Below are 144,179 nucleotides of genomic sequence, written 5' to 3' on the forward strand. Positions count from 1 at the left end.
GCAGCGATACCAAATATGTGTAGATTTGATTTTTTTTTTTTATTATTTATTTTGATTGGGGCGAAAGGGGGGTGATTTAAACTTTTATATTTTTTTTATTTTTTTCACATTTTTTTTAACTTTTTTTTTTTACTTTTGCCATGCTTCAATAGCCTCCATGGGAGGCTAGAAGCAGGCACAGCAAGATCGCCTCTGCTACATAGCAGCGATCTGATGTTCGCTGCTATGTAGCAGAAATGGAGGTGTGCTGTGAGCGCCGACCACAGAGTGGCGCTCACAGCCACCAGCGATCAGTAACCATAGAGGTTTCAAGGACCTCTATGGTTACAATTCTGAAGCATCGCCGACCCCCGATCATGTGACGGGGGTCGGCGATGACGTCATTTCCGGCCGCCCGGCCGGATGCAGTAGTTAAATGCCGCTGTCTGCGTTTGACAGCGGCATTTAACTAGTTAATAGGTGCGGGCAGATCGCGATTCTGCTCGCACCTATTACGGGCACATGTCAGCTGTTCAAAATAGCTGACATGTCCCGGCTTGGATGCGGGCTCACCGCCGGAGCCCGCATCAAAGAGGGGCTTCTGACCTCGGACGTACTATCCCGTCCGAGGTCAGAAAGGGGTTAACCTGTTAAATGCTGATGTCAATCTGTGACAGCGTCATTTAAATTGATCGCACCAGAAGCGTGACACTAATCCCGCCCATTGGCATCCATGTCACATGACTTCGGGCCGCCGACGGGTTGGCATGACAACCCATGGTCTGTAACAGAACCCCTGTGGTTGCCATTGCCAGATTGCTATGAGCGCCACCCAGTGGTTGGCGTTCATAGCAAGTGAGCATTTCTGCTACATAGAGAAGGGCTGTTGTATCTACACCAAAATAGTATCAATAAAAACATCAGCTCGGCACACAAAAATAAACCCTCACCCAGCCCCTGATACCCAAAAATGGACAGGCTATGGGTCTCGCAAAATTAGGCACATTTTTTTTTTTTTTTTTTTTTTTTTTAAACTTTGGATTTTTTTTCATCACTTAAATAGAACAGAACTCAGACATTTTGGAATCTACAAACTCGTAATGACCTGGAGAATCACAAAAAACAAGCCCTCACATGGCCATATTGATGGAAAAATAAAAAAGTTATGGCTCTGGGAAGAAGGGGAGCTGAAACAGAAACTCAAAATCGGAAGAACCCAAGGTCGCGAAGGGGTTACATAAACTAGTGAACAGCCTCCACGTTTATGTTACGGTCGGGTCACTTTCTTCAACCACTTCACATCTTTGGAAACCGGAAGAGGTTACAAGAAGCTCAAAAGACTGAACATTTGATCTGCAAGTAATTCTTACACTGCAGTGCATATATTCAGTCTTTTTAGAGTTTATTTAGAGCTTTTTCAGGTGGGTAACAGAGTGGAACCACCTGAAAAAGATGTCGAGTGCACATACCCTTAGTCTGACTTACCAGTAAGGGGTGTGAAAAATTAAAGTGCCTAGGGCAAGATGAACACCAAATACGGCCCTGATCACGAGATGGAGAAAATGGTGGATGTCCTCTATACTCCAGTCTGAGGAATTGAGCTTTTTTTGCAACAATACACCACTACAGGGAGAGAGAATGGTGGCAAGAGATGGCCAAAAATCTAGTGCCAAAAGGCGAATTCAGCCACAAGATGGAGCCTGTGTACTGTAAACAAAAACTCAGTGATGAAACTCAATGCTGAAAGCATGACTTACATTACTGGAAGCGTTTGGAGTCCACTTTTCTAAAAGTGGAAAACCCACTTAAACCAGACCCCGTCTCTGTTTCTGCATCAGTCATCTTTATATACAAAAACCGTCCAACAGAGCGCTATGCAATGAATGAATATATAAAGTCTAAAGGCAACAAACATAATAAAAACACACCACGAAGTATGTAGTGTACAGTTTTGATCAAATTAACGTAAGCACACTTAACAATGACAAGTCAACCGCCTTTCATTGAGATCATGATTTTACCTCCTCGTCTCTCCATGTCCATAGGCATCAAATGTTCTACAGAAGATCAGGATCCAGTTACACTTTACTCAACATCTGCCATCCCAGGAGAGAGTTTCGGATGAGACAGAATGGGTGCTGGTGGAAGACGGAAGTGCTCGGTTGGGAAGGTGAATAACATGGCTCCATCATTCGTATACCGGGTTCTGCATATCTGTTCCTTATTCAAATCAATAGGAGGCGTATATGCGGTCGCTATACAGTCGATGAAGGTGTGCTGTGAAGTTCAACAACTGAGGATTTCCAGCTGGCACCGGAATCAGCTGATTTGCGGGAGTGTCGGGTTTCGATCAGGTATTGGTGACTTATTCAAAGGAAAGGTCAACAGTGTAAATGTCCTGGACAACTTCTTTAACTAACTTTAAATGTATGGGGTTTGGAGTGCTGTATCAGATAAATAGGATACCCACCACAATATTGGGTGGACATCCACTTTACAGCTATGTGCACACGTTGCGGATTGTATGTGTTTTTGCTGCGTTTTTCTGCCGCGAAAACGCATACACAACACAACCCATTGAATTCAATGGGATTCCACAATGCTGTGCTAATGCAGCGTATTTTTCCGCGGTGGAATCGGTGGAAAAAAAATGCAGCATGCTCATTCTTTGTGCAGAATCGCGGTGATTCCGCACATAGGAATGCATTGATCTGCTTACTTCCCGAATGGGGCTATGCCCACCATGCGGGAAGTAAGTGGACCATGTGTAGATGGTACCCGGGTGTGGAGGAGAGGAGACTCTCCTCCAGGCCCTGGGAATAAAAAATAGTTATATACTCACCTTCTGGCAGCCCCCGGATCCAGCCCAGGCCTTAGTGATGCTCCCGGCAGCTCCCATTCCCAGTGATGCCTTGCCACAATGACCTGTGATGACATAGTGGTCTCGCGTGATGCTATGTCACCTGGGGTTATTATAAACATGAGGATGAATGACCTTGGGGAGATCAAAACTTCAAACACCGCGGAGATACCATCACGTGTTTCTCAACGCAGTGATCCAGAACACTGCCCCCATCCCTTATGGGAAATATGTCTGTCTGTGGATGGATACCATGTTTTGGCATAGGTGGTTTTCCTTTTGGATGCTGCCCTTCCCCTGGTTGTTCCTTCCCGGTGAAAGACCTGGCTATTTATTGCTTGCATTGAGAAACACGTGATGGTGTCTCCGCGGCTTTTCTACATGCATTTGCATATTTCCCATAAGGGATGGGGCAGTGTTCTGGATCACTGCGTTGAGAAACACGTGATGGTGTCTCCGCGGTGTTGGATGTTTTGATCTCCCTGAGGTCATTCATCCTTATGTTTATAGTCTTTTTACTAGGCACTTCTCCTAATAGCCAGTTTCCTACTCCACACTTATGAGGGGCAAATACCCCGAAACAGCTGTCTGTGGATGGATACCATGTTTTGGCATAGGTGGTTTTCCTTTTGGATGCTGCCCTTCCCGTGGTTGTTCCTTCCCGGTGAAAGACCTGGCTATTTATTGCTTGCGTTGAGAAACACGTGATGGTGTCTCCGCGGCTTTCTACATGCACCTGGGGTTATTGTCACAGGTCATCGCTGGGAACGGGAGTTGCCGGGAGCATCGCGAGTATCGGGAAGGCTGCGGGGGCTGCAGGAAGGTGAGAATATCACGATTTTTAATTTTTTAGAATTATTTTTAACATTCTATTTTTTATTCTATGTTTGACAAGTGTGACCAACCTGTCAATCAGTTTTCCAAGCGATGCTGCAGATCGCTTGGAAAACGCTAGCATTCTGCAATCTAATTACGCTTGCAAAACACTAGTGTTAAGCGGGAATACGCATGCCAATTCTGCATGCGTATTTCCCGCGGCAGGCAGTTGCGGAAATTTCTGCAGCAATTCCAAACGTGTGCACATAGCCAAAGACAACAAGGTGGCCCGCCTCAGCCTCCTGAACATTGGTAGGCACTAGTGTTGAGCGAGTATACTCATTGCTTGGGTTTTCCTGAGCACGCTCGGGTGATCTCCGAGTATTTGTTAGTGCTTGGAGATTTTGTTTTTGTCACCTCAGCTGCATGATTTACAGCTGCTGGAAAGCCTGAACACATGTGGGAATTCCCTAACAAATATTCCTCACATGTATTCAGGCTGCCTAGCAGTCGTAAATCATGCAGCTGTGGCAATGAAAACTAAATCTTCGAGCACTAACAAATACTCGGAGATCACCAGAGCGTGCTCAAGAAACCCGAGCAACGAGTATACTCGCTCATCACTAGTAGACACACTACGTTAGTGTTTGTAGTTGCTATGGTATGTAATTATACCTGTATTGTGTACTCTGGACTTTGAATAGAGAACACTATTACATGTATTTTATATCCACTTGTAAACAAACACTGCTTGGATGGCTAGCACTATTGTGCTCACATAAGGAAGTTGACTAGAATTTGGCGTTACAGACCCTGCACACCATCATTACCTACAACAAACATGATTGATGGCAAAAGCAACAATGGCCCTTGGCACCTGCGCTAAACATTGGTTGTAAGTACTGATGGGTGAACCCCTGGCCGTTCGGGTTCGGAGGGTTCCGCTGGACACTTTAAAAAGTTTGGGCCGGGTACCAGAACATTGCCAGAACCTGAAGCCGGACCCATAGAGGTGGATGGGGGGCCCAAAATCCGTTGTTTGCTACGCTGTCATCTGCAAACACTGCCTCTGATCGGCTGTAAGATTATTACCACCGGTCAGAGAGCTGTAGTTGTCAGATGACAGCATGAGCAAGCAGCCCAAAATTTTTTTACTGCCAGCCACAGAGGCGTCAGCTGATGTGAGTACAACTACCATCAGCCTATGCATGCTGTCGCTCATAACAACGAGAGCAGGCACTGCTGATGGGAGTATTCATCAGCCGGCGCCTGTGCTATAAATAAACTAAAAAAATGACTTTGGGTTTGTTCTATTTTTTATAACCAGCATGGCAAAACTGAAAGCTGCGGGTTGCAACCTGAGCCCACCATTCTTGGTATCCCCTTCAGCCTGAGCTCCAGCAGCTTCCAATGTCAAAGAGAAGTGTTCAACTCTGGACACAGTTCACTCTTAACAGGCTGCAATTTCCACATGGTTCTCTGCAGCTCCAACACAAAGACTGCTGCTCAGCTTTCCTAGCTGACCCATGGAGTTTCCATTCAAACAGACACCCTGGCATGCCTCTCTCCCAGATACAGCTCATATTTTGGCTGGTCACTCACCAGTAGCACACTGGACTCTGATTCATTCAGTGGACTCACACGCCCAATAATCACAGTCCCTGGTTTCCTTCTTTGTCAAGGCAAGTCAGGTGCATGTAATCAAGACCTGCAGTGCTAGGATTTAACCCATTTCTACCAGGTTTTGCTACAATATATTCAGTAAATATAAAATTCAGATTTTTTAAATCTAATAAAATAGTTTTAAAAAAAATTACATGTTTGGTATCGCCGTATTCGCACTGATAGAATAATTTTTCCAGATCATTTTTACTGTAATATGCCGTAAAAATAAAACCCAAAAAACAATTGTGGAATTGTGGGGTTTTTTTCTCCATACTTTCATTACTTTTTCATTTTCCTTTACTTTATATGGTAACATGAATGGAATCATTAAAAACTACGTTGTGCCCTACAAAAAACCCTCATATGTCCATGTCAGTGCAAAAAAAGAGATTATGGCTATTAAAAAATAGAGAAGAAAAAATGAAAATGCATCAATGAAAATTAGCTGCGGATGGAAAGGAGTAAAGTTGGAATTGTTTTGGTTAAAGGGAACCTGTCACCTGAATTTGGCGGGACCAGTTTTGGGTCATATGGGCGGAGTATTCAGGTGTTTGATTCACCCTTTCCTTACCCGCCGGCTGCATGCTGGCCGAAATATTGGATTGAAGTTTATTCTCTGTCCTCCGTAGTACACGCCTGTACTAGTAATCTTGCTTTGCGCAGGCGTGTACTACGGAGGACAGAGAATGAACTTCAATCCAATATTTCGGCCAGCATGCAGCCGGCGGGTAAGGAAAGGGTGAATCAAACACCTGAAAACTCCGTCCATATGACCCAAAACTGGTCCCGCCAAATTCAGGTGACAGGTTCCCTTTAATGTATTGCCTGAACTGTATGACGACTGACGAGCAAATGACCACTGAGCATTTTTATCCCCTTACTCATTGTTTTCTGAGCTCTGCAACCAATGAACTCTTTCTTTTATTCCTTCATTCATACGTGAATAAATATTACCATTCACGGTAACACCCAAAAATTTAACATGGAACGGGTCCAGAGTTCAGGAGATTGTGACCTCACTCAATACCTTCTCATGTTTCAGGCTGGTTGGATGTGCAAACAAAAGTGATGAAAGTAATACAATTGTTGCATTGCTTACGTGGCTTATATTACCACATTATTCAGCAAGTTATGTATAAAGCCATGCTACACCTGTTATTATTAGAGATGGGCTCCAGAGAGGACAAGAAAAATCAAAGATAAGGAGGATTTCTGGATAATCTGCGCTGCTGGTATCCCATGTAATAAATCCAAATCCAGACAGAAAGTACATGCATTTTTTCTTAATTTAGTCAATTTGTTTCGAAATATTTCAGTCTGCTTCATCAGGATAATAATAATAATAATAATCTTTATATAGCGCTAACATATTCCGCAGCGCTTTACAGTTTGCACACGTTGTCATCACTGTCCCCGATTGGGCTCACAATCTAGAATTCCTATCAGTATGTCTTTGGAATGTGGGAGGAAACCGGAGTGCCCAGAGGAAACCCACGCAAACACGGAGAGAACATACAAACTCTTTGCAGATGTTGTCCTGGGTGGGATTAGAACCCAGGACCCCAGCGCTGCAAGGCTGCAGTGCTAACCACTGCGCCACCGTGCTGCCCTATCAGGATGAGAAAAACAGCCCCTGGGCTTGATGTCACCTGACAATACAATTTTTTCTGGGGTTGCCTGTAAATTCACCAGTAAAGACTAAGCAAACAGCTATTAACTGTTTTAATAGTCTGGGAACCTTTTGGGATATTGGCCCCTTCCCAGATTATATACTGTACATCAGCCCCCAGCTGTGGGCTTTCCCTCTGGTTATGAAAATAGCGAGGGAGCCCATGCCACTTTTTTTATTTAATTCTTTATTTTACACAGGAGGGACACAGCTGCTGTTCTCCGCGACACCAAACGACAATGATGAGAGCTGCCATCAGCAGCCGGCGCGTGGGAGCAGCACGAACTGTATTTCTTTTTCCAGACGTCGGTACATATCACATGTACACGCGAACTGCACTTGGATGCCACATGGACACAATGACAGCAAACAGACATATGTACATATGGATGGCACATGGACACAATGACAGCAAACAGACATATGTACATATGGATGGCACATGGACACAATGACAGCAAACAGACATATGTACATATGGATGGCACATGGACACAATGACAGCAAACAGACATATGTACATATGGATGGCACATGGACACAATGACAGCAAACAGACATATGTACATATGGATGGCACATGGACACTGACCACGGATCTCACCAGGACTGCTTTTTTTCTCTACAGGAATCACCATGACGTGTGAAGGAGGCCTAAAATGAAATCACTCACTGAAATATAGTTTGACCATTATGTCTTCTGAGTAAAAGTGAAAGGGGTCATCCTGGACTCATTTTTTTTTTATTATGGGCCTATGTGTCTTGTGTGCCCAGCACTGATCTGAGCTGGTGATTCATGGCTTCTGCTGATGTAACATTGACAGATCAGCAACTTCTCTTCCACTCTGCTCTGTTGACAGGGAGTGACTGCCGATGTTTTGCTTATTGGCAGTCAGCTCCCTGCTGCTTAACTGCGGGGAGCCAACTGTCAATCAGCTTGGTGCCAAAAACACATCTCATCAATAGAGTAGACATGGAGAAGCTAAATTATTGGCAGGAGAGGTCAATGACTGCACTGTGCTGGCACTGGGTAGGACAGGCAGATAGTCAGGAAATAACTGCCTTATTTTTTAGGCCTATAGTGAAAAAACAGTCCTGGATAATCCTCTTAAGCCACTGTGCCCATTGGAATAAAAATAAGACCATTTAACTTCCATCCAACACTCTGGCACGGTGCCATCTTCTGAATGACCCTGGCAGCATGGGTGGACATACCGCTGGTTCAACCGGTGTGGCTGCACCGGGGCCCAGATGCTCCAGGGGGCCCCTGCAGGGCAGCTAATAATGAGGGCAATCTGGCCAGTTTATCCGGCCCCGAGGGGCCCCTGGCCAGATTGCTCTCATGTGCGGCGGCTAGGGAGCAATCCCTGCACTCCACTGCCTGCAACAGAAAATGGGAGCAGAGCTGCAGGGAATTGATCCATTTCACTCTCACTTCCTGCCTTTCTTGCTGCAGTGCGAGTGCTGACTGAACGATCCTCCCACAATCCTCTGCACATTGTGGGGGGCGGGGCCACAAGATCCCAAGAAATTCAGAGGCCCGTTTGCGTGGCTGCTCCCGACACCATGGCAACCACAAGCACAACTGGGGCCCCCAGGGGCCTGCCGCGCAGTCTGGTGCAGGTGAGGATCGGCATCCATCCCCGAGGAGGGGGGTGTACGGATAGGAAGCAAGGAGGATGAGACGTCTGCTGTATTACTGGGGGACAGAGCACAAGCTGGTGACATATACCCAAATGAGCAGAAGCCAAAGCATGCCCTCCAGGTTGGATCTGGAGCTGTTATGACTCGCACAGCAGCGGCTGAATGACATCATCATTCAGTACCGTGGCTGTGCGAGACAGGAAGCTGCCGGCGATGGTGCGATCATTTGGGATACCATGTGGTGAGGTGTGTGTATGCAGAGAGGTGACTGGTGGTGTGTGTGTGCTGAGAGGTGAATGGTGGTGTGTGTGCAGAGAGGTGACTGGTGCTGTGTGTGTGTGTGTTGTGTGTATGTATGCAGAGAGGTGACTGGTGCTGTGTGTGTGTGTGTGTGTGTATGCAGAGAGGTGAATGGTGCTGTGTGTGTCTGTGTGTAGGCGGAGGAGAGGGCAATGATGGGGGTGATGGGGCAGAAGGCAGTGATTGGGTTGAGGGCAATGATGGGGCAGAAAGCAATGATTGGGTTGACAGAGAGGGCAATGGTAGGATTGGTGAGGGAAGAGGAAATAATGGAGGTTGTGAATGGGCAATAATGGGGGTGGTGGGGGAGGAGGAAATGATGGGGGTTGTGAATGGGCAATAATGGGGTGGTGGGGGAGGAGGAAATGATGGAGGTTGTGAATGGGCAATAATGGGGTGGTGGGGGAGGAGGAAATGATGGAGGTGGTGGAATGGGTAATGATGGCGTGGTGGGGGAGAAGGCAATGATGGTGGCAGTGGAAATGACAATGATGGGGAGGAGGCAATGATGGAGGTGGTGGAATGGGCAATAATGGGGTGGTGAGGAGAAAGCAATAAAGGGGTGGGGGAGAGGGTAATAATGGTATGCGAGGGGGAGGAGGACAATGAGAGGTGTGGGGGATTGGCATGAGAGGAAGGGGGATTTATAATGGATTTAGGAACAGGGGAAGGTGGAGGAAGACATTATTGTCGATTATTATGCCTAACCCAGTCCCTTAGTATAAAGTGTACTCACTTATGTATAGCACAGTCCCTTAGTGTGTGTGTGTTTGTATATATATATCTATATATATAATTGTCTAAGGGTTTTTCCGTCTGTCTGTCTTTCTGTCTGTCTTTCTGTCTGTCTGTCCTGGAAATCCCGCGTCTCTGATTGGTCGAGGCCTGGCAGCCTCGACCAATCAGCAATGGGCACAGTGACGATGATGTCATAAAGGACGTAGACATCTCACGTTTCTGATTCAGCGACGGGCACAGTATCGACGTAGATGTCATAATGGTTGCCATGGCGACGATGATGTCATAAAGGTTGCCTCGACCAATCAGCGACGGGCACAGTCTGCCGCGAATTCTGGAATCATCATTGTCCATATACTACGGGGACATGCATATTCTAGAATACCCGATGCATTAGAATCGGGCCACAATCTAGTATATATATATATATATATATATATATATATATATATATATATACTCGTATATATCTTTGTCACCTTAAAAAGAGGGGGGCCCAGACACATTTTCTGCACAGGGGCCCCAAGCTGTCTGTGTCCGCCCCTGCCTGGCAGCACTGATGGAGTCAAGGTTGAGAAGGAACCAGAAGTGTTGTGATAGAGATGAAATGAGTGGTAAGGCAAGGAGCCGACTATAGTTTCTTGCAGCAACGTTGCTATATACAATTTTACCCACATGTTAAAGACCAGGATAAGATAAAAAATGTAATATATCATGTAAGGGTTGTTCCAGTTTAATCAAACATCAAACACAATCCATAATCAAAATAAATGTTTTATTGAGATAAAGAACAATACAATAAAAATAGAACTGAAAAGTTAATGGTAAAAACAAGGAACAATGAAAACAAGAGGAGGACGATGAACAACACAAAATAATGAATATAAGATTACAATTCCCAGGGTAGCCACCAGATCGACGAATATTACTAAGGAGTAAGGCTGGTTTCACATTTGCGTTTAAAAACGCAGCATTTTAAACGCAAACGCATTTGGTGAAAAAACGCGTTTAAACGTGTTTAAACGCTGCGTTTTTTAGACGCATGCGTTTTTGCATGTTTTAATACAAACGCGGCGTTTTGACGTGTTTACATGCGTTTTTTCCTGCGTTTACGTTTTTGAAACGCATGATGAGAAGTGTGTGACAGCTGCCAATCATCAAAATCAACAAGAAAACCCACTATAAACAGAAATAGCTAGGGTTAGGGTTAGGGTTAGGATCCCTAGTAACCCTAGGGATCCTAACCCTAACCCAAACCCTAACCCTAAGGCAGGGCTCCCCAACCTGTAGCTCGGGAGCCACATGTGGCTCGCGGTCCCATGAATTGTGGCTCTCGACTGTCTGCCAACTTGTTGCATTAGGTCCAGATCTAGGAAACAGGAATGAAGAGTACATCTCAAAATGGTGAATTTTTTGAGTAGCCCTGCACAGAAGTGCAGATCTGGATACACATTTATTGGTCTTTGGGGTTTAGAGATGTTTAGGTATGGTACGCTGGAGGATGGTACTACATATTAGAGGAGGTGCTCAAAGCTGGATGTGACAGTGTGTTGGGAGTCCTTGCTGGGAGAATACTGAATGGGGGTATTGTGGGAACCCCTAGATCTCAGCCTACTGCTTGGAGTGATTTCTGTGGAAAAGCTTCGGTTATCATTATACCCGTAATGGGGGCTTTGGTTAACTCCACTTTGAAGGGGGTGGGAGCTGGATGTGGCTCACGACCCTCTCTCAGTGCTGAATGTGGCTTGTGACCCTCTCTCTTAGCTGAATGTGGCTCTCAAGGTCAGAAAGGTTGGGACCACTGCCCTAAGGGATCCTAACCCTAACCAAAACCCTAAGGGATCCTAACCCTAACCCTAAGGGATCCTAACCCTAACCCTAAGGGATCCTAACCCTAACCCTAAGGGATCCTAACCCTAACCCAAAAACTAACCCAAACCCTAGGGATCCTAACCCTAACCCTAAGGGATCCTAACCCTAACCCTAAGGGATCCTAACCCTAACCCAAACCCTAACCCAGACCCTAGGGATCCTAACCCTAACCCAAACCCTAACCCAAACCCTAGGGATCCTAAATTAGAAATTACTACATGTTGCATTTCTGCAACCAAACGCATGCATAGAAACGAGGCATGCATTGTCAAAACGCGGCAATACGCATGCAAAAAAACGCATGCGTTTTTAATGTTAAGTGTAGGAAAAAAACGCATGCGTTTTTGCGCAAAAACGCAGCGGCAAAAAACGCAAATGTGAAACCAGCCTAATGGTAACAGGTATGTATAGGTACATATATATTTCCACAAAGTTAATTACAATGTAAGTTGTATATGCAGAGATTTGCTGCAATGTAATGCACAAAAAAATAAAGTAAATAGTGAAAACATAGACATACAGTTGTGCTCAAAAGTTTTCATACCCTGGCCGAATTTTTGCTTTCTTGTGCAGATACGTTCTTTTGATCGCCCGTTATTGCATTTTAATGCAATGTCGCGGCGACCAAAAAACCGTAATTCTGGTGTTTCAATTTTTTTCTCACTACGCCGTTTAGCAATCAGGTTAATGCTTTTTAAATTGATAGATCGGCCAATTTTGAACGCGGCGATACCAAATATGTGTAGGTTTGATTTTTTTTTTTAGGATGGGGCGAAAGGGGGAAGATTTAAACTTTTATATATTTTCTATTTTTTTCATATTTTTAAAAACATTTTTTTTACCTGTGCCATGCTTTAATAGCCTCCATGGGAGGCTAGAAGCTGGCATAGCCTGATCGGATCGGCTCAGCTACATAGCAGCAATCATTAGATCGCTGCTATGTAGCTGAATTGCAGGCTTGCTATGAGCGCCGACCAGAGGGGGTCGTTCACAGCAGGCCGGCATCAATAACCATAGAGGTCTCAAGGACCTCTATGGTTACCATCCTGACGTATCGCCGACCCCCGATCAAGTGACGGAGGTCGGCGATGCACTCATTTCCGGCCGTGCAGCCGGAAGCGCCGGCTAAATGCTGCTGTCAGCGTTTGACAGCGGCATTTAACAGGTTAATAGCGGCGGGTGAATCGCGGTTTCACCTGCCGCTATTACGCGCACATGCCAGTTGTACAAAACAGCTGACATGTCGCGACTTTAATGTGGGCTCACCACCGGAGCCCACATCAAAGGGGGAGACACGACATGCGCCGTACTAGTACGGGGCATGTCAGGAAGGGGTTAAATCATGACAACCCAAAACATCCAAATAAACCTGATCAAAAGTTCACATGCCCCATTTCTTAATACCGTGTATTGCCCTCTCTAACATCAATGACAGCGTGAAGTCTTTTGTGGTAGTTGTGGATGAGGTTCTTTATTTTCTCAGATGGTAAAGCTGCCCACTCTTCTTCGCAAAAACTGTACATTATAATAAAATATAACCAAAAGAATAATAAGAAACCTCAGACCCCGACGCTGGTTTAAACCCTACTTCATCTGGGGGGGTCTAAAATACTATCGGTAGCGATGAAAGTAGCCTCAATCATCTCCTTGCTTCATTTCCTGCCTTTAAATAATATTCAAAGATGTCTCACCATAGGTTACAGTTGCCATTGTGATAGGATCATTTCTCATAATTGCTTCTATCAAGGGTTTTTCTGTTTTAGACAGCCCCATTTCAAATGTTCAAAACTCCATCAAAGTTGAAGACTGCTATAGAGTGTAACCTTGCCTTTGGAGGACCACTGAATCTGAGGACTGCTGATCATCTGGACCCACCACTATCAACATTTTGTTGGTAGACCTCGCTATCGAAACTATCCAGCTGGCCAACCATCCAGTCAACCAACTGATTACCTGGTTTAACAGGGGTCATAAGTGTTGGCCAATTGTGATGTAGTGTACTGGTATATCTTCATACTCTTTAGTGGGCTATTGAAACAATCTCCTGACCTTTACAAGGCCATCATTATCCGTTTCTATTTCCTTGTTGAGGTGCATTGGCAAAACTCTAAACCCTGGTGATATTTGCATATTGTGCTTTGGCAGCTGAACAAGCTACTTAATAAGTATAATAAAGACTATTTATATTGGATGAAGGCCATCAAGAAGACTCACTATAAAACCTTCTGGATACCAGGGAACCATCTCATACCCCAGAGCAGAGCAGGCACCATGGGGTGTAGAATCCTTTGTCTGATCCTGCTTTGTTTTCTGCAGGAGTCATATGGTCAACCACGGTGAGTATCGTGAATTTACCTTTACTTTCTAAACTCATAAATATGAAGGTACACTCAACATTTTTTTTGTTGAGTTTTATAATCACTTTGGATAAGATGTATAAGATTATATTATTTTTTATATATATTCACTGCATATATCCAGAATTGTTCTTGTAGGACTAGGTGTAGAACTAGGTCATGAAGACATGCACCCTATGATAGAAATCTCAGGATGAACATCCGGTATTAGGATATAGCGTAAGTCCTTCTTCGACACTGTTTTGAAAAAAAGAAGCCATGTTTTTCTAACCTTGAACATGGCCTTTAAATTATATATCATACATGGATAACAATTAGTAAATTTTGAATTTGCTTCCTAAATTTACATTTACATATTCTTTCAGTGGATGAAAAATAAAATTCCACGCAGATTTCATATGAGGGGACATCCACTTTGTTTTCAGATTTCATAGGGAAAGAAAGAAAAACAACCCATTGTAGAAACTTCTGAGAAATATAGAGGGGCGGTCCTCTCCTTGATCTCCTCATCTCATGTAGAGTAGGTACAAAGATCCTCTATCGACTTAGTGGACTGTACAAGTCTTCAATCTGGAGGACCTCATCTATCGACTTTGTGGACTGTATTAGTCTTCAATCTGGAGGACCTCATCTATCGACTTGGTGGACTGTATTAGTCTTCATTATCGAGGACCTGTCCTGTTCTGACTCGAATGGACACTATCTAAATCTTAGTTTCCCAAGGGGCCAAGGTAGATCACAAATTTCATGTTAGCAGTGGTGGTCCCAGCATCAAAGTGCTTATCATCAATAGAGTCTTTCATTAATTCAGGTTTGTCCAAAGTGGACAACCTATCTAACAGTGCTTCTATACATATTTGTGAAAATGATCTATGTATATATGGTCTCCTCTCTACTGAGAGTCAAGAACAGGACTTTCTTCCTCTTGGGATTACCAAATATGTCTTTTGGATGATCCTCAACTGCTCCATACAGAGAAGTATTGCTTACCAGGTTATAACAGTTTAAAGGGACTCTGTCACCTGAATTTGGCGGGACTGGTTTTGGGTCATATGGGCGGAGTTTTTGGGTGTTTGATTCACCCTTTCCTTACCCGCTGGCTGCATGCTGGCTGCAATATTGGATTGAAGTTCATTCTCTGTCCTCCATAGTACACGCCTGCGCAAAGCAATCTTGCCTTGTACAGGCGTGTACTATGGAGGACAGAGAATGAACTTCAATCCAATATTGCAGCCAGCATGCAGCCAGAGGGTAAGGAAAGGGTGAATCAAACACCCGAAAACTCCGCCCATATGACCCAAAACCAGTCCCGCCAAATTCAGGTGACAGGTTCCCTTTAATTTAAAAAAAAAACTTTTATGAAGGGCCTTTCCTGAATTAAAAAAGCAGGGCTATTTTCTCACAATAACAGTGCCACACCTGTCTTCAGGTTGAGTGTGGGATTGCAAATATAGACCTAAAGGGAATGGTAGCATAATGAGATAATTCTCCGTAGATGCATCCTGATCACACCCAGTGTGCTCCACATGGATACTGAGGAAACCATCATGGTCTCCATAGAAGGACGACCGGTCTCATCTATTGACATCACTGTCCAGGATTTCCCAGAGAAGAAATTCTTGTTGGCTAACAGCGTGATCTCTGGAAATAAAGACAATTACTTTCTAGGAAAAGCTGTAATAAAGGTAAATTAGCCCAAAAATGTGCCCAATAATTAATGCATTCCTGATTCTTCTTTTTCTTTTTTTAATTCTTTTTTTCCTTTTCACCACACTACCTCTTTTAAATTTACATCTTCTTTATTTCCTTCCTTCCTTCTGTCACTGGGATACTGCGACAGAGAGGGGCCAGACGATCACAGCCTCTTGGTTTCATGAACTCTTGCACTGATTAGAAGCACTTCACCATCTTATTAAACAGTGAAGTTATTTTCTTTGCTAGCAGTGCGAGGGTTAATCTGTTCAGTTGAAGCTCCTGGAGCTTTCCTAACTGGATTGTCTCAGCTGTTCAGTGTTGGCCTCTCCCCTTGGCTAAAGATGCTGGCCTCTGGCTCTTATGAGTTGCCGGTGGCAGTTCCTACAGCCTGGGTTGTGTTGGAGGTGTTGTCTGTGGTTGGAGTTGGACTCTGGAGATTTGTTCAGGTGATTGTCGTTTGGAGTTTTGTTTGTGTGCACATCCTCATCCTCTCCTATTTGGTTTCTCCTTCCTTTAACCCCCTGTGTTCCACTATTTTTTCTGATTTCTATTTTGATTTATCCATATCTGTCTTCCGCTTGTTTGACTGGTTACTGTATTCCTATACACTTCAGCTTCCACCTTCCCTGTTGGTGGGGGAGGGGGACAGATAAGGGTTATATTAGGAGCTTAGCAAGACACGTGAATCCATCGTCTCCACCTTCAGGAGTAATCCGGGTGACAGGGATAGACCAGGACGCCCCTAGCTATAGGGATCTGGTTAGCACCCAAAATCATTAGAAATTATGTGACTCCTTCCTTCCATCTATTTCTTTTACTGGCCTATCTAGCTGCATATTTTCCTTCCCCCTTTCTGATTAACTTTCTTCCTTTTGACAATTCTTTCTTCCTTACCACTTATTCCATATATATTTCTTCCTTCATTATTTATGTAATTTTTTGCCTTTTTTTTAACCAATACTATTTACGAATCTAACTTCCTTCCTTATTATTTTTGCCATCAACTGAATTTACCCCTCCCCATTCTATTTACCTACATACAGTTAGGGCCAGAAATATTTGGACAGTGACACAATTTTCGCGAGTTGGGCTCTGCATGCCACCACATTGGATTTGAAATGAAACCTCTACAACAGAATTCAAGTGCAGATTGTAACGTTTAATTTGAAGGGTTGACCAAAAATATCTGATAGAAATTGTAGGAATTGTACACATTTCTTTACAAACACTCCACATTTTAGGAGGTCAAAAGTAATTGGACAAATAAACATAACCCAAACAAAATATTTTTATTTTCAATATTTTGTTGCAAATCCTTTGGAGGCAATCACTGCCTTAAGTCTGGAACCCATGGACATCACCAAACGCTGGGTTTCCTCCTTCTTAATGCTTTGCCAGGCCTTTACAGCCGCAGCCTTCAGGTCTTGCTTGTTTGTGGGTCTTTCCGTCTTAAGTCTGGATTTCAGCAAGTGAAATGCATGCTCAATTGGGTTTAGATCTGGAGATTGACTTGGCCATTGCAGAATGTTCCACTTTTTGGCACTCATGAACTCCTGGGTAGCTTTGGCTGTATGCTTGGGGTCATTGTCCATCTGTACTATGAAGCACCGTCCAATCAACTTTGCAGCATTTGGCTGAATCTGGGCTGAAAGTATATCCCGGTACACTTCAGAATTCATCCGGCTACTCTTGTCTGCTCTTATGTCATCAATAAACACAAGTGACCCAGTGCCATTGAAAGCCATGCATGCCCATGCCATCACGTTGCCTCCACCATGTTTTACAGAGGATGTGGTGTGCCTTGGATCATGTGCCGTTCCCTTTCTTCTCCAAACTTTTTTCTTCCCATCATTCTGGTACAGGTTGATCTTTGTCTCATCTGTCCATAGAATACTTTTCCAGAACTGAGCTGGCTTCTTGAGGTGTTTTTCTGCAAATTTAACTCTGGCCTGTCTATTTTTGGTATTGATGAATGGTTTGCATCTAGATGTGAACCCTTTGTATTTACTGTCATGGAGTCTTCTCTTTACTGTTGACTTAGAGACAGATACACCTACTTCACTGAGAGTGTTCTGGACTTCAGTTGATGTTGTGAACGGGTTCTTCTTCACCAAATTAAGTATGCGGCGATGATCCACCACTGTTGTCATCCGTGGATGCCCAGGTCTTTTTGAGTTCCCAAGCTCACCAGTCAATTCCTTTTTTCTCAGAATGTACCCAACTGTTGATTTTGCTACTCCAAGCATGTCTGCTATCTCTCTGATGGATTTTTTCTTTTTTTTCAGCCTCAGGATGTTCTGCTTCACCTCAATTGAGAGTTCCTTTGACCGCATGTTGTCTGCTCACAGCAACAGCTTCCAAATGCAAAACCACACACCTGGAATCCACCCCTGACCTTTTAACTACTTCATTGATTACAGGTTAACGAGGGAGACGCCTTCAGAGTTAATTGCAGCCCTTAGAGTCCATTGTCCAATTACTTTTGGTCCCTTGAAAAAGAGGACGCTATGCATTACAGAGCTATGATTCCTAAACCCTTTCTCCGATTTGGATGTGGAAACTATCATATTGCAGCTGGGAGTGTGCACTTTCAGCCCATATTATATATATAATTGTATTTCTGAACATGTTTTTGTAAACAGCTAAAATAACAAAACTTGTGTCACTGTCCAAATTTTTCTGGCCCTAACTGTACCTTCTTTTCATTACAGCTTCCTTCCTTCTTTCCTCTTATTATTATTTCCATCCTACTTTCCTTCTTTCTTATCTTTCTTTCCTGCATAAATTCCTTTCTCCATCATTACTTTCCAGTCATTATAGTTTACATCACCCCTTTCTGTTTCATCCATCCTTCTTTTCAGTCCTTCTTTTGGTGTTTTCTTCTTTTCCACTCACTTAATTGACCTTTCATTTGTCTTCTTTCCTCCCTGCTCATCTCCTTCATTCTAATTTCTCTTTCTTTCTTTCTTTCTTTCTTTCTTTCTTTCTTTCTTTCTTTCTTTCTTTCTTTTTCTTTCTTTCTTTCCTTTTCCATAGATTTCCTTCTTTCTTACTTCCTTACTCATATTGTTTATTAACCTACCTTACTTTTTTCCTTTCTTCATTCTTTTATTTTCATTTCTTTCTTTCTTTCTCTCTTTCTTTCTTTCTTTCTTTCTTTCTTTCTTTCTTTCTTTCTTTCTTTCTCTTTCTTTCTTTCTTTCTTTCCTTTTCCATAAAATTCCTTCTTTCTTACTTCCTTACTCAAATTGTTTATTAACTACCTTACTTTTTTCCTTTCTTCATTCTCTTATTTTCCTTTCTTTCTTTCTTTCTTTCTTTCTTTCTTTCTTTCTTTCTTTCTTTCTTTCTTTCTTTCTTTCTTTCTTTCTTTCTTTCTCTTTCTTTCTTTCTTTCTTTCTTTCTTTCTTTCTTTCTTTCTTTCTTTCCTTCCTTCTTTCTTTCTTTCTTTCCTCCCATTCCCTTCCATCCTTTCCTTTACTCTTCTCTCTTACAACCACCCACCACTCATTTCTTCTTCTTCCTACATTTCAGCTGCCCTCTTTCTCTTCCCTTTTTATACCCTTTCCTTCTCGTTTCCGTCCCTCCTTTTATCATTGATTTTTATTCCCTTTTTATGTGTACTTTATGTGCACTATGATAAATATTCTATTATTTTAGATTTCATCTCGGTATTTTACAAAAACCACAATGAAGAAGCAATTTGTTACTATCCAGGCCAGAACGTCGGAGTGTTCATTGGAGAAACACGTCCTTCTGTCCTTCCACAGTGGCTACATCTTCATCCAGACTGACAAACCCATCTATACCCCAGGATCTAAACGTAATATCTGCACTGAAATATTCAAAGAACATGCATCTTACACTAAATTTAATTGAATTATGCTTTATATGATCCTTTTTGGTATAGTGTAGCGCCACCTTTACTCATAGGCAGTGTCTGATATTGCAGCTTAGCCTCATTCACCTTAATGGACATTAGTGATACTATTAATTGGAAACTAATAGCATCTTCCCCCTATTATCATGCAACCCCCTTAAGTAAAAGTTGAATAATAGTTAAATATCGCTCTTTTTCCGCACTAAAATGTTGACAGGTTGATGATATTTAGACAAAGACTGTTGACTTCACCATAACATTTCACGCCTTCCAGTTCTATATAGGATTTTACCAGTGAATTACAAGCTACAGCCAAAACAAACTTCTGTGGTAGTGGAATTCCAGGTAAGACTTATGACTTAAGCGGGGGTGGGACAATAAGTAGGCAGGAGAGGAGGAGTCGAGTCTGTTACATAGGAAACCAGGAAGGATCGCAATCATCCCTAACATTATCGGCACTGCGGTCAATCGTGCAGAGATAAAGCTGTCGGAATAATGGCCGCATCCTTCAAATGAAAAAGATATGAAGAAATGAAAAAGATATGAGGTCAACTTTGTCACATAAAAATAAAGATTATTATTTCTTCAAGATCACGATCACACTTTCAGTATTTGATCAGTATTTTACATCAGTATTCAAAAGCCAGAATCAGGAGAGGAACAATCAGAGAAAAAATATAATGGAAACACGTGCACCAGTTACCTGGTTTTGGCCTACAAATACCGATGTAAAATACTGACCAAAAACTCAACGTGTGTGGCCTAAGTGTGACTTAATAGAGGGTGACTCAGGAGCAGGGATGCTTTCGATTGCATGCCTTTAATTGAGACATTTTTGGGATGTCACTGTTAGGGGGCACTATGAATGACACTGTTATTGGGGCACTCTAGATTTCGCCATTATGAGGGTACTATGGATATCACTCGTAGAGTATGGGGGCACTGTAGATATTGCTGTTAAGAGGGTGTTGTAGATGTCACTGTTAATGGGGTACTGTGGCCTTCACCATTTTGGGGTTACTATGGATGATGCTCTTACTATGGAAGTCACTGTTATGTGAGCTCTGTGGAATTTACTCTTAGGCTAGGGTCACACTTGCGAGTGCAATGCAAGAAACTCGCGCATCAATACCCAACGTTGCCGCCGGCATTCGGCACCGGAGCGTTCAGCTGCATAGAAATACATGTATCCGCACACTCCAGTCCCGAGTGCCGGCGGCAGTTTCGGGAATTGATGCGAGAGACTCATGCGAGTTTCTCGCATTGCACTCTCAAGTGTGACCCCGGCCTTATACAAAGAGTTGTGGATGTCACTTATTTAGACAACCTAAAGTTTACCTTTCTCATGTTTTGTTCTAGAATCCAGAGGGTATTATTGTGAAAAGAGATGTATTTCAACCTGATCCATTTGGGTTTATCTCAAAAAGTAACGATTTGTCAGAGCTGGCCAGGTGAGAATGACATATAGAAAGGTCCAGCTTACCGCACAAGAACAATCTAATAAGATCCCTTCCTTTGGATATGTTCTACTCATGCACAGGCTTCTTGTTTATTATTACTCACTGATTTCTCACCAAAGACCCAGATACTTGGCCCTGTCAACCGTTCTGTGAAATGACCCAACACGCCAGTCCTTGACAAGAACTATTTGAGCTGAGCTTGGGAAACTCAAAGTCTCCTTTGCCATGTAAAAAAAGCATTCTAAGCTGCATGTGGTACGTGGTCGGACAGCTACAAACCAGCTTCCATGAGATTCAGGTCATGTCACCAAGACCCACATTTTAGCGGCTCAGCGGTGAAAAACCCTGACTCCTATTACAACACCTTTCTCAAACTACTACACTACAGACTGCAGCATCTCTATTAATGTCTCATCCCTAAAGTCCAACTATCTTTCATCATAGCCTGTTTCAGAGATCTAGGTATCAAAACCTTGGCCTTTACCCATTAACCGAAGTAGTATCTGCAGGTGGAGTCTGTCCTTAGTCTAGGGTAAGATTGGAAATGTTCTTCGCATATTTAGTGTACTAACAATTTTGCAATTTTGCCCTCAGTCTTGGCACTTGGACCCTCTTCACAAGGTATGATGACTCAGTTGAGAACTTCACCACCAAATTTGAGGTGAAAGAATACGGTAAGAGAATTATCAGGAGGCTATCAGATTCTTGGACTTGCCAAATGACACCATTCATTCACAGTGGCTTCTCTTTTTCATCGTGACATCAGTGCTGCCAAGCTTTGAAGTTACCATCAAGACGGAGAAAAATTTCATGTATCTAGACGATAATACATTTACGGTGACTGTTAATGCGCAGTGAGTATCTACAGCTGAGGTTTTTCAAAATCTGTTTTCCGAAAAGTTGGAGAAGGTCATCAATGGAACTTCTCATCATCACTTACCACCTATAAACATAGACTGCCTCTCCGGCAAACAAAATATAGGAACACCATTGATCTGTCACAGTGTTTACTGACTTTTGCCAGTTACAGCAGATCAGCACCTACTATTCAAACAGGAGCTGATCGGCAGTAACTGGTGGTGGCCACTTAGCTTTAAGGGATCATTGGTGTTCCTCTCTGTACATTCACGCATGAATATCAGCAAAGTTGATTACAATGCAATTCTGAAAGTAAGATCTATAGAAATTGTGTGCTATGTAATGCATACAAATAGTGTAATGTAATACACAAAAATAAATCAGTGGTAAAGCAATAACGATGCATTATTGTAAAACATCTAGAAGAATAAAATTAGAAGGTGTCACCACATCAGCCTCCATCTCAGATCCTGGCATGTATTTCATTCCAAAAGAAAAAGTAAAGAATTAACTTCAGCATTCTTAGATGGTCGAAGATAGTGCGGAGGGTAATTCGTAAGCTTTAGCCAGAGATTTACTAACCTTCCTTAAAGGGGTTTTCCATTTTACCAAAAGTGACCTCCAATGCTTTTTCACATGTAAAATAACAAACACAGATACTCGCCCTCCTCGGGTCTAACTTCATCTCTTCTCCAGTCTCTGTGTATTGGCTGCACCCAGTAACAGAGACTAAAGCGGCAGTGTAGACATGGCGTCATTTGTTATCTTAGGTGTATAGAAGCATTTGGGGACCACTTACATTTCTTAAAGTTGAAAACTAGGGTTGAGCGAAAAGGGTCGGCCAGATTCAGAAGTCGCTGACTTTTGGCAAAGTCGGGTTTCATGAAACCCGACCCGACCCCTGTTTGGGGTCGGCCATGAGGTCGTCGATCTTCTGAACTGGGATCGGAATTCTGATACCGATTCCCGATATGTTTAAGATATCGGGAATCGGTATCGGAATTCATATTTAAGTGTAAAATAAAGAATAAAAAAAAAAAAATATTGATATACTCACCCTCGGACGCGCCCTGGTTCTCACCGGCAGCCTTCCTTCCTAAGAATCAGCGCCTGAAGGGCCTTCCATGACGTCGCGGCTTGTGATTGGTCGCGTGAGCGGTCACATGGGCGTCACGCGACCAATCACAAGCCACAACGTCATCTAAGGTCCTTCACGCGCTAATTCTTAGGAAGGAAGCGTCCGAGGGCGCGTCCGAGGGTGAGTATATTCCTAATAGGTATATACTCACCCTCGGACGCTCCCTGGTTCTAACCCGCAGCCTTCCTTCCTAAGAATCAGCGCTTGAAGGACCTTAGATGACGTCGTGGCTTGTGATTGGTTGCGTGATGCCCATGTGACCGCTCACGCGACCAATCACAAGCCGCGACGTCATCGAAGGTCCTTCAGGCGCTCATTCTTAGGAAGGAAGGCTGCCGGTGAGAACCAGGGCGCGTCCGAGGGTGAGTATAGCAATATTTTTTATTTTGATTCTTTATTTTACACATAAATATGGATCCCAGGGCCTGAAGGAGAGTTTCCTCTCCTTCAGACCCTGGGAACCATTAGAAACCCAATGCACTGTATTGGGTTTCGAGTTTCGGCCGACCCCGACCCCGACTTTTCTATAGGATCGGCCGATTTCACTAGACCCGACTTTTGAAAAAGTCGAGTTTCGTGAAACTCGACCCGATCCTATAAAAAGAAAAGTTGCTCAACCCTATTGAAAACCCTTAGAATATTGAATATGGCTGGTGGTAAGACGTGGTTTAGGGTTTAATGATGATATGTATTTTGAGGCCTAGGATGTATTAGTTGTGACCTTTTTGTGAAGGAGTTAATGGCACTATACTTATGGTAACGAACAAAGTTGGGCATACCTGGAAATCTAAAGTAATGAAGGAATTAGTTGTCAACAATTAGGTGGAAAAGGCTATTGACGTGGGTAACATAAACATTTTAGGTGGTGTAAGGTAGTAGAAGGGTAAATGCCCGCATGTAATCCTGGTGTGATCTAGGGGACTGAAGGAGTCAATGGCAGCATCCTTGGCAGTCAAGAGCATTAAGCGGTTTTGTTTCAGTATACATAGTGATCAGGAGTGATGAAGGGGTGAATTTCAGTACCCCTGTTGGTGTAGGGCAATGAATGAGTCATGGACAAATGTTAGTGTCGAGCAGTCTTCCCCAACTCAAGAGCCCCCAACAGGTCATGTTTTCAGGATTTACTTACTACGGCCCAGGTGATAATTCCATCAACTGGATAAGCAAGAATTCCATCACCTGTGCAATACTAAGGAAATCCTGAAACATTGACCTGTTGGTGGCACTTGAGGACTGGAGTTGGAGAACATTGGTCTAGATCTAGAGTATTAAAAGTGTACGATTCAGAATCCCTCGTAATCAGGGGTAGCGAAGGGGTGAATTTCAAGACCTCTGGTGTTTAAAAACCATGGATTTGAATGAGAACAATGAAACAATCTGCAGTATCTGGGTCACCCTGATTTATCTCCAACATGGGTCTTATCGGTTGGGTTAAGTGGGATATCATTAGTTACATCTGAACAGAAGGTCTACAAATTATAGCACATGAGCATAGAAGGAGTAAAGGAAATATTGTGATCACATGCTGCTTCCATGCCCTCTAGATACATCTATGGGAAGCCCGTTTCTGGTAAAGCCTTTGTACTGTTCAAACTGAAGAGAGGAAATGAAGAAAAAAGTCTCACAGAGTCGCTAAGGAGGATTCAGGTAATGTGATATATGTCATATATCCGATATTACACATAGAGGAATGTAACTTGGGTTACAAGAACAAAACTACTTTCAAACTGTACAACTACAATTCCAACAAAGTTGGAACATTGCGTAAAATGTATAAAAGGTAAAGAAAACAAGAATTCAATGATCTGGAAATCTCTTACAACCATATTGTACTTACTGTAGACCACATAACGTGAGACGCGTTTCTATTTCATTAGTAAAAATTAACTGATTTAGAAACTGGTGTCAAAGACACATCTCAAAAACGTGTTGGACAACGTTAGCAAAAGTCTGGAAAAGTAAATGGTACTAATGAGAAACAGCTGATAGGTCATTTTTCATCAAATATGACTGTGTATAAATAGAGCTTGTGAGAGAGGCAGAGTCTCTCAGTAGCAAAGATGGTCAGAGGTCACCAATCTATGAAAAACGTCATAGAAAATTATGAAACAATATTAGAAAAATGTTCTTCAATGTAAAATTGTCAATAATTTGAATATCCCGCTATCTAAAGTTCATAATATCATCAATATATTTAACGATTCTGGAAAAATCAATGTGCACAAGGGTCAAGGTTGTCAGTCATTTTGGATGCTTGTGATCCATGGGCCCTGGAATAGAAAGAGAAATGATATTGTCATGCAAATCTCTACACTACGCTTCCTGCATCTCTGATGGTATGGAGTGGGTAGCTAAAACAATGAGAAAGAAACTATCAATTCAGAGCAAAACCAGTACATGTCACGCAAAGTGATAATAAAAGGACAAGAGATAAAGTTAAATTTCAGGAAACCATATAATGGGCATAGTAGTATGGCGCTACAGATGAAAAGAAGGACTCGTATTCACTTAATAGAGTGAACCTGCAATACTAGGTATTGCCTGTAGGCAGGAGTGGCGCTGTTTCCAGTAGAGACTAAAAGTAATACTAATAATATTCTGGAAGACTGGCAATGGAAACTCTTGTTCACTGGAGATTATTGAGAACCATTGTCTATGGGACGTGATTAGTTTTTCTTTTATGTTTACATAGATTTCAGATGGGATTGGCCACGTCGACTTGTTGAGAGAAGATCTGATAAAAGGCGTCAATCATCCTGACGAGTTGCTGCAGCACAGATTGCATGTTTCTGTGACCGTCATAACTGACTCAGGTAAGAGGCGCATGGTGATCGTGGTATTAGGCAGGTCAGCAAGATCTCCGAGCTCGGGCTAAGGGGAAACGGAAGGGGACAAGTATTAGAGAGGAGGAAAGGGGCACAGAAGAGGGGAACAGGTGAGAAGAGAGGAGGAAAGGGACACAGAAGAGGGGAACAGGTGAGAACAGAGTAGGTATCAATAATGAAGATGGGAGAAGATTCAGAAAACGGAAATAAATGTAAAACGGGAGCTGATATAAAAGAGAAGAGCAGATGTAAAGGAGAGAGGAGCAAACGGACAAGTCCTACATACACAGGAGGAGACAACGGATATAGAAGAGGGCAGCGGATACAAGTGGTAAGCAGATGTGCCAGAGGGGACTCAGGTGAAGAAGATGGGACACATGTGAAGAGGGGACACATGTGAAGAGGGGGCACATGGGAAGATGGGACACATGTGAAGAGGGGGCACATGGGAAGATGGGACACATGGGAAGAGGGGACACATGGAAAGAGGGGCCACTTGTGAAGAGGGGCCACTTGTGAAGAGGGGACACACACGAAGATGGGACACACGTGAAGAGGGGACACATGTGAAGAGGGGGCACATGAGAAGATGGGACACATGTAAAGATGGTACACACGTGAAGGGGGGACACATGTGAAGAGGGGACACATGTGAGGAGGGGACACATGTGAAGAGGGGACACATGTGAAGAGGGGGCACATGTGAAGAGGGGACACACACAAAGATGGGACACATGTGAAGATGGGACACATGTGAAGAGGGGGCACATGAGAAGATGGGACACATGTGAAGATGGGACACATGTGAAGAGGGGGCACATGGGAAGATGGGACACATGTGAAGATGGGACACATGTGAAGAGGGGACACACGTGAAGAGGGGACACACTTGAAGAGGGGACACATGGGAAGATGGGACACATGTGAAGAGGGGGCACATGGGAAGATGGGACACATGTAAAGAGGGGGCACATGGGAAGATGGGACACATGGAAAGAGGCGCCACTTGTGAAGAGGGGCCACTTGTGAAGAGGGGACACACATGAAGATGGGACACTTGTGAAGAGGGGGCACATGAGAAGATGGGACACATGTAAAGATGGGACACACGTGAAGGGGGGACACACGTGAAGAGGGGACACATGTGAAGAGGGGACACATGTGAGGAGGGGACACATGTGAAGAGGGGACACATGAGAAGATGGGACACATGTAAAGATGGGACACACGTGAAGGGGGGACACACGTGAAGAGGGGACACATGTGAAGAGGGGACACATGTGAGGAGGGGACACATGTGAAGAGGGGACACATGTGAAGAGGAGGCACATGTGAATAGGGGACACACACAAAGATAGGACACATGTGAAGATGGGACACAAGTGAAGAGGGGGCACATGAGAAGATGGGACACATGTGAAGATGGGACACATGTGAAGAGGGGGCACATGGGAAGATGGGACACATGTGAAGATGGGACACATGTGAGGAGGGGACACATGTGAAGAGGGGACACATGTGAAGAGGAGGCACATGTGAATAGGGGACACACACAAAGATAGGACACATGTGAAGATGGGACACAAGTGAAGAGGGGGCACATGAGAAGATGGGACACATGTGAAGATGGGACACATGTGAAGAGGGGGCACATGGGAAGATGGGACACATGTGAAGATGGGACACATGTGAAGAGGGGACACACGTGAAGAGGGGACACACTTGAAGAGGGGACACATGGGAAGATGGGACACATGGGAAGAGGGGACACATGGAAAGAGGGGCCACTTGTGAAGAGGGACCACTTGTGAAGAGGGGACACACACGAAGATGGGACACACGTGAAGAGGGGACACATGTGAAGAGGGGGCACATGGGAAGATGGGACACATGTGAAGATGGGACACATGTGAAGAGGGGGCACATGGGAAGATGGGACACATGTGAAGAGGGGGCACATGGGAAGATGGGACACATGGGAAGAGGGGACACATGGAAAGAGGGGCCACTTGTGAAGAGGGGACACACACGAAGATGGGACACACGTGAAGAGGGGACACATGTGAAGAGGGGGCACATGAGAAGATGGGACACATGTGAAGAGGGGACACACGTGAAGAGGGGACACACTTGAAGAGGGGACACATGTAAAGAGGAGACACATGTGAAGAGGGGACACGTGAAGAGGGGAGCAGATGATGAAGAGGAGGGCAGGTATAGAAAGGATCAGATACAGATGAAAGGATCACAAATACCATAGAAGAAAGGAGCAGATATAAAAGAAAAGATACACGAGAAAGGATAGATACGAAAGTAGGGTATAGATAAGGAAGAGGGAGCAGATTCCAATAAGGGCAAAATGTATGGAAGAGAAAAGTTTATATGGAAGAAAAGAGCATATCTCAAAAAGTGGAGCAGATACAGAAAATGGGAGCAGATATGAAAAAGAAATACACCTACAGAAGAGGGGAGCAGATATAAGAGAAGAGATGAGGGAAGCAGATACAGAAGAGCAGATAGCGAAGAGGAGAGGAAACCAAAGAGGGTGACATTTATGGAGGAGGAGAACTGGTATAGAGAAGGGTAGCAGATCTACAAGTCAGGAGCAAATACTGAAGAAGGGAGCAGAAAATGACGAATGGCGCAACAAAAAGGAAAGAAGCAGAAATAAAAGAACCGGAAAAGGAGAAAAGAGGAGATATGAAAGTGTATATATAGGGAGGAATACTACAGTGTACGTAAGGAGGCAGATACAGAAAGAGGAAAGGAAAGATAAAGAACAGAAGAAAGAGGCAGAAACAGAGGAGGGAAAGGGAGTAGCTGTGAGGGAGGGAAGCAGAAGGAGAGGAGCGGCTGCAGGAGGAGACAGCCGGTGTGGGCACTTCCATTCTTCAGCTCTAATCTACATACATCGTGATCGGAACATAAAAGAGAAAAAAAAAGTGTTCATTCAGTCAAAGTGATCAATATGCCCATTTTCCCCATAGAGAAGTTACTTGTTTGGTTTGTGGGACTTGATCTGGAATTTGGGACATGGGGAATAAATATGGAAAGTACAGAGGTTGTAGCCGCTCTGGAGACTTCGAGGGTCCAAAAGATCTCTGTTCACCATGAGTAAGGGAGCTACACAAAATCAGACCCACGTAGGTGCTACTTGCTGATGTTATCGCTATTTTAATGCACTTCAATAAAGTCTGCAATTTTTGACTCCATCTTGAGCTGGATCTCCTCTATATCTGCCCCATAAGGGGACCAATACTATAAATGAAGTGTGATTCTTTGGGAATCAGGATTTCTCTGGGAGCCAAGAAGCTCCTTCCGGTTACATATGAGGAAGGTCACTTTTACAGCTTAGCTGCTTTTGATCGGTTCCTCAGAACTTGCTGGGATTTCTTGCTGTGAGAGAGAACTGCTTCCCTCAGTGGTTGAACGCAGGGAAATTCACTCAAGCCCATTGCCAAGAAGTGACTTTCCCATGTATTTAGAACACACTATATAAAAATATATGTGGAACCTAAAAACAAAGCGCTGTTTCTATTCTTTTGGTGGTCTGATATCTGCTCCTTATGGGGCAACATTTCAAATAAGTGCATATTAAAAATGTTCACTTATACAAAAACGGGAGATCACATCCAATCAGTTTCACACTCTGTATTTTTGAACGAATAGCGGATTGTATTATTGAGACCGACTCTTAATCTTTCCTATCATAGGTGGAGATTTAGTTGAAGCCGAGCTGGGTAACATATTTATAGTAAAATCACCATATAAAATCCTCTTCACCAGGACTCCAAAATATTTCAAACCAGGAATGCCTTTTGACCTCACGGTAAGCATTGTCTTATGATTTAGTAGTTACATTAACCATTATAAAAATAATTAATGGTATAATATGCAGGTAAGGTCATATAAAGGAATAGCGCCACCTAGTGAGTAAACAAGGAATCACACATCCATTTTTAAAGTGCTAGTGCAACAAAAAGAAGTTATAAAATATAAATAACTTTACAGCATTATTCAAATGGTGGTTAACCCTACGTAGGTCGACTTAGAAAAATATTTAGAAATGTATCAAGTGCAGTATATAGTGCTTTATTTTACGGTCCCATATAAGTACAATGGTTTTGTAAGTTGTTCATAGAACCAATTAGTTTTAAACCGGTGTTAGTCTCTGCAAAAAAAAATATCAATATAGCCTTATAATTATTATCATACAGTATATATTCACTCTACGCAGCTAAGCATTAAACCAGTGTTAATCCCTGTCAGGAGGCTATCAATACTTTCAATATAGTCTTTCAATTGTAATCATATATATTTATGCCATAAAATTAAGTATTAAACCAGGGTTAGTCCCTGCAAAGAGGGTATCAATGGTTTAAATGCAGCCCTGAAATTAAAATCATATATATTTTTTCATTAGTAACTAAATATTAAACCAATAGGTTATGCAAGGCCTAGAGAAAACGAATTAAGAATAGGGGGAAAATAAGCAAAAAATGGTAAATAACATATGTAACTGGGAGTAAGTTTATCACTGATCCCTTTAACACACGTTTCACCAGAATGGTTTCTTCAGAAAAGGACACCTTCTTTCTAAATATTTTTCTAAGTCTACCTACACAGGGTTGATGACCATTTGAATAATGCTATAGAGTCATTTATATTTTATAACCTCTTTTGTTGCACTAGCACTTTAAAAATGGATGTATGATTCCTTCTTCACTCACTAGGTGGCGCTATATGCTTTAAATGGATATACGATTCCTTTTTTACCATCTAGATGGCGCTATTGCTTTTTATGACCTTACCTGCATATTATACCATTAATTCTATTTATAATAGTTTGAAACCAATTGATAAGGGACTTTCATACTAATAGTCATGTTTATGTATGATATGAATATTGTCCCTGCCCTATAGTATTGAGTTTCATCATGGAACTTGGGAGTGGAACTATTATAAACATTACATTTTATATGTCATTTTTACCTGTTCTTTATAAATCATCGCTCTAATAAAGATTTACAATTTTTTAAATATTTTTTTTGATGGTTCACTCTTTTTTTGGTTTTCTTGGATATCTGACCTATTGAACTCCCTTGCTGTGTGTTGCCCTTTTGGTTGTGTTATAAATTAGACAGAACAACACGAGGACACAGAATATGTCAATTAAATCTGGGGAATTAGGAGCTTTCTTAGCTTCCCACTTGCTGAGGATTTATTTTTTCCTTCCTTTATGTTGACTATAAATGTTTAAAAATTGACTCCGTCTCCATAAAATGTGTCTATGGTCAAACATTAAATAATAGAAAAGAGGGAGAGGAGGGGGATGCAGCTTCAGCCTCTCACATAATGTTTCTTTGAAATATAGCACACAGTTTTTGAGGGACCTGGTGACTGACGTGCCCAAAAGCCCCTCTACCACATAGGGAGACACCAATGTTATGAATGCCACATGGTAGGTGGGGGAGCCCCGTTACAGCTTTCTTTAATTGAAACCCCCAAAAATTAAAAATCATTTTCTGAGTCGGAAATATAGAAAATCATAGGTGTCAAAAATAGTTAGTTTGGTTACACTGCTTTAGAGGAGCTTTGTGTTATTTCTAAGAGAAAACAACCAAACTCGTCTAGTTCTTCAGTTCGAAAAAAAATTCCTACCGTCAATTTTTTCCTTTTTTTTCTCCTCTCTCGTTTACTGTAGGTTATTGTGACAAATCCAGATGGTTCTCCTGCAAAAAATATCCCACTGGTGGCAGAACCCGGGAAAGTCGGTGCCATGACCCTATCGGATGGAACAGCAAGAATATTTGTGAACATAGGCGCAAATGCCAATATACTGAATATAAATGTGAGTACCATTGGGTTTATGGGACTAGTTCACATGTTGATGGATCTAAGTAGGGATGACATAGCACATGGACAGCCAGTTCAGCTGTATATAGGGCACTGGGCCATGTATATTGTCATTATTTCACTTTGTCCCCATGTAGGTTCTCCTTCTCTAACTCATATTATTTGAGCGCCCCCATCCTGCATCTACCTATGCTTTCATTAATAGTTCTTCTTGTAGAAGCCTCAGACAGGGAACGTGCTGCGCCTGATGTTAAAGGGGCAACAAGGTAGATATTGATTGGGGAGAATATTAGACAGGGAAGTGTTGTGAATTCCGCTCTTGGGCTCCCTCCGGTGGTTGTAAGTAGCATTTTTGTGAGTTCTGCTCTTGGGCTCCCTCCTGTGGTTTTGAGTGGTATGGCTGCTTCTTGGATTTAGCTTCAGCAGCTGTTTTCACTGATCGTCTTTCTGGCTCGGCTATATTAGTCTGGCCTTATCCCTCATTCAATGCCAGTTGTCAATTGTTCTTGCCTGGAGTCATTGCTCTTAGGATTTTCCTGACACTCTGACCAGTTCAGCAAAAGCTAAGTCCTTGCTTGTCCTTTTGCAGTTCACTTGTTGTGGACTTTGTTGTTCAGCACTTTCTATGTTTTGTTCATTTGTCCAGCTTATCAGTATGGATCTATTCAGCTAGGCTGGAAGCTCTGGGCAGCAGAGTTTGCCCTCCACACCTTTAGTCAGGTGTGGAGATTTTTGCATTCCTCTGCGGTGGACTTTTTCTAGTTTTTATTACTGACCACACAGCGTTCTGTCCTGTACTATTTCTATCTAGCTAGAAGTGGCCTCCTGTGCTTAATCTTGTTTCATACTACGTATGTCATTTCCTTCTCCTCTCACAGTCATTACTTGTGGGGGGCTAATCTATCCTTTGGGGATTTTCTCTGAGGCAAGATAGTTTTCCTGCTTCTATCTTTAGGGGTAGTTAGCTCTCAGGCTGTGACGAGATGCCTAGGGAGAGTTAGGAGCATTCCACGGCTACTTCTAGTGTTGTGTCGAGCTTAGGGACTGCGGTCAGTATAGTTACCACCTGCTCAGAGCTAGTCGCATGTCGCTCCTTAATCACCAGACCATAACAGGGAAGATGAGCAAAGAGGCATGGCTCAGCTGGAGCTGACAGAGAGGCTCAGTAGACATCCCCATGGCCTGCAGGACTCCTGCCGTCAGCCAAGAATCAGAAGTCATGAAATAAAGCAGATAAGTATAATTGGGAGATCTGCTGTGTCATTGATGTTAGTAGAGAGAGTGTTCAGTGCATTTCATTGTATAAGTGACATATGTGCTTTTGTCTGATCAATGTATCATATGTGTAATGTAATAATGACATCAGTGTGCAGTGTGCGAGAGCTGTGTGCGGTATATGGCCAGTGTGAGAGCTGTGTGAGGTATATGGCCAGTGTGAGAGCTGTGTGAGGTATATGGCCAGTGTGAGTGCTGTGTGCGGTATATGGCCAGTGTGAGTGCTGTGTGTGGTATATGGCCAGTGTGAGTGCTGTGTGTGGTATATGGCCAGTGTGAGTGCTGTGTGTGGTATACGTCCAGTGTGAGTGCTGTGTGCGGTATATGGCCAGTGTGAGTGCTGTGTGTGGTATATGGCCAGTGTGAGTTCTGTGTGTGATATATGGCCAGTGTGAGTTCTGTGTGAGGTATATGGCCAGTGTGAGAGCTGTGTGAGGTATATGGCCAGTGTGAGTGCTGTGTGTGGTATATGGCCAGTGTGAGTTCTGTGTGTGATATATGGCCAGTGTGAGTTCTGTGTGCGGTATATGGCCAGTGTGAGTGCTGTGTGTGGTATATGGCCAGTGTGAGTGCTGTGTGTGGTATACGTCCAGTGTGAGTGCTGTGTGAGGTATATGGCCAGTGTGAGTGCTGTGTGTGTGGTATACGTCCAGTGTGAGTGCTGTGTGCGGTATATGGCCAGTGTGAGTGCTGTGTGTGGTATACGTCCAGTGTGAGTGCTGTGTTTGGTATATGGCCGGTGTGAGTGCTGTGTGTGGTATATGGCCAGTGTGAGTGATGTGTGCGGTATATGGCCAGTGTGAGAGCTGTGTGAGGTATATGGCCAGTGTGAGTGCTGTGTGCAGTATATGGCTAGTGTGAGTGCTGTGTGCGGTATATGGCCAGTAGAAGTGCTGTGTGTGGTATATGGCCAGTGTGAGTGCTGTGTGTAGTATATGGCCAGTGTGAGTGCTGTGTGTGGTATATGGCCAGGGTGAGTGCTGTTTGAGGTATATGGCCAGTGTGAGTGCTGTGTGAGGTATATGGCCAGTGTGAGTGCTGTGTGTGGTATATGGCCAGTGTGAGTGCTGTGTGTGGTATATGGCCAGTGTGAGTGCTGTGTGTGGTATATGGCCAGTGTGAGTGCTGTGTGTGGTATATGGCCAGTGTGAGTGCTGTGTGTGGTATATGGCCAGTGTGAGTTCTGTGTGTGGTATATGGCCAGTGTGAGTGCTGTGTGTGGTATATGGCCAGTGTGAGTGCTGTGTGAGGTATATGGCCAGTGTGAGTGCTGTGTGTGGTATATGGCCAGTGTGAGTGCTGTGTGTGGTATATGGCCAGTGTGAGTGCTGTGTGTGGTATATGGCCAGTGTGAGTGCTGTGTGTGGTATATGGCCAGTGTGAGTGCTGTGTGTGGTATATGGCCAGTGTGAGTTCTGTGTGTGGTATATGGCCAGTGTGAGTGCTGTGTGTGGTATATGGCCAGTGTGAGTGCTGTGTGTGGTATATGGCCAGTGTAAGTGCTGTGTGTGATATATGGCCAGTGTGAGTGCTGTGTGTGGTATATGGCCAGTGTAAGTGCTGTGTGTGGTATATGGCCAGTGTAAGTGCTGTGTGTGGCATATGGCCAGTAGAAGTGATGTGTGTGGTATATGGCCAGTGTGAGTGCTGTGTGTGGTATACGTCCAGTAGAAGTGCTGTGTGTGGTATATGGCCAGTGTGAGTGCTGTGTGCGGTATATGGCCAGTGTGAGTGCTGTGTGTGATATACGTCCAGTAGAAGTGCTGTGCGTGGTATATGGCCAGTGTGAGTGCTGTTTGTGGTATACGTCCAGTGTGAGTGCTGTGTGTGATATGTGGCCAGTGTGAGTGCTGTGTGCGGTATATGGCCAGTGTGAGTGCTGTGTGTGGTATACGTCCAGTAGAAGTGCTGTGCGTGGTATATGGCCAGTGTGAGTGCTGTGTGTGGTATATGGCCAGTGTGAGTGCTGTGTGTGATATATGGCCAGTGTGAGTGCTGTGTGTGGTATATGGCCAGTGTAAGTGCTGTGTGTGGTATATGGCCAGTGTGAGTGCTGTGTGTGGTATACGTCCAATGTGAGTGCTGTGTGAGGTATATGGCCAGTGTGAGTGCTGTGTGTGGTATACGTCCAGTGTGAGGGATGTGTGTGGTATATGGCCAGTGTGAGTGCTGTGTGTGGTATATGGCCAGTGTGAGTGCTGTGTGTGGTATATGGCCAGTGTAAGTGCTGTGTGTGATATATGGCCAGTGTAAGTGCTGTGTGTGGTATATGGCCAGGGTAAGTGCTGTGTGAGGTATATGGCCAGTGTGAGTGCTGTGTGCGGTATATGGCCAGTGTGAGTGCTGTGTGTGGTATATGGCCAGTGTAAGTGCTGTGTGTGGTATATGGCCAGTGTGAGTGCTGTGTGTGGTATATGGCCAGTGTAAGTGCTGTGTGTGGTATATGGCCAGTGTAAGTGCTGTGTGTGGTATATGGCCAGTGTAAGTGCTGTGTGTGGCATATGGCCAGTAGAAGTGATGTGTGTGGTATATGGCCAGTGTGAGTGCTGTGTGTGGTATACGTCCAGTAGAAGTGCTGTGTGTGGTATATGGCCAGTGTGAGTGCTGTGTGCGGTATATGGCCAGTGTGAGTGCTGTGTGTGGTATACGTCCAGTAGAAGTGCTGTGCGTGGTATATGGCCAGTGTGAGTGCTGTGTGTGGTATACGTCCAGTGTGAGTGCTGTGTGTGATATATGGCCAGTGTGAGTGCTGTGTGCGGTATATGGCCAGTGTGAGTGCTGTGTGCGGTATATGGCCAGTGTGAGAGCTGTGTGAGGTATATGGCCAGTGTGAGTGCTGTGTGCAGTATATGGCTAGTGTGAGTGCTGTGTGTGGTATATGGCCAGTGTAAGTGCTGTGTGTGGTATATGGCCAGTGTAAGTGCTGTGTGTGGTATATGGCTAGTGTAAGTGCTGTGTGTGGCATATGGCCAGTAGAAGTGATGTGTGTGGTATATGGCCAGTGTGAGTGCTGTGTGTGGTATACGTCCAGTAGAAGTGCTGTGCGTGGTATATGGCCAGTGTGAGTGCTGTGTGTGGTATACGTCCAGTGTGAGTGCTGTGTGTGATATATGGCCAGTGTGAGTGCTGTGTGCGGTATATGGCCAGTGTGAGTGCTGTGTGTGGTATACGTCCAGTAGAAGTGCTGTGCGTGGTATATGGCCAGTGTGAGTGCTGTGTGTGATATATGGCCAGTGTGAGTGCTGTGTGTGATATATGGCCAGTGTGAGTGCTGTGTGTGGTATATGGCCAGTGTAAGTGCTGTGTGTGGTATATGGCCAGTGTGAGTGCTGTGTGTGGTATACGTTCAATGTGAGTGCTGTGTGAGGTATATGGCCAGTGTGAGTGCTGTGTGTGGTATACGTCCAGTGTGAGGGATGTGTTTGGTATATGGCCAGTGTGAGTGCTGTGTGTGTTATATGGCCAGTGTGAGTGCTGTGTGTGGTATATGGCCAGTGTGAGTGCTGTGTGCGGTATATGGCCAGTGTGAGAGCTGTGTGAGGTATATGGCCAGTGTGAGTGCTGTGTGCAGTATATGGCTAGTGTGAGTGCTGTGTGCGGTATATGGCCAGTAGAAGTGCTGTGTGTGGTATATGGCCAGTGTGAGTGCTGTGTGTGGTATGTGGCCAGTGTGAGTGCTGTGTGTAGTATATGGCCAGTGTTAGTGCTGTGTGTGGTATATGGCCAGGGTGAGTGCTGTTTGAGGTATATGGCCCGTGTGAGTGCTGTGTGCGGTCTATGGCCAGGGTGAGTGCTGTGTGAGGTATATGGCCAGTGTAAGTGCTGTGTGTGGCATATGGCCAGTGTGAGTGCTGTGTGCGGTATATGGCCAGGGTAAGTGCTGTGTGAGGTATATGGCCAGTGTGAGTGCTGTGTGTGGTATATGGCCAGTGTAAGTGCTGTGTGTGGTATATGGCCAGTGTGAGTGCTGTGTGTGGTATATGGCCAGTGTAAGTGCTGTGTGTGGTATATGGCCAGTGTAAGTGCTGTGTGTGGTATATGGCTAGTGTAAGTGCTGTGTGTGGCATATGGCCAGTAGAAGTGATGTGTGTGGTATATGGCCAGTGTAAGTGCTGTGCGTGGTATATGGCCAGTGTGAGTGCTGTGTGTGGTATACGTCCAGTAGAAGTGCTGTGCGTGGTATATGGCCAGTGTGAGTGCTGTGTGTGTTATACGTCCAGTGTGAGTGCTGTGTGTGTTATACGTCCAGTGTGAGTGCTGTGTGCGGTATATGGCCAGTGTGAGTGCTGTGTGTGGTATACTTCCAGTGTGAGTGCTGTGTGTGGTATACATCCAGTGTGAGTGCTGTGTGGGGTATATGGCCAGTGTGAGTGCTGTGTGCGGTATATGGCCAGTGTGAGTGCTGTGTGTGGTATACTTCCAGTAGAAGTGCTGTGTGTGTTATACTTCCAGTGTGAGTGCTGTGTGTGGTATACATCCAGTGTGAGTGCTGTGTGGGGTATATGGCCAGTGTAAGTGCTGTGTGTGGTATATGGCCAGTGTGTGAGGGCTGTGTGTGTGGTATACATCCAGTGTGAGTGCTGTGTGGGGTATATGGCCAGTGTAAGTGCTGTGTGTGGTATATGGCCTGTGTGTGAGGGCTGTGTGTGTGGTATACATCCAGTGTGAGTGCTGTGTGGGGTATATGGCCAGTGTAAGTGCTGTGTGTGGTATATGGCCAGTGTGTGAGGGCTGTGTGTGTGGTATACATCCAGTGTGAGTGCTGTGTGAGGTATATGGCTAGTGTGAGTGCTGTGTTTTGTATACATCCAGTGTGAGTGCTGTGTGCGGTATATGGCCAGTGTGAGTGCTGTGTGTGTGGTATATGTCCACTGTGAGTGCTGTGTGCGATATATGGCTAGTGTGAGTGCTGTGTGTGGTATACGTCCAGCGTGAATGCTGTGTGCATTATATGACCAGTGTGAGTGCTGTGTGCGGTATATGTCCAGACTTCTGTGTGCGGTATATGGACAGTATGTGAGTGCTGGGTGCGAAATATGACCAGTGTCTGAGTGCTGGGTGCAGCATGTGGATAGTATATGAGTGATGTGTACAGTATATGGCCAATGTGTGAGTGGTGTGTGCGGTATACAGCTAGTGTGTATGTTGTGTGCAGTATATAGCCAGTGTGTGAATGCTCTGTCAGGTATATAGCCAGTGTGAGAGCTCTGTGCGGTATAAGGCCAGTGTGTGAGTTCTGTGTGTGATTTACGGCCAGTATGTGGGTGCTGAGTGTGGTATATATTGTATGTCGGCCACTCAGTATATGAAAGCAGGACACAGGAAGATAAATTCTTTGGAATCTTGAAAGGATTTTACTCAGGGCAACCATTAACCAGAATCTTTCATGGTCATGCACGGTAACCGCTTCGAGGCCGAGGTTGATTATAAGGTTTTAATTGAACTTCTTTCCTTCACACAGAATCACTTCTCTTTATACAATGCTCCCAGCAAACATATATAAAAGTATCTTCATAGACAACTTCTCTTTACACACAGTGTCTTTACACAGAGTAGCACTATATCGTCATCATGCAGTAAAGTGGAGGGGGATGAGTCCGGTGTTGGCTCGCTCACACTCCTATCTTGAGGCATCAATGATCTCTCCTTGCTGTCCTGACTGCCTCTATGCTTCCAGCAGTCACTTCCCTGAAAAAACTGGTCTTGAATGAAACTTTCTCTGATACTGCTTCCTCCTTGCAGATCCCTGACAACAACATCTTTCCCAGAATCCCCTATGGCTGTGCTAACCACTTCCTGTCTCCTGCAACCACTTTAACCCCTTTAGTTTTTGGAAGATTTTAAGTCATCAGCGCAGCTTCTACTTGTCACATTTATCAACCAGTATGTGTGCGGTATACGGCCAGTGTGTGAGAGCTGTGTGTGGTGTACGGCGAGTATGTGAGTGCTGTGTGCATTAAACAGCCAGTGTTGTGCCGTATATATGGCGAATATGTGAGTGCTGCGTGTGTGTGATTGTTATGTGCGACATATGGCCAGTGTGTAAGTGCTTTGTGCATTATGTGGCCATTGTGTGAGTGCTGTGTGTGGTATACAGACAGTGTGTGAGTGTTGTGTGCAGTAAACGGCCAATGTATGAGTTCTGTCTGCGGTTTAATGCTAGTGTGTGACTGCTATGTGCACTAAACGACCAGTGAGATCTGTGTGCGGTAACGGCCAGTGTGTGAAAGCTGTGTGTGGTATATAGCCATTGTGTGAGTGCTGTGTGTGGTATATGGACAGTGTGGGAGTGCTGTGTGCGGCGTATGACCAGTGTGTGAGTAAAGTGTGCGGTATATGGCAAGGGTGAGTGCTGTGTGTGGTATATAGCCAGTGTATTAGGGTTGTGTGTGGCATACGGCCAGTGCGTGAGTGATGTGCGAGTTATATGGCTAGTGTGTGAGGGCTGTGTGTGGTATATAGCCAGTGTGTAAGGGCTGTGTGCGGTATACGGCCAGTGTGTGAGTGATGTGTGCAGTATATGGCCAGGGTGTGAGTGATGTGTGTGGTACATAGCCAGTGTATTAGTGTTGTGTGTGACATACGGCCAGTGTGTGAGTAATGTGCGAGTTATATGGCCAGTGTGTGAGGGCTGTGTGTGGTATATAGCCAGTGTGTGAGGGCTGTGTGCAGTATACGGCCAGTGTGTGAGTGATGTGTGCGGTATAATGCCAGTGTGTGAGGGCTGTATGCGGTATATAGCCAGTGTATAAGTGCTGTGTGTGACATATGGACAGTGTGTGAGCGCTGTGTGCGGTGTATGTGCGGTGTCCCAGGGTCCTGGTCATCGCAGTGGTATTGCTTTCCTCTCGGGGAGAGTGATGCTACGTTTGGAGGCAAAGAAGGATAACTGCATCCAGGTACCACAAACATGCAACACAGTTTACACTCCAGGCCACCAGAGGGAGCTTCTACTCCTATTTATTAGGTCACTCCCCATATATATATACTAGCTATTAAACCCGTTCTACGCCCGGGTGGCGAGCATTTATAATGGTATATGGTCTCGATCCTGGTATGTGCTGCTCCATCCTGCGTCCCCATCCTGTCATGTGCTGCACCCATCCTGCGTCCCCATCCTGTCATGTGCTGCACCCATCCTGCGTCCCCATCCTGTCATGTGCTGCACCCATCCTGCGCCCCCATCCTGTCATGTGCTGCACCCATCCTGCGTCCCCATCCTGGTATGTGCTGCACCCATCCTGCGTCCCCATCCTGCGTCCCCATCCTGCGTCCCCATCCTGTCATGTGCTGCACCCATCCTGCGTCCCCATCCTGTCATGTGCTGCACCCATCCTGCGTCCCCATCCTGTCATGTGCTGCTCCCATCCTGCGTCCCCATCCTGTCATGTGCTGCACCCATCCTGCGCCCCCATCCTGTCATGTGCTGCACCCAACCTGCGTCCCCATCCTGTCATGTGCTGCACCCATCCTGAGTCCCCATCCTGTCATGTGCTGCACCCATCCTGCGCCCCCATCCTGTCATGTGCTGCACCCATCCTGCGTCCCCATCCTGGTATGTGCTGCACCCATCCTGCGTCCCCATCCTGCATCCCCATCCTGTCATGTGCTGCACCCATCCTGCGTCCCCATCCTGTCATGTGCTGCACCCATCCTGCATCCCCATCCTGTCATGTGCTGCACCCATCCTGCGCCCCCATCCTGTCATGTGCTGCACTCATCCTGCGTCCCCATCCTGGTATGTGCTGCACCCATCCTGCGTTCCCATCCTGCGTCCCCATCCTGTCATGTGCTGAACCCATCCTGCGCCCCCATCCTGTCATGTGCTGCACCCATCCTGCGTCCCCATCCTGGTATGTGCTGCACCCATCCTGCGTCCCCATCCTGCGTCCCCATCCTGCGTCCCCATCCTGTCATGTGCTGCACCCATCCTGCGTCCCCATCCTGTCATGTGCTGCACCCATCCTGCGTCCCCATCCTGTCATGTGCTGCACCCATCCTGCGTCCCCATCCTGTCATGTGCTGCACCCATCCTGCGCCCCCATCCTGTCATGTGCTGCACCCATCCTGCGTCCCCATCCTGGTATGTGCTGCACCCATCCTGCGTCCCCATCCTGCGTCCCCATCCTGTCATGTGCTGCACCCATCCTGCGTCCCCATCCTGTCATGTGCTGCACCCATCCTGCGTCCCCATCCTGTCATGTGCTGCTCCCATCCTGCGTCCCTATTCTGTCATGTGCTGCACCCGTCCTGCGTCCCCATCCTGGTATGTGCTGCACCCATCCTGCGTCCCCATCCTGTCATGTGCTGCACCCATCCTGCGTCTCCATCCTGGTATGTGCTGCACCCATCCTGCGTCCCCATCCTGTGTCCCCATCCTGTCATGTGCTGCACCCATCCTGCGTCCCCATCCTGTCATGTGCTGCACCCATCCTGCGTCCCCATCCTGTCATGTGCTGCACCCATCCTGCGTCCCCATCCTGTCATGTGCTGCACCCATCCTGCGCCCCCATCCTGTCATGTGCTGCACCCATCCTGCATCCCCATCCTGGTATGTGCTGCACCCATCCTGCGTCCCCATCCTGCATCCCCATCCTGTCATGTGCTGCACCCATCCTGCGTCCCCATCCTGTCATGTGCTGCACCCATCCTGCGTCCCCATCCTGTCATGTGCTGCACCCATCCTGCGCCCCCATCCTGTCATGTGCTGCACCCATCCTGCGTCCCCATCCTGGTATGTGCTGCACCCATCCTGCGTTCCCATCCTGCGTCCCCATCCTGTCATGTGCTGAACCCATCCTGCGCCCCCATCCTGTCATGTGCTGCACCCATCCTGCGTCCCCATCCTGGTATGTGCTGCACCCATCCTGCGTCCCCATCCTGCGTCCCCATCCTGCGTCCCCATCCTGTCATGTGCTGCACCCATCCTGCGTCCCCATCCTGTCATGTGCTGCACCCATCCTGCGTCCCCATCCTGTCATGTGCTGCACCCATCCTGCGTCCCCATCCTGTCATGTGCTGCACCCATCCTGCGCCCCCATCCTGTCATGTGCTGCACCCATCCTGCGTCCCCATCCTGGTATGTGCTGCACCCATCCTGCGTCCCCATCCTGCGTCCCCATCCTGTCATGTGCTGCACCCATCCTGCGTCCCCATCCTGTCATGTGCTGCACCCATCCTGCGTCCCCATCCTGTCATGTGCTGCACCCATCCTGCGTCCCCATCCTGTCATGTGCTGCACCCATCCTGCTTCCCCATCCTGTAATGTGCTGCACCCATCCTGCGTCCCCATCCTGGTATGTGCTGCACCCATCCTGCGTCCCCATCCTGTCATGTGCTGCACCCATCCTGCGTCCCCATCCTGGTATGTGCTGCACCCATCCTGCGTCCCCATCCTGCGTCCCCATCCTGTCATGTGCTGCACCCATCCGGGGGCCTGAGCAGGCGGGGACACCGGCGCGCTGTGGGGGTCAGGTGCCGGTATCGTCGCCAGCTCAGGCCCCCCAGCACTTACTATATTCACCTGTCCTGCGTTCCACCGCTGGGCGCCGCCAGCTTCCCGGTCTCCTGGCTGTGACTGTTCAGCCAGAGGGCGGCGCCGGCGTGCATTAAGCGCGTCATCGCGCCCTCTGAACTGAAGGTCACAGGCCGAAGACCGGGAAGATGGCGGCGCTCAGTGGTGGAACGCAGGACAGGTGAATATAGGCGATACTCACCCTCCTGGCGGTCCCTGCTTCTCTGTTGGAGATCGCGGTGTGCGTTCAGTGTGAACGTATACCGCGATCTCCCGGGAGCGTCACTCTGTGAGGCCCAGACTGCGCCGGCGCTTGCGCCTGCGCAGTCTATAAAGGCTTCGGACAGAGTAACGCTCCCAGCGTTATATAGATAACTGGTAGTCTGTAGGGAGAGTTAGAAAGTTCCAGACCAGAGTCTGAGGAGGATGGAAGGTTAAAGGAGCTGTGCATGCCCTCAGAGCTGCAGCTCCCAGAATGAGACACAGACAGAAGGCAGAACTGTTTTGCAGCGAGCGTGAAGGAAGACAGAGCAAAGGAGAGTGTACCAGAAGGGGACAAGCCCTGCACAGGCTACCTCCTTCTGAGGTGCAGAATCCCGGTAGCCGGAACACCGAGGGAGTAAGGACCTTTATGCTTTACTCCATTGACCGGCAGGACAGCTAATTGCAAGTTAGCTGTCCGCACCTACACCCAGGAGGCACGATGGCACCCCTCAGTGGCCGGGGCATGCAAGAGTCCCAAGCCACCAGTCATATGGGTATTGTCCTATCCAACTACAAGGGACAGAGAGAGAAACACCACATCTGTGAGACCCTTATGTGAAGCTATAGGCAGTAAGGGACTACACCACTACAGCGCAAGGGAAGGCTATTGATTTCCATCTGGACAAGGGGACTCTGGATTTGCCTCCAAACCGGCCGGACTCTGCCTGCCCTGTGATCTGGTGCCCTGGACTGTGGATGCTGAATTCTTCAGTAAAGGTAAAGAGACTGCAACCTTGTGTCCTCGTTCTTCTCTGCGCCTTTCACCATCCACCATCTACACACTGGGAAGCCCTGGGGATATACTTCACCTGTGGGAAGGTATACTATCTAGCTGCCATAACATCACCCCAGCGGACCCCTTATAGCAGCGTCGGTCACCCTGACCGAATACCACAGGTGGCTTCACGAACACAAACTTTCAAAATTTTATCCCTTTAAAGAACTTTCCCTTTTACACGGACGTCCCAGGGCCACGGACCGGGTCAGCCACCGTGACATCCCCCTGTGAACTGCAGGACCAGGTACCGAGTACCCCACGGCCCCATGGGGGCAATCCATATGACCAGTGTGTGTGAGTGAAGTGTGCGGTATATGACCAGGGTGTGAGTGCTGTGTTTGGTATAGAGCCAGTGTAGGAGTGTTGTGTGCGGTATACGGCCAGTGTGTGAGTGATGTGTGAGTTATATGGCCAGTGTGTGAGGGCTGTGTGCTGTATATGGCCAGTGTGTGAGGGCTGTGTGCGGTATATAGCCAGTGTGTGAGGGCTGTGTGCAGTGTATGACCAGTGTGTGAGTGTTGTGTGCGGTATATAGCCAGTGTGTGAGGGCTGTGTGCGGTATATAGCCAGTGTGTGAGGGCTGTGTGCAGTGTATGACCAGTGTGTGAGTGTTGTGTGCGGTATATAGCCAGTGTGTGAGTGTTGTGTGCGGTATATAGCCAGTGTGTGAGGGCTGTGTGCAGTGTATGACCAGTGTGTGAGGGCTGTGTGCTGTATATGGCCAGTGTGTGAGGGCTGTGTGCGGTATATAGCCAGTGTGTGAGGGCTGTGTGCAGTGTATGACCAGTGTGTGAGTGTTGTGTGCGGTATATAGCCAGTGTGTGAGGGCTGTGTGCAGTGTATGACCAGTGTGTGAGTGTTGTGTGCGGTATACGGCCAGTGTGTGAGGGCTGTGTGCGGTATATAGCCAGTGTGTGAGTGTTGTGTGCGGTATATAGCCAGTGTGTGAGGGCTGTGTGCAGTGTATGACCAGTGTGTGAGTGTTGTGTGCGGTATATGGCCACTGTGTGAGGGCTGTGTGCGGTATATAGCCAGTGTGTGAGTGTTGTGTGCGGTATATAGCCAGTGTGTGAGGGCTGTGTGCAGTGTATGACCAGTGTGTGAGTGTTGTGTGCGGTATACGGCCAGTGTGTGAGGGCTGTGTGCGGTATATAGCCAGTGTGTGAGTGTTGTGTGCGGTATATAGCCAGTGTGTGAGGGCTGTGTGCAGTGTATGACCAGTGTGTGAGTGTTGTGTGCGGTATATGGCCACTGTGTGAGGGCTGTGTGCGGTATATAGCCAGTGTGTGAGTGTTGTGTGCGGTATATAGCCAGTGTGTGAGGGCTGTGTGCAGTGTATGACCAGTGTGTGAGTGTTGTGTGCGGTATACGGCCAGTGTGTGAGGGCTGTGTGCGGTATATAGCCAGTGTGTGAGTGTTGTGTGCGGTATATAGCCAGTGTGTGAGGGCTGTGTGCAGTGTATGACCAGTGTGTGAGTGTTGTGTGCGGTATACGGCCAGTGTGTGAGGGCTGTGCGCAGTGTATGACCAGTGTGTGAGTGTTGTGTGCAGTGTATGACCAGTGTGTGAGTGTTGTGTGCGGTATATGGCCAGTGTGTGAGGGCTGTGTGCGGTATATAGCCAGTGTGTGAGGGCTGTGTGCAGTGTATGACCAGTGTGTGAGTGTTGTGTGCGGTATATAGCCAGTGTGTGAGGGCTGTGTGCAGTGTATGACCAGTGTGTAAGGGCTGTGTGCGGTATATGACCACTGTGTGAGGGCTGTGTGCGGTATATAGCCAGTGTGTGAGGGCTGTGTGCGGTATATAGCCAGTGTGTGAGGGCTGTGTGCAGTGTATGACCAGTGTGTGAGTGTTGTGTGCGGTATATGGCCAGTGTGTGAGGGCTGTGTGCGGTATATAGCCAGTGTGTGAGGGCTGTGTGCAGTGTATGACCAGTGTGTGAGTGTTGTGTGCGGTATACGGCCAGTGTGTGAGGGCTGTATGCAGTATATGACCAATGTGTGAGTGCTGTGTGCGGTAAATGGCCAGTGTGTGAGGGCTGTGTGCGGTATATAGCCAGTGTGTGAGTGTTGTGTGCGGTATATAGCCAGTGTGTGAGGGCTGTGTGCAGTGTATGACCAGTGTGTGAGTGTTGTGTGCGGTATATGGCCACTGTGTGAGGGCTGTGTGCGGTATATGGCCAGTGTGTGAGGGCTGTGTGCGGTATATAGCCAGTGTGTGAGGGCTGTGTGCAGTGTATGACCAGTGTGTGAGTGTTGTGTGCGGTATATGGCCAGTGTGTGAGGGCTGTGTGCGGTATATAGCCAGTGTGTGAGGGCTGTGTGCAGTGTATGACCAGTGTGTGAGTGTTGTGTGCGGTATATGGCCAGTGTGTGAGGGCTGTGTGCGGTATATAGCCAGTGTGTGAGGGCTGTGTGCAGTGTATGACCAGTGTGTGAGTGTTGTGTGCGGTATATAGCCAGTGTGTGAGTGTTGTGTGCGGTATATAGCCAGTGTGTGAGGGCTGTGTGCAGTGTATGACCAGTGTGTGAGTGTTGTGTGCGGTATACGGCCAGTGTGTGAGGGCTGTATGCAGTATATGACCAATGTGTGAGTGCTGTGTGCGGTAAATGGCCAGTGTGTGAGGGCTGTGTGCGGTATATAGCCAGTGTGTGAGTGTTGTGTGCGGTATATAGCCAGTGTGTGAGGGCTGTGTGCAGTGTATGACCAGTGTGTGAGTGTTGTGTGCGGTATATGGCCACTGTGTGAGGGCTGTGTGCGGTATATGGCCAGTGTGTGAGGGCTGTGTGCGGTATATAGCCAGTGTGTGAGGGCTGTGTGCAGTGTATGACCAGTGTGTGAGTGTTGTGTGCGGTATATGGCCAGTGTGTGAGGGCTGTGTGCGGTATATAGCCAGTGTGTGAGGGCTGTGTGCAGTGTATGACCAGTGTGTGAGTGTTGTGTGCGGTATATGGCCACTGTGTGAGGGCTGTGTGCGGTATATAGCCAGTGTGTGAGTGTTGTGTGCGGTATATAGCCAGTGTGTGAGGGCTGTGTGCAGTGTATGACCAGTGTGTGAGTGTTGTGTGCAGTATACGGCCAGTGTGTGAGGGCTGTATGCGGTATATGACCAATGTGTGAGTGCTGTGTGCGGTAAATGAGCAGTGTGTGAGTGTTGTGTGCGGTATATAGCCAGTGTGTGAGGGCTGTGTGCTGTATATGGCCAGTGTGTGAGGGCTGTGTGCAGTATACGGCCAGTGTGTGAGGGCTGTGTGCAGTGTATGACCAGTGTGTGAGTGTTGTGTGCGGTATACGGCCAGTGTGTGAGGGCTGTGTGCGGTATATAGCCAGTGTGTGAGGGCTGTGTGCGGTATATAGCCAGTGTGTGAGGGCTGTGTGCAGTGTATGACCAGTGTGTGAGTGTTGTGTGCGGTATACGGCCAGTGTGTGAGGGCTGTGTGCGGTATATGACCACTGTGTGAGGGCTGTGTGCGGTATACGGCCAGTGTGTGAGGGCTGTGTGCGGTATATGACCAGTGTGTGAGGGCTGTGTGCGGTATATAGCCAGTGTGTGAGGGCTGTGTGCAGTGTATGACCAGTGTGTGAGTGTTGTGTGCGGTATACGGCCAGTGTGTGAGGGCTGTGTGCAGTGTATGACCACTGTGTGAGGGCTGTGTGCGGTATATAGCCAGTGTGTGAGGGCTGTGTGCAGTGTATGACCAGTGTGTGAGTGTTGTGTGCGGTATACGGCCAGTGTGTGAGGGCTGTATGCGGTATATGACCAATGTGTGAGGGCTGTGTGCGGTAAATGAGCAGTGTGTGAGTACTATTTTTGCACTGTGGGGTGAGTGGGGAGTGTCTTAGCCCACCCAGCAGTATCATATTTTACCCCACTTAGGTGGAGTACATTACACCAGAAAACTTCACCATCCCCTGGCTATAGTAACATTTCTGGTGGAGCAGTTCAGCAATTTCCAAATGCCCCTTATCACTAAGATGCATACTCTTCTAATTAGAATTGAGAGTCCTCAGTGGTTGATACCTTTTAATGGCTAACTGATCTATCTACTGGCTAACACGGTACCAAGATATATTTCTTTCCTGTACTCTTCTAATGGGATTGTTCCACTACCTTTACTGTTATCAGATCAGTGGGGTCTTGACATCTGGCACCCCACCCAACAGCTGTCCTCAGTGCTGGCGACAGCCGGAGGTTGACAGTTGTGGAGCAGCAGAGGGAGCTCCATCCGCTCAGTAATGACTGCTGCCAGGTACTCCATTTAGAATAAATAGGAGGGAATCTGCATTGCTTTGCCATGGATGGAGCTGTCTGCACTGCTCTGTAACATTGGGACACCACCGACATTGAGAACAGGTGATCAGTGGGGGTGCCAAAGACACACAGGGGTCCTGGGCAAACGAAGTAGAAAAATCAATGGAGTGGGATGCACAAAAGGTAATTTTGCACAGGGTACCGTTTAGCCTAAAACCGGCCCTGGATCCAAGGATCACATGCCATCCACTTGAATTTTGATTAACATAAACAATACATTAATGCGAAAGTGGAAAAACATAACTACATGAAAAACTGACTTATTTGTAATCACCATGCTCTCAAATAATAAATTCCTTGGTTATGGGTAGATCAGAACTGTTTGGTAAGATTGGATCTTCTCTGGTCATCCACGCTCAACTAACAAGGGGTCATAATTTGTCAGTTGAGGATGGATAGTCACTATGGTCAATATTCAATGTTTTGATGTTAAAACCTAGTCCAGCATCCTCCACCACTCAGCCATCACTCCCTGGCCCTTTATGTGGGTGACAAGTGACTTGGGACATTATCGTGCTTCCCAATAACATCCTTCATTCTCCTCCATCATGGTCGTTTCTGTGCCGGTGAATGCCAACCATAGATTAATTGCTCTTCTACCTTCAGGTCGACTCGTGACCAAAATGCCCCAAGATGAATAGAGTGACCATTGGAGGGGATAATGGGTACATTTTTGGTGGTGTGGGTTAATAAGTCAAGAGTTACATCACTAATTGGCTAGAGTAAAAATTTACGTAAAATGTTGGCCATTCGGGACACCGAAGAGGTAATGAACATTAATTTTAGCGTCAGGAAATGGGAGATGAAGGGAACAGTGGTCTAGGGCAGCTCAGTTTACCCTTCACTTCAAGGCAATACAAACCATAGACCACTGGGTGATGGCAGTATCTGAGGTGAACCAGCCATGCTCTTTAATTCTTACGCATCCTCATGAAATATTTTTTTGGGTTTTTTTATGTTTACGTAATTTTGTCTTCTAGGTGAAGACTGCCGTGTCCAGGTTACCATCCGTACGACAAGCATCTGAAAGTCTCTCCGTGGAAGCATATAAGGCGTCCAATGGACAGCAGAATTACCTACACATCAGTATCACTGACAGTCTGCTACAACTTGGAAAACAAGTGTCCGTAAATTTCTTTGTCCTGAATAAAAATGGAGAAATTCAGAAGCAAATTCTACAGTTTACCTACCTGGTACAGAAAATTGTCAATTCTACACATGGCATAAGTCATTTTCATATGCAATACTATTTCCTTCAACAATTAATATTAGCATCATTTTCTGCTGTGCTCAGTACTAAACATGAGCGAATATTACAATATACGGTTCGGATTACGATTGCCGGATTTGCAATATTCGCCGAACGCCATTGGAATCACTGGGAGTAAAGATGAGCAAATATGTTTGAAAATGATCATCAAACATAAATTCGGCATTCAGATCACGCGATCATTTTTCCAAACATATTCCCTCATCTCTATTCAGTACCACTGCCAGTGGGAATGTAGAAAAATAATCAACATTTACTACCAAAACTATACTATTGCACTAAAAGATAAATATAGCACTATATTCCCACTGACTATCCTATTAATGCTGCCCCTTCTGTTAAGAAAATAATCACTATAGTACTGCTCATTATTTCTAAGAATATTACCATTATAACACGTATGTCAATGTACAAGAATATAACTACTATAATACTGCCCCTATGTACAAGAATATAACTGCTATAATACTGCCTCCTATGTGCAAGAATATAACTACTATAATACTGCTCCTATGTACAAGAATATAACTACTATAATACTGCTCCTATGTACAAGAATATAACTACTATAATACTGCTCCTATGTCCAAGAATATAACTACTATAATACTGCTCCTATGTACAAGAATATAGCTACTATAATACTGCTCCTATGTACAAGAATATAACTACTATAATACTGCCTCCTATGTGCAAGAATATAACTACTATAATACTGCTCCTATGTCCAAGAATATAACTACTATAATACTGCCCCTATGTACAAGAATATAACTACTATAATACTGCCTCCTATGTACAAGAATATAACTACTATAATACTGCTCCTATGTCCAAGAATATAACTACTATAATACTGCCCCTATGTACAAGAATATAACTACTATAATACTGCCCCCCATGTACAAGAATATAACTACTATAATACTGCTCCTATGTCCAAGAATATAACTACTATAATACTGCCCCTATGTACAAGACTATAACTACTATAATACTGCCCCTATGTACAAGATTATAACTACTATAATACTGCCCCTATGTACAAGAATATAACTACTATAATACGGCCCCTATGTACAAGAATATAACTACTATAATACTGCCCCTATGTACAAGAATATAACTACTATAATACTGCCCCTATGTACAAGAATATAAATACTATAATACTGCTCCTATGTACAAGAATATAACTACTATAATACTGCTCCTATGTACAAGAATATAAATACTATAATACTGCTCCTATGTACAAGAATATAAATACTATAATACTGCTCCTATGTACAAGAATATAACTACTATAATACTGCTCCTATGTGCAAGAATATAACTACTATAATATTGCCTCCATGTACAAGAATATAACTACTATAATACTGCCCCCAATGTACAAGAATATAACTACTATAATACTGCCCCTATGTACAAGAATATAACTACTATAATACGGCCCCTATGTACAAGAATATAACTACTATAATACTGCCCCTATGTACAACAATATAACTACTATAATACTGCCCCTATGTACAAATAATATATCTACTATAATACTGCCCCTATGTACAAGAATATAACTACTATAAAACTGCCCCTATGAACAAGAATATAAATACTATAATACTGCTCCTATGTACAAGAATATAACTACTATAATACTGCTCCTATGTGCAAGAATATAACTACTATAATATTGCCTCCATGTACAAGAATATAACTACTATAATACTGCTCCTATGTGCAAGAATATAACTACTATAATACTGCCCCCAATGTACAAGAATATAACTACTATAATACTGCCCCTATGTACAAAAATATATAACTACTATAATACTGCCCCTATGTACAAGAATATAACAACTATAATACTGCTCCTATGTGCAAAAATATAGCTACTATAATACTGCCCCTATGTACAAGAATATAACTACTATAATACTGCCTCTATGTACAAAAAAATATAACTACTATAATACTGCCCCTATGTACAAGAATATAGCAACTAAAATACTGCTCCTATGTGCAAGAATATAACTACTATAATACTGCTCCTATGTGCAAGAATATAACTACTATAATACTGCCTCTATGTACAAGAATATAACTACTATAATACTGCCCCATATGTACAAGAATATAACTACTATAATACTGCCCCTATGTACAAGAATATAACTACCATAATACTGCCCCATATGTACAAGAATATAACTACTATAATACTGCCTCTATGTACAAAAAAATATAACTACTATAATACTGCCCCTATGTACAAGAATATAGCAACTAAAATACTGCTCCTATGTGCAAGAATATAACTACTATAATACTGCTCCTATGTGCAAGAATATAACTACTATAATACTGCCCCTATGTACAAGAATATAACTACTATAATACTGCCCCTATGTACAAAAATATAACTACTATAATACTGCCCCTATGTACAAGAATATAACTGCTATAATACTGCCACTAAGTACAAAAAAATATAACTACTATAATACTGCCCCTGTGTACAAGAATATAACAACTATAATACTGCTCCTATGTACAAGAATATAACTACTATAATACTGCCACTATGTACAAAAAAATATAACTATAATACCGCTCCTATGTACAAGAATATAACTACTATAATACTGCTCCTATGGGCAAGAATATAACTGCTATAATACTGCACCAATGTACAAGAATATAACTACTATAATACTGCTCCCTATGTACAAGAATATAACTACTATAATACTGCCTCTATGTGCAAGAATATAACTACTATAATACTGCTCATATGTACAAGAATATAACTGCTATAATACTTCTCCTATGTGCAAGAATATAACTACTATATTACTGCCCCTATGTATAAGATTATAACTACTATAATACTGCCTCTATGTACAAGAATATAACTACTATAATACTGCCCCTATATACAAAAATATAACTACTATAATACTGCCCCTATGTACAAGAATAAAACTACTATAATACTGCCCCTATATACAAAAATATAACTACTATAATACTGCTCCTATGTACAAGAATATAACTACTATAATACTGCCCCTATATACAAAAATATAACTACTATAATACTGCTCCTATGTACAAGAATATACCTACTAAAATACTGCCCCTATGTACAAGAATATAACTACTATAATACTATAATTTTTTTTTCCCTCCTCATTTAAGCATGCCATCATACATCCATTACTTAAAAAACCATCTCTCGATCAAAACTGTGCCGCTAATTATAGACCTGTCTCTAATCTTCCCTTCATCTCTAAACTCCTCGAGCGCCTGGTCCACTCCCGTCTTACCCGCTATCTCTCAGATAACTCTCTTCTCGACCCTCTTCAATCTGGCTTCCGCTCTTTACACTCTACTGAAACTGCCCTCACTAAAGTCTCTAATGACCTATTAACAGCTAAATCTAATGGTCACTACTCCATGCTAATTCTCTTGGATCTCTCTGCAGCATTCAATACTGTGGATCACCAGCTCCTCCTCACTATGCTCCGCTCCATCGGCCTCAAGGACACCGTTCTCTCCTGGTTCTCCTCCTATCTCTCTGACAGTTCCTTCACTGTATGTTTTGCTGGTTCCTCCTCCTCTCACCTTCCCCTTACTGTTGGGGTTCCTCAAGGATCAGTCCTAGGCCCCCTTCTCTTCTCGTTGTATACTGCCCCTATTGGACAAACAATCAGTAGATTTGGGTTCCAGTACCATCTCTATGCTGACGACACCCAACTATACACTTCTTCTCCTGATCTCACGCCTGCCTTATTAGAAAACACCAGTGATTGTCTTACCGCTGTCTCTAACATCATGTCCTCCCTCTATCTGAAACTGAACCTGTCAAAAACTGAACTCCTCGTGTTCTCTCCCTCTACTAACCTACCTTTGCCTGACATTGCCATCTCCGTGTGCGGTTCCACCATTACTCCAAAGCAACATGCCCGCTGCCTTGGGGTCATCCTTGATTCTGACCTTTCATTCACCCCCCACATCCGATCACTGGCTCGCTCTTCTTATCTGCATCTCAAAAACATTTCTAGAATTCGCCCTTTTCTTACTTTCGACTCTGCAAAAACTCTGACTGTTTCACTTATTCATTCTCGTCTGGACTATTGTAACTCTCTACTAATCGGCCTCCCTCTTACCAAACTCTCCCCGCTCCAATCTGTCCTGAATGCTGCAGCCAGGATCATATTCCTCACCAACCGTTACACCGATGCCTCTACCTTGTGCCAGTCATTACACTGGTTACCCATCCACTCCAGAATCCAGTACAAAACTACTACCCTCATCCACAAAGCACTGCATGGCTCAGCACCACCTTACATCTCCTCCCTGGTATCAGTCTACCACCCTACCCGTGCCCTCCGCTCCGCTAATGACCTCAGGTTAGCATCCTCAATAATCAGAACCTCCCACTCCCGTCTCCAAGACTTTACACGTGCTGCGCCGATTCTTTGGAATGCACTACCTAGGTTAATACGATTAATCCCCAATCCCCACAGTTTTAAGCGTACCCTAAAAACTCATTTGTTCAGACTGGCCTACCGCCTCAATGCATTAATGTAAGGATCCCTGTGTGGCCTATTTATAATAAAAAAAAAAAAAAAATGTTCTCATTCACTTTATGCAGTTAATAGCCCTCTGTGTCTGTACTGTTACATACTTAGGCAGTTAACTGGTTCATGCAGCTTTACATGAACACCCGAGCCTTACACTATGGCCGGTCTGAATAACTAAAGCAATTGTTATCATCCACCTCTCGTGTCTCCCCTTTTCCCCATAGTCTGTAAGCTTGCGAGCAGGGCCCTCATTCCTCCTGGTATCTGTTTTGAACTGTATTCCTGTTATGCTGTAATGTCTATTGTCTGTGCAAGTCCCCTCTATAATTTGTAAAGCGCTGTGGAATATGTTGGCGCTATATAAATAAAAATTATTATTATTATTATTATTATTACTGCCCCTATGTACAAGAATATAACTACTATAATACTGCCCCTATATACAAAAATATAACTACTATAGTACTGCTCCTATGTACAAGAATATAACTACTATAATACTGCCCCTATGTACAAGAATATAACTACTATAATACTGCCCCTATGTACAAGAATATAACTACTATGATACTGCCCCTATGTACAAGAATATAACTACTATAATACTGCTCCTATGTGCAAGAATATAACTACTATAATACTGCCTCTATGTACAAGAATATAACTACTATAATACTGCTCCTATGTACAAGAATATAACTACTATAATACTGCCCCTATGTACAAGAATATAACTACTATAATACTGCCCCTATGTACAAGAATATAACTACTATAATACTGCCTCTATGTACAAGAATATAACTGCTATAATACTGCTCCTATGTACAAGAATATAACTACTATAATACTGCTCCTATGTACAAGAATATAACTACTATAATACTGCCCCTATGTACAAGAATATAACTACTATAATACTGCCCCTATGTACAAAAAATATATCTACTATAATACTGCCCCTATGTACAAGAATATAACTACTATAATACTGCTCCTATGTACAAGAATATAACTACTATAATACTGCTCCTATGTGCAAGAATATAACTACTATAATATTGCCTCCATGTACAAGAATATAACTACTATAATACTGCCCCTATGTACAAGAATATAACTACTATAATACTGCCCCCAATGTGCAAGAATATAACTACAATAATACTGCCCGTATGTACAAGAATATAACTACTATAATACTGCCCCTATGTACAAAAATATATAACTACTATAATACTGCCCCTGTGTACAAGAATATAACAACTATAATACTGCTCCTATGTGCAAAAATATAACTACTATAATACTGCCTCTATGTACAAAAAAATATAACTACTATAATACTGCCTCTATGTACAAAAAAATATAACTACTATAATACTGCCCATATGTACAAGAATATAGCAACTATAATACTGCTCCTATGTGCAAGAATATAACTACTATAATACTGCCCCATATGTACAAGAATATAACTACTATAATACTGCCCTATGTACAAGAATATAACTACTATAATACTGCCCCTATGTACAAGAATATAACTACTATAATACTGCCCCTATGTACAAGAATATAACTACTATAATACTGCAACTATGTACAAAAAAACATAACTACTATAATACTGCCCCTGTGTACAAGAATATAACAACTATAATACTGCTCCTATGTACAAGAATATAACTACTATAATACTGCTCCTATGTGCAAGAATATAACTACTATAATACTGCCTCTATGTGCAAGAATATAACTACTATAATACTGTTCATATGTACAAGAATAGAACTACTATAATACTGCCAATATGTACAAAAAAATATAACTACTATAATACTGCCCCTATATACAAAAATATAACTACTATAGTACTGCTCCTATGTACAAGAATATAACTACTATAATACTGCCCCTATATACAAAAATATAACTACTATAATACTGCTCCTATGTACAAGAATATAACTACTATAATACTGCCCCTATATACAAAAATATAACTACTAAAATACTGCCCCTATGTACAAGAATATAACTACTATAATACTGCCCCTATGTACAAGAATATAACTACTATAATACTGCCCCTATATACAAAAATATAACTACTATAGTACTGCTCCTATGTACAAGAATATAACTACTATAATACTGCCCCTATGTACAAGAATATAACTACTATAATAATGCCCCTATGTACAAGAATATAACTACTATAATACTGCCCCTATGTACAAGAATATAACTACTATAATACTGCCCCTATGTACAAGAATATTAACAACTATAATACCGCTCCTATGTACAAGAATATTAACAACTATAATACCGCTCCTATGTACAAGAATATAACTACTATAATACTGCTCCTATGTGCAAGAATGTAACTACTATAATACTGCTCCAATGTACAAGAATATAACTACTATAATACTGCTCCCTATGTACAAGAATATAACTACTATAATACTGCCTCTATGTGCAAGAATATAACTACTATAATACTGCCCCTATATGCAAAAATATAACTACTATAATACTGCTCCTATGTACAAGAATATAACTACTATAATACTGCCCCTATATACAAAAATATAACTACTAAAATACTGCCCCTATGTACAAGAATATAACTACTATAATACTGCCCCTATGTACAAGAATATAACTACTATAATACTGCCTCTATGTACAAGAATATAACTACTATAATACTGCCCCTATGTACAAGAATATAACTACTATAATACTGCTCCTATGTACAAGAATATAACTACTATAATACTGCCCCTATGTACAAGAATATAACTACTATAATAATGCCCCTATGTACAAGAATATAACTACTATAATACTGCCCCTAAGTACAAGAATATAACTACTATAATACTGCCCCTATGTACAAGAATATTAACAACTATAATACCGCTCCTATCTACAAGAACATAACTACTATAATACTGCTCCTATGTGCAAGAATATAACTAGTATAATACTGCTCCAATGTACAAGAATATAACTACTATAATACTGCCTCTATGTGCAAGAATATAACTACTATAATACTGCTCATATGTACAAGAATATAACTGCTATAATACTGCTTCTATGTGCAAGAATATACCTACTATAATACTGCCCCTATGTATAAGATTATAACTACTATAATACTGCCTCTATGTACAAGAATATAACTACTATAATACTGCACCTATATACAAGAATATAACTACTATAATACTGCCCCTATGTACAAGAATATAACTACTATAATACTGCCCCTATATACAAAAATATAACTACTATAATACTGCCCCTATGTACAAGAATATAACTACTATAATACTGCCCCTATGTACAAGAATATAACTACTATAATACTGCTCCTATGTACAAGAATATAACTACTATAATACTGCCCCCTATGTACAAGAATATAACTACTATAATACTGCCCCATATACAAGAATATAACTACTATAATACTGCCCCTATGTACAAGAATATAACTACTATAATACTGCCCCTATGTACAAGAATATAACTACTATAATACTGCCCCTATGTACAAGAATATAACTACTATAATACTGCCCCCTATGTACAAGAATATAACTAATATACTGTGTTACCATCCTCTTTGTGCATCAATATTACTACTAGAGTATTGCCCTCTTCCTTCCACCATCAGTATTAGCTTCAGTCTCGTTAGTTTATTCTTATGTAATGTATTATTGATATATGTTCTGTTTTATTTTTTTATAGTAAAATGTAAATATTTATCTATGAATGTGCATCATTAATAACTGTTTTGCTTTTCTTCTCCCAGATACTCAGCAGGGGAAAGATAGTGAAAGTGGGGACACAGGAACGTCTGTCCGGCCAGTCTATGGTCGCCATGCCTTTGGTCATTACAGAAGACTTATTACCATCTTTCCGCATTGTGGCTTATTACACCATAGGGAATGATATTGTGTCGGACTCTATTTCGTTGGATGTTGTTGATGACTGCATGGGAACGGTAAAGAGGCTTTATTAACGAGAAAACTCATAGTTATTACGTTACAATATAAAAAGAGTGTAGCAAAAAATGTAAGAATTTGAAAGAATAAAGTTCGATTTAGAATTAAAGTTTAGAATCATTTCAATTTCTGAATTTAAATTCTAACATTAATTTAAAAAAATGCAAAAAAAGAGCAAGAATATAATTTGATTAGAACTCAAATATTAATACGAAATTAAATGAAATTAAAATAATAAATGATCAAATACTGTTATGAAATACAAACCATAAAAATAAAATAATAAGACGAATAACAATCATAAGAATAATCACAATTATTATTCTGACTATTAGTTTTATTAAATAAGCAATCATTTATGAATATTATTATTTATTTTTATACTTTTATTTTTATAGTTTAAATTTAATTTACTAACAAAACTGTTAGTACTAACATATTTGTGATTTTTACTATTATTATTTTCATTTCTTATTCATATTTGAGTTCTTATCAAATTATATTCTTACTTTTTGCTTAATTGTTTTAAATAAATATTATAATTTATTATTATTATTATTATTATTAGTACCACCATTATTATTATTATTATTATTATTATTATTATTATTATTATTATTATTATTATTATTATTACCACCATTATTATTATTATTATTATTATTATTATTATTACTATTATTATTATTATTATTATTATAACCATTATTATTATTACCACTATTATTATTATTATTATTATTACCATTATTATTATTATTATTAAATTAGTTTAATTAATCCTTTTAAGTCTTTAACATGATTTTTTGAAATAGGAATGCATTCATGAATTTAATTTTAGTTAAAAGATAAATATTGTAGTTATTTATTTTTTAATATGAAACTTCACTTGTGGCTTTTACCAAAAAGTGACAGGGACACTACGCACAGGGTTTTAAGAGTAGAACCAAACCAAAGATAGATACCTGGTAGCAGAACACATATAATTAAAAGTACGGTAATTTTCCAGTGCTCTAAATAAATAATTAATTATAATGGCCAACCAAGTAAAAAGGACTAAATGAAAGGTGATGGACAGTTGGGAAAATTGCAGAAAACACCAAAGAACCCAAGAAAAGACCAACCAAAAAGTCCACAGTAATAAGGGTTAATTGTTAAGTAATAAAGTTTATTCATAAATCAGGTAACTCATAACAGAAAAAAGACAATGCAAATATTGAAAATAACCATAGCCGAGGGGCACTCAATCCAGGAATATTGACATATCAATTTGTGTACGGTATATAAAAGAATTGACATATTAAAACATTGTAACAATCAATACTGACAGTGAATACCCCTGCATGAGTGAATGATGAAGAAAGTATAATATTAATAAAAAGAGAAATAAATAATGATCACAAATATACACACAATGAAAAATTGAGTAAACAATAAATGAATAAAGTGCTAGTGCTAAAGAAAGCACAAGGAGTCAGTGTGGATATTAATGAGTGAAGGAGACTGAGAAATAACATGTGTTGCAATGTAAATGTAAAAAGTGAAACCCAAGTGGGACAACACTTACAGTGGTAGTGCAGTCTTAGTTTCCTGGATGGCACCCTCCCCTACGCGCGTTTTGGCATGCTGCCTTCGTCAGCGTGTAAGCTCTTATGGTCAGCGGGGTCCTCTCTCTCCTGTAGAGTGTAAGCTCTTATGGTCAGCGGGGTCCTCTCTCTCCTGTAGAGTGTAAGCTCTTATGGTCAGCGGGGTCCTCTCTCTCTCCTGTAGAGTGTAAGCTCTTATGGTCAGTGGGGTCCTCTCTCTCTTCTGTAGAGTGTAAGCTCTTATGGTCAGTGGGGTCCTCTCTCTCTCTCTCCTGTAGAGTGTAAGCTCTTATGGTCAGTGGGGTCCTCTCTCTCCTGTAGAGTGTAAGCTCTTATGGTCAGTGGGGTCCTCTCTCTCCTGTAGAGTGTAAGCTCTTATGGTCAGTGGGGTCCTCTCTCTCTCTCTCCTGTAGAGTGTAAGCTCTTATGGTCAGTGGGGTCCTCTCTCTCCTGTAGAGTGTAAGCTCTTATGGTCAGTGGGGTCCTCTCTCTTCTGTAGAGTGTAAGCTCTTATGGTCAGTGGGGTTCTCTCTCTCCTGTAGAGTATAAGCTCTTATGGTCAGTGGGGTCCTCTCTCTCCTGTAGAGTGTAAGCTCTTATGGTCAGTGGGGTCCTCTCTCTCTCCAGTAGAATGTAAGCTCTTATGGTCAGTGGGGTCCTCTCTCTCTCCTGTAGAGTGTAAGCTCTTATGGTCAGTGGGGTCCTCTCTCTCTCCTGTAGAGTGTAAGCTCTTATGGTCAGTGGGGTCCTCTCCCTCTCTCCTGTAGAGTGTAATCTCTTATGGTCAGTGGGGTCCTCTCTCCTGTAGAGTGTAAGCTCTTATGGTCAGTGGGGTCCTCTCTCTCCTGTAGAGTGTAAGCTCTTATGGTCAGTGGGGTCCTCTCTCTCCTGTAGAGTGTAAGTTCTTATGGTCAGTGGGGTCCTCTCTCTCCTGTAGATTGTAAGCTCTTATGGTCAGTGGGGTCCTCTCTCTCTCTCCTGTAGAGTGTAAGCTCTTATGGTCAGTGGGGTTCTCTCTCTCCTGTAGATTGTAAGCTCTTATGGTCAGTGGGGTCCTCTCTCTCCTGTAGAGTATAAGCTCTTATGGTCAGTGGGGTCCTCTCTCTCTCTCCTGTAGAGTGTAAGCTCTTATGGTCAGTGGGGTCCTCTCTCTCCTGTAGAGTGTAAGCTCTTATGGTCAGTGGGGTCCTCTCTCTCTCCTGTAGAGTGTAAGCTCTTATGGTCATTGGGGTCCTATCTCTCCTGTAGAGTGTAAGCTCTTATGGTCAGTGGGGTCCTCTCTCTCCTGTAGAGTGTAAGCTCTTATGGTCAGTGGGGTCCTCTCCCTCCTGTAGAGTGTAAGCTCTTATGGTCAGTGGTGTCCTCTCTCTCTCCTGTAGAGTGTAAGCTCTTATGGTCAGTGGGGTCCTCTCTCTCCTGTAGAGTGTAAGCTCTTATGGTTAGTGGGGTCCTCTCTCTCCTGTAGAGTGTAAGCTCTTATGGTTAGTGGGGTCCTCTCTCTCCTGTAGAGTGTAAGCTCTTATGGTCAGCGGGGTCCTCTCTCTCTCTCCTGTAGAGTGTAAGCTCTTATGGTCAGTGGGGTCCTCTCCCTCTCTCCTGTAGAGTGTAATCTCTTATGGTCAGTGGGGTCCTCTCTCCTGTAGAGTGTAAGCTCTTATGGTCAGTGGGGTCCTCTCTCTCCTGTAGAGTGTAAGTTCTTATGGTCAGTGGGGTCCTCTCTCTCCTGTAGAGTGTAAGCTCTTATGGTCAGTGGGGTCCTCTCTCTCCTGTAGAGTGTAAGCTCTTATGGTCAGTGGGGTCCTCTCTCTCCTGTAGAGTGTAAGCTCTTATGGTCAGCGGGGTCCTCTCTCTCCTGTAGAGTGTAAGCTCTTATGGTCATTGGGGTCCTCTCTCTTCTGTAGAGTGTAAGCTCTTATGGTCCGCGGGGTCCTCTATCTCCTGTAGAGTGTAAGCTCTTATGGTCAGTGGGGTCCTCTCTCTCCTGTAGAGTGTAAGCTCTTATAGTCAGTGGGGTCCTCTCTCTCTCCTGTAGAGTGTAAGCTCTTATGGTCAGTGGGGTCCTCTCTCTGCTGTAGAGTATAAGCTCTTATGGTCCGCGGGGTCCTCTATCTTCTGTAGAGTGTAAGCTCTTATGGTCAGTGAGGTCCTCTCTCTCCTGTAGAATGTATGCTCTTATGGTCAGCGGGGTCCTCTCTCTCCTGTAGAGTGTAAGCTCTTATGGTCAGTGGGGTCCTCTCTCTCTCCTGTAGAGTGTAAGCTCTTATGGTCAGTGGGGTCCTCTCTCTCCTGTAGAGTGTAAGCTCTTATGGTCAGCGGGGTCCTCTCTCTCCTGTAGAGTGTATGCTCTTATGGTCAGCGGGGTCCTCTCTCTCCTGTAGAGTGTAAGCTCTTATGGTCAGTGGGGTCCTCTCTCTCTCCTGTAGAGTGTAAGCTCTTATGGTCAGTGGGGTCCTCTCTCTCCTGTAGAGTGTAAGCTCTTATGGTCAGCAGGGTCCTCTCTCTCCTGTAGAGTGTAAGCTCTTATGATCAGTGAGGTCCTCTCTCTTCTCCTCTCCACCACGTATATTTTCCGAACACTTACAAGCTTTACAGTTTTGAGATTTGTGCACATTTATTTGCCGCAAATCTAATTTTTTTTTTGGTGGGGGGGATTTGGTTCTGCTCATCTCTACAATAAATATATCATCAAATTCCTTACAGTCTCATTGGGAGTCTAATCGGAGCTGAATAAGGAATTGTGCTGAATTTTTGAACTCTTATATAAAAATATCTAAAACTCACTAACTATGTTACTATGCCTGAGGAGGTGGTGATGGCGAACTCAGTCGAGGGGTTCAAGAGAGGCCTGGATGTCTTCCTGGAGCAGAACAATATTGTATCATACAATTAGGTTCTGTAGAAGGACGTAGATCTGGGGATTTATTATGATGGAATATAGGCTGAACTGGATGGACAAATGTCTTTTTTCGGCCTTACTAACTATGTTACTATGTTACTATGTTACTTGTAATAGAAAAGATCAGGCTGAAACAAAGCAGACTAAAATAAGAATTACATATTTAGAATTAATGAATGTCTGATTAAATGCGTTTTCCTGTATGAACAACGTATGAACATTGTACTATTCTCTGAAATGTGTTTGAATATCTCTACACAGCTGGAGCTAAAAGCAAGCGAAACAAAAGCCAAACCTGGAGAACAAATCAAATTTACACTGAGAGCTAATCATAATTCTAGCGTTGGACTTGTAGCGGTGGATAAAGCTGTCTATGTATTGAGCAACAAATATAAGATGACCCAGAGCAAGGTGAATTATTAATATTATTATCATTAATTATATTATTACTTTATATACCTGATTCCATAGATTTCAGGGTTTTATATGGGTGCTACATAGGAGAAACAGAAATATAGAAATATTTATATACATAACATAATACAATAAACAGGAAGTACTGTACAAAAAAAAACCATAATCTTACTGATTGGCAGACTGGGAGTGAGGAGCCAGCTCCGCCCCTGAGGAAATAAGTCTACAAAGTAAAGAGCCAGTAGGTAATGGTAGAAACTGCTTTTACTGCTGTTTAGTGGTTAGTATATGGTGTCAACATTTTTGGAGAATGGTGGATTTTGAATGTTTGAGGTGGCAAGTTCCAGCGGATTTTGAATGTTTGAGGAGGCAAGTTCCAGAGGAGTTTGAATGTTTGAGGAGGCAAGTTCCAGAGGATTTTGAATGTTTGAGGTGGCAAGTTCCAGCGGATTTTGAATGTTTGAGGAGGCAAGTTCCAGAGGATTTCGAATGTTTGAGGAGGCAAGTTCCAGAGGATTTCGAATGTTTGAGGAGGCAAGTTCCAGAGGATTTTGAATGTTTCAGGAGGCAAGTTCCAGAGGATTTTTAATGTTTGAGGAGGCAAGTTCCAGCGGATTTTGAATGTTTGAGGAGGCAAGTTCCAGAGGATTTTTTATGTTTGAGGAGGCAAGTTCCAGCGGATTTTAAATGTTTGAGGAGGCAAGTTCCAGAAGATTTCGAATGTTTGAGGAGGCAAGTTCCAGAGGATTTCGAATGTTTGAGGAGGCAAATTCCAGAGGATTTTGAATGTTTGAGGAGGCAAGTTTCAGAGGATTTTGAATGTTTGAGGAAGCAAGTTCCATAGGATTTCGAATGTTTGAGGAGGCAAGTTCCAGAGGATTTTGAATGTTTGAGGAGACAAGTTCCAGTGTATTGGAGAATCTCAGGAGAAAACTTGCAGACTATGATGTGCATGGAGTAGAAAAGAAGGTCTAACAAGAAATACAGATTACGTGTGTGGAGATATTGTTAGATTATTATGTAGATGTATGGAAGGACCAAGATGTGAACCAGATATTATATGTAGAATTGAATTGTGTTGACACAGATGGTACATTGTACAGTAAATTACCGGGGGAGGAGTATATATTGGGATATTAGGACAGAGATGTATGGAGGTGGCAGTTTGTAGAGCGAAGATTATATGTCGGAAGGAATCAGGAGCTTGGGACGGAGATGTAAAAGGAGATAGCTCATGACCTGTATGTAACTTGTGGGGATGGACAAAAGGGTTTGTCAGAGATTTACAAGGGGACAAGTTGTGGGCTATAAATGATGTGTGGAAGGTATCGGGGAGTTTGGTAAGAGATGTAAGGAGCAATAAGTTATGGACTGGAGTTTGTGTTGGGAGGCATAGAGAGATATGTTTGAGGGAGACAAGGTCTTGGACTGTAAATTATGTGTGGAAAATGTGACGAAGATTGATGAAATGTACGATTGGTGGATGAAGGTTGAACTTGATGGACCGAGGTATTTTTTCAACCTACTGTATGTAACTGTGTGGCCAAAGATGTATGGACAGGACAGGATATTATTATGGGAAAGCAAGAGGAGTGTCAGTCAGAGATGTATGGATAAAACAGGTTATAGATCGGAAATTCTGTGTGGGTTAGTGGGAGATTAGATCAGAGACATATGGGAGGACACCTTATAGACTGGATATGATGTGTGGTGAGGAGATGTACAGAGGGAAATCACTGGAGATTGTCACAATAATAAGAAAAGGGATAGGATGTAGCCTAGAGATTATATGTGCGATTCGGGGAAGTGTTACAAGATTAGGTCACAGGTGTACGGAGGAGACTGGTTTTGGATTGGAGATTACCTGTTAGGACGTATTGGGAAATTAGGACTGAGATTTTCAGATGACACAGATGTGTGGTGAAGTGTAGTGAGATTTCATAAGAGATGTAAGGAAGAGATAAATTAATGGACTAATAATCTAGGAGACAGGATATGGGCTGGATATTATATTGCATGGAGAATTTTTACGAGATTAGGTCACAGAAGTATGGAGGGGGCTGGTTTTGTATTGGAGATTACATGTGGGAGGTATTGGGAGATTAGGACTGATAAATAAGGAGAGGTAGGTAGTGCACTACCATTTATTTCATTACCAGCATTTTGGAAAAAAGATTGTTGAATGTCTGCGGTCGCCAGACATCTTACAGACATTCCGCAGAGTGACGGCCAGGGCACAGCCACACAGGGGAGAAGTGTCAGTCACTGACATCGCTCATCCCTCTCTCTGCCTGCGCTCTGGCTACTGGTCCTTCGCTGCACTCAATTGTATTCACATCTGTTCAGATGTGATTGTAATTGTTGTGGACATCGCCCAAGACAGGAGCAAAGGAGCTGTAATCTCCCCTACTCTGCGGGCATTTCCAGCAAGATGCAGTGAACTTCCTGCCTGCACCGTGATGGAGAAGAAGCACTCAGGGGCTGTGCAGATGTGGGGGATAAAATGAAGGGAAGGTCTATGCTGATGGTGGAATAAAATGTAGGGCTGTGCAGATGGGGGGAATAAAATGAGAGGCTGTGCAGATGTTAGAGAATAAACTAAGGGGCTGTGAAGATGGGGGGAATAAACCGAGGGGCTGTGCTAATGGGGGGAAATAAACTGATGGCTTTGCAGAGGGGGAAATAAAATGAGAGGCTGTGCAGATGAGGGAAATAAAATGATGGTCTGTGCAGATGGGGGGAATGAAATGAGAGGCTGTGCAGATGGGGGAATAAAATGATGGTCTGTGCAGATGGTAGAGAATAAACTAAGGGTCTGTGTAGATGGGGGAAATGAATTGAATGGATATGAAGAGGGAGGAATAAAATGAGGGGCTGTGCAGAGGGAGGGATAAAATGAGGACTGCACAGATGGGGGGAATAAACTGAGTCTGTGCAGTTGAAAAAGAAGCACAAAATCTAGAGGGTTTTAGCATGGCGGAGGGACAATGTGGAGATATAGAAAGTTTAAAAGAAAATTTCCATAACTGTCCTTGGGTTCTTTATTTAAAATATAGGATGACAGGGATAAATATCACTATTCTTTCCCTGTATTGTGCAAATGGTCAACCATGATTGATTCTGTATAACATACAATGATCCTCCATAGATATAATAATCCCTTCATTCAAAACAACGTATAGAATTAAAAGAGTTCAAGAAGAAGCAGGGGGATCCAAATTCTAAAAGTGGATTAAAGTTTATTACAGACAAATACGTCAATACAACACACGACGGTAAACCTAAACAGGTCACCAGAAATATTATCAAAAACATAAAATGAACAGAAAACAGAAACAAGAAACTTATGTCCCAAAATACATGTTCATCGAGGGACTGGTGCTCAGTGCCATTGTCAGGTTAGCACATGACCCGTCAATCTTTAATATTCCTGTATGAGCCCATCATTTGTATGATACATGACCAGTAGTGTTGAGTAGGGTTGAGCGAAACGGATCGTTCATTTTCAAAAGTTGGCCAATCAGAAGCCGCGACGTCATTCTCATTCACAAAACTGCTAATGCTAGGAATTGAGGACCTGTGAATGACGTCGCGGCCTCTGATTGGTCACGTGCCGGTCACATGGGCGGCACGCGACCAATCAGAAGCCGGGACATCATTCACAGGTCCGAAAGGCGCGCTTTTTAAACAAAGAAGCCTCCCGGTTAGCAGCGTGAAGTCCAGGGGCCGCCGGAGAGGTGAGCATATCAATATTTTTTATTTTAATTCTTTATTTTACACATCCCTATGGTTCCCAGGGTCTGAAGGAGAGTTTCCTCTCCTTCAGACCCTGGGAACCATGAGAATACCTTCCGATACTTGATGTCCCATTGACTTGTATTGGTATCGGATATCGGTATCGGCGATATCCGATATTTTTCGGGTATCGGCCGATACTATCCGATACCGATACTTTCAAGTATCGGACGGTATCGCTCAACACTAATGACCAGCAATGTGTTTAGTGAACTTTGAACATGTATTTTGGGAGACAAGTTTCTTGCTTCTGTTTAATGTTCATTTTATCTTTTTCCTAATATTTGTGGTGACCTATATAGGTTTAACAAGGTATGTTGTATTGACGTATTAATAAACTTTAACACATTTTTAGAATTTTGATCCCCGTTTCTTCTTGTACTCTGTAGGAAAAGTTCTGTATGATGAAGACATTGTATTTTTTGTTAACTCGAGGTAAAAAACATGGCAAAATAAAAACGAGTTTGGAGGCAAGAGGTAGTAAAATAAATGTCACGTAATCTTTAAGGATGTCTTGTGATTGTCACATGTAGGGATAATGCAAATAAAACATGTTCTGTAAAATATATATTACCCCTTTTCAACACCAGTCGGTATAATGAGGCAATAAAGGGATTATATCCAGCAATGGCGCCTAAAAAAAATACTTTGCATCTATTATTTGGCTCTGTTTACTTCTGTACCAATTTCTTTGGATTGAACTTCTCCATCAATCTTGGATTTAATTCCAAAACTCTTCCTTTATGCATGGTACATGGAGCTAAAACGTGAAGTTTTGTGAACTCCAATATAAAAGTCTGTAACAGGTTGATTTGGACAATCTTTTTGGTTTCTTGATCACATGAAGACCTGGAGTTGGCTTTCTCAACATTCAGTCTTAATCTGGGGAGAGGACTAGCTGCAAGTGCTCAGTTTCCATGCAGTGCCTCCACAGGTGAAATGAAGTATCACGTGGTGTCTCGTCAAAGCAGTGGTCTGCCCACGAATTGCAATAAAATGCCAAGTCCTCCAGAATCTCCTGTAAACGGCAGGATAGTAGTTGGTGACATAGACAACTTTTTATGAAGCCCTCCATTCTCAACTACCAGAGAGATTTTCTAAGTTGCAAATAACTCTTATTTGTCTTTCAGGTCTGGAACACTGTTGAGAAGTCTGACATCGGCTGCTCTCCGGGAGGTGGTGCTAACAATATGAAGGTCTTCTATGATGCTGGGCTCGCCGTACAGACTAATTTCAGACTGAGCACTGAGCAGAGAAGAGGTAAGGGATTACCTAAGGGTTTATTCATATCTGTTGTTTTCTCTTATGAGTTTCATCAGTGTTTATGATCAGAATTACGAGTTTAGTTTGAGTTTCATCCATTTTTTGTTTTTTTTCGGATGTGAAAAAAAAAGTTTCTCCAGCTCCCGTATCAAATAGTCAATGAAAAACAGCATTGGAGTGCCACCTAATTTCTTCATGGATCCATAGATTTGCATTGGTTAGTTTGACCTGACACTCAGATCAATGTGGGAATTATCTCTGTGCTTTTGTGCTTATGACTTGGTTCGAGGAAAAATTGGATGACCCCATAGACCAGTGTTCCCCAAGTCCGGTCCTCAAGAGCCACCAACAGGTCGTGTTTTCAGGATTTCCTTAGTGTTTCACAGGTGATGGAATTATTGCCTGTGAAGGTGATGCAATTATCACCTGGGCAATACTAAGGAAATCTTGAAAACATGACCTGTTGGTGGCTCTTGAGGACCAGAGTTGGGAAACACTGCCATAGACTATCATTAATGCCAAGAGAAAATCCAGCACCGGTGGTCATAAAATCTTGTAAGGCTTTTATGAATATCTAAAAACTTACTTAGAACAGAGACAAAAGGTACATCACCTGACATATTAACGCTCGGAAATTATTCTTAGTCATAACAATAAAAAGTCCATCCCGATTTTATGACAAATGGTGGTGGATTATCTCCTTGCATATTGGATCCATTTTCCTGTGGATGGGTGAGTGAGATGGACTCGGTCTTTCCTCCACAGACTATCGAAGAAACGAGTTCTATCTGTGAAAAATGCAGATATGGAAGTTGCACGTGAAAAACTGATGCATGAATGACGTATGAATGAGCCCTTAGAGAGGTGATATATTAACAAACATTTAGGCTTCGAAATCTGTAAAGAGCTCCTGAAAGTGGTTTTGACGATGACTACCACACATCTCATCTATGCATCCACAGTCACCTACTTAGGTCCACTACATGGATTTAATAACATTATGCAATATTACAGTGGCGGTAATTAAGTATCGTGTATGTTACCTATTTTTTTAAAAAAAAGGTGATTTGCTCAAAACATAACACTGATTATGATTTTATAAGATAAAATTATTCCCTGATAAAAAAAAGCATGATACAGAGGCGACTAATGGTGTCCTCTGATATGGGACTGCGGTGCCCCCTCATATGGCCATGGTTTAATAACAGGATCATGCATCCTATTATTCCAGGATTAGGTATGGATCTGCACCATTTTCTTTAGAACTTTTACTCAACAATATACTAACCACCTGGATCTCAGTGCACTAGAGCAATACTTCATACAAACACTGAATCGTCAAAGTTTGAGGTGACGTAGCCTGAGAAACCTTAGTTCCTTCAAAATGATGATGATCCCATCAATTCTGTAATAAAGTCTTTAATACTTGATAGACATCATGAAATATATATATAAAAATGTGTTTTTACCCTTAGATCTATCCTGTGAAGATGGTAAAAAACGAAGACGGAGATCAACTGCAGAACTGAAAGAATTTATGACTATGAAAGGTATGCCCCAAGCAATCGGTCATCTGTGGAACAATGGTTACTCCCAACTCTCATTGGTTTTATCCCATTTTCTATTTGGTAGTTAGAATCTGAGTAATACTCAGTGGTCTGGAAAGTGGGGAGTTGTACCCAAAGGAAATGGAAAAAGAAGTTCAAGTTAGGAAATTAAATGCTTCATCCTTTTGTTCTGAGTGGAAAAAACCTACCACCAAAATAGAAAGCTTATTTAGAACCTAGTGATCAGTTGATAAATTTTTATTTTAGGAATCTCAAATGTTTTCTTATTTCCTCCCAGCCTCCAACTACACAGATCTGGAGAAGCAATGTTGCAATGATGGCATGGTTGACAACCCAATGGGTCAAAGCTGTGAGCGGCGTTCTCGCCTAATTCAAGAAGGAGACAAGTGTGTGAAAGCTTTCGTGGACTGCTGCAGGTCCATCCAGCTGAAGCGGAAGATTGATAAGGAGATGCAAGTTTACAGCTTGGACAAAAGTGAGGACATAAATCGGAAATAGAAACCTACTGACATAGAAAACATGAAATCACTGGTAGCCGATAGTCTGCCGGCTTGTAATCATGCGGTCGAACAGTGTCCAAGGGCTCAGGATCCTGTTGGAAACTCTGATTCTGGGACTCCAAAAAACCAAGCAGCCACTTACTCTTTAGATACTATTCATAACATGGTTTCAAGACTCGATTCATTGGGTTTCCTTCAACCTCTTGCATCGTTTTCCTGAGTATTATTGGTCATGATAATACCGTACATCGTCCCACCCACCACAGAAATGTAAAGTCAAGCAAAACATCTATGTATACCTTAAATGAAAAAAAAGAGGAAATACTAGAATGTACAACATGGATGAAAGACGGTTTTCACCGGCACAGAATGAATGCTGAAAATCCAAAATGTCACCATCCTTTAGTACTTCATATATTTTGTAAGGATGTTATACAATTTTATAAATTTCTTTTTGACAGGCCAAAATGATGATGATTACTTACCGGATTCAGAAATTAATGTCAGGAGTTATTTTCCGGAGAGTTGGCTATGGAATGTAGTCAAAATGAAGGGGGTTCCCGATTCTAATGGGTGAGTACCGCTCTCTGGTCTGTCTAATTTTTAGGCAGAATGTACCATGTACTTTAGATTTGAGACGTAAACTCCAATAAGAATAATGTCTAAACTAGCGATGTAATGTAATAGTGAACTTGGACCATGCCTCTCTTTTTCAGTGTTTCTACAGAGGTCTTGAATAGATATTTGAAAGATTCAATTACAACTTGGGAAGTGTTGGCCATCAGCCTGTCTGAAACTAAAGGTAAAAACGCGAAGATCTGAAGTTCGGCTAAAGTTTTAGACTCATTTGGCAATGACTATTCTTGTACCTAGGAAGAAAATATCTTATGCCATTGTTTTTCATTTATGTAGTATAGTTTTACCATTGAACACACAGTTTTAATTGGCCAATAATGGAAGAAGTACTGAGGGAAGTTATCAAAGTACAGTACAAATGTGTTGTGGATTTTGGCTTAAGGAGCTTGGCTGGAGAGGCATGGTTTCCACCTCAGCCTCACTACAATTAATGCTGGAAAATGGACTACATTTGGTATAAATTTGCTCCAGCCCATAGCTGATGTCGTATTTGGATTCTGACTGCCCGAAAGATGCATCAAACTTATTAAGAAATGTGTTCCTCCTAATGCATATAACTCACCTCATCAGCTAGCTTTACTCCAAGACTGGTATAAGAAATTTGATTCATCTGCCCCAAATAGATTTTGTTTTTTTCATATACATTTAGATTATTTTTCAAAAAGTTATCTAGAAAGAAATTAAAATAAACAAGCAATTCACTCTGCTGTCCTATCTGACAACTCTGGTCATGGTAGCGTGGTTTCTTTGCACCTCTCTAGTACCTAGTGCATGATCATCCTCAACCCCACCATTGCTTCTCCCTCAGTTACAACTTGAAAGGGCAATGTACAAAAAGAAAAAAAAAGATTTAGAACCCATTTTATTTAGGATACATACTCCGCATTTTTTTTAACTCCTATGCACAATGTTAAGCAGGGCCAGTTGGCTATCCCACCACAAATTTGTTGTAGGATCAACTCCCATTCCTCATCTGGCTCCATTCTTAGGTGAATTTTTAAAATCCACAAGTTGATGCCCTTGATGGCTGTCTACTTTCCTTATCCCATGTCCCACCTCTGGCATCTATGCACAGTATAGGCTCATATGATCGAAAACAATACGACAATATACCATAATATTCATGATAATGGGACATAACATTATTTTGAGGATTGACCCAACCGTCTCATTCATGAACCTCAGCAGGGAAAGCGTGAAGGAACATTTTTTTTAACAACCTTCAGCTCGATCTTGTGCATTGGTGACTTCATGGACAAACAATCTGTAGAAAAATTGATCTTGTGCCAGCTTAGATAGGTCCACCAAGTCTTCTTTGCCATTATCATTATAGGATTAAGCTATCAGGTTGATGGTTTTCCTCTTCACCTTGTTGATTTCCAATCATGTAAAGAGAATACTGTTCTTTAGTCACGATATATGGTCTTTGCTGATGTCTTATTCAAAGATGAATGGTTTCTACCATTTTACAGCTGTTTTGCTCATTTTGGTTCAACCATATTTGGAATTGAATGGGCTGAACATACAGTTGTGCTCAAAAGTTTACATACCCCGGCAGAATTTTTGCTTTCTTGGCTTTTTTTCAGAGAATATTAATGATAACACCAAACCCTTTTCTCCACTCATGGTTAGTGGTTGGGTAAAGCCATTTATTGTCAAACTACTGTGTTTTCTATTTTTAAATTATAATGACAACCCAAAACATCCAAATGACCCTGGTGATTTTGGGCTGATAACATGCACAGAAGTTGATAGAAATAAATTTGAATGGCTTCTAAAGGTAACATCCTCACCTGTGACCTGTTTGCTTGTAATCAGTGTGGTGTGCATAAAAGTTGAGTGAGTTTCTGGGATCCAGACAGATTCTTGCATCTTTCATCCAGCCACTGATGTTTCTGGATTGTGAGTCATGGGGAAAGCAAAAGAATTGTCAATGGATCTACGGGAAAAGGTAGTCGAACTGAATAAAACCGGAAAGGAATACAAAAAGATATCCAAGGAATTGATAATGCCAGTCAGCAGCGTTCAAACTGTGATTAACAAATGGAAAATCAGGGGGACTCTGTTAAAACAAAACTATGTTCAGGTAGACCAACAAAGATTTTTCCCACAACTGCCAAGAAAATTGTTCGGGATGCAAAGGAAAACCCACAAATAACATCAGCTGAAATATAGGGCTTTCTGAAAACAAGCAGTGTGGCTGTTTCAAGATGCACAATAAGGAGGCCCTCCCTTGAAGAAAAATGGTCTGCATGGTCGAGTCGCCAGTAGAAAGCCATCACTGAGCAAATGCCACAAAGTATCTCATCGACAAATTACTAAAAACAGCACAGAGACAAGCCTCAAAATGTCTGGAACAAGGTAATTTGGAGTGATGAGACCAAAATTTAACATTTTGGAAACAACCATAAATGTTACAATTGGAGAGAGGTCAACAAGCCCTATGATGAAAGGAACACCATTCCTACTGTAAAGCATGGAGGTGGATCGCTGATGTTTTGGGGCTGTGTGAGCTACAAAGGCACATGAAACTTGGTCAATGTTGAAAAAAAGATGAATGCAGCACGTTATCAGCAAATACCAGAGGCAAATTTGCACTCATCAGCCTGGAAGCTGCGCATGGGACATACTTGGACATTCCAACATGACAACGATCCAAAACACAAGGCCAAGTCGACCTGTCATTGGCTACAGCAGAACAAATTGAAGGTTCTGGAGTGACCATCTCAGTCTCCTGACCTCAATATCATTGAGCCACTCTGCGGAGATCACAAGAGCGCAGTTCATGCTAGACAGCCCAGGAATTTACAGGAACTGGAGGCTTTTTGCCATTAAGAGTGGGCAGCTTTACCATCTGAGAAAATAAAGAACCTCATCCACAACTACCACAAAAGACTTGAAGCTGTCATTGATTTTAGAGGTGACAATACACGGTATTAAGAAATGGGGTATGTGAACTCTTGATCAGGGTCATTTGGATGTTTTGGGTTGTCATTAAGATTTAAAAAAAGAGAAAACACAGAAGTTTGACATAAATGGCTGCACCCAACCACTAACCATGAGTGGAGAAAAAGTTTTGGTGTTATCATTGATATTCACTGAAAAAAGGCCAAGAAAGCAAAAATTCTGCCGGGGTATGTAAACTTTTGAGCACAACTGTATACGCATGGATGATGCACACATATAACGTACATGGCTAGCCGAGCTAATTAAGCTTATATAATTGCAGTTCTCCAAACAACTACCTCAGGGTCCAAAGATGGGGAGGAAAGACATTGCATAGTTCTGCTAAGTGCACTCAGAGAGCACTCCTGTCTGTAGAACATTATTTGATCTACTTTTTCTCTTGACTCCAGAATGCGTTCCACGTGTCCTAGCTTCTCAATCTTTATTGTACAGGTATCTGTGTGGCACAGCCTTATGAGATCCAAGCAGTCAAGAATTTCTTCATAGACTTGAAATTGCCTTATTCAGTGGCAAGGAATGAACAGGTTGAAATTCGAGCTATCATATACAACTATGAGGGCAAAGACTTAAAGGTATGAATTGTAAGTTCTCTTGGTCTGGTAGTGATGTAGCACGCAGCATTAATAGACAAGGTTCATGACAACACTTAATAATTGTAGGAACTGGTGACCCATAGAGATGAGCCAAAAGACTTTTCTCACCTTTGTCTGGTTCCTAGATCAGTCTTGAACCCATGGCAGCTGGACCAGTACAGAGTTCACTTTTGCGCTGGCAATGTAATGGCTTGACACGATTCATGATGTTGCAGGATGTAGTGGTAGAGTTGCCCAGGATACCAGGAAGAAAAATTGCCAGCATAGAAGTGATGTGGCTGTCATGGGAGACAGATTTGGATGCTGGATCAAGACAGTTCGACTCTTTTCTCTAATGACCAGATCTGCACACAATTTTCCATGTGCAGCCTGACAAGAAAATTGTAAAGTGGTGGAACTATGTGCTCATAATGTGCACATCTGCCTTTTTTGATGTTCCCATTATTTTACTTGGCTTGGTTGCAGCTGCCTGACATTGATTGCTATAGTCATGGTTACTATTGGCTAATGTTCGTAAAGATTTATGTCCCAAAAAATAAGTTATTCTCTATATATAGGGAATAACTTGCTGATTGCTGGAGGTCTGACTACTGTGATCCACAGCAATTGCGAGATCAAAGTTTTAGAACCATGCCTTCTCATCCTGAATGGAATCCCAGACTCAGCTTCATTCATTGTCTACAGGACTTGCCGAGTGCTGCACTTGCCACTTTCACAGACATTAAATGAAGTGTAGCCCCGTTCTCGATTTCAAAGGCTTCGATTTTAATGTTCCCTGGGTTTCCAACAGTCAGTCCCCCAATGATCAGAAAATTACAGTATCTCTAACTCCATGGATAGAAGATTACTTTTTTTGGGGGGAAACTACCTTTTAAAGAGGACCTTTCCTTAGATTTAGCATGATAAATGGGCCATATCTTAGAATAGTGGCTGCAGAGCTGAATAAAAATACTTTTTTATTTTTTAATATATCATCTCTATTGTGGAGATATGAGGTTGTAAAGTTTCGGCTTTAATTTACGATAAGCCCACTTGGGTGTTATAAGATATTCTTCTCCGGGGTGTTTACTGTTTCCCCTGCAGGAAAAAAAGAACACTCCTCAAGAAGGTCAGAAGAACATGTCTTCTCCTGTGAGACATGTATTGATAGACGGCCCTTCTCTCAGCCCTGATCACTGCAGCTACTGTGTAGTATAGAGGAGCGCTAAGTGTGATTATAAACACTTCCAGCTTTCATCTCACTGCAGTCAGTGTGAAGTAGGGGAAACAGCAATGCTGAGTGTGATTACAAACACCTCCAGCTTTCATCTTATGGCAGTCATTGTTGAGGTAGGAGCATACAGGGAAGCCAACAGTGCTACAGCTGAAACTGCAGATTTGTTTGAAATGACACTCAGCTTTGCTGTATTCACTCCCCCACATTGACTGCCATGAGAAGAAATCTAAAAGTGTTTGTAATGACACTTAGCTCTCCTGTATTTTACACAGTATGTGCTAAGAACTGGTCTCTCTGTAAATACATGCCTCACAGGAGAAAGCATGCTCTTCTGACCTTCCATGGTGGTGGTTTTCTTGAATAATATAGGTTATAATTTGTGATAAGCCCATCAGATTGTTACCGGAGATTCATCACTGAGGCATTTAATTTTTCTCCTGCATAAAATTAACCAGTCATAAGCAGGAGATGTCATGCAGGGTAAAAAGTACACTCCCCATAAATTAAAAATGTAAAAATAAATTTTATTCAGCTCTGCAGCCACTATTCCATCATGTGGTCAGTTTAACATGCTAAAAATGTTGAATGGTTCCTCTATGTCAGTTTTACCCAGTGTTTTCTCTTGTAGTAAGAAATCTTGACATGTGTTTTCACATTATGCGAGCAGGTGATTTATTTCATTTTTCTTAGGCTACATTCACACACGAATTTTTGGTATAGTGGAACAAAGTGACATTACACAGACAGCACTCTGATCAATGTTATCCAATTATTCAATTATGTGGAAAAAATTCAAGTCTATGGGTGTTAGGGTTGGCGGATTGCAATAAATAAGATAAATAATAAAGCGTGATCGCAGAGCAGTGCAGAGATGGAAAACTGCTGCTAGTGAATAATGAAGGAACACAGGGTGAGCGATTACCCATACACACTGGGTAAACGCCACTGAGTGTGAACAGGACGCTGAGTTCCAAACTCTGTTACTCCACAGAAAGGAACAGTACAAATGAGTACTAAGTGCTTAGTACTGTTAAATGGCACAGAGCGAGCATGTGAACTGACCTCACACACAGAAATGAAAGAGATGCTCTGCAACTGAGCTTTGTCGCTTGCATACAGAAACGAAAGATGCTCTGCAACTGAGCTGTATCACTCGCACAGAAATGAAAGAGATGCTCTGCAACTGAGCTGTAAAACTCGCACAGAAATTAAAGAGATGCTCTGCAACTGAGCTGTGTCACTCGCACACAAAAGCAAAAGAGATGCTCTGCAACTGAGCAGAGTCACTCTCACACAGAAACAAAAGAGATGCTCTGCAACTGAGGAGAGTCACTTGCACACAGAAACAAAGCAGATGCTCTGAGCTTAATACCCTGACTAGGGTTGAGCTCGCTGTGGAACTCTACTGTGCTAACTACACACATGTAGGTAACAGATGCTAAGCCAAGAGGTTAATTGCCCCCACTGACGCTAGATGCCTGCCTAAGTGTACAGTCCCAAAGCAAGACAGGCATACAACACTTGAAGGTAGAGACTCCACTCACATAGCCACACATAAATTATACTAGCGTGCATGTACTGCCGGGAGCTTTTTATACATAAGGCTCCGCCCCAAACACTTATGCCCAGTCATGCAAGACATCACCTGCAGGCCACTCCAGAGCTGCCACATCACGGACATGCTCAGTACAGAAAACTCTGGACTTAGGCTCCAGAGTGGCAGGCTGCTCCTGTATAACACTGGTTACAAAGGCCTTGGCTGGAGAGCCTGCAGTAACTAACCATATACCATGAGCCTGAGCAAGACCCTGGGACCGACTATGCTGAGCAGCACCTGCCGCTGCCGAGCCCGAATTAGGGACTGCCGAGGCAGACAAGGCTTGGGATCTACCCCATGCAGTGGGAGAATCCCGCCACCTAACAATGGGTATGTGAAAAAATTGGACCAGGAGACAATGTTTAGATGTTGGCCGCAGCGGAACCAAGGGACTTCAGGTACAGGACTGGTCGCACCAGGACCAGGGGACAACGTTCAGGATGCTGGTGCATTGGGATTAGGGATTTGGATTCAGGACACTGGCGGCACCAGGACCAGGAATTTGGATTCAGTATACTGGTCGCATTGGGACCAGGGGACCTCACAACTGCCCTGGTAGAACACCACACTATCTAATGACTAAACACGTTCTTTGGTGCCCTTCTAAGGGGAAAGGAATCTTTGATACAAGATTCCTCCCAGCTATTGGCTGTGATCCACCACCTTGCAGGTGTTCTAATTATGCTAAACCCCTCTCAGCTACAGGCTGAGGGCATTTAGCAATATGCCCTCAAGAGCAAGAAGGACGCCGGAGACCAGGCCGAGGGCCGGTATGCAACAGATGTTATTATTTGTCCATTTGTTGTTGATGAACATCTGATTTTTTTTTATCATATGCTTGTGTGAACTTAGCCTGATATATGTAGATATGTCAGGTGGTCATAGCTCCCTGCTATAAGCACTGAGCTGATACTTCATACATTGGTTTATTATTTTGCGTTGCAGGTCCGGATTTCCCTCTCACACAATCCTCAGATCTGCAGTCTTTCCACCTCCCGTAGGAAGTACACCAAGGTGGTGACAGTCAAGCAGCACTCCTCCTTCGCCGTTCCCTTCATCATTGTGCCACTCGCTGTAGGAAAGCATGATGTAGAAGTCGCAGCCTCAATCTATGGAGAACTTGCTGGAGATGCTGTGCGGAAGTTGCTGAAAGTTGTGGTGAGAAGGAAATTACAACTTTGTTGATCCATCTGATAGCTGTCTCTTATCCATCTCTAATTTCCCTTTAATTATTATTTTTATAATATTCTTCATAATTACATGTGTATCTTATTTTTATTTCTATTTCAGCCAGAAGGAATTCGCAAGATTGAAACTATACAATCAGTCATACTGGATCCAGAAGCAAAAGGGAAAAGTAAGTGTAGAGTGCTCCTTACAATTGGCCATGTAAAATGTTCCGAGCTTTCTACATAAATCTCATGTTGTTTCTAGTTATTTTATTACATTTTTTTATATTACGGATAGATGGCCACTAAAGTTTTAGTTAATCAATTCCCAGGACCCTGGTCCAGCAACATCAGTCACCAATGGCCACAGCATGGGAGGGACAAAAACCTCAAACTACCTCTCGGCCTCCACAGTTCGTCTTTTGATTAGTCCCATTGGCGTGACATCATTGTTACAATGGGATGCACTGGTGATGTCATACCAGATCGGCTAATCAAAAGAGTTGGATGTCGGGAAGAAGGAGAGAATTCTCCCATCTAGGAGGCCATGGAATATTGCCCTGGAATATAAAATGACACTTCAATGATGAATTCATGGATGGAAAAAAAGCTAAAATAATCTCAAAACTTCAAAGGCACAAACTAGGCCGTTTCCAGAATTGGTTAAACGGGAGTTTCATCTAACCAAAATAAATAAGCCCAGTTTGGGACTTGCACTTTATATAGACTGTCATGTCACAGATAAGCTATTACGTCCACTGTAAAAGTTCACTAATTTTCTCACTTTTTACCCCATAGGTGGCGAGCACATAGTGAACATCACATCCCTCATAATAAAGAATAATGTTCCGCAGTCACAGATTTCAATCAAGATCATGGTGCAAGGTTAGATATTACTGATTATGCTTAGTCTTTCGATACTTCGACGGGCAGACTATGCTTAGTAACATGTACAAAATTAGGATGTGCTATGTTTAGTGATGAGCGAGTAAACTCATTACTCGAGATTTCCCGAGCATGCTCGGGTGGTCTCCGAGTATTTCGGCATACTCGGAGATTTAGTTTATCTCAATGCAGCTGCATGATTTGCATCTGCTAGACAGCTTGAATACATGTGGGGATTCCCTAACAAACAGGCAACCCCCACATGTATTCAAGCTGTCTAGCAGCCGCAAATCATGCTGCTGCGTCGACATAAACTAAATCTCGGAGCACGCCGAAATACTCGAAGACCACCAGAGCATGCTTGGAAAAACTCGAGTAACGACCATACTGCCTCTCTATGGTCGTGTGAAGACCATCAATGTAATCATCTCAGCTTCATATATACACTAGATTCCTTGATAGGGCGTTAATCCAGGGAACTAGTCTGATTGCTGTATGTGGAGTCGGGAAGGAATTTTTTTCCCCAAAGTGGAGCTTACTATTTGCCACATGGGTTTTTTTTTTGCCTTCCTCTGGATCAACATGTTAGGGCATGTTACAGAGGCATATCTAGGTTTTCTGGCACCCGGGGCAAGAATTCATTTTGGCGCCCCCCACCCCCACCCCCAGGACATATGCGATTTGCACACTCAGTCATGTACCGACGAGCTCCTCTCCCTAATGCTCCCAATGTTCAGTGAAAAACAGAAGCAGGAAGAGGAGCTCGATGTCACCAGACCATAAGTGTGAAAGTCGCATGTGAGTGAAGTGTCCATCTGACGAATACTGGAACCTGCAGAGCTGAATCCTGACATCGCAGCTACTGAATTCTCACAACTAATGCACTGCACACTTTTAGGATTCTCCCTTGCCGGTGGACAGTCATGTCAGCACAAGTATGTGATTTGTATACTTCTGATCACATTCCAACTAGATGTGCCCAGCCTCGCTCAGTTCATTTTCATAGAGTGGGGCCACACATGTCTAGTCAGCATGTGACCGCATGTATGTAAATCCCCAACATGAGAGAATCCTGACAGCGTGCAGTGCGCACTGTGAGAAGTCAGAAGTCTGTAGTCACAAAGAATGACTGCAGACTCATCACAAACCTGGACATTCCCTTTAATGCTCCTAACATAAATAAAAACATGAGAATTAGTATCACAAATAACATTTACATCCAGGAACCTTATAGATGACGTCGCCTCTGGAGCCGTTCTCCTTCCTTTCTTCATCTTGTCCAGACCCCATGATGAGTTTTCTCATCCACAGCCGTCTCTGCAGACTTCCATCTTCTCCGCTCTTTTGCAGAAAGTCTCCACAAGACGCCCTTAAAGATACAAGTGTCATTATAATGCTCCTGTATAAAACATTGCCCCTCACTATATTGTCTGCACAAAATATGACCCCCACACTGTCCCTCTTATGGTACATGCTCTTCACACTGACCTCTCCTTTCCATACCGGCCCCCTCTTCACACTGACCTCTCCTTTCCATACCGGCCCTCTTCACACTGTCCTCTCATACTGTGTCCCCCTATAGGGCCCAGTATTTATACTGTACTCTCTCATCACACTCCCCCTCCTTGGTATACTGTCCCCTCCTGGCTGTGCCCTTACACTGTCCCCCCATGCTATGCGCCCACTGCTCAGTTTCTATTCTGTGCCCACTCATTTTTCTCCCCCCATACTATCTCATCACACTATTCCCCTCCCTCCTCATTCCACAACCTCCCATTCCTTCCCTTCTCATTCCACCACCCCCATCATTTCCTCCTTTGCCTATTCCACCATACCCATCATTTTCTCTTCCCCCACCATCCCCATCATTTTCTCTTCCCCCACCATCCCCATCTTGGCCCTTTCCACCACCATCATCATTGTCCTTTCCGCCGCCATCACCACATCACCATACTTGCCCATTCGACCACCTCCATCATTTCCCCCCCCTCCAATATCATCAGTGTGCTTTCCACCACCACCATCCTTGTCCATTCTACCACCTCCATCATTTCTTCCCCCCCTCATTATTGCCCTTTCCACCACCTCCATGATTTCCTTCTCCCCCACCACCATCTTTGCCCATTCCAATTTCCCCCTCCATCATTGCCTCTCCCCATCATTGCCCATTCCACCACCTCCATCATTTCCTCCCCCTAACCCCATCATTGCCCATTCCACCTCCATCATTGCCGATTCCACCACATCCATCATCTCCTCCTCCCCCTCCATCCCAATTATTGCCCTCTCCCCATCATTACCATCACCTCTCCTCCCCATACGCACACACAAAACCATTTACATCTCTGCTACGCATGCACGCACACACAAAACTCACAGAGCACCTCTCACCTATATACACACACACACAACACACACACAGCACCTCTCACTTATATACACACACGCACAACACACACACAGCACCTCTCACTTATATACACACACGCACAACACACACACAGCACCTCTCACTTATATACACACACGCACAACACACACACGCACAACACACACACAGCACCTCTCACCTCTATATACACACACGCACAACACACACACAGCACCTCTCACTTATATACACACACGCACAACACACACACGCACAACACACACACGCACAACACACACACAGCACCTCTCACCTCTATATACACACACACAATTTACTACCGACCATTGCCCCTGCTCCCTCCCTATCCTGGCTGCAGGCTCCATATAGCCGACCAACCCCCCAACCCAACCAGCCCCCTTAAATATCAAATGTTATCAGATTCTAATCTAGGTTCGGACGGTAGGTGTCTTCAGCTCCATTACCCAGCCGGTCCCCGCGGTCTGGAGCTGGAGCACACTTACCACCGTCCAACACCGCAAAGCAGCAGCCTGTGCTTCGCCTGCCCTGCTGTGTCTGTGTGAAGAGAGAGTGACGTCACCGCTGCTGGCGCTTCACTGATGCGGAAGTGCCAGCAGCGGTCAGCGGCACCTCAGCGGTCGTCAGAAGGGATCACAGTTCACAACAGCCAGGCAAGCCAAGGGTACTAGCGACAGCGGCGGCACAGCCGCGGCGTCGCTGTACACCTTGGGATTTGACTACGGCGCCCAGCACTTTCTCTGAGCCGGCTGTCAATTTGACAGCCGGCTCAGAGAACGGGATTATCTCAGACTGTGGGGGCAGCAGAATGCCGCCGACGGGGAGCCTCCTTGGACCGCCACATCATCAGGCGGCCCGCTGGCGCCCCCCTGTCGGCTGCGCCCGGGGCACATGCCCCGGCTGCCCCCCCCTGGATACGCCACTGACATGTTAGGTTAGGCTATGGGTTGAACTAGATGGACTTATAGTCTTTCTTCAACCTTAATAACTATGTTACTATGTTCAGTCCCACGAGCTCTTCGATGTCCTATATTTTACTACTTTTCCAAGTTCTAGTTAATAGTCAGAATTCCACATTACTACCCCTGATCTGACCACAATAGATCTCCATGTCCTTCTGGTGACCACCATAGTGACCTTCTTCACTGCAAAGGTGGTAAAGATGTAAACGAGTGGGGCACCACCAAACAGAATGGAAGTCGTCTCTAATTTTCCATCATCGGAATAGGTATTATAAAAAGCTCTCACAGGAGGGAGAAAATGGATCATATTTGGAGTTTGTCATTGGGGCCACCTCCTTTTTCAAAGGTTGGAGTGAGGTTCACCTACCACACTGGTGGAATCCTGAAAGATAGAGAAATCAATAATGATGACTAGTGATGAGTGAATCTTTTGTAATTCAAATTTGGCCGAGGCACAGAACTTTTCCAGGAAATTGAAATCAGATTAAATAAAATTCTTCACAACCGGTAAATACATCAAATCCTCCAACTGCCTTGAAAAGACTATTATGACACTCTGAGGCCTCCTAGAACTGTATCCAATCCCTTCCTATTTAATAAATGCTATACACTGTACAGTTTCTTCCTATGTCTATGGCTAAGCTCTGAGCTGTCATGTCCTTTCACTATCCAGACTCAACCCAAAATGGCTGCTGCATTCTCTGCCTCTTGTTTTATATAGGCTATAATAGTCCCTCCTGATTGAAATAAAAGCTATAAGCTGTTATGAGAAAGTCTGAGGTCATGTGAGCCTTGTCTGGTTGATGCAATATACTGCAATGAGCAAAATGGAGGCGCAATTCACATATTGTTTAAATTCACTGAGTTCAGCAAATTGCTGAAAATCCTAAATGAATTCAATTGGCATCAAATCGATTTGCACATCTTTACTGATGAATGTTTCATCTTTTTTCAGGATCTCCAATCTCTCAGCTGGTTCAAAGTGCCATCAATGGGTCTAAACTAGATCACTTGATGATTATGATGCCCGATGGTTGTGCTGAACAAAACATGCAGAGGATGACTCCAGTTGTCATCGCAACTCATTATCTAGACAAAACTAACCAGTGGGACACGGTAGGACTGCATCGTAGGGAGACGGCTCTCAAGAGTATCAGAGCCGGTAAGTCAGTATCTCTGAAAATAATTAACTGAAAATGAAAAATGGAATGAGGGTGACATGGCCGCTCCTTAACCCCTTCCCCTTTGTCACAATGGTGTCAATCTGTTCACAAACTGAAAAGATGAGCAATGTGAAAGAGACATGTTACTGCAGATAGACTACGTACCAACTCATGTTGTCCATGAGTGAGCACTTGGCCACCAGTCTATCTTTCATGACTAAGGTCTTCATATCGAGGACAAATAACCACTGACATTTGAGTAAGAAGGCTTGGCAGCACTGTATGCAAATTTTTTAATCAGTTATTGCAGGTCATAATATAATAATAATAATATTAGTTGAGGTCAACAATGTGAGAAGTAAGATGTTTGTTTTGCTCTTTTATCGTAGGTTACACAAACCAACTTAAATATCATAGACCAGATGGTTCCTACGGAGCTTTCAGAAATTCTGTCCCCAGCACCTGGTAATTACAACCTCTCTTATCAACATGCCTTAAGCACCTGGTAATGGCACATGAACGTACGGGGTGTGGTGACGCGTGTAATCCCTACAGTTCTGGACACTTTGTGTGCCACCATATGTTGCTTTTTTAAAAGCATGAGATTCTGATGGCGTCTATGTATGGGTTCATAAAAGTAGTTGCGTAGCTTGAAGAGCAAAGTGACCATGGTGCCAAACATCTGGGGAAGGGGAAGCCAACAAGACACTTTGTCTTGGCCAACATATCAAGCAGAAAAATGAATTTTTCCCCCAATTAATAGAAATCCTGGCTACAGCCCAGCATATTAGTCTATGGATGCCATGTTTGGGGTCTATTTAAAACAAACCCTAAACTCAATGGATGTTGCCTACCTAACGGCTTTCACTGTTTTCTTCTCTTGCCCTTCAGGCTCACGGCTTACATTGCTAAAGTGTTTGCTTCGGCCAACGCCTTGACAGGTGTAGTTGATCGTGATATTCTATGTGGTTCCATCAAGTGGCTCATTCTGAATACACAGCAACCAGATGGATTATTCGTAGAGAAGGCCCCTATTAGTGCTCAGTACATATCGGTAAGGAATTCACTTCTCCATGTGATGATAGGTTAAAAAAAATGTCTCCCATTGTAGACTTTCATGGTCATCAATTTGTCATATTTGAACCCAATGTTCATCATGAGATCATGTACTACAAACACAAATATCTTCTTCACAGGGAGGTCTCTACAATTCATCAGATCCAGAAGTGGCCATCACAGCCTTTGTTGTCATTGCTTTACTGGAAAGTCAGGAATTCTGCACTGGTCAGGTCAATGTAAGTGGCTGGTACATTCTCATAACTATATGTTTATAGGAAAAAAATCACATTATCCAGCATTTCATATGTGTATATTTTCATCCATAGAATCTAAAGTCCAGTATTGATAAGGCCGTTGGGTTCCTCCTGGACCATTACCATCCTCTTGTGAGACCCCATTCCATCGCTATCACTTCATATGCCCTTGCTCTGGCTGGAATACTTGATAATCCAACTAAATTACTATCTGCGGCAACAGGTAATACTACTAATTAGTCATTTTAGGGCGTCTTCATCAAGAAAATAAAATAAGGTATTTCACACCTTGGCAAATTATAACCAATTCACAGCTACCTTCTGCAGTGCCATGCACAATGGCTTAGTGGTGTTGGGCCATCACTACATCCTGATTGGGCATTTTTTACCGCCGTTCTCAGGATCACGGATATTCTGGTGGTTGTGACTAGAAATGAGCGACAAATTTGAAATCTTAATTTGAAATATTTGCTAAATTTTCTCAAGAAATTTGATTTGCAGCAAATAAAAAGCCTCAATTTGCCCTGAAAAAATGTGCAACATCATCATCTTTTCCTCACACGCTAATCTTTTTCCCTTCCGTGCTGTCACACAATATCTGTACAGTTTCCTCAGTGATTTATGGCTTTCTCTCCCTATCTTTTTAGCCTCATTTAGACATCTGTGTTGCCCGTACGTGTTTCATCCTTGTTTTTCACATTCCCATTAAATCTATAGAGCTGCTCACATGTCCGTGACGTTTTCCGGACATGTGTCCATTTTTTCCATCATCATGGATGCAATCTACCAATTCAAATCTAAAGGTACATGAAAAATATAAAGAGCACATGGATGGCATCAATATGCCGCGTTTAACATTGCATAGGATAGAAGAAGTTTTGTAATTTATTTATTGATGAAACAGGTAGAATTTTTTTCACACGTGAAAAACACTGCTTTAAGTGTCCAAATTCATCAAAAAATCACTGCTGCATTCCCTACTTTGGTTTTATACAGGCTATGATAATGTTTTCTATGCCATACCATGTAATGTATTAACTGCAAAATATTATGGGGACCCCAGTTAAGATTATGTCAGCTTTCTCTGACTCATATAATCTACTGCAATGTTAAGCAATCTGCACAAAGCAAATCGCAAATTGCTGTGTTCCGCAATTTCCAAAAATTTGACCCCAAATTTTCATCAAATTGATTCGCTCATCTCTAATTATCACTTATAAAGTGGATGGGGGGTTAACTAGCAGAGTTGAAATTAAATGTTTAAAGAGATTATGCCATCTGCTATGAGACCTCAGATCATGTATCTCCTTCTCTTTCTTCTGGAGTCAAGTCTTTTCAATCTTTCACCAAAAATTGACTGATTTTACTCTGTTCTCTGTCGTTTACAGACAAGTCTCATTGGGATGAACCTGACTGCAAGTACATATCTTTGGAGGCAACATCTTATGGTCTCCTCACTCTCTTACATCTCAAAAACTATGACCTTGCAGACCCCGTGGCTTACTGGCTGACAGAACAGCGTTTTTACGGTGCGAGATATGCATCGACACAAGTGAGAGATGTTTTCTGCTGCTCCGATCCACTTTTGTGATGTTTGGTGATGACGTCAATGACTAATCTGTGTTAACGACATCTTTTATCCTCTATGGCTTTCATCAGGCGACCATCATGTTCTTCCAGTCTTTGGCTCAGTATCAGGTGGCCATGGCTGATAGCAAGATATTGAACATAGCAGTCTCCTTCAAGTTACCTGGAAGAACTAGTGTAACTGACTATCAGTTCAACCTGCAAAATACTTTATACGCTCGTTCTGACGAGGTGAGAATTGGGAGTATAGGAAAATTCAAGTTGATGTTTCCAGGTCCCTGGTAAAGTTTGTTGAAAAATGTTCAAGTTAGGATTAAGATAGGTCCATATCTCAAAATTTAGGTGACATAGTATGTGTCTGTTTAAGACAATTATTTTTTACACAAATTTGTGTTTATAAATTCCCCTTTGGTCGGATGACAAAAAAAAAATCAGGTTGGACTTTCAGCCAAACAAATTCATAATTTTATCTTTTCAGTCATCGCCTTATCTTAATTACCACGTTTTTCATGCCAGAATTTTAGGGGTTTTTTGTGACAATATGTAAAAGTTTATGAATTGGGGATCCATAAAGTTCTGGAAAGATCTAAACAAAAATTTTGGATTAACGATTTCTTGGCTATTTCTCGTCTGGATCCTTCTTGGAAAAGTGTTCCTCATCAAGCAATAATGCTCTCCTGTCCTGGACCCTTTATTTAATAATGTCCTCCTGCCTATCGCCTTCCAGTAATAATTCCCCTTATCCTGAGCTTCATCCTATAATAATGTCTCACATCCTTGGCCTTTTCCTGGTATAATCTCTCGCATTCTGGTATAATGTTGCCCATTTTGGACTCATTCCTGATATAATGCCCTACATTCTGGCCCCCTTCCTGGTATAATGCCCCGATTCTTGCCCCCTTCCTGATACAATGTCCCCCGTTCTGGCCTCTTCCCTGGAATAATGCCCCTTATTTTGCCCCCCTTCCTAGTTTAATTCCCCCCATTATGGCTCTCTTCCTAGTATAATGCTCCCCATCCTGGGCCCCTACTGTTCTTCTTCTGCACGCTTAAGAAAAAAAAATATTTTTCTTACTTTTCCCCCTTCCCACAACATGTGGCATCCTTCTCTATAGCCTGAGCAGAAGCCAGCAGCTGACTTTGGTGTGCGGTCTCTGCCATGTGCCACCCATCACGGGCAAGCCAACATCTGCTCGTGGCCTCTGATTGGCTGACTGCATGTATTGCAGTGCAGGGAGCCGGTGGGTCTCTGCGCCACAATACATTTCTGTTGAATATGCTTTCGCGGTTCCACATCTAAGTGGAAATGGAGCAGGTGTATGGATCTGGTTGTTGTCAAACCCTCTGCGACGATGTTTGTTATGCTCTGGAGAACAATTCATCCATACAGACATATTTACTCGGCGCTGTAGCTTTTCCCAATCATTCCCATAGCTGTAGGATAAGGTAAAGTGATCTATCCACATGGATACGGAAAAGGATATGTAATTAAGGATAACTCCTCCCTCTCTATAACATGTCGTTATGCCTGATACTGCCTTTAGTCCCATTCAGTGGGTGTCTGCCCGTAATTTAGTCTATTGTATGGTCGTGATCTGAAACTACTTGGAATTTCTAATGCATTAATTCCAGCAAGACCAAAGTTAACAGCAGTTTAGAGCATCACCCTGACTGACTCTCTGTTTTTCCATTCCGTTCACCATGAGTCACGCTGAGCTCCTACCCTTTTTTTTTTTCAAAGCTTTCACGATATTGGTGACCAATTTGGTTGCCCCTGACCTTGTCACCCTCATATATGATTAGTTGTCGCTAGATAGAATTTTGAAAACCTGACAGTAAAGAGTTTCTATGACACTTTTCAAGAGCAAATCCCTTTTGACAATTCTATAATTTAGGACTCATGTCAAGTTTGAGAATTTAGAGGGTTTTTTAGACCTTTTTTAATTTATATTTGCTGCTTTAAAAGGTAAAAGCCCCTGATATAGAAGGGTTAATAGTTTGCCTGTAAGTGGCTTTTGCCTTTAATTGCTAGAATTACTAGAATCTGTTGATGCAGTAGTCTGATGGTCTCCCCTTCAAGGAGACTACATTTCTTAGCATGTATTTTCTCAATAGTCAGCCATAACATGCTCTGGGTACGTGAGAGAATAAAGGTCAGTATGACCCTGGGTGATGGTGGGAGCTACATGAATTACATTGAGAGTTACATTTGTTGTAAATGGTATAAAATATTGCCTCTTGCTGCATTACATCAGATAAAAGTGACTTGCTCACAGAATATGTGTGAGGTGTCCTTTGTCTCCAAGCGCGCTTGTAAAATGACGGGCGTAACCTCCTGATTTGGCCTCACTGGTGATCTGCTATGTCTGACATTGGGTCAGAACGAAAACAACTATGACAGTTTTGGTGCCCAACGTGGGGCTGTGTTTACACTTAATCTGTGAAAAGATCCTATGATTAGATCATAGATCATAGATCATGTCGGCCCGTATTTCGGTGAATGTGAGTTCTTTTTTCTATTTACCTAAACTTGCCTTTATTCTCTCCACAGACCTTCATCAATGAAGGTTTTCAGGTGAAGGCCAAAGGACAGGGACAGGCTGCACTAACGGTATGAAAAGTACATTATGATAATCAGGTTCTATAAAATATATAATGGACTAGGACCTGGTAAAGATGAGTGAATTTATTTATGCTGAATTTGTGTCAAATTTGTATGAAATCACTGAACCCAATGAATGCGAACAATTTGGGAATTGCTTCATGTGAGTTGTCTAAAATGGTCAGCGCTATTTTACTCAATGCAGAAGATTAGATCAGCCAGAGAAGGCTCACGGGATCTCAGACATGGCCGGGCCAGCTTCCTTACCATGTCTTGTAATTATTACATCACATGCTATAGCCCAGCCAATCAGAAAGGATTATCATAGCCTGTATAAAAGCCTGGGCAAGGAATGCAGCAGCCATTGTGTTGTAAATCTGGATAGTGAGATGATATCGCAGCTCACAGCTAGAAAGGTAGGGAGGGAAAGCCATAAAACTGAGCAAACTGTACAGTACTGTACTGTATAGAGGAAGAAGAGCTGGCGTTGATTGGTCAGTGGGGTTAAAGTGGTTATAGCTACACCTTTTTTTTTTTTCATTCATGCTGAGGCACCAGTATTGCTGAAAGGTAAAAAAAAAATTCAGCACTGAAATGATGATGGAGAACGAAGATCTTGATGCAATAAGCAAATATTTTATTTTGATCAGACAAGAAAAGGTCCAACGTTTCGACCAAGAAAGGTCTTTATCAAGGACATCTATACCCATTTTTTCATAACCATTCATTACTTGCTTATTATTTATTAACTCTTGTCAAACCCTCTTCTGCTCTTCCACTTTTTTTACATATTATTTTTGTACACATTTTCATTTTTGTGCTGTTTTATGCTTATCATATTGTATGTTCTAACATGTATCCATGATGTATGCACTATAGATGTCCTTGATAAAGACCGTTATTGGTGAAACGTGGACCTTCTTACTGGATCAAGATAAAATGTTCACTTATTAAATCAAGATCTTCATTCTCTATCATCATTTCGGGGCTGAGGTTTTTTTTGCCTACATGAAGTGAGGACTGCGGTCCTTTCCTCCAGCACATACACATCATGAGCAGTATTGCCGGTCTTTCCTCCACAATATTGCGCTGAAAATTTGGTGCCCTCTAAATAACTCAACACACAGCCCTTAATGTCTGAACTGCTGACAAAAAAAGTGAATACAAGTGAAAATGGCCAAATTGTGGCAAAAGTGTCAATATTTGTGTTGCCACCATTATTTTCAAGCACTTACCTAACTCCCTTGGGCATGGAGTTCACGAGAGCTTCACAGGCTCCCACTCCAATCCGCTTCCCACCTCCATGAGGACATCACGGAGCTGGTAGATGTTAGTGATCTTACATTTCTTCAAATTCCACTTGAGGATGCCCCACAGATGCTCAATATGATTTAGGTCTGGAGACATTCTTGACTAGTCCAGCACCTTTAGCCTGAGTTTCTTTACCAAGGCAGTGGTTGTTTTAGAGGTATGTTTGGTTTTATTATCATGTTGGGATACCGCCCTGCGACCCAGTTTCCGAAGGTAGAGGATCAGACTCTGCTTCAACATGTCATTCATGCATTTTTTTTTTGTAGCCCCAAACCATGGCCTTCCCACCACCATGCTTGACTGTAGGCATGTCACACTTGTCTTTGTACTCCTCACCTGTTTGCCTCCACACACACTTGATACTATCTTCGCCAAGTAAGATTATCTTGGTCTCATCAGATCACAGGGCACGGTTCCAGTAATCCATGTCCTTAGTCTGCTTGTTTTCAGCGGGCTTTCGGGAGCACCATCTTTAAAAGAGGCTTCCTTCTGGGACATCAGCTATGCAGACCAATTTGATGCAGTGTGCGGTGTATGTTCTGAGCACTGACAGGCTGACTCCTTACCCCTGTAACCTTTGCAGCAGTGCTGGCAGCACTTATACATCTATTTTGAAAATAAAACTTCTGGATATGACACCAAGCGCGTGCACTCAACTTATTTGGTTGACCATGGCGACGACTGTTTTGAGTGGAACTTGCCTCGTTAAACTACTCTATGGTCTTGGCCACCGTGCTGCATCTCAGTGTCATATTGTCATCAGTCTTCTTATAGCCTCAGCCATCTTTATGTAGAGCAACAATTCTTTTTTTAGATCCTCAGAGAGTTTTTTGCCATGAGGAGCCATGTTGAACTTCCAGTGACCAGTATGAGAGAGTGTGATAGCGATAATACAGAATTTAACCCAACTGCTCCCTATTTACTCCTAAGACCTTGCAACACTAATGAGTCACATGACACTGGGGAGGGAAAAAGGCTAATTGGGCACAATTTGGCCATTTTCACATAGGGGTATGCTCACTTTTATGCCAGTGGATTAAACCTTAATGGCTATGTTGAGTTATTTAGCAGGCACCAAATTTTCTTGAGCCTCACAAGGTGCGTGCATAATAGATTACTGATTATTAACTCAGCCTTTGGTAAATTACTGTTATTACTGGGGGGTTTGTATGCACTGCTTTAGTTGTTTTGTCATTTTTGGGTGAAGGGTAAATGGTGACAAAAAGTAAAATACTAGTGTCAAAAAAAGTATACTAAAAGTAAAACTACTCTCTCCACCTTGGCTGCCCCCACATCTGCGATTTAAGAGACCCATTGACCGCTCGGAGCAGTGTCAACATATGGAGTAAATCACGTGGTGCGAATTTTAATGACTTTGTACTATACTTAATGGCCGATGACCTTTTTTTTGTTCTAGGTGATGGCTGCATACTATGAGTTTGTGACGGAGAAGGAAAATGAATGTAATAACTTTGATCTTTCTGTAACCATCAAGGATGAGCCCAATGGTGAGTTGTTCAGGAGTTCCTATTGTAAAATACTAAACATTCCTTGGGAAAATCACTTTATAATGTTGAGTTTGGGGCCAGATATTGTTAGTAGGGTTGAGCGAAACGGGTCGGCCATTTTCAGAAGTCGCCGACTTTTGGCAAAGTCGGGTTTCATGAAACCCGACCCGACCCCTGTGTGGGGTCGGCCATGAGGTCAGCGATCTTCTGAATCTGGTATCGGAATTCCGATACCGAGTTCCGATATGTTTGCAATATCGGAAATCGGTATTGGAATCCATATTTAAGTGTAAAATAAAGAATTAAAATAAAAAATATTGCTATACTTACCCTCTGACGCGCCCTGGTACTAACCGGCAGCCTTCCTTCCTTAGAATCAGCGCGTGAATGACCTTAGATGACGTTGCGGCTTGTGATTGGTCGCGCGACCGCCCATGTGACCGCTCACGCGACCAATCACAAGCCGCGACGTCACCGAAGGTCCTTCAAGCGTTGATTCTTAGGAAGGAAGGCTGCCGGAAAGAAGCAGGGCGCGTCCGAGGGTGAGTATTCACATGGGCGGTCGCGCGACCAATCACAAGCCGCGACATCATCTAAGGTCCTTCACGCGCTGATTCTAAGGAAGGAAGGCTGCCGGTTAGTACCAGGGCGCGTCAGAGGGTAAGTATAGCAATATTTTTTATTTTAATTCTTTATTTTACACTTAAATATGGATCCCAGGGCCTGAAGGAGAGTTTCCTCTCCTTCAGACCCTGGGAACCATTGTAAACCCAATGCACTGCATTGGAATTCGTGTTTCGGCCGACCCCGACCGATTTCACTCGACCCGACTTTTGAAAAAGTCGGGTTTCGTGAAACCCGACCCGATCCTATAAAAGTAAAAGTCGCTCAACCCTAATTGTTAGCAGTCCAAAATGTTGCAACCATTGTTCCAAGAAAATTAATGGTCACCGGTAATTCATAATTCACAAATGCCAATTGACAAGTTGTTGATGAATCATCTAAACCAGGTGGATGGGAGAGAAACGATGTAGAGATCAAAGGAAAATCTTCTCTCCTATTAGGTATATACTCACCCTCGGACGCGCCCTGCTTCTTTCCGGCAGCCTTCCTTCCTAAGACTCAGCGCTTGAAGGACCTTCGGTGACATCGCGGCTTGTGATTGGTCGCATGAGCGGTCACATGGGCGGTCGCACGACCAATCACAAGCCGCGACGTCATCTAAGGTCATTCACATGCTGATTCTAAGGAAGGAAGGCTGCCAGTTAGTACCAGGGCGCGTCAGAGGGTGAGTATAGCAATATTTTTTATTTTAATTCTTTATTTTACACTTAAATATGGATTCCGATACCGATTTCCGATATTGCAAACATATCGGAACTCGGTATCGGAATTCCGATACCAGATTCAGAAGATTGCCGACCTCATGGCCGACCCCACACAGGGGTCGGGTCTAGGGTTGAGCGAAACGGGTCGAACATTTTCAAAAGTCGCCGACTTTTGGCTAAGTCGGGGTTTCATGAAACCCGATCCGACCCCTGTGCGGGGTCGGCCATGCGGTACGCGACTTTCGCGCCAAAGTCGCGTTTCAATGACGCGAAAAGCGCCATTTCTCAGCCAATGAAGGTAAACGCAGAGTGTGGGCAGCGTGATGACATAGGTCCTGGTCCCCACCATCTTAGAGAAGGGCATTGCAGTGATTGGCTTGCTGTCTGCGACGTCACAGGGGCTATAAAGAGGCGTTCCCGCCGACCGCCATCTTACTGCTGCTGATCTGAGCTTAGGGAGAGGTTGCTGCCGCTTTGTCAGAAGCAGGGATAGCGTTAGGCAGGGTCCATTAACCACAAAACCGCTTGTGCTGCAGCGATTTGCACTGTCCAACACCACCCTCGGTGTGCAGGGACAGTGGAAGTTTTTTTTTTTTTTTTTTTCCCCTCAGCGCTGTAGCTCATTGGGCTGCCCTAGAAGGCTCCCTGATAGCTGCATTGCTGTGTGTACGCCGCTGTGCAAACCAACTGCTTTTTTCAAAGCACAAATCCTCTTGTTCCTTCCTTTCTGCACAGCTATCTTTTTTGTTTGTCCACACTTTTTATTTCATTTGTGCATCAGTCCACTCCTTATTGCTGCCTGCCATACCTGGCTGAGATTACTGCAGGCAGGGAGATAGTAGCTGCCTGCCATACCTGGCTGAGATTACTGCAGGCAGGGAGATAGTAGCTGCCTGCCATACCTGGCTGAGATTACTGCAGGCAGGGAGATAGTAATTGTAGGACATTCCCTGTTTTTTTTTTTTTTTTTTTTTTGGTGGGAGATTAAGATTGGCAATTTGGCATTTCTGCTAGAGTGCCATCCCTGTGTGTGCCATCTCTCTCACATAGTGGGCCATAGAAAGCCTTTTCATTTTTCTGTATTTTTTTTTGTGGGGTGTATAAATTCTCCCTGATAAAAATACAGTGGGAGATTAATATTGGCCTTTGGGCTTGTGTGCCAGTCCTGAGTGTGCCATCTCTCTCACAAATAGTGGGCCATAGAAAGCCTATTTTATTTTTTTTGGGGTTTTATAAATTCTCCCTGAAAAAAAGGGAGATTAATATTGGCCTCTGGGCTTGTGTGCCAGTCCTGAGCGTGCCATCTGTGCCAGCCCTGAGCGTGCCATCTCTCTCACAAATAGTGGGCCATAGAAAGCCTATTTATTTTTTTTTTTGGTTTTATAAATTCTCCCTGAAAAAAAGGGAGATTAATATTGGCCTCTGGGCTTGTGTGCCAGTCCTGAGCGTGCCATCTGTGCCAGCCCTGAGCGTGCCATCTCTCTCACAAATAGTGGGCCATAGAAAGCCTATTTAATTTTTTTTTTTGTTTTATAAATTTTCCCTGAAAAAAGGGAGATTAATATTGGCCTCTGGGCTTGTGTGCCAGTTGTGAGCGTGCCATCTGTGCCAGTCCTGAGCGTGCCATCTCTCTCACAAATAGTGGGCCATAGAAAGCCTATTTAAATTTTTTTTTGGTTTTATAAATTCTCCCAGAAAAAAAGGGAGATTAATATTGGCCTCTGGGCTTCTGTGCCAGTCCTGAGCGTGCCATCTGTGCCAGTCCTGAGCGTCCCATCTCTCTCACAAATAGTGGGCCATAGAAAGCCTATTTTATTTTTTTGGGGGGTTTTATAATTTCTCCCTGAAAAAAAGGGAGATTAATATTGGCCTCTGGGCTTGTGTGCCAGTCCTGAGCGTGCCATCTGTGCCAGCCCTGAGCGTGCCATCTCTCTCACAAATAGTGGGCCATAGAAAGCCTATTTATTTATTTTTTTTGTTTTATAAATTTTCCCTGAAAAAAGGGAGATTAATATTGGCCTCTGGGCTTGTGTGCCAGTTGTGAGCGTGCCATCTGTGCCAGTCCTGAGCGTGCCATCTCTCTCACAAATAGTGGGCCATAGAAAGCCTATTTAAATATTTTTTTGGTTTTATAAATTCTCCCAGAAAAAAAGGGAGATTAATATTGGCCTCTGGGCTTCTGTGCCAGTCCTGAGCGTGCCATCTGTGCCAGTCCTGAGCGTCCCATCTCTCTCACAAATAGTGGGCCATAGAAAGCCTATTTTATTTTTTTTTGGGGTTTTAGAAATTCTCCCTGGAAAAAAAAAGGGAGATTAATATTGCCCTTTGGGCTTGTGTGCCAGTACTAAGCGTTCCATCTCTCTCTCTCTCTCTCTCAGTCAGTGGGCCATAGAACGCCTATTTTTGGTTTTATTTGTTTTATAAATTCTCCCTGAAAAAATCATTTTATTTTATTTGGTTTCTAAATTCTTCCTGATAAAATCTTTTTTTTTTTATTATTTTTTTTTCTAAAGTCTCCCTGAAAAAAAAAAAAAAAAACAGTGGGAGATTAATATTGGCCTTTCTGCTTGTGTGCCAGTCTTGACTCCTGGGTGTGCCATCTCTCTCTCTCTCTCTCTCTCTCTCTCCAATTGTGGTCCATAGAAAGCCTATATTTTTTTTCCTTGATTTGGGTTCTAAAATCTACCAGAGAAAATAACTACATCAATCATTGGTAGAAAAATATTGGCCTCTGGGTTTGTGTGCCACTCCTGACTCCTGTGTGCGTCATCTCTCAGTCAGTGGGCCATAGAACGCCTATTTTTGTTTTTATTTGTTTTATAAATTCTCCCTGAAAAAATCATTTTATTTTATTTGGTTTCTAAATTCTTCCTGATAAAATCATATTTTTTTTATTATTTTTTTTTCTAAAGTCTCCCTGAAAAAAAAAAAAAAAAACAGTGGGAGATTAATATTGGCCTTTCTGCTTGTGTGCCAGTCTTGACTCCTGGGTGCGTCATCTCTCAGTCAGTGGGCCATAGAACGCCTATTTTTGGTTTTATTTGTTTTCTAAATTCTCCCTGAAAAAATCATTTTATTTTATTTGGTTTCTAAATTCTTCCTGATAAAATCACATTTTTTTTATTATTTTTTTTTCTAAAGTCTCCCTGAAAAAAAAAAAAAAAAACAGTGGGAGATTAATATTGGCCTTTCTGCTTGTGTGCCAGTCTTGACTCCTGGGTGCGTCATCTCTCAGTCAGTGGGCCATAGAACGCCTATTTTTGGTTTTATTTGTTTTCTAAATTCTCCCTGAAAAAATCATTTTATTTTATTTGGTTTCTAAATTCTTCCTGATAAAATCACATTTTTTTTATTATTTTTTTTTCTAAAGTCTCCCTGAAAAAAAAAAAAAAAAACAGTGGGAGATTAATATTGGCCTTTCTGCTTGTGTGCCAGTCTTGACTCCTGGGTGCGTCATCTCTCAGTCAGTGGGCCATAGAACGCCTATTTTTGGTTTTATTTGTTTTCTAAATTCTCCCTGAAAAAATCATTTTATTTTATTTGGTTTCTAAATTCTTCCTGATAAAATCACATTTTTTTTATTATTTTTTTTTCTAAAGTCTCCCTGAAAAAAAAAAAAAAAAACAGTGGGAGATTAATATTGGCCTTTCTGCTTGTGTGCCAGTCTTGACTCCTGGGTGCGTCATCTCTCAGTCAGTGGGCCATAGAACGCCTATTTTTGGTTTTATTTGTTTTCTAAATTCTCCCTGAAAAAATCATTTTATTTTATTTGGTTTCTAAATTCTTCCTGATAAAATCACATTTTTTTTATTATTTTTTTTTCTAAAGTCTCCCTGAAAAAAAAAAAAAAAAACAGTGGGAGATTAATATTGGCCTTTCTGCTTGTGTGCCAGTCTTGACTCCTGGGTGCGTCATCTCTCAGTCAGTGGGCCATAGAACGCCTATTTTTGGTTTTATTTGTTTTATAAATTCTCCCTGAAAAAATCATTTTATTTTATTTGGTTTCTAAATTCTTCCTGATAAAATCATATTTTTTTTATTATTTTTTTTTCTAAAGTCTCCCTGAAAAAAAAAAAAAAAAAACAACCAAAAAAAACAGTGGGAGATTAATATTGGCCTTTCTGCTTGTGTGCCAGTCTTGACTCCTGGGTGTGCCATCTCTCTCTCTCTCTCTCTCTCTCTCTCTCTCCAATTGTGGTCCATAGAAAGCCTATATTTTTTTTCCTTGATTTGGGTTCTAAAATCTACCAGAGAAAATAACTACATCAATCATTGGTAGAAAAATATTGGCCTCTGGGTTTGTGTGCCACTCCTGACTCCTGTGTGCGTCATCTCTCAGTCAGTGGGCCATAGAACGCCTATTTTTGTTTTTATTTGTTTTATAAATTCTCCCTGAAAAAATCATTTTATTTTATTTGGTTTCTAAATTCTTCCTGATAAAATCATATTTTTTTTATTATTTTTTTTTCTAAAGTCTCCCTGAAAAAAAAAAAAAAAACAGTGGGAGATTAATATTGGCCTTTCTGCTTGTGTGCCAGTCTTGACTCCTGGGTGTGCCATCTCTCTCTCTCTCTCTCTCTCCAATTGTGGTCCATAGAAAGCCTACATTTTTTTTCCTTGATTTGGGTTCCAAAATCTACCAGAGAAAATAACTCCATCAATCATTGGTAGAAAAATATTGGCCTCTGGGCTTGTGTGCCACTCCTGATTCCTGTGTGCGTCATCTCTCACTCAGTGGCCCATAGAAAGCATATAGTTTGTTACATTTGTTTTCTAAATTCTCCCTGCAAAAATCTTTTTTTTTTTTTTGGGGGGGTTTCTAAAGTGTTCCTGAAAAAAATAAAAATAAAAAAAAAATAATAGTGTGACATTAATATTAACATTTGTGCTTCAGTGACAGTCCTGCGTGTGGAGCATCTCTCTAATTTGCAGCCACCAAAAAAAGAGTGTGTAACATTGGGCCTGATTTTCGCTGTGGTCTCACCAACCTGTAAAGGGGTAGCTAAATCATACTGAAGTTATAGCTCACCGTGTAAGTTGTGTGACTGCAACAAATAACGTTAGTTTGGTTACGTTTTTAAAACAATGAGGAAGTCTAGTGGAAGAGGTCGTGGCCGGGGGCGTTCATTGTCAGCTGGTAATGAGGGTAGTGGTAGTGGTGGAGCATCAGGTGGTCGTGGGGGAAAAAATATTGCACCTAAGTCTGGAGCTGTGGAGCCAGGTTCGTCGTCCGGCTACACAAGGCCTCGAACGCTCCCTTTTCTGGGATTAGGAAAACCGCTTTTAAAGCCGGAGCAGCAAGAGCAAGTTTTGGCTTATCTTGCTGACTCAGCCTCTAGCTCTTTTGCCTCATCTCATGAAACTGGTAAAAGTAAAAGCAGCGCGTCGTTAGTGGATGTTCACGGTCAGGGACAAGTCACTTCCTTGTCCTCTTCAGCAAAAACAACAACAGAGAAGAATGCAGCAGGCGACACAACGGGTTACTCCATGGAGCTCTTTACACATACCGTCCCTGGCTTAGAAAGTGAAGCAGTTAACAGTCCATGCCCATTACAAATTGAATCTGACATGGAGTGCACTGACGCACAGCCACAGCCAGACTACTATGCTGGTCCTTTGACTCAGACCACAACATTGCCCTCGCAGGGTGCTGATCAAGAATCAGACCCTGATGAGACTATGTTGCCCCATCACGAACGCTATACCACCGAACGACACGGTGACACAGACGAAGTTGCGCAGGAGGTACAAGAAGAGTTATTAGATGACCCAGTTCTTGACCCCGATTGGCAGCCATTGGGGGAACAGGGTGCAGGCGGCAGCAGTTCTGAAGCAGAGGAGGAGGAGGGGCCGCAGCAGGCATCAACATCGCCACAGGTTCCATCTGCCGGGCCCGTATCTTGCCCAAAACGCGTGGCAAAGCCAAAACCTGGTGGAGGACAGCGTGGCCATCCGGTTAAAGCTCAGTCTGCAATGCCTGAAAAGGTATCCGATGCTAGAAAGAGTGCAGTCTGGCATTTTTTTAAACAACATCCAATTGATCAGCGCAAAGTCATCTGTCAAAAATGTTCTACTTCCTTAAGCAGAGGTCAGAATCTGAAAAGTCTCAATACTAGTTGCATGCATAGACATTTAACCACCATGCATTTGAAAGCTTGGACTAACTACCAAACGTCCCTTAAGGTTGTTGCACCCTCGGCCAATGAAGCTAGTCATCAACGCAACATCCCTTCCGGCAGTGTAGGACCACCATTTAGCGCACCACCTGCTGTATCTGTGCAGGTATCTTTGCCAGGCCAAAGCAGTCAGGGTCAGGGAATCACCAGTTTCGTAGTAGGAAACACTGCATCTAGGGCACCGGCGGCAACAATACCATCTCCCACCGTCTCTCAGTCTGCCATGTCCACCGGCACCCCCGCTAGTTCCACGATCTCCAGCTCTCCAGTCCAGCTCACCCTACATGAGACTATGGTTAGAAAAAGGAAATACTTAGCCTCGCATCCGCGTACACAGGGTTTGAACGCCCACATAGCTAGACTAATCTCGTTAGAGATGATGCCCTACCGGTTAGTTGAAAGCGAAGCTTTCAAAGACCTGATGGACTACGCTGTACCACGCTACGAGCTACCCAGTCGACACTTTTTTTCCAGAAAAGCCATCCCAGCCCTCCACCAGCATGTTAAAGAGCGCATCGTCCATGCACTCAGGCAATCTGTGAGCACAAAGGTGCACCTGACAACAGATGCATGGACCAGTAGGCATGGCCAGGGACGTTACGTGTCCATCACGGCACACTGGGTAAATGTGGTGGATTCAGGGTCCACAGGGGACAGCAAGTTTGGGACAGTTCTGCCTAGCCCACGGTCTAGTAAACAGTTGTCTGTAGCCGTTCGCACCCCCTCCTCCTCCTCCTCCTCCTCCTCGTCCTCCTGCAGAAGCAAGAGCTCGTCCACAGACCGCAGTCGCACAAACACTCCATCCGCACCTGCCACTGTTGCACACCAGGTCTCCCATTATGGGGCAGCTACTGGCATACGTCAGCAGGCTGTATTGGCTATGAAGTGTTTGGGCGACAATAGACACACCGCGGAAGTTCTGTCCGAGTTCTTGCAGCAAGAAACGCAGTCGTGGCTGGGCACTGTAGATCTTGAGGCAGGCAAGGTAGTGAGTGATAACGGAAGGAATTTCATGGCTGCCATCTCCCTTTCCCAACTGAAACACATTCCTTGCCTGGCTCACACCTTAAACCTGGTGGTGCAGTGCTTCCTGAAAAGTTATCCGGGGTTATCCGACCTGCTCCTCAAAGTGCGTGGACTTTGCGCACATATCCGCCGTTCGCCTGTACACTCCAGCCGTATGCAGACCTATCAGCGTTCTTTGAACCTTCCCCAGCATCGCCTAATCATAGACGTTGCAACAAGGTGGAACTCAACACTGCACATGCTTCAGAGACTGTGCGAACAGAGGCGGGCTGTTATGTTTTTGTGGGAGGATACACATACACGGGCAGGCAGTAGGATGGCAGACATGGAGTTGTCAGGTGTGCAGTGGTCGAAGATTCAAGACATGTGTCAAGTCCTTCAGTGTTTTGAGGAATGCACACGGCTGGTTAGTGCAGACAACGCCATAATAAGCATGAGCATCCCCCTAATGCGTCTGCTGATGCAAAGTTTGACGCACATAAAGGATCAGGCGTCTGCACCAGAGGAAGAGGAAAGCCTTGATGACAGTCAGCGATTGTCTGGTCAGGGCAGTGTACATGACGAGGTACCGGGCGAAGAGGAGGTGGAGGATGAGGAGGATGATGGGGATGAGTATATTTTTAATGAGGAAGCTTTCCCGGGGGCACGGGAAATTGGTGGCGTGGCAAGGCCGGGTTCTGGTTTTTTGAGGGACACAAGTGACGTAGATTTGCCTGCAACTGCCCCTCAACCAAGCACAACCGCAGATTTGACAACGGGAACTTTGGCCCACATGGCGGATTATGCCTTGCGTATCCTCAAAAGGGACACACGCATTACAAAAATGATGAACGATGACGATTACTGGTTGGCCTGCCTCCTTGATCCTCGCTATAAAGGCAAATTGCAAAATATTATGCCACATGAGAACTTGGAACTAATATTAGCAACAAAACAATCAACTCTTGTTGACCGTTTGCTTCTGGCATTCCCTGCACACAGCGCCCGTGATCGTTCTCACACGAGCTCCAGGGGCCAGCAGACCAGAGGTGTTAGAGGGGCAGAAATCAGAAGTGGCGTTGGCCAGAGGGGTTTTCTGACCAGGTTGTGGAGTGATTTTTCTATGACCGCAGACAGGACAGGTACTGCAGCATCAATTCAAAGTGACAGGAGACAACATTTGTCCAGTATGGTTACAAACTATTTTTCATCCCTTATCGACGTTCTCCCTCAACCGTCATTCCCATTTGATTACTGGGCATCCAAATTAGACACCTGGCCAGAATTGGCAGAATATGCATTGCAGGAGCTTGCTTGCCCGGCAGCTAGTGTCCTATCAGAAAGAGTATTCAGTGCTGCAGGTTCAATACTAACAGAAAAAAGGACTCGTCTGGCTACCCAAAATGTAGATGATCTAACCTTCATTAAAATGAACCACAACTGGATTTCAAAATCTTTTGCCCCACCCTGCCCGGCTGACACCTAGCTTTCCTATGAAAAGGTCTTGCCTGTGGACTATTCTGAATGACTTTTCCAATCTCGTAATTTTCTTCACCTGATTGTCCAGCATACGACATGTTTCCACCTCACGAAATGGCCAAACTCCCCACACGGGGCCGTGCTATCGCCACTTTGCGCTTGGACCCTTGAGAGTGCTGTTTGTCTGAAGAGGTGGGTGTGGCCGCTTTTGGTCGACGGCACTGCCACTGGGTCCCTCATAGTACAATAAAGTGTCTCTGGCGGTGGTGGTGCGCACCCAACATCAGACACACCGTTGTAATATGAGGGGCCCTGTGCCTGTAACGCCGGCCACAAGACAGTTCCCCCCCCCAGCTCAAACAGTGCTCTACCACTAGCAAAATTATCTCTCACAGCTTCACCAATGTGTAGTCTAGGCGCTGACATCCTTCAATGCCTGGCACTGACAATACCATTGTTTTGACATTTTTGTTATGTTAGGCCTTCGAAGCCTGTCTGCGGTCCCTTCTTTCTACAACTACTACACTGACCAGGCCACTGCTGGCCGTGTTACCCTGGAACCAATTTAAAAGTGCCTACAGTCAGCCCAATTTTGTTATGTTAGGCCTTCGAAGACTGTCTGCCGTCACTCCTTCCACTAGACTTCCACTGACCATACACTGCTGCCCATGTACCCCTGGAACCAATTTAAAGTGCCTACAGCCAGCCCAATTTTGTTATGTTAGGCCTTCGAAGCCTGTCTGCGGTCACTCCTTCCACTAGACTTCCACTGACCAGACCACTGCTGCCCGTGTACCCCTGGAACCAATTTAAAAGTGCCTACAGCCAGCCCAAGTTTGTTATGTTAGGCCTTGGAAGCCTGTCTGCGGTCACTCCTTCCACTAGACTTCCACTGACCAGACCACTGCTGCCCGTGTACCCCTGGAACCAATTTAAAAGTGCCTACAGCCAGCCCAAGTTTGTTATGTTAGGCCTTGGAAGCCTGTCTGCGGTCACTCCTTCCACTAGACTTCCACTGACCAGACCACTGCTGCCCGTGTACCCCTGGAACCAATTTAAAAGTGCCTACAGCCAGCCCAAGTTTGTTATGTTAGGCCTTCGAAGCCTGTCTGCGGTCCATTCTTTCAACTACTACTACACTGACCAGGTCACTGCTGCCCGTGTACCCCTGGAACCAATTTAAAAGTGCCTACAGCCAGCCCAAGTTTGTTATGTTAGGCCTTGGAAGCCTGTCTGCGGTCACTCCTTCCACTAGACTTCCACTGACCAGACCACTGCTGCCCGTGTACCCCTGGAACCAATTTAAAAGTGCCTACAGCCAGCCCAAGTTTGTTATGTTAGGCCTTGGAAGCCTGTCTGCGGTCACTCCTTCCACTAGGCCTCCACTGACCACACCACTGCTGTCCGTGTACCCCTGGAACCAATTTAAAATTGCCTACAGCCATGTGTTATTATTTTAGGCCTTCGATGCCTGTCTGCGGTCACTCCTTCCACTAGGCCTCCACTGACCACACCACTGCTGTCCGTGTACCCCTGGAACCAATTTAAAATTGCCTACAGCCAGCCCAATTTTTTTATTTTAGGCCTTCGATGCCTGTCTGCGGTCCATTCTTTCAACTACTACTACACTGACCAGGTCACTGCTGCCCGTGTACCCCTGGAACCAATTTAAAATTGCCTACAGCCATGTGTTATTATTTTAGGCCTTCGATGCCTGTCTGCGGTCACTCCTTCCACTAGGCCTCCACTGACCACACCACTGCTGTCCGTGTACCCCTGGAACCAATTTAAAATTGCCTACAGCCATGTGTTTTTATTTTAGGCCTTCGATGCCTGTCTGCGGTCCATTCTTTCAACTACTACTACACTGACCAGGTCACTGCTGCCCGTGTACCCCTGGAACCAATTTAAAAGTGCCTACAGCCAGCCCAAGTTTGTTATGTTAGGCCTTGGAAGCCTGTCTGCGGTCACTCCTTCCACTAGACTTCCACTGACCAGGTCACTGCTGCCCGTGTACCCCTGGAACCAATTTAAAATTGCCTACAGCCATGTGTTATTATTTTAGGCCTTCGATGCCTGTCTGCGGTCACTCCTTCCACTAGGCCTCCACTGACCACACCACTGCTGCCCGTGTACCCCTGGAACCAATTTAAAATTGCCTACAGCCAGCCCAATTTTTTTATTTTAGGCCTTCGATGCCTGTCTGCGGTCCATTCTTTCAACTACTACTACACTGACCAGGTCACTGCTGCCCGTGTACCCCTGGAACCAATTTAAAAGTGCCTACAGCCAGCCCAAGTTTGTTATGTTAGGCCTTGGAAGCCTGTCTGCGGTCACTCCTTCCACTAGACTTCCACTGACCAGACCACTGCTGCCCGTGTACCCCTGGAACCAATTTAAAAGTGCCTACAGCCAGCCCAAGTTTGTTATGTTAGGCCTTGGAAGCCTGTCTGCGGTCACTCCTTCCACTAGACTTCCACTGACCAGACCACTGCTGCCCGTGTACCCCTGGAACCAATTTAAAAGTGCCTACAGCCAGCCCAAGTTTGTTATGTTAGGCCTTCGAAGCCTGTCTGCGGTCCATTCTTTCAACTACTACTACACTGACCAGGTCACTGCTGCCCGTGTACCCCTGGAACCAATTTAAAAGTGCCTACAGCCAGCCCAAGTTTGTTATGTTAGGCCTTGGAAGCCTGTCTGCGGTCACTCCTTCCACTAGACTTCCACTGACCAGACCACTGCTGCCCGTGTACCCCTGGAACCAATTTAAAAGTGCCTACAGCCAGCCCAAGTTTGTTATGTTAGGCCTTGGAAGCCTGTCTGCGGTCACTCCTTCCACTAGGCCTCCACTGACCACACCACTGCTGTCCGTGTACCCCTGGAACCAATTTAAAATTGCCTACAGCCATGTGTTATTATTTTAGGCCTTCGATGCCTGTCTGCGGTCACTCCTTCCACTAGGCCTCCACTGACCACACCACTGCTGTCCGTGTACCCCTGGAACCAATTTAAAATTGCCTACAGCCAGCCCAATTTTTTTATTTTAGGCCTTCGATGCCTGTCTGCGGTCCATTCTTTCAACTACTACTACACTGACCAGGTCACTGCTGCCCGTGTACCCCTGGAACCAATTTAAAATTGCCTACAGCCATGTGTTATTATTTTAGGTCTTCGATGCCTGTCTGCGGTCACTCCTTCCACTAGGCCTCCACTGACCACACCACTGCTGTCCGTGTACCCCTGGAACCAATTTAAAATTGCCTACAGCCATGTGTTTTTATTTTAGGCCTTCGATGCCTGTCTGCGGTCCATTCTTTCAACTACTACTACACTGACCAGGTCACTGCTGCCCGTGTACCCCTGGAACCAATTTAAAAGTGCCTACAGCCAGCCCAAGTTTGTTATGTTAGGCCTTGGAAGCCTGTCTGCGGTCACTCCTTCCACTAGACTTCCACTGACCAGGTCACTGCTGCCCGTGTACCCCTGGAACCAATTTAAAATTGCCTACAGCCATGTGTTATTATTTTAGGCCTTCGATGCCTGTCTGCGGTCACTCCTTCCACTAGGCCTCCACTGACCACACCACTGCTGCCCGTGTACCCCTGGAACCAATTTAAAATTGCCTACAGCCAGCCCAATTTTTTTATTTTAGGCCTTCGATGCCTGTCTGCGGTCCATTCTTTCAACTACTACTACACTGACCAGGTCACTGCTGCCCGTGTACCCCTGGAACCAATTTAAAATTGCCTACAGCCAGCCCAATTTTTTTATTTTAGGCCTTCGATGCCTGTCTGCGGTCCATTCTTTCAACTACTACTACACTGACCAGGTCACTGCTGCCCGTCTACCCCTGGAACCAATTTAAAATTGCCTACAGCCATGTGTTATTATTTTAGGCCTTCGATGCCTGTCTGCGGTCACTCCTTCCACTAGGCCTCCACTGACCACACCACTGCTGCCCGTGTACCCCTGGAACCAATTTAAAATTGCCTACAGCCAGCCCAATTTTTTTATCTTAGGCCTTCGATGCCTGTCTGCGGTCCATTCTTTCAACTACTACTACACTGACCAGGTCACTGCTGCCCGTGTACCCCTGGAACCAATTTAAAATTGCCTACAGCCAGCCCAAGTTTGTTATGTTAGGCCTTGGAAGCCTGTCTGCGGTCACTCCTTCCGCTAGACTTCCACTGACCAGACCACTGCTGCCCGTGTACCCCTGGAACCAATTTAAAATTGCCTACAGCCAGCCCAATTTTTTTATCTTAGGCCTTCGATGCCTGTCTGCGGTCCATTCTTTCAACTACTACTACACTGACCAGGTCACTGCTGCCCGTGTACCCCTGGAACCAATTTAAAATTGCCTACAGCCAGCCCAATTTTTTTATTTTAGGCCTTCGATGCCTGTCTGCGGTCCATTCTTTCAACTACTACTACACTGACCAGGTCACTGCTGCCCGTCTACCCCTGGAACCAATTTAAAATTGCCTACAGCCATGTGTTATTATTTTAGGCCTTCGATGCCTGTCTGCGGTCACTCCTTCCACTAGGCCTCCACTGACCACACCACTGCTGTCCGTGTACCCCTGGAACCAATTTAAAATTGCCTACAGCCATGTGTTATTATTTTAGGCCTTCGATGCCTGTCTGCGGTCACTCCTTCCACTAGGCCTCCACTGACCACACCACTGCTGTCCGTGTACCCCTGGAACCAATTTAAAATTGCCTACAGCCAGCCCAATTTTTTTATTTTAGGCCTTCGATGCCTGTCTGCGGTCCATTCTTTCAACTACTACTACACTGACCAGGTCACTGCTGCCCGTGTACCCCTGGAACCAATTTAAAATTGCCTACAGCCATGTGTTATTATTTTAGGCCTTCGATGCCTGTCTGCGGTCACTCCTTCCACTAGGCCTCCACTGACCACACCACTGCTGTCCGTGTACCCCTGGAACCAATTTAAAATTGCCTACAGCCATGTGTTTTTATTTTAGGCCTTCGATGCCTGTCTGCGGTCCATTCTTTCAACTACTACTACACTGACCAGGGCACTGCTGGCCGTGTACCCCTGGAACCAACATCAGAAAATATAAAAATAAGTATTTTGCTTATAAAAAAGAAAATACTGGTGAGATATCAAATGCAGACATTTTAACATTAAAAACAAACACACAACTAAAATCTGGTACAGTACTAAAAATGGCCACCAGCTACAATTACTTTCTCCTGCAAGTAGTTAACTGAAAGTTTTTTTAAATTGAAAACACACATATGGCATCCACCGAGTGTTGTCCTGTCGCGTCTTCTTTATATTATTGCCGAGAAGATGCAAAATAATGAAAATAATAAAATCATTAATTACCAAAATAATAGAGAAAGTCAACACCACATTGCAAATAAACATTCATTACAAATAAAGAAGCAGGGCGCGTCCGAGGGTGAGTATATACCTAATAAGAATCTAATCACCCTCGGACGCGCAATGCTTATTTCCAACAGCCTTCCTTCCTAAGAATCATCCCTTCCGTGGTGTAGAGAGACGTTGTGTTACACTCCAAGGTGTTCCCCAGGTTGCCTTTCCTGAGCTTCGATCTACCGGCTCTCGTTTAGTAGTTGTTGGAAACTACGCTGCATTAGGCCTTCAAATTGGGTATGGGGTGTAGAGAGATGGTGTGTTCCACTCCAAGGTGTTCCCCAGGTTGCCTTTCCTGAGCTTCGATCTTCCGGCTCTCGTTTAGTAGTTCTTGGAAACTACACTGCATTAGGCCTTCAAATTGGGTATGGGGTGTAGAGAGAGGGTGTGTTACACTCCAAGGTGTTCCCCAGGTTGCCTTTCCTGAGCTTCGATATTCCGGCTCTCGTTTAGTAGTTGTCGGAAACTACGCTGCATTAGGCCTACAAATTGGGTATGGGGTGTAGAGAGAGGGTGTGTTACACTCCAAGGTGTTCCCCAGGTTGCCTTTCCTGAGCTTCGATCTTCATGCTCTCGTTTAGTAGTTGTCGGAAACTACGCTGCATTAGGCCTACAAATTGGGTATGGGGTGTAGAGAGAGGGTTTGTTACACTCCAAGGTGTTCCCCAGGTTGCCTTTCCTGAGCTTCGATCTTCCGGCTCTCGTTTAGTAGTTGTTGGAAACTACGCTGCATTAGGCCTTCAAATTGGGTATGGGGTGTAGCGAGAGGGTGTGTTACACTCCAAGGTGTTCCCCAGGTTGCCTTTCCTGAGCTTCGATCTTCCGGCTCTCGTTTAGTAGTTCTTGGAAACTACACTGCATTAGACCTTCAAATTGGGTATGGGGTGTAGAGAGAGGGTGTGTTACACTCTAAGGTGTTCCCCAGGTTTCCTTGCCATTGCTTCAGTCTTCCGACTCTCGTTTAGTAGTTGTAGAAAAGTACACTGCATTAGGCCATACAAAATGGGTATGGGGTGGAGAGAGATGGTGTGTTACACTCCAAGGTGTTCCCCAGGTTGCCTTTCCTGAGCTTCTATCTTCAGGCTCTCATTAAATTGTGGTTAAATGGAACAACTGCATTTGGCGTACTAGTTGGTTTGGGGCCTACTATCGGTGTCTGCCACTCCTTGCTGTTCTCCTCCACTGAACAAAGCTGTGCCGCCTGTTTACTACGGTTGCCAATTTTGAACTGCATTTCGACTACTTACTGATTTGGCCCTACTCTCTGTGTCAGCCTCTCATTCCAGTTGTCCTCCACTGCAATGCCCCCTGGTTATTCCTGTGTTACCAATTTTGAACTGCATTTAGCCCACTTTCTTCTTTGGGCCTATATCTGTGTTTCCACTTCATCGTGCCCATTGCCCAGCCAGTGATAGATGAGTCTGCTGGTACATTGACCCATAACGCAACATTCCCCGTGCACGCTACACAACAACATTGTGACCCTGCTGAAAGTCAGGTTGCTCTTCCCGCATACCATACCACCTTACACGGGGACAAAGAGGAAGGTGCAGATGAAAGTGCAGGTTCCTTCATCAGGTGGGGGGAGGAATACTAGTTGGCGACGTCACTGGCACAGGGCCTCTCATAGTACGCAAAAGTGTTGCTGCCGGTGGGAGGCGCCCCCGCCGTGCAAACACACCGCTGTACTTTGAGGGGCCCTGTGCCAGTGCCAATGCCAACGAGTGGGCCCCCCCTGCTTGCTCAGGTTCACAGCACTTGCAAAGTTGAAATACTTACCTCTCCCTGCTCCACTGCCGTGACGTGGTCCAGATTTCCTGGGCCCACTAATTACTTGAACCAGCCCTACCCCCCACAACTTTAGCCAAATGACCCCCAATTTCAAATGCCTTCCAATTATTATAAGGTAAATTACGCTTGACAAGCTTCATTAAGAAGAATGGATGGTTTTGACATTAAAATGGGCACTCTAGGTGTTTTCCTGGCCCCCACTCACTGCCGACTATGCTGCCCCATTGACTTGCATTGGGTTTCGTGTTTCGGTCGATCCCGACTTTACGTCATAATCGGCCGATTTCACTCGACCCGACTTTGGACATAGTCGGGTTTCGCAAAACCCGGCTCGACTCTAAAAATGTCAAGGTCGCTCAACTCTAGTCGGGTCGGATTTCATGAAACCCGACTTTGCCAAAAGTCGGCGACTTCTGAAAATGGCCGACCCGTTTCGCTCAACCCTAGTCTTAACCAGAAAAGATTGTATTCAAAAAAATAATCACACAAAGGGAGGAGTGGCAGGAAAATAAATATTATGGGCTATAACAGATGTTGATAGCTTTACAAAAATAATGATGACTGCTTGGTGGCAGCAGAAATACTCTAACCAGCATACAACAAATATAACTGGGAATTAGACTACAGTATTTTCTGGCAGAGAGATAACCCTGATATTAGCTGGAACAGCACCATTCTGTCAATTGGCTACAACATAATGGAATAATCTTTTACCTTAATGCAAGAATGGTTCAACTCTAGCGAAGTACGATTCACCTTAGAGAAGGATGGTTAATGTCTTGAAAAAATTAAATGAGCTCTGGAGAAGGATAGTTCACCTATACACAATGGTTAAACTCTAAAAAATGATGGCTCGACTTAGAGGCGTAATAATCATGGTCAGAGAGGATTTGACTGCGATAGGATAGGATAATTCCAGCCCTGCTACATCAGCTCAATGAGTTCAGGTGTACTTATACCATTTATATTAGTAAATACATTGATTGAGGTTTATTTTTTTTATTCTTCAGCACCAAGACCAGACGGGGCCTTGGGAACAGTGTCTATTACTATCTGCTTCAGGTTTGTCTTCATAGTTCTTAAAGGGCAAGGAAAATGCTCAGCATCAATGTATTCTGGCCTGTCTACCATAAGGGCGGGTCACGCCACTGCTATGGGTTCTGTGATGGGACGCCATTATAGCAATGTCCTGCAGCCACCACTAGGGGGCGATCACTTCTTGTAGGTTTGTGAGTCTCCGGCTATTAGATCCATCAGCTCCCAATGACCCATCGCCCACCATATGTGCAGTAGTGACACTCAGTATCTCTCAGGCACCTGAAACCGGTGGACGCCACAATGTCCATCCTAGACGTCTCCATGATGACCGGATTCTCTCCTGATATTGAAGATCTGAAGAAGGTGAGTGACGCCGAGGACAAAACACGGAGGGTAACGTGTCACTAAGCCCTATTAGTGCAATCCCACTTCAATTGTACCCACTTTGAGTCACTACTCGTCTTATACTCCAGTCACAGCCAAAGCTGCATGGTACAGCGCCACCATGTGGCCACTTGTGGTGTGCTAGCCCCATAGTTTTTTCCCGCGATGTCCTTTTTTTTTATTCTTTATCAGGTTTTTAGCTTAGTTCATCTTTAGTATTAAAGACCTGAAAATGGACACATTTGTCAAAAAGATGAAAACAGAGCAGATGCCATGTGACTGCCACTTCCTACTTGATTGGCGGCTGGACTGCAGACGTTGGAGGCGGGGCTGTAAACTGGAGGCAGGCTTTTGTTGATTAGATTGTGAGGCTCCTCCCAGATGACTCTCACTAAGCCTGAAGGTGTGGATGGCCTCCTTATTCTTGAAGCCCCTCGGAGCAGGAGAATTTATTTAACCCTCAAGTTTATTGTTCACGATTTGTGCAAAAATTGGGATGTTCCACTAAAATAAAATGTGTCTCCTCCCTTCAGCTCAAAAAAGGAGTGGACAGATACATCTCTGATTTTGAGATCAACAAAGGAGAATTTGATAGAGGCACGCTCATCATCTACCTGGACAAGGTGAGGAGAGGACCACAGCATGGGGAAATGATAAAGGTCCATCTCAGTAATTGTAAATAAGTCGCGTGAAGAACGTTCTCATGTCTTCTCCTGTAAGGTGTCTCATGTAGAGGAGGAATGTCTGAAGTTTAATGCTCATCAGTTCTTCAATGTGGAGCTTATCCAGCCGGCCTCAGTCTCCATCTATGACTATTACACACCAGGTACCTTCTCTAAGTTACTAGAACCCCTCACATTTTAGGCTGGGGACTAAGCTAAGTACTGAGGACCATCTGGAAAGACTACGTTCCGATTTGGTCAAAGCACATAGTCTTTCTAAAGTGTGTACTTGGTTTATTCTTGTAGAAAGTCGTTGTACCAAGTTCTACCACAAAGATGAAGGTGACAAGTTATTGAGTACGCTGTGCCAAGGAGACGTGTGTCGCTGCGCTCTGGGTGAGTCCTAATACCGGAAACCCATTGTAGAATGGTGTGACTTCTAGAGGGAATAAGGGGCATGAGCACTAGCATGCCCCTAGTAATCGAGGAAGCCGACCACGTGGTGGCCTGCTGTCCTGGGTGAGCTGTATGCCACACACAAGGAATGGCGTTAGGTTGTCTTATTCACACTACCCATTGCAAAAGGTATAAGTAACCCAATCAGTTACCTTCTAATCAATAACATCCTTTTTATAAGCTTCTACTTTCATATTATCAGTAACCACCTTCTTATCAGTCACCTCCTTCTTATCAGTCAACACCTTCTTATCAGTCACCTCCTTCTTATCAGTCACCACCTTCTTATCAGTAACCTCCTTCTTATCAGTCACCACCTTCTTATCAGTCACCTCCTTATCACTAACCACCTTCATATCAGTTACCTCCTTCTGATCAATAACCTCCTTCCTATAAGCAACCACTTTCATATTATCAGTAATCACCTTCTTATCAGTCACCTCCTTCTTATCAGTAACCACCTTCTTATCAGTCACCTCCTTCTTATCAGTGACCACCTTCTTATCAGTCACCTCCTTCTTATCAGTAACCACCTTCTTATCAGTCACCTCCTTATCAGTAACCACCTTCTTATTAGTCACCTCCTTCTTATCAGTCACCACCTTCTTATCAGTCACCTCCTTCTTATCACTAACCACCTTCATATTAGTTACCTCCTTCTGATCAATAACTTCCTTCCTATAAGCAACCACTTTCATATTATCAGTAACCACCTTCTTATCAGTTACCTCCTTCTTATCAGTCACCACCTTCTTATCAGTCACCTCCTTCTTATCAGTCACCACCTTCTTATCAGTCACCTCCTTCTTATCAGTAACCACCTTCTTATCAGTCACCTCCTTATCAGTAACCACCTTCTTATCAGTAACCTACTTCCTATCAGTCACATCTTTCTTATCAGTAACCACCTTCTTATCAGTCACCTTCTTATCAGTAACCATCTTCTTATCAGTCACATCCTTCTTATCACTAAACCCTATCTTATCTGTAATCTCCTCATCAGTAACTTCCTTCTCATCAGTAACCAAATTCTAGCCAGTCACCTCCTTCTTATCAGTCACATCCTTCTTATCAGTCACCTCCTTCTTATCAGTCACATCCTTCTTATCAGTCACCACCTTCTTATCAGTCACCTCCTTCTTATCACTAACCACCTTCATATCAGTTACCTCCTTCTGATCAATAACCTCCTTCCTATAAGCAACCACTTTCATCAGTAACCACCTTCTTATCAGTCACCTCCTTCTTATCAGTAACCTCCTTCTTATCAGTCACCTCCTTCTTCTCAGTAACCACCTTCTTATCAGTAACTACCTTCTTATCAGTAACCACCTTCCTATCAATCACCTCCTTCTTATCAGTCACCTCCTTCTTATCAGTCACCACCTTCTTATCAGTCACCTCCTTCATATAACTAACCACCTTCATATCAGTTACCTCCTTCTGATCAATAACTTCCTTCCTATAAGCAACCACTTTAATATTATCAGTAACCACCTTCTTATCAGTCACCTCCTACTTATGAGTAACCACCTTCTTATCAGTCACTTCCTTATCAGTAACCACCTTCTTATAAGTCACCTCCTAATCAGTGACCTGCTTCTTATCAGTCACCATCTTATCAGTAACCACCTTCCTATCAATCACCTCCTTCTTATCACTAAACCCTATCTTATCTGTAATCTCCTCATCAGTAACTTCCTTCTCATCAGTCACCTCCTTCTCATCAGTCACCTCCTTCTTGTCAGTCACCTCCTTCTTATCAGTCACCTCCTTCTTGTCAGTCACCTCCTTCTTATCAGTCACCTCCTTCTTGTCAGTCACCTCCTTCTTATCAGTCACCTCCTTCTTGTCAGTCACCTCCTTCTTATCAGTCACCTCCTTCCTATCAGTTCCCTCCTCCTTATCACTAACCACTTATCATTTTCCTATCAGTAACCACCTTCTTATCAACTGTCTTCTCTTTATATCCTCAAGACTCCTCTAGAGCTGCACCTCTAGTTTTACTTACCACAAAGACTCCATCAAAGCTAATTCTGTTGCACCTATTGATGTTTATGCCCTAAAGGGAATTGTGTGATGGCCCAACAGACAGAAAACTTCAGTGCATTAGATAGGATGAATAAAGCCTGCGAAGCCGGGATAGACCATGGTGAGTTGCTTGACCACAACACCTCATATTCAAGCTGAATTTAGTTCCCTAAGTCTCGCCATCTGTCCCTGCTGTACTTTTAGCTTGTGATGAGGGCTTTGATTGAACCCCATTTTTCCTCTTTGTAGCTTTCAAGGTGTCTCTCCTGGAGGCTCAGTATGGAAAGGACTATGACCGATATGTGATGTATATTTCTCAAGTCTTTAAGACAGGTAATACCATTTACTCCTTATTAAAGGGGGAGAGGACAATAGGTTGAGGTTTCTCCCCTGATATCCCCTATGTTACAGCTAAAATTTATAGCGGAACCTCTACAATGGCTGGAGACTTTGCTGCCCTATTATTTGTTCTCTTCTGAGCTCTTCTCAGCTGATTCTTGACAACAGATGGCAAAAGACCTTGTAAAAAGTCAAACGGTACAATTTTGTTTTTATTCATGCACCAAAGGAACAAATGCTTTTTTTGCCCAAAATACATACATTTAACCTAAAAAAATATTCTCTGAGGTGGACGACCCCTTTAAGCGACAACACGTCTAAATTTTTATAATAAGCAAGATATGTAGATGATCTCACTGGGATTTTACATTGTTTTCTGAAAGTTTCTGAATCAGTCTGCTTTGTAGAATTCTTGCAGAGAACTCGGGTGAATCTCCTTCTAATCTGCGTATTACTCAAGGACTGGTATTTTGTCCTACTGAAGATAGAGCATAAGGGGGGAGGCTCCTGCTGCAGGCAGATGTCTTAGAGTATGTGCACGCAGCATCTTTGTAGAAGCAGAAAATGCTTTAGGAAAACTCCGGCCATGTTTTCCATGTAGTGTCTTCTCTGATAACTTCTGTAGTGGCTTTGCCTTTGATTCCACGGCCTTGTAACCTCAACTTTACCATATACTGCAATGGAGAAGAAGCCATCAACTGAGCGTAGGCTGAAATCCTGGAACAACCAAAAATGTTCAAATGATGTAAAATATATAAATAAATTTATATATAATTTTAAAAATAACTTTTAAGTCAGCCCATTTTTCAGTTCCCAAATAAACAAATAAGAACACAGTATTTGTTATTTTTGGATCCATAAGTCCGATCTACAAAAAGTCCGATCTGCAAATTCAGAAAGGGAACATTGAAACATCAGAATTTGTGGAATTTCGATTCCTCACAAAATGACAATAAAAAGAGATCAAAACGTAATATGGTGGCAAAGAAGAGAAAAATCAACATAAAAATAAAAAAGCAAAGCGCGGAGAACAAGCGATCAACCGAGCGCAGGCTCAAATTCCTAGGACGAATACAAACGTACAAATTATGCAAAAAATATATATGTGTATTTCCTCACTAACTGAAAATAAAACAGATCAAAATATAATATAATATGGTAGCAAAGAAGAGAAAAATCAGCATAAAAATAAAAAAGCAAAGCGCGGAGAACAAGCGATCTATTTCCTCACTAAATGAAAATAAAACAGATCAAAATATAATATGGTAGCAAAGAAGAGAAAAATCAACATAAAAATAAAAAAGCAAAGCGCGGAGAACAAGCGATCAACTGAGCGCAGGCTCAAATTCCAAGGACGAATACAAATGTACAAATTATACTATATATATATATATATATATATATTTTTTTTTATAATTTATACATATATATATATATATATATATATATATATATATATATTTGTATTTGGTATACTTGGTATTGTCTAATTCATAAAAGTCCCACCTGCAAATCTCACAAAAATACAATAACCAGAGATCAAAACTTAACATTATTTCTCAGATCTGCTTTACAACATAATGAACATTGTTGAAACAAATCCTGAAAAACAATGACGGAATTACATTTTTTTTTTTCAAAATATCACTGAAATTGCAATATTTTTCCTAATTTTTCAATACGTTATATGGTAAAATGAATGATGCCATTAAAAAGTGCAACCAATCCTAGTAAATTAAACAAGCTCTCGTATGGCTGTGATGTTGGAGAAATAAAAAGGACCCAAACTACGTCACATTGTCCCTTATCTCAGATTGCCTTATTGATCAGATTTTTCTTAAACTAGGGGAGAAATTACTTAAAATATAGAGGGAACACGCAGCAATCAATGTGTCGGTGTAAAAGTCATGTTTTTTTTTTTCTTCAATTGACACAGGAACAGACGCAGCTGCTCAGGGGAACAAACGCGATTTCATCAGTCACAAAAAGTGTCGGGAGACTTTAAAATTGAAGGAAGGACTCGATTACTTGATATTTGGAAAGTCCAGGGATCTTTGGCACGCGGATACCCAGAGGTAGGTGGAAGCGCAGGAGAGTACGTATGCAAGAGAATAGGCAGGGGGGACAACTTCCAAATTAAAATCTCCATCACTTCGCTCCTTATCCCACTTCGCAGTATTAATCCGATGATTTGTTCGACTAAAATTTGCACAAAAATTTCAGACATGAATGAATGAAATCACTCCAGTGGGTGACTGAAGTACGATTGCACCAAATTTTGTGATTTTTTTTTTTGAAGGAGGAGCAAATAATGAATCGAAAAAAATCTGGAAATCCTAAAACTCCATTCACAATGGCGAACTAAAAAAAAAAGCAAAAATAAAAACAAAAAAACAGGTGAACAAATAGAAAAAGCACCAATTAAATTGAGAATAAGACACAAATTTGAAATGAACAAGGAAAAAATCTAAAAACAAAAAAAAAGCCAAAAAGGGCTCAATTATAATAATGAGTTGGACACATGGACTTTAGATAAATGAGCAAAAGAAACTGCTGCGGTAAAGGACATAAAGTCATCGGTCACTTAACATTCCGGTGCTCAGATGGGCATGTAGCCACTTTTGTATTTAAAGGGTAATGTCACTCCTTGTGTTGAGTTCCAAGCCGGCGTGAGGAGGCCTATAGCCATGCAATGCTCCTCTGGGGAATAAACTATGCAAATATGCTCTTGTAGTTAGGAATGTGGCGGTGTCAACCTGTTCCTGAAAAATATAATTTTTTTTCCCCATGTACACTCTTCCACCATCACTATGTACAGTAAGTTTCCAACCATGACCACATTCGGTATTAGCATAGATCGAATGAGACATCATATTTTCATCATATTTTTTTACTCGCTCCTTAGCTACTCCTATGTAATTGGAAGCGACACCTGGATCGAGTGGTGGCCGAATGACAGACAGTGCCAGGAACCTGAGTATGAAGATCTCTGTGAAATGTTCTATAAAGTATCGGAAGAACTTGAGTTGTTTGGTTGCCCCGACTGAAGACGTTGAATATCGGCAGACACTTTCCTTTACTCCTATCCTATGACACCTATAATCAAACATCGCCCTAAAATCTTTCTTTTTTTGCAGTTTTCATCCCTGTCTCTTTCTTATAATGTGGTCCACAACATTCAGTCATACTTTTGCTTGAGTGAAAATAACCTATAGCTTTACTCCAGGAGATGGACAATCTCGCGAGGTGTGTCTCCGGTTAGATTGTGAGCGTCCCTACACTGTGATGTAAACCGTTTCCAATGCGGAAGGTGCTGGATCTTAAGTGTTATGTTAACTCCTTTATTGCCACCTCATTTGTCAATAACTCCATTAGTTGCTCATCATACAAATTGTCAACCATGGCAGGCAACTTCTGATCTGCCAAAGACAGCAACCTCTCTATTACTATCACTAATTACCTCCTCTTCCTCTGTACTACTATCATTTTTTACCTCATCTTTCTCTGTACTACTATCACTAATCATCTCTTCCTCTGTAATGCTATAATCACCTCTTCTTCTTCTGTACTACTATCACTGGTCACATCCTCTGTACTATCACTGGTCACCTCCTCTTCCTCTGTAATGCTATCACTAATCACCTCCTCTTCCTCTGTACTACTATCACTGATCACATCCTCTTCCTCTGTACTACTATCACTGGTCACCTCCTCTTCCTCTGTACTGCTATCACTAATCACATCCTCTTCCTCTGTACTACTATCACTGGTCACCTCCTCTTCCTCTGTACTACTATCACTGGTCACCTCCTCTTCCTCTGTACTACTATCACTGGTCACCTCCTCTTCCTCTGTACTACTATCACTGATCACATCCTCTTCCTCTGTACTACTATCACTGGTCACCTCCTCTTCCTCTGTACTACTATCACTGGTCACCTCCTCTTCCTCTGTACTACTATCACTGGTCACATCCTCTTCCTCTGTACTACTATCACTGATCACATCCTCTTCCTCTGTACTACTATCACTGGTCACCTCCTCTTCCTCTGTACTACTATCACTGGTCACCTCCTCTTCCTCTGTACTACTATCACTGGTCACCTCCTCTTCCTCTGTACTACTATCACTGGTCACCTCCTCTTCCTCTGTACTGCTATCACTAATCACATCCTCTTCCTCTGTACTGCTATCACTAATCACATCCTCTTCCTCTGTACTACTATCACTGGTCACCTCCTCTTCCTCTGTACTACTATCACTGGTCACCTCCTCTTCCTCTGTACTACTATCACTGGTCACCTCCTCTTCCTCTGTACTACTATCACTGGTCACATCCTCTTCCTCTGTACTACTATCACTGGTCACCTCCTCTTCCTCTGTACTACTATCACTGGTCACCTCCTCTTCCTCTGTACTACTATCACTGGTCACATCCTCTTCCTCTGTACTACTATCACTGGTCACCTCCTCTTCCTCTGTACTACTATCACTGGTCACATCCTCTTCCTCTGTACTACTATCACTGGTCACATCCTCTTCCTCTGTACTACTATCACTGGTCACATCCTCTTCCTCTGTACTACTATCACTGGTCACCTCCTCTTCCTCTGTACTACTATCACTGGTCACCTCCTCTTCCTCTGTACTACTATCACTGGTCACCTCCTCTTCCTCTGTACTACTATCACTGGTCACATCCTCTTCCTCTGTACTACTATCACTGGTCACCTCCTCTTCCTCTGTACTGCTATCACTAATCACATCCTCTTCCTCTGTACTGCTATCACTAATCACATCCTCTTCCTCTGTACTACTATCACTGGTCACCTCCTCTTCCTCTGTACTACTATCACTGGTCACCTCCTCTTCCTCTGTACTACTATCACTGGTCACCTCCTCTTCCTCTGTACTACTATCACTGGTCACATCCTCTTCCTCTGTACTACTATCACTGGTCACCTCCTCTTCCTCTGTACTACTATCACTGGTCACCTCCTCTTCCTCTGTACTACTATCACTGGTCACATCCTCTTCCTCTGTACTACTATCACTGGTCACCTCCTCTTCCTCTGTACTACTATCACTGGTCACCTCCTCTTCCTCTGTACTACTATCACTGGTCACATCCTCTTCCTCTGTACTACTATCACTGGTCACCTCCTCTTCCTCTGTACTACTATCACTGGTCACATCCTCTTCCTCTGTACTACTATCACTGGTCACATCCTCTTCCTCTGTACTACTATCACTGGTCACATCCTCTTCCTCTGTACTACTATCACTGGTCACCTCCTCTTCCTCTGTACTACTATCACTGGTCACCTCCTCTTCCTCTGTACTACTATCACTGGTCACATCCTCTTCCTCTGTACTACTATCACTGGTCACCTCCTCTTCCTCTGTACTACTATCACTGGTCACATCCTCTTCCTCTGTACTACTATCACTGGTCACATCCTCTTCCTCTGTACTACTATCACTGGTCACATCCTCTTCCTCTGTACTACTATCACTGGTCACCTCCTCTTCCTCTGTACTACTATCACTGGTCACCTCCTCTTCCTCTGTACTACTATCACTGGTCACCTCCTCTTCCTCTGTACTACTATCACTGGTCACATCCTCTTCCTCTGTACTACTATCACTGGTCACCTCCTCTTCCTCTGTACTGCTATCACTAATCACATCCTCTTCCTCTGTACTGCTATCACTAATCACATCCTCTTCCTCTGTACTACTATCACTGGTCACCTCCTCTTCCTCTGTACTACTATCACTGGTCACCTCCTCTTCCTCTGTACTACTATCACTGGTCACCTCCTCTTCCTCTGTACTACTATCACTGGTCACATCCTCTTCCTCTGTACTACTATCACTGGTCACATCCTCTTCCTCTGTACTACTATCACTGGTCACCTCCTCTTCCTCTGTACTACTATCACTGGTCACCTCCTCTTCCTCTGTACTACTATCACTGGTCACCTCCTCTTCCTCTGTACTACTATCACTGGTCACATCCTCTTCCTCTGTACTACTATCACTGGTCACCTCCTCTTCCTCTGTACTGCTATCACTAATCACATCCTCTTCCTCTGTACTGCTATCACTAATCACATCCTCTTCCTCTGTACTACTATCACTGGTCACCTCCTCTTCCTCTGTACTACTATCACTGGTCACCTCCTCTTCCTCTGTACTACTATCACTGGTCACCTCCTCTTCCTCTGTACTACTATCACTGGTCACATCCTCTTCCTCTGTACTACTATCACTTGTCACCTCCTCTTCCTCTGTACTACTATCACTGGTCACCTCCTCTTCCTCTGTACTACTATCACTGGTCACATCCTCTTCCTCTGTACTACTATCACTGGTCACATCCTCTTCCTCTGTACTACTATCACTGGTCACCTCCTCTTCCTCAATACTACTATCACTGGTCGCATCCTCTTCCTCTGTACTACAATCACTAATTATCTCCTCTGTACTGTCAATAATCCCATCATTTTCCTCTGTACTATCACTAATCAACTCCTCTTCCTCTGTACTAGCACTAATCCCCTCCTCTTCCTCTGTACTATCACTAATCACCTCCTCTTCCTCTGTACTCTCATTAATCACCTCTTCTTCCTCTGTACTAACACGTATCCCCCTCCTCTTCCTCTGTACTACTATGAGCAATCACCTCTTCTTCCTCTGTACTATAACTAATCACCCACAAATCATAAACATGTGCACTAAGCATAAGTCTAAAAATGGTCTGAAAGCACTGAAGTTAACCCCTTAATGACACGGCCAATTTTTCCATTAATGACCAAGCCCAATTGTTGAAATCTGACCAGTGTCAATTTATGTGGTAATAACATTTGAACGCTTCAACACATTCCAGTGATTCTACGATAGTTTTTTCATGACACGTTGTACTTTACGTTGGTGGTAAATTTAGTGCGATATGTTTTGCATTTATTTGTGAAAATGTCGGAATTTAGTCCAAAATGTTTTAAAAATAGCAATTTTCAAAAGTTCAATTTTTATATTCCTAAGCCAGGTTCTCATGCTGTACAAAATAATTGATAAATAACTTTTCCCACATGTCTACTTTACATCTGCGTCGTTTTTTCAATGTAATTTTAATTTGTTAGGATGTTGAACGGCTAAAATGTTAGCATCAATATTTCATTTTTTCAAGAAATTCTCAAAATCTGGTTCTTTAGGGACTCCCTAAAAGTTATACCATTGTAAAAACGTAGCCCCGCAGATATCTGAAAACTGTTGTCAGGCCATTTGTTAAACCTTCATGTGCTACACATGAATTAATGCAAAGTGGAATGAAAAAAAATAAAAATTGTAATTTTTTTCCTTTAAAATGTTGCTTTAGCCAAATATATTTTACATTTTACAAGAGATAGCACAAGATCTCATTGATCTAGCCCTTACGAATAGGTATTGAACCTGAATGGGCATTGAATATGCATCAGTGGTTGTTGTTATCAAGGGAGGAAATCTGTACACCCAGATTGCTAACCTCCACGCAACCTGGGCTTCTTAGTTTTGCTGTGATGTATGTATGGGCAGGAAACAACAAAATAACCCATCGCCCCACAAAAAAACACACTCCCCTTTTGTGCCGATCCTCTGGAGGATGGTGTAGCGTGTTGTCTCCCCAATCAATTGCATGGGTTTCTCAGTAGACTCAGGCCTAGGTTCATTAGACACATGCCTTCCAGAAAAATGAGATGTCACCTTTTGTCTCTCTCTTAGACAGCGATCTACACTGATAGCTAGACACATGGTCGCCTCCAGTGAAACCGGGGTCTCATACAGAGAAAAGGCATCCTTTACCCTCGCTGAAAGCCCCTGACAAAACTGACTTTGGAGCATGGGGTCATTCCACCTAGTATCTGTAGATCACCTACGAAACTCGTAGCAATATTCCTCCCATGGACAGTATCCCTGCTGAAGCAGACGTAGTTTAGACCCAGCCAGATATACATGGTCGGGATAGTCATAGATAAGACCCAAAACCTGTAAAAATGTCTCTACCATCTCATAAAGTAACTGGGAATCAGACGAGAGAGAAAATGCCCAGTCTTGAGGGTCACCCTGGAGAAGAGATATTATGATCCCAACCTGTTGCTCCTCAGGACCCAAGGAGTGAGGACATAACCTAAAATAAAGTTTGAATGCCTCCCTGAAAACCATGAACTTATATCAACCCCCAGAGAACCTATCCAGCAAAATGATCTTAGGCTTCACCAGGTTTCCCAGGAGCCACGGGCCCTAAGCCTGGAGTCAGTGGGCACTGCAAAGAAACTGAGCACAAGTGTGCCATCTCCAGGCTGAGTTGTTGTAGCTGCCCTGCCAGAGCAGCCACAGGATCCAAAAAGGTGTTGCCAATGATAATATCACATAGTGACAAGAGACTGTGGGCGCCTCCTAGATCCCTTGAACTAGGGGCGCCCTAGGCTATCCCTGTCCTCTGGATTAGCCCGAATGGTGAAGATGCCAGGGTCTCATACCGTTATATGCTCCTATCTTACCCTTATCTGTTCCCTCCCCAGACCATACAGGTGTGAGGTCGAAATGTATATGTAACACCCCAGGTAACCGGTTGTTACAGTGGCATTGCTTTCCTCATGGGGAGAGTGATCTCACGCTTGGAAGCGAGGAAGGATCACTTTGACAGATATTCAGCACATACAACACTGTTCTGACTCCAGGCCAGAAGGGGGAGCTCTACACCCAACTTCAGGGGAACTGCTCTCTCTGGTCGGGAGGAGTCAGTTGCTAGGCAGTTGCTAGGCAGTTGGAGTTAGACAGTTGGTGAGAGGAGAGCGAGGAGAGAGGAAGGAAAGCTGGGGCTATGGAGACGAGTGATTCTGTGGCTCCTAGGAAGGAAGGAGAAAGCAGAGCAGTCTGTAGGAGACTGAGAGGGAGAAGAAGCACAGGAGAGTGAAGAGCTGGAGAGAGAAGCTGCGATTGAGCTTCCTCCACGCTGAGCGCAGACACCGGTAGCCAGAAGACCGAGGTAGTGGGGGTAACTTCATGCCCCACGGCAGAAAATGATGGACAGCTGATTGAAACTTACCTGTCCACCATTAACACCCGAGGACACAGTAGCAGATAGAGCCTGGGTAGTGATAGAGATCCTGTAAAAAGGTTCGAGCTACCTGTCATACGGGTTAGTGTCCTACCTCAAGGGGACAGAGAGAACGTGAGGACCTTGTGTGAGGCTTAAGGCAGCAAGGGACTACAACACCATGCTAGAAGGAAAGCTTCCAACCCCACCTGGTTAGAGGGATTCCCAATTCGCTTCCAAGCCGGCCGGACAACACCAACATCCGTGATCCACTACCCTGGACTGTGGCTGCCTTAAACCAAGTAAAGAGGTAAGAGACTGCAACCCTGTGTCCTCTGTTTCATACTACACCACCTACCACCATCTTCATCTACTACACCGGGGACCTAGCTTCACCTGTGGGAAGTAATACCACCCCAGTGGACCCCTTTAAGGAGCGTCAGTGACTTCTGACCGAATACCACAGGTAGCGTCATGAACATTAACTTACAAACACCTTTAAAAACCGTCCCTTTAACATGGGCACCCAGAGCCACGGACTGGGTCACCGCTGCTGTGACATATCCCTTTAAGTAACGGACCCGCTACTGAGTACCCCATGGCCCTGGCGGGCGTTCCATATAGGCTAACACTAAATAGACAGGTAAACAGACAGGAGTAAAAGAAAACTACAATCATACAAATATAGTCAGAAAAGAACACAATGGGAAACTGGGTAGGAATAGGAAGGAAAAATAAATAAATGGGAGAGGATAAGGATAAACATGCAACCAACTCCATGCAATCAATCTCCTTAAAACACTCTCCAACCATCTACTTCAGACACTGAACTGTCTCCATCAACTCAAAGCCAGGCAGTGGTAACTATCACTGGCAAGGTCAAGGCTCTTATACCTCCCGGAAGTAACAAACTCAGAACAGCTGATACAACCTAAGACAAAGAACTCCAGAAGTCCGACTAAACAGTTTAAGCCTTGAAACATCTGAACAAAAGAAAGCCAGAACTGCTAACAGAACAGTGAAGCCACCGGTGTGTTATTAGACGCTACTATCATCTGACCTCGCTCTGCCGCGGTATCCCAGGGACACAAAGTCTTCACTTTGTTAACGTTCAAGACATCAGCAAACGACCGGCAAGTGTAAAGGTACCTTCACACATAATGATATCGTTAACGATATTGTTGCTTTTTGTGACGTAGCAACGATATCGTTAAGGAAATCGTTATGTGTGACAGCGACCAACGATCAGGCCCCTGCTGGGAGATCGTTGGTCGCTGAGGAAAGTCCAGAACTTTCTTTCGTCCCTGGATTCCTGCTGACATCGCTGGATCGGCGTGTGTGACACCGATCCAGCGATGTCTTCACTGGTAACCAGGGTAAACATCGGGTTACTAAGCGCAGGGCCGCGCTTAGTAACCCGATGTTTACCCTGGTTACCATCGTTAAAGTAAAAAAACAACCACTACATACTTACCTACCGCTGTCTGTCCCCGGCGCTGTGCTTCTCTGCACTCCTCCTGCACTGGCTGACTTCCAAGACAAGAACTGATGAGGTGTTCCTCAGTAGTAGCACAATCCCTTGGCACGATGATGTTCCTATGCGGGTTGTCAGAGAAATCAGTTAATCTAGAGTAGCAAGGATCTCAACCTGATGTTTGGACATTCCCACCCAGAAGGCGGCTACCAGCTAGAGGCAGGCACATCACAGAGGGGAGGAGCTAGAGGTAGACACATACTGAGGGGGAGGAGCTACAGGCAGACAGATAATAAGGGGGAGGGGCTAGGGGCAGACACAGACATAGGGGGAGGAGTTACAGGCAGACACATACTGAGGGGGAGGAGCTAGAGGCAGACACGTACTGAGGGGAGGAGCTAGAGGCAGACACACACACTGAGGGGGAGGAGTTAGATGTAGACACATACTGAGGGGGAGGAGTTAGAGGTAGACACATACAGATGGGGAGGAGTTAGAGGCAGACATACTGAGGGGGAGGAGTTTGATGTAGACACATACTGAGGGGGAGGAGTTAGATGTAGACACATACCGAGGGGGAGGAGTTAGAGGCAGGCACATACTGAGGGGGAGGAGTTAGATGTGGACACATTCTGAGGGGGAGGCGTTAGATGTAGACATTCTGAGAGGGAGGAGTTAAAGGCAGACACATTCTGGGGGGAGGAGTTAGATGTAGGCACATTCTGGGGGGAGGAGTTAGATGTAGACACATTCTGAGGGGGAGGAGTTAGAGGCAGACACATACTGAGGGGGAGGAGTTAGATGTAGACACATTCTGAGGGGGAAGAGTTAGATGTAGACACATTCTGAGGGGGAGGAGTTAGAGGCAGGCACATACTGAGGGGGAGGAGTTAGATGTGGACACATTCTGAGGGGGAGGCGTTAGATGTAGACATTCTGAGAGGGAGGAGTTAGAGGCAGACACATTCTGGGGGGAGGAGTTAGATGTAGGCACATTCTGGGGGGAGGAGTTAGATGTAGACACATTCTGAGGGGGAGGAGTTAGAGGCAGACACATACTGAGGGGGAGGAGTTAGATGTAGACACATACTGAGGGGGAGGAGTTAGATGTAGACACATTCTGAGGGGGAAGAGTTAGATGTAGACACATTCTGAGGGGGAGGAGTTAGAGGCAGAAACAGAAAATCTGCTGCCAGCTCTCCTGAAAGGAGAGTTAAAGTTCTCCATAACATAGTAATAGTAATAGTACTGCACATGCCGTGTCACCCCCTTTGATGTGGGCTCCGGCGGTGAGCCCACATCAAAGTTGCGACATGTCAGCTGTTTTGTACAGCTGACATGTGCGCGCAATAGCGGCGGGTGAAATCGCTATTCACCCGCCGCTATTAACCTGTTAAATGCCGCTGTCAAACGCAGACAGCGGCATTTAACCGGCGCTTCCGGCCAGGTGGCCGGAAATGACGTCATCGCCGACCCCTGTCACATGATCGGGGGTCGGCGATGCATCAGGAAGGTAACCATAGAGGTCCTAGAGACCTCTATGGTTACTGATGCCGGCCTGCTGTGAGCGCCCCCCTGTGGTCGGCGCTCATAGCACACCTGCATTTCAGCTACATAGCAGCGATCTGATGATGGCTGCTATGTAGCAGAGCCGATCAGGCTATGCCAGCTTCTAGCCTCCCATGGAGGCTATTGAAGCATGGCACAAGTAAAAAAAAAATGTTTTTAAAAATATGAAAAAAATATAAAAAATATAAAAGTTTAAATCACCCCCCTTTCGCCCCATCCTAAATAAAACAATTAAAAAAAAAACAAACCTACACGTATTTGTTATCGCCGCATTCAGAATCGCCCGATCTATCAATTAAAAAAAGCATTAACCTGATCGCTAAATAGCGTAGCGAGAAAAAAATCTGAAACGCCAGAATTACGTTTTTTGGGTCATCGCGACATTGCATTAAAATGCAATAAAGGGCGATCACAAGAACATATCTGCACCAAAATGCTATCATTAAAAACATCAGCTCACCACGCAAAAAATAAGCCCTCACCCGACCCCAGATCATGAAAAATGGAGACGCTTCGGGTATTGGAAAATGGCACTTTTTTTTTTTTTAAGCAAAGTTTGGAATTTTTTTTCACCACTTGGATAAAAAATAACCTAGTCATGTTAGGTGTCTATAAACTCGTAATAACCTAGAGAATCACAATGGCAGGTCAGTTTTAGCATTTAATGAACCTAGCAAAAAAGACAAACAAAAAACAAGTGTGGGATTGCACTTTTTTTGCAATTTCACCGCACTTGGAGTTTTTTTTCCCGTTTTCTAGTAAAAGACATGGTAAAACCAATGATGTCGTTCAAAGGTACAACTCGTCCCGCAAAAAATAAGCCCTCACATGGCCAAATTGGCGGAAAAACAAAAAAGTTATGGCTCTGGGAAGGAGGGGAGCGAAAAATGAAAACGCAAAAACGAAAAAGGGCCGCGACTTGAAGCACCAACTGTCCTCTCCTGTCTCAGTAATGGGAAAGTCTGTATTCACCACAGACACATTTGACCCCCTGAGTTTTGACAATGAATGATTAGTCCTTTGGGAGGAAGAAGCGGATTTCTCACATCACATGTCGTATACACTTATGGAAGAAGAAACGATGGATACTGTATAAATCATAGTGAAACCACAATAATACAAGCCATATTGCTGCCATATTTCTTTTACCATTTGACACAAACTTTTTCCTGTAATGGCCCAGCCAGCGTTATTATGCTTGAAAACAACATTGCGTGAGCATAGTCAATAAGTGATGTTTTTCTATACATTCCCCATACCTCACAGCAATCTAATACAATTCCTGGTATTTGGAACCAATCAGCAAATGAAGAGTTCGTTTTTATTTTGTGTGTTATACTCACATACCTCCAGTAGATGGCAGCACAATCCCTCAATTAAACCCTGGTTATTAGCAGAACATGCAGGTGATGGTCACATTGGTGCATCCTCTATACACTGATCAGTTTGAGTATAACTTTGGTTTTAGGAAATGAAAGAGGTTATAGAAAATTAGGAAGAAAACAGCTGCCTTGTCCTGAGCTACCTATTACTGGGTTGTTTGCGATATGGCAGCTCAGCTCCATGGAAGTGTATGAATGGGAACTGCAATTCCGCACATGACCTGTGGACAAGTGTAGCTTTAGCTTTACTTGAGAAACTAAATAAAACTGCAATTCAATGCAGTACACATAAATAAACACTAGAAGGCGATGTCCTACCCTGTTCTGCTGTGGGTCAGCGCTGCAGCTGTGTCCTTGGAATAACTCTTATGTGGGAACCAGTATAAACCGCACAGAACTCCAGTGACCTCCGAGCTATTCTTCCTGTGGTCTGTTAGAAAAAGACTCAATCTGTATGAAAGAAACTGGAAATAATGTGTCCATCAATGTGCAATGCAACCAATAACACGCCATGACATCAATTACATAATAGAATGGTGAGTGCAGCTCTGGGGTATAATACAGGATGTAACTCAGGATCAGTAATGTAATGTATGTACACAGTGACTGCACCAGCAGAATAGTGAGTGCAGCTCTGGAGTATAATACAGGATGTAACTCAGGATCAGTAATGTAATGTATGTACACAGTGACTGCACCAGCAGAATAGTGAGTGCAGCTCTGGGGTATAATACAGGATGTAACTCAGGAGCAGTAATGTAATGTATGTACACAGTGACTGCACCAGCAGAATAGTGAGTGCAGCTCTGGAGTATAATACAGGATGTAACTCAGGATCAGTAATGTAATGTATGTACACAGTGACTGCACCAGCAGAATAGTGAGTGCAGCTCTGGAGTATAATACAGGATGTAACTCAGGATCAGTAATGTAATGTATGTACACAGTGACTGCACCAGCAGAATAGTGAGTGCAGCTCTGGAGTATAATACAGGATGTAACTCAGGATCAGTAATGTAATGTATGTACACAGTGACTGCACCAGCAGAATAGTGAGTGCAGCTCTGGGGTATAATACAGGATGTAACTCAGGATCAGTAATGTAATGTATGTACACAGTGACTGCACCAGCAGAATAGTGAGTGCAGCTCTGGAGTATAATACAGGATGTAACTCAGCCAGGATCAGTAATGTAATGTATGTACACAGTGACTGCGCCAGCAGAATAGTGAGTGCCGCTCTGGAGTATAATACAGGATGTAACTCAGCCAGGATCAGTAATGTAATGTATGTACACAGTGACTGCGCCAGCAGAATAGTGAGTGCCGCTCTGGAGTATAATACAGGAGGTAACTCAGGATCAGTAATGTAATGTATGTACACAGTGACTGCACCAGCAGAATAGTGAGTGCAGCTCTGGGGTATAATACAGGAGGTAACTCTGGATCAGTAATGTAATGTATGTACACAGTGACTGCACCAGCAGAATAGTGAGTGCAGCTCTGGAGTATAATACAGGATGTAACTCAGGATCAGTAATGTAATGTATGTACACAGTGACTGCACCCGCAGAATAGTGAGTGCAGCTCTGGGGTATAATACAGGATGTAACTCAGGATCAGTAATGTAATGTATGTACACAGTGACTGCACCAGCAGAATAGTGAGTGCAGCTCTGGACTATAATACAGGATGTAACTCAGGATCAGTAGTGTAATGTATGTACACAGTGACTGCACCGGCAGAATAGTGAGTGCAGCTCTGGAGTATAATACAGGATGTAACTCAGGATCAGTAATGTAATGTATGTACACAGTGACTGCACCAGCAGAATAGTGAGTGCAGCTCTGGACTATAATACAGGATGTAACTCAGGATCAGTAATGTAATGTATGTACACAGTGACTGCACCAGCAGAATAGTGAGTGCAGCTCTGGGGTATAATACAGGATGTAACTCAGGATCAGTAATGTAATGTATGTACACAGTGACTGCACCAGCAGAATAGTGAGTGCAGCTCTGGAGTATAATACAGGATGTAACTCAGGATCAGTAATGTAATGTATGTACACAGTGACTGCACCGGCAGAATAGTGAGTGCAGCTCTGGAGTATAATACAGGATGTAACTCAGGATCAGTAGTGTAATGTATGTACACAGTGACTGCACCAGCAGAATAGTGAGTGCAGCTCTGGAGTATAATACAGGATGTAACTCAGGATCAGTAATGTAATGTATGTACACAGTGACTGCACCAGCAGAATAGTGAGTGCAGCTCTGGAGTATAATACAGGAGGTAACTCAGGATCAGTAATGTAATGTATGTACACAGTGACTGCACCAGCAGAATAGTGAGTGCAGCTCTGGAGTATAATACAGGATGTAACTCAGGATCAGTAGTGTAATGTATGTACACAGTGACTGCACCAGCAGAATAGTGAGTGCAGCTCTGGAGTATAATACAGGATGTAACTCAGGATCAGTAATGTAATGTATGTACACAGTGACTGCACCGGCAGAATAGTGAGTGCAGCTCTGGAGTATAATACAGGATGTAACTCAGGATCAGTAGTGTAATGTATGTACACAGTGACTGCACCAGCAGAATAGTGAGTGCAGCTCTGGAGTATAATACAGGATGTAACTCAGGATCAGTAATGTAATGTATGTACACAGTGACTGCACCGGCAGAATAGTGAGTGCAGCTCTGGAGTATAATACAGGAGGTAACTCAGGATCAGTAATGTAATGTATGTACACAGTGACTGCACCGGCAGAATAGTGAGTGCAGCTCTGGAGTATAATACAGGATGTAACTCAGGATCAGTAATGTAATGTATGTACACAGTGACTGCACCAGCAGAACAGTGAGTGCAGCTCTGGGGTATAATACAGGATGTAACTCACGATCAGTAATGTAATGTAAGTACACAGTGACTGCACCAGCAGAATAGTGAGTGCAGCTCTGGGGTATAATACAGGATGTAACTCAGGATCAGTAATGTAATGTATGTACACAGTGACTGCACCAGCAGAATAGTGAGTGCAGCTCTGGGGTATAATACAGGACGTAACTCAGGATCAGTAATGTAATGTATATACACAGTGACTGCACCAGCAGAATAGTGAATGCAGCTCTGGGGTATAATACAGGAGGTAACTCAGGATCAGTAATGTAATGTATGTACACAGTGACTGCACCAGCAGAATAGTGAGTGCAGCTCTGGGGTATAATACAGGATGTAACTCAGGATCAGTAATGTAATGTATGTACACAGTGATTGCACCAGCAGAATAGTGAGTGCAGCTCTGGAGTATAATACAGGAAGTAACTCAGGATCAGTAATGTATGTACACAGTCACTGCACCAGCAGAATAGTGAGTGCAGCTCTGGAGTATAATACAGGATGTAACTCAGGATCAGTAATGTAATGTATGTACACAGTGACTGCACCAGCAGAATAGTGAGTGCAGCTCTGGGGTATAATACAGGATGTAACTCAGGATCAGTAATGTAATGTATGTACACAGTGACTGCACCGGCAGAATAGTGAGTGCAGCTCTGGAGTATAATACAGGATGTAACTCAGGATCAGTAATGTATGTACACAGTCACTGCACCAGCAGAATAGTGAGTGCAGCTCTGGAGTATAATACAGGAGGTAACTCAGGATCAGTAATGTAATGTATGTACACAGTGATTGCACCAGCAGAATAGTGAGTGCAGCTCTGGAGTATAATACAGGAGGTAACTCAGGATCAGTAATGTAATGTATGTACACAGTGACTGCACCAGCAGAATAGTGAGTGCAGCTCTGGAGTATAATACAGGAGGTAACTCAGGATCAGTAATGTAATGTATGTACACAGTGATTGCACCAGCAGAATAGTGAGTGCAGCTCTGGAGTATAATACAGGAGGTAACTCAGGATCAGTAATGTAATGTATGTACACAGTGACTGCACCAGCAGAATAGTGAGTGCAGCTCTGGAGTATAATACAGGAGGTAACTCAGGATCAGTAATGTAATGTATGTACACAGTGACTGCACCAGCAGAATAGTGAGTGCAGCTCTGGAGTATAATACAGGAGGTAACTCAGGATCAGTAATGTAATGTATGTACACAGTGACTGCACCAGCAGAATAGTGAGTGCAGCTCTGGAGTATAATACAGGAGGTAACTCAGGATCAGTAATGTAATGTATGTACACAGTGACTGCACCAGCAGAAGAGTGAGTGCAGCTCTGGGGTATAATACAGGAGGTAACTCAGGATCAGTAATGTAATGTATGTACACAGTGACTGCACCAGCAGAATAGTGAGTGCAGCTCTGGAGTATAATACAGGAGGTAACTCTGGATCAGTAATGTAATGTATGTACACAGTGACTGCACCAGCAGAATAGTGAGTGCAGCTCTGGGGTATAATACAGGATGTAACTCAGGATCAGTAATGTAATATATGTACACAGTGACTGCACCAGCAGAATAGTGAGTGCAGCTCTGGAGTATAATACAGGAGGTAACTCTGGATCAGTAATGTAATGTATGTACACAGTGACTGCACCAGCAGAATAGTGAGTGCAGCTCTGGGGTAAAATACAGGATGTAACTCTGAATCAGTAATCTAATGTATGTACACAGTGACTGCACCAGCAGAATAGTGAGTGCAGCTCTGTTCAGCTGTTGCTCGCTGTGGTAATTGTGGGTGTGTTCACCGCTGATCCTGCTTTGTGCTCCTGAGCTCTGAGAAGCACTACCTCTCTGCCCGGGGACCTGCTCTCTCTCTTACCCAGGGAGGGAGTGGGTTTCCTGGGATGAGCAATGGAGCCAAGTCCCAGGCTTCTGTTTCCCAGAACAGGCCAGTGGGGGGGCAGAAGAAACAAGCAACCTGCCTGCACGTCAGAGGATTCAAGGGTGAGATGCTCCACCAGGACTCTCAGCAATGTGGCTCCTACTCTTCCCAGGTCTGCACAGACAGAGAGAAGCTGCAAGGCTTCCTACATGGAGGAGAAGCCTGCTAGTGTGCAAGATGACCACCCTTCTGGAGGAAAGCTTAGTCCTCACAGAAGTGAGGCCGACCTCACTGAAGAGGGTTGGGCGCTGCAGAGACCCCGGGAGTCTGTGTCCACCTATGCCTCCCGGGTCATGAGCCACCTCCGTGATTATGAAGATGCGAGTAAGACCCTCAGGAGGTTCCAGGAGGAGCTGCGCTGCACAAGCGCCAAAGCTGCAGGTGCCTCCAAACCAAGGAAGAAGCAGCTCCAGGTGGCTGTAAAGAGACTGAAACATGAAATAAATGAGCTGGAAGTCAGAAAAGCTTTCATCAGAGAGGAGTGGTCCCTTCTAGGAAAAACTAATGAATGAGGACAGATTCAGAGGAATGGCTAATTACAGAGAGCAAAGGCAGATGGGGCTGCAGCCTTAGTTGGATGATGATGATGATGAGGAGGAGGAGAGTGATGACCAGCAAAAAGCCCCACCTGCCAGCCTGCAAAGTCACCTGCAGGCCACATGCAGCGAGCTCGCTGCAAGACAAGCGACATTAACATCTGGGCGCAGTTCTGCCAGCTCTGGGGAGGACAGTGATAACAGCGGCCAGGGAGGGGCCCTAATGGCAGAGATTAAGCTCCTGCAGTCCCCAATGTGCCTTCAAAACTTACATTTGGGTGATGATTTACCCGAGGAGGCACCTGGGGCCAGAAGAAAAAGGCAAAGAAGGCCACCAAGCCAAAGCTGTAGGACTCAGGCTTCTCTTCCCTGAACCAGGCATCCAGGGGGCAGGCAAATCCAGCAACCAGCCTGCACATCAGAGGACTCGGGAGTGAGACTCTCCACCAGGAATCTCAGCAATGTGGCTCCCACTCCCCCAGGTCTTCGGAGACCCAGAGAAGCCGCTTGGTATCCAACAGGAAAGCCCTACCGGATGTGTGATGCCGGTCTACTGGAGGAAAGCTAAGTGCTCATGGAGGTGAGACAGACCTCACAGAGGAAGGTTGGGGGCTGCAGAGACCCCGGGAGTCTGTGTTCATCTATGGCTCTCAGGTCATGAGCCACCTCCGTGAGTATGAAGAAGTGAGCAAGACCATCAGGAGGCTACAGGAGGAGTTGTGCTGCACAAGCGCCAAAGCTGCAGGTGCCTCCAAACTAAAGGAGACGTAACTCCAGGCAGAGGTAAAGAGACTGAAAATGAACTAGAAGTAAGGAAACATTTTATCTAAGAGAAGAGTGGTCCTTTCCGTTGCTGGCAGTGTTGCAATTGCAGAGTTGCTAGGTCAGCTGATGTGGGAGGTGACCACTCCCACCATCCTTTCAATAATGTCACGACTCCCGGGTAATACTGCTGTAGGAAACGCTGCACACAGGAGCAAGGGAGCTGAGCAAAATGCCGGGTTAGTAACCAGGTTACAAACAGGACCTGAACTGTTGTGAATTCTGTGGCAGAGCTCCCTCCTGTGGTCACAAGTGGTACTTCGGCTGATTCTCTCTGTGAGCTTCCGTTGGTGGAGGAAAGTGGTACTGCGGCTTCTGAGTTTCCTCCCTCAGGTGATGTGGTGAGGTCATTAGGTGCTTCTCTACTTAACTCCACCTAATGCTTTGATCCTGGCTTCCTGTCAATGTTCCAGTGTTGGACTTGTTTTTCCCTGGATCATTCCTGTGGCCTGCTGCTCTGCATAGCTAAGTTCTTCTTTGCTATTTGTTTGCTATTTTTTCTGTCCAGCTTGTCTAATTGTTTTGCTGGAAGCTCTGGGACGCAAAGGGTGTACCTCCGTGCCGTTAGTTCGGTACGGAGGGTCTTTTTGCCCCCTTTGCGTGGTTTTCTTTAGGGTTTTGTGTAGACCGCAAAGTTACCTTTCCTATCCTCGCTCTGTTAAGAAAGTCGGGCCTCACTTTGCTGAATCTATTTCATCTCTACGTTTGTCTTTTCATCTTAACTCACAGTCATTATATGTGGGGGGCTGCCTTTTCCTTTGGGGTATTTCTCTGAGGCAAGGTAGGCTTATTTTCTATCTTCAGGCTATTTAGTTTCTCAGGCTGTGCCGAGTTGCATAGGCAGAGTTAGGCGCAATCCACGGCTGCCTCTAGTGTTGTTTGGAGAGGATTAGGGATTGCGGTCTGCAGAGTTCCCACGTCTCAGAGCTCGTTCTATGATTTTGGGTTATTGTCAGATCACTGTATGTGCTCTGACCGCTATGTCCATTGTGGAACTGAATTGCCTTTTATAACACTGAACCATGTGACAGAGAGGGAGGTGGTCAGGGGTGGAGCCAGATGCCGGGGTGCAGAGAAGGGATAAACACAAGAGAGTTGTCAAACAAGCTAAGATTGAAGCCAGGAGATCACAACAAAGGGGTGAGACAGGGGACTGTCAGAAGTGAAGCCAGAGGTCAGAAATTCAGAAGAACAAACAAAGTAATGCATGGAGAGCAAGGAAAACACTTTGCAAACCGGGAACACACTCCAGGAGTCAGCCACACAGACTAGAGGAACGTATAGATGACAGCAAATCCTAGTCTGGAGTGAGTATAAATACCCCTCCCAGATCGAATGGGAGGCTAGCAAAATTAACCATGAGAGAACAGGACATTAACCATGTCCTAACCATGACAAATAGTCACCTGATGCATCAGCTGACTGTCGGTGATAGAGCAATCTATATTGACCAAGCCCGGAGTATGGAGCCCTCTGGTTTCAGTGGTGAATCTGCTGGTTTCTTGGAGTTTGTTGTCCTGGTGCCTTTCTTCTGCTGTGCTTTGCAGCAGAGAAAGTTGCTAAGCTAGGGCAGCACGGTGGCGCAGTGGTTAGCACAGCAGCCTTGCAGCGCTGGGGTCCTGGGTTCTAATCCCACCCAGGACAACATCTGCAAAGAGTTTGTATGTTCTCTCCGTGTTTGCGTGGGTTTCCTCCGGGAGCACTCCGGTTTCCTCCCACAATCCAAAGACATACTGATAGGGATTCTAGATTGTGAGCCCCATCGGGGACAGTGATGATAATGTGTGCAAAACTGTAAAGCGCTGCGGAATATGTTAGCGCTATATAAAAAAAATAAAGAAGAATAAAGAAGTGTGGTGTTTTTACCTTGTCTCGTGTTTGTCACTGCCCCTGTGTTTGTACCATCTGTAGTGGTGAGGCTAGCACTATCCAGGGCAGTGTGAGGTGACAGCGACAGATGAGATTCGTGATGGTGGGAGGAAGGTACTCTTTGGGCATTAGGAGTGTGCTCTTTGGGCATTAGGCTGGAGCAGGAAGTGTGCATCCCTCACCCTCTATTGGTAGGACCTTCCTGTACTCATTTCCATTCTGTTGAGTGTTTGTTGTGTCGTCCACTGACCGACCCCAGACCCCCCCCCCCCCCCCGTTGGGTCGTTACATTTCGTGACACCCATTCAAGTGAATGAGGTTTGGGTTTGGGCTCAGATTCTGTCCTGGTACCCGAACCGAACCTTTTTTAAATGGTTGTTCGCCAAACCCACCGAACCCAAACATCCATGGTTCAGCACATCTCTATCCTTCACCACTGGGTCATTTTCCTTTTTTTTTTTATTCATTTTTCACTTCCCTTCTTCCAAGAGACATAACTTTTTTTTATTTTCCCACCAAAATGGCCATGTTAGGGCTTGTTGTTTTCTGGGATGAGTTGTGCTTTTGAATGACAACAGTGATTTAACCACATAATGTGCTGGAAAAAGGGAAATATTTCCAAGTGCAATGAAATTACAAATAAAGTGCAATTCCACAATTATTATTATTTTTTTTTACCCAGGAAAACATACTCAGAAGGGAGGTAAGAACATTTCTAAAACAATTCACAGTGAGGAGATTGGAACAAAACAAAATCCTCTAAACTGCATACTCGCAAACGCCAGAAGCCTGACAAACAAGATGGAAGAACTAGAAGCAGAAATATCTACAGGTAACTTTGACATAGTGGGAATAACCGAGACATGGTTAGATGAAAGCTATGACTGGGCAGTTAACTTACAGGGTTACAGTCTGTTTAGAAAGGATCGTAAAAATCGGAGAGGAGGACGGGTTTGTCTCTATGTAAAGTCTTGTCTAAAGTCCACTTTAAGGGAGGATATTAGCGAAGGGAATGAGGATGTCGAGTCCATATGGGTTGAAATTCATGGAGGGAAAAATGGTAACAAAATTCTCATTGGGGTCTGTTACAAACCCCCAAATATAACAGAAAGCATGGAAAGTCTACTTCTAAAGCAGATAGATGAAGCTGCAACCCATAATGAGGTCCTGGTTATGGGGGACTTTAACTACCCGGATATTAACTGGGAAACAGAAACCTGTGAAACCCATAAAGGCAACAGGTTTCTGCTAATAACCAAGAAAAATTATCTTTCACAATTGGTGCAGAATCCAACCAGAGGAGCAGCACTTTTAGACCTAATACTATCTAATAGACCTGACAGAATAACAAATCTGCAGGTGGTTGGGCATCTAGGAAATAGCGACCACAATATTGTACAGTTTCACCTGTCTTTCACTAGGGGGACTTGTCAGGGAGTCACAAAAACATTGAACTTTAGGAAGGCAAAGTTTGACCAGCTTAGAGATGCCCTTAATCTGGTAGACTGGGACAATATCCTCAGAAATGAGAATACAGATAATAAATGGGAAATGTTTAAGAACATCCTAAATAGGCAGTGTAAGCGGTTTATACCTTGTGGGAATAAAAGGACTAGAAATAGGAAAAACCCAATGTGGCTAAACAAAGAAGTAAGACAGGCAATTAACAGTAAAAAGAAAGCATTTGCACTACTAAAGCAGGATGGCACCATTGAAGCTCTAAAAAACTATAGGGAGAAAAATACTTTATCTAAAAAACTAATTAAAGCTGCCAAAAAGGAAACAGAGAAGCACATTGCTAAGGAGAGTAAAACTAATCCCAAACTGTTCTTCAACTATATCAATAGTAAAAGAATAAAAACTGAAAATGTAGGCCCCTTAAAAAATAGTGAGGAAAGAATGGTTGTAGATGACGAGGAAAAAGCTAACATATTAAACACCTTCTTCTCCACGGTATTCACGGTGGAAAATGAAATGCTAGGTGAAATCCCAAGAAACAATGAAAACCCTATATTAAGGGTCACCAATCTAACCCAAGAAGAGGTGCGAAACCGGCTAAATAAGATTAAAATAGATAAATCTCCGGGTCCGGATGGCATACACCCACGAGTACTAAGAGAACTAATTAATGTAATAGATAAACCATTATTTCTTATTTTTAGTGACTCTATAGCGACAGGGTCTGTTCCGCAGGACTGGCGCATAGCAAATGTGGTGCCAATATTCAAAAAGGGCTCTAAAAGTGAACCTGGAAATTATAGGCCAGTAAGTCTAACCTCTATTGTTGGTAAAATATTTGAAGGGTTTCTGAGGGACGTTATTCTGGATTATCTCAATGAATATAACTGTTTAACTCCATATCAGCATGGGTTTATGAGAAATCGCTCCTGTCAAACCAATCTAATCAGTTTTTATGAAGAGGTAAGCTATAGACTGGACCACGGTGAGTCATTGGACGTGGTATATCTCGATTTTTCCAAAGCGTTTGATACCGTGCCGCACAAGAGGTTGGTACACAAAATGAGAATGCTTGGTCTGGGGGAAAATGTGTGTAAATGGGTTAGTAACTGGCTTAGTGATAGAAAGCAGAGGGTGGTTATAAATGGTATAGTCTCTAACTGGGTCGCTGTGACCAGTGGGGTACCGCAGGGGTCAGTATTGGGACCTGTTCTCTTCAACATATTCATTAATGATCTGGTAGAAGGTTTACACAGTAAAATATCGATATTTGCAGATGATACAAAACTATGTAAAGCAGTTAATACAAGAGAAGATAGTATTCTGCTACAGATGGATCTGGATAAGTTGGAAACTTGGGCTGAAAGGTGGCAGATGAGGTTTAACAATGATAAATGTAAGGTTATACACATGGGAAGAGGGAATCAATATCACCATTACACACTGAACGGGAAACCACTGGGTAAATCTGACAGGGAGAAGGACTTGGGGATCCTAGTTAATGATAAACTTACCTGGAGCAGCCAGTGCCAGGCAGCAGCTGCCAAGGCAAACAGGATCATGGGGTGCATTAAAAGAGGTCTGGATACACATGATGAGAGCATTATACTGCCTCTGTACAAATCCCTAGTTAGACCGCACATGGAGTACTGTGTCCAGTTTTGGGCACCGGTGCTCAGGAAGGATATAATGGAACTAGAGAGAGTACAAAGGAGGGCAACAAAATTAATAAAGGGGATGGGAGAACTACAATACCCAGATAGATTAGCGAAATTAGGATTATTTAGTCTAGAAAAAAGACGACTGAGGGGCGATCTAATAACCATGTATAAGTATATAAGGGGACAATACAAATATCTCGCTGAGGATCTGTTTATACCAAGGAAGGTGACGGGCACAAGGGGGCATTCTTTGCGTCTGGAGGAGAGAAGGTTTTTCCACCAACATAGAAGAGGATTCTTTACTGTTAGGGCAGTGAGAATCTGGAATTGCTTGCCTGAGGAGGTGGTGATGGCGAACTCAGTCGAGGGGTTCAAGAGAGGCCTGGATGTCTTCCTGGAGCAGAACAATATTGTATCATACAATTATTAGGTTCTGTAGAAGGACGTAGATCTGGGTATTTATTATGATGGAATATAGGCTGAACTGGATGGACAAATGTCTTTTTTCGGCCTTACTAACTATGTTACTATGTTACTATGTTACCATGTTCAGTAAATGCTAATACTGACCTGCCATTGTGATTTGCCAGTTTAATACGAGTTCGTAGTTGCCAAACATGTATAGATTAATGATCTTGGGGAGGTAAACCCCTAGATGTTCTGGTCCGGAGGGCTTGGCCGAACATTTAAAAAAAATTGGATCAGGTACAAGAACAGTACTTGAACCCGAACCCAGACCCCATTCAGATGCATGACAGCGCAGCAAACACTGCCTCTGATTGGTGGTAAGATTATTACTGCCAATCAGAGAGCTGCGGTTTCCACGCTGTCAGATGACAGCGTGAGACAGCAACTGTGACCGGAGGTAAAAGCTTACCTTTGGTCAGAGGTGTCGGCGGTTGAGAGAGTATTGCTCCCATCAGTCTACGCCTACTGCTGCTAATAACAGCGAGAGCTGGTGTGGCTGATGGAAGTATTCAGGCACCTACGCTACAAATAAATAAATGAAAAAAAAAATTACTTACGTGCTGTCTCTTCTATTTTTGAAATCCAGCATGGCAAAACTGACAGCTGCAAACTTCAGTGGGAACCGGGCCGATGAACTACAGTGACCTTAGTGAGATCACCACTAGCTCCGTGAGAAAAAGTCACAGTGATGAGTTCACTGCAGTTCACTGCACCGTGAGACTTTTTCTCACTGTGCTAGCAGTAATCTTACTGAGGTCACCGCAGTTCAGAGACCCGGCCGGCCGGGAAACACCCGATGTTCAAGGAGGCGAACCCGAACAGTAACAAGGCCGTTTTCAGAGTCCGTGCGGAACAGTAGGTGGTCGGTACGGACCATGAGCTTTACTGTTCGGGTTCGCCCATCACTAGTATAGATTCTTTTGTATTTAAGTGGTGAAAAAAATCCAACGTTTGTTAAAAAAAAAAAAAAAAAAAAAGGTCCATTTTTCAAGACCCATAGCATCTTCATTTTTCGAGATCTGTGGCTGTGTGAGGGCGTATTTTTTGCACACCAAGCTGACTTTATTATTGATTTTGAAGTAGATTTGATCTTATGATTATTGCATTTTAATGCTATGTTGTGGCCACCAAAAAAACGTAATTCTGGAGCTTAATTGTTTCTTGTTACGCCATTTAGCAATCAGATGAGTTCTTGTTATATTTTGACACATCAAACGTTCCTGTACACAGCAACACCAAATATGTGTATTTTTTTATATTATTCTTTTATTTTGAATGTATTTCTAAAAATATTTTGTTTTATTTTTCACTTGCTTCAATAGCCTCCTTATGAGACTTGAAGCCGCGATCATCCAATCACTTGTGCTACACATAGCGAGGCTTCCACCCTGCTACGTATAGCAGAATTAATCATCTGCTATGAAAGCCGGCCACGGGGCGGCACTCATACCAGATCGACAATGACAACCAGGGGAGCCTCCTGCAGACCCCTCGTTGTCATGCCAGCCCATTGACGCCACGCGATCATAAATGCGACAGGGGTGCCGTTGGGCGGGGTTAATGACGCGCTTTCGTCACTTGCATGTTAAATTAACTTAAAAAGTTAAAAGCAGCAGGTGGATTGAGATTTTATCAGCGGCTGTTAGGAGCACATGGCACCTGATGAGTGGGAGATCCAACATATGACGTACTGTATATATATGTCATATGTCATGAAGCGGTTAAGGCGTCTATGCTCTACAAGACTGGAGTAATAATAAAGGGTAAGCTCCATCCTTGGCCCCAATGACCATCTCTAACATGGCCCCTTCACTGACAAATGGCAATGCTTGTCAGCACTAATAACTGATGTAACACCATCCACCACTGCTCATTGCTTATGAAGCTTCCCGAACCAAACTACTGTGACAAAGGTCAGAAATCCACTGCTCCCTGGAGATGAGAGGGTGCAGGAAGTGGTTGGGAGTGATCACTTCCTACTATTATGCCAAGGAAAGTAAATATTTTTTTCCCCTTTAATCAGAAAGTCTTACAAGATTGTCAGCGAAAATGTTAAAGATATCAATTACCAGGTTATTACAACTATCATAATCTCAAAAATTATCATCACGTCAGGCCGGGATTCCAACCAAGCTGCGAGAATGAAAAGCTTCCATCACTGAGGTGGCCTAGATGTCACCACGTAACCTCACCATCAGAGAGCTACCCCAAGAAAAAGGTTATTCTAGATGACACAATACTGAAATGTCTTCAAACCCAAAACCTTAACGGGGATGTCTTTGTTTAAACCTATGGGTCTATATTGTTATTGATGAAGCTCCTCAAGGTTTAGTTTAGCTGTCTCCATCAGACACTTGTGGATAAAGAAGAAAACAGTGGCCAGATGACAGCCACTCCTCCTGATTACACCTATTAGGTGACGGCCACTCATTCCGACAGCATCTGGCCTCCATTTTGCTGAATTCATCAAATTGAATCTCCCAAATATTGGATTCGTTCGAATCAGAGTTTTTGAGGAAACATTTGCTGCAAAATCGATTCTACTAGTATTAGTTTGTTCACATGTAGCAGCATCTATTATCTTCTTCATCAGCATGAAGGATTACAGGAAGAGAGCACAATGTCTGAGTGCTAAATGATTCTACTGAAAGTGTAATTCTGCAGCAGGTGACGGGCGAAGTCTTCCACAGAGAGGACAGCACTGCTTGGTGGTGCTAACAATGGCTGATATATACTCTTCTCCCATTCTCCTACAATGTCAGACTGTTGATGATTCTGCTGAAAGCTGCAATCTGCAACAGAATCATCAAGCAACTAAAAGCCACTTGATGGTAAGTGGCTGGAGAATAATATCCCTGGTTGTCAGATACATAGCTCACTACCCATCAGAGAAAATATTAGAAAGCAAACAGTATGGCACTAAACCAAAGGTCTCTAGCAGATGCTGAAGGTTCACATAAATAACAAGCACTCCATCCTTATTTTGAGACGCTAGGAACTCTGTCACAAGGAGGTTTTCTCAAACATCTCTGTGAGGAACTGGCCATGGATTAAAGACTATTGGATGCCCATTAAATGTAGTCCACGGCTCTACCGGATGCAGACTTTTCCAGCACGGAGCACCGGTTGCGTTGATACGGTTGTGTTGAATTAGATATGTGATTTATTGCTGATTTGCTTGGTCATCAGTTCATCCTAAAGGTACCTTCACACTAGACGATATCGTTAACGATATCGTTGCTTTTTGTGACGTAGCAACGATATCGTTAATGAAATCGTTCTGTGTGACAGCGACCAACGATCAGGCCCCTGCTGGGAGATCGTTGGTCGCTGAACAAAGGCCAGAACTTTATTTCATCGCTGGATCTCCCGTGGACATCGCTGGATCGGCGTGTGTGACACCGATCCAGCGATGTCTTCACTGGTAACCAGGGTAAACATCGGGTAACTAAGCGCAGGGCCGCGCTTAGTAACCCGATGTTTACCTTGGTTACCAGCGTAAAAGTGAAAAAAACAAACACTACATACTTACCTACCGCTGTCTGTCCCCAGCGCTGTGCTCTGCACTCCTCCTGTACTGGCTGTGAGCGTCGGTCAGCCGGAAAGCAGAGCGGTGACGTCACCGCTCTGCTTTCCGGCCGCTGTGCTCACAGCCAGTACAGGAGGGGAGCAGAGAAGCACAGCGCCGGGGACAGACAGCGGTAGGTAAGTATGTACTGTTTGTTTTTTTCACTTTTACGCTGGTAACCAGGGTAAACATCGGGTTACTAAGTGCGGCCCTGCGCTTAGTTACCCGATGTTTACCCTGGTTACCCGGGGACCTCGGGATCGTTGGTCGCTGGAGAGCTGTCCGTGTGACAGCTCTCCAGCGACCAAACAGCGACGCTGCAGCGATCCGGATCGTTGTCGGTATCGCTGCAGCGTCGCTTAATGTGAAGGGGCCTTAAGGAATCAATGTTTGCATTCAGTGACAGCATGCAGAGGAAGGCGTGCAGGCTAGATCTTATGTATACATAAGGCTACGTTCACATTGGCGTTCCGCCAATGTGCGTCGCTGTTGCGCCGGCGACGCAGCGGCGACGCGCCCCTATGTTTAACATAGGGGACGCGTGCGTTTTTAGGGTGGCGTTTTTCGACACTTGCGTCGTTTCCGACGCTAGCGTCGGACGCAAGAAAATGCAACAAGTTGCATTTTCTGTGCGTCCGATTTTGGTCAAAAAACGACGCACGCGTCGCAAAACGCGCGCGTTTTTGCGCGCGTTTGCGCGCGTTTTTTCGTGCGTCGCGCGTTGCGTCGCTGATGCAGGGCGGCGCAACGCTAGTGTGAACGTAGCCTAAGACCAGACTGGAGATTGCTAAAGGTAAATGTAAAGCAATCATTCTATTAATCTCATCTGTATATCTCAAGGTCTCCCAACCTGTAGGCCCTTTGTGAGGAAGGGGATAGTAGACCCAGGGGCGCTGTCACCACAGGGGATCTCACATGCAATCCCAGTTGATGGGGGTCAGCCTGAGAGAGACACTCCCACCAATGCCCAGTTAGCTTTGGGAGGCAAATGTTTCCGAGGGCTGGGTTCAATTCCGAGAGACAGCTTGGAGTATAAAGGACTGACGAGGAAATGTTTGTTGTTGGCTGAAGGGGTATCCATGAGCTACAGTCGTGATATCCATTGCCCAGAGGAACATAGGATGTGACTCCACACTATACCGGCTGGAGATACCAAAAGCTGTGGGCCTACCAAAAGTTGGGAGACAGTGAGTATCGCTTGGTACGGGGGCAGTGGAACTACCGATCTCAGATTGGGAACTTGTGGACTGAGGATTTGCTGTATGACCGTGGACGGAAGAAATAAGGCGAGCTGCATTGTTAACCTGCCTAGGTGATTAATACAACCCACAACCTCTGACCATCACAATCTCCAACTGTCTTGGAGGCATCAGGGTCTGTGAATTCCACAGGTGAATATCATTCTCCTAGTCCATAGATAGGTATGATCAGCACAGTATGACTCGGGCTTCGATTTCTAGATCTACAGCTCCTAGGCAAGCGAGAAGGAGTTAGATCTTTGTTGAACTTAGTGTAACTGGGGTGGTGGAACCATTGTGCCTCAGACTGAGGAGAGCCTGGTAGGGCATAACTAGGTGAGCAGCTGACTGTTACTAGATCCTTGATAGTGGGGTTAGGCTTGGCTCCAGAGAAACACCAGGTGCTACTACAGGACAGACCTCAGACGCATGGGAGCTGACCGCCCAGGTGACAGGAAGCTGAAACGGGCCAGTAGGAGGATGCATCAGATACAGGCAGGCACAGCAG

At 43.8% G+C, this 144,179-nt stretch overlaps 1 protein-coding gene across 1 annotated transcript; it reads left to right on the forward strand.

Moving 5' to 3' along the window:
* Window positions 1-13,796: 13,796 nt before the first annotated feature.
* LOC138677284 (complement C3-like) lies at window positions 13,797-116,801 on the forward strand. Its single transcript, XM_069767315.1, has 41 exons — window positions 13,797-13,879; window positions 15,396-15,585; window positions 19,256-19,418; window positions 19,750-19,820; window positions 20,835-20,926; window positions 21,530-21,609; window positions 21,702-21,789; window positions 24,476-24,578; window positions 25,624-25,744; window positions 29,470-29,585; window positions 31,461-31,607; window positions 48,735-48,947; window positions 57,458-57,649; window positions 62,394-62,543; window positions 67,472-67,601; window positions 69,080-69,154; window positions 69,450-69,647; window positions 70,134-70,245; window positions 70,389-70,474; window positions 73,708-73,847; window positions 77,627-77,839; window positions 77,972-78,038; window positions 78,649-78,735; window positions 83,063-83,269; window positions 83,660-83,735; window positions 84,162-84,324; window positions 84,467-84,565; window positions 84,656-84,806; window positions 85,972-86,135; window positions 86,243-86,401; window positions 88,722-88,781; window positions 91,501-91,591; window positions 109,791-109,842; window positions 110,094-110,181; window positions 110,736-110,825; window positions 110,923-111,028; window positions 111,171-111,260; window positions 113,389-113,472; window positions 113,601-113,684; window positions 115,627-115,765; window positions 116,596-116,801. The coding sequence occupies exons 1-41, from the start codon at window positions 13,815-13,817 to the stop codon at window positions 116,735-116,737; spliced, it is 4,944 nt and encodes a 1,647-aa protein (XP_069623416.1). The 5' UTR covers window positions 13,797-13,814; the 3' UTR covers window positions 116,738-116,801.
* The last annotated feature ends 27,378 nt before the right edge of the window (window positions 116,802-144,179 follow it).

This window comes from Ranitomeya imitator, chromosome 4, assembly GCF_032444005.1.
Source record: "Ranitomeya imitator isolate aRanImi1 chromosome 4, aRanImi1.pri, whole genome shotgun sequence".
In the NCBI taxonomy this organism is placed as follows: Eukaryota; Metazoa; Chordata; class Amphibia; order Anura; family Dendrobatidae; genus Ranitomeya; species Ranitomeya imitator.

Excerpts from the sequence above, each read along its gene's own strand:
- LOC138677284 (XM_069767315.1), top strand. The coding sequence starts at position 13,815 with ATGGGGTGTAGAATCCTTTGTCTGATCCTGCTTTGTTTTCTGCAGGAG. Across the intron at positions 73,848-77,626 it reads ATGAGGGCAAAGACTTAAAG|GTCCGGATTTCCCTCTCACA; the intron begins GTATGAATTGTA and ends TTTGCGTTGCAG. Across the intron at positions 84,566-84,655 it reads TCTGCACTGGTCAGGTCAAT|AATCTAAAGTCCAGTATTGA; the intron begins GTAAGTGGCTGG and ends TTTCATCCATAG.